We start from the raw sequence: 144,179 nt of genomic DNA, 5'->3' as shown, positions 1-144,179 counted from the left end.
TACTTATATAGGACTTTATAAGTTGATTCCATATAATGAAATATGTGAAAGTTAGTTTAACTGCTAATTTTGGTAGGAGAGTGGAATTGCATGTTTTGGTTAAGGAATTCACAAAACTGGAAGCTGTCAAAAATGGATTAGTGGAATTTTGATTTTTAAATTTTTTATTTTTCATTATATGAATAAGATTTTCACATGAAAAATTTCACTCACTTCCACAGAAACATCGCCCCATGATCTCTTAAACTCCGACGATCCAATCTCGACACAAAATTGTTTGCGATCTCTAGTGCGATCTTAACAAGAAATTCATTCTTCGATCAAAGACTTGATTAGGCGATCAAAATGAGAAAGATTCATTCGTAGGGATTTACAAGAATGATCAACTCCGCTAACCAAAGATTGGTTTGGTGTCCATCGTTAAATACGTAAAATTATACAATTCTAAATATCATATAGATATTTTAATCATAAGATGCCCAAGAAACGTTTCAAGTGTCAAAACTAAAATTTTTAAACTTCTCATGCGTCTTGCATTTAAGAAAACTATACTCCAACTAACTAAGTATTAAGGTTTCCATTATTATACTTAACCTGGACAATTAAATTAAATGGGATGTGATGGATTTGAAACAAATTACAGTATTATATAAAATGAAGTTTCAGTAAAAAAAATATTCACGCAACTTTCATGCAACTGGGGTTCCATAAAGGATTTCAATACAAACGATATGATTAAGAAACACAAAGGTATCGAATTAGTTTATGCGAACACGTGACATAAGAAAATATGGGAAATTAAGTTAGGATTCCAACCATATATTATAGTATATTTTGAATAAGTATGTGATGAGTTACGAACTTAAAATCAAGCATAGGTACAAGTTGAAAATGACGAAATATAAACTGTGAGAACCCGAATTTCCAGCAAAAGCATTTCAGTAAGCAATGCAAAATTTCCAGCAGAAGATAATATTCAGAAGCTGGTATTTTTCCAGCAGACATGTATTTTCCAGCAGCAGCAGTAGAAGAACGAAAAATCAGCAGCAGCAGAAGAGCGAGAAAGAAGCAGCAGTCAGTTACTGATTCAGCTCAGACTTGTAACTGAAGCATTAACATGGAATAAAGGCTGTTAATGTCAGATTATGGCCATTAATTGGAAACGTAACAGTCAGATTGTGGCCTATAAATAACACCCTCAAGTCTCTGAAATGGGTTACACAAACTTTGAGATTATCACTTAAATTTCGAGTTAAGAAAGAGAGCCTTTGTCAAGCAGCAAAATCCAGTAGCGAGAACAGCCAAATTCCAGTAGACTTCAACCGAAACTTTAAGCAAATTACGGTAAGTGGGCTTATATATAAATATCTTGAAATCTGTTTGATAATTCTGTTTTAAAGTTCAGTTTCTGCATGATTTCTGATATATGATTTTGAAGCACTGAAACTCCCTAGTGAACTAATGGTAGGAATATATATTCTGAACTTTTCTGAATTCTGATTCTGATTCTGGCCTCACCCCTTAGAGGAGAGAACATATAGGGGACTGATATCAGTTTAGCCATGAAATTCACTAACGTGTTCAGTGCTTACCAATTCTGATTTCTGATCTGAAACCTGAAGTTTCTGAATTCTGATTTATGTTATGAAATACGAGTTTTTCTGTATATTACTGTATTACGGTTTCTGTATTAAAATGATCTTCGAAAACTGGGAGTTATTCCCGCCCCCGCTTACTGAGTGACAACCATATCACTCACCCACCAAACCATTCCAGATAAGAACGATGAAGAAAGGCTAGAAGAAGAGGAGCAGATCCAGTTCTGGGGCTGGTGAAGAAGATTATTGTTTTCAGTTTATGTTATGTTATGTTAGTTCCGCTGTATCTGTTAAGGCAATGTTATGACGTCTAGTTTTACATTTCCGCTGTAAAACATCAGTATCAGGGTTGTAAGAGACAATTGATTTACTTCGTATTATGAATAAAAGACTGGTTTATGAATTCTGTACTCCGAGACTTGTTGTTTTCGAATGTAAATTTGAGAGCAACGCCAGTGTCAACCAACCCCCGTCCCGGGGCGTGACATTGAAGTGGTATCAGAGCAGAACCGGGTTTCATAATCTGGGGAGGAGGAACTAGAAATAATAAGTTCTTATAGACTTCTGAGAATAAGTTCTGAAGGTTACTAAAATAGACAACTGAAAATAAGCTACTGTAATAGACTACTGAAACGAGTTTTAAAAAAAAAAAAAAAAAAATTCAGCAGGCCAAAACCAGTAGCCTGAAACCAGAACCAGAACCAGTAGAAGGAAACCAGTAGGTCTGAATGCAGAAGACTGGGTCAGTAGACTCGGAATGCAGCAGACAATGCTGGAAAAGCAGCAGACTGATTGCAGTAGCATCAGAATTACAGTGGACAGTGTATTCCAGCAAGCAAATGCAGTAGACCTCGCAAAATGGCATAGAAGTTGAGGTGTTTTTCGCGCCAACTTCAAACGGCCATAACTTTTGATCCAGGAGGAATTTTTACCATTAAAAGTAGGCGTTGGAAAGCTCTCGACGAGGAGATCCTAACCTAGAACCATTCATCGTTCTAGCACCACCGACGAAGCCTAAAATCCATCGTTTAGATAGGGATATAATCATTTCCGTAAAATTTTCCAAAATTTTTAAACTTTGAGGAATTTTCATTTTCAAATGGCTTAGTATTTTTACACCAAACTTGGTACCATTCATGTTCTTGATGTCAAGGATTTTCAGTAAATTTTTCACGTCATTCTGAGACCGAAAATTTTGGAGCTATTTTCTGCTATTGAATGTTATAGGCTTACTGATTCTATTCATTCCAGTACTTGTCTATAACTTAATCCATATTCTTGATATCAATTCTGAACCTTTACCCTCATGTTTTGGATGTAGGATATGGCTGACCAAAGTAGCTACGTTAAGAACTTAGAGAGGAAGCTAGAGAAACTAAAGTGGCATAACTACTGCCTAAAGCTGGACAGGGACGAGTTAGAGCGTCGAGCAGAACACTTGGAGGGTGATGTTCAACGTTATGCTCACTATCTGCATGAAGCAGAAGAGAGGAATAGGAAGACTCAAGAGGAGTTTGAAATATCCCAAGAGACTGTGGCAGAATTCATCGAGTTACGTGATACACTGCTTGAGAAGATCCAAATACTCAAGGATCAGAATCACCAACTCGTGCACCACCATAATCAGTATAGTGAGCAGACTGATGCTCAAATTCAGGAGTTGCAGAGTACTGTTGAAGTTCTTAGCAACCAGAATGCAGTTCTGCATGGTCATATTGAGCATCTACAAGCAGTAATAGCCAACCAAGATGAACCTGAAGAAGAACCAGAAGAGGAAGAAGAAGAAGTTGAAGAGGATCTTATGGATTTAGATTTGGGAGAAGTGATAGATTAGAATACCAGTAGTAGTAGTTGTAATAACACTTGTCCCACTTGCCTTTCTGTTTTCATTTCGAAATTCAATTGTAATTGCACTTTCTTGGGAAATCAATAAAAGTTATTTTTATCCATTGGTTTCATATTTAAAAATTCAAGCAATTACTCAATCATTTTGTTTCTTTTCTTGAGTCCATATTCTGCCATCAACCTTAGAACTTTCGTATTTGTAGGAAATGGACGGAAGACCAGTAAGGAACAATCGCAACCCCCGTTATGGAAACCGCAACAATCGCAATGACGACCTTAACAATGAGAATGAACAACAACAACAACAACAACAACAACAACAACAACAACAGCCACCAGCAGTTGGCCTCAGCCAAGTGGATTTAATGGCGTTAGCCACGATTGTGGCAACCACGTTACAAGGGTTAGTGAACCCTAATGCTAACCAGCCACCACCACCACCTCCAGCTCAGAATGAGACTAAGCAACATTATGAGGCTCTCCGAAGAGCAAGAGTCCCTAACTTCGATGGAAGCACCGATCCAGAGGTCGGACAGAATTGGATGAAAGAGGTGGAAAACCATCTTCGACTACTTGAGGTTCCCCAAAGGGTCAGAGTAGAGGTGATTACACCCTTCCTTGTGGATAAAGCTGCCAAATGGTGGGAAGAAGTCTCACCAGCTATGATAGAGACGGGACCTATCACTTGGCAAAGGTTCCGAGAGGCATTCCTGAGGCAGTACTTTCCGACAGCAGTTCGAGTGCAAAAGCTGTCAGAATTTGAAAGCTTGGTTCAAGAACCAAACATGACAGTGGTGGAGTATTCATCCAAGTTACACTCATTGGGAACTTACTCCCCAACCATAATGGGAGACGAGGCCTTGAAGATGCATCGCTTCAAGAAGGGATTGAACAGCCGTATTCAATCTGCCCTTGCCGTTATCGAGCCCAATAGTTTTGATGAATTGATGGGAGCCGCCATCAGGGCTGAGAATGACATCAAGAGGCGTGAAGGCGAGAACAAACTCAAACGTCCTCAGCCAAGCCAGTACCATGAAAGGGATCGAATAAGGTGACCGAAAAACACAACGGAAGCTACAAAATTTTCGAAAATCACATTTTCTTGCAAGGAAATTTTCGGCCACCATGTGTACTAGTGTAGCATATACAAAAATCTCAACTTTCAAGCATAGAGTGTTGAGAAAATTACCTATCAATCTCAAAGATTGATTGTGGCTCCAACTAAGGTGTAAACACCTTAGCTCTTGAAGGTAGACAATCTACAAGCTTCACCTTTCTTTTGGACTCCTTTCTTCCAATCAAGCCCACCACTAACTAGCTAGAACCCTTCTTATTTTGCACTAGAAAAATAAGAAGATTATTCAAAGAGAAGTGATTTCTTTCCTCAACAATTGAAGAAGAAAATTGAGAGAAAAACTTGGAGAAAAATGTGAATAGTAACTCGGCCACTATTCATGCTAGGAGAGAAGGAGAGACATTTTTTTGGTTGTGGGAAAAGTTGTTCCAAAAAATTGCATGCCATGCCTTGAAAACACAAAAAGTAGTCTCCCAACCTTTCACCTCCCATGCATGCATATTATATGGTTTTTAATCAAATTAAAACCTTGGACTAAATTTTAATTATCTCAAACATATTTGAGACTAATTAAACATTACTTGAATTTACCCAAGTCCCACTAGTTAAATAATTATTTTAATTGAGCTCTTCAAGACTAATATAATTTAATTAATTCAACACTTGAATTAATTTAATTATTTGGACTCTACTAGGCCCACTAGTGTTTAATTAATTCAACACTTGAATTAATTTAATTAAGTCCATAATAATGTTTATGAAAATCACAATTTTCAATTACATTATTCACTTGGCCAATTTTAATTTAGGAACACTTCCTTAAATTAAAATTTGCATTTCTCTCATAGAAGTCATACTTCTATTTTTCTTTACACTTATAAACTCATTTATAAGTCGTTCAACACATTGAACTAATTTCTCCTTTATAGAAGTCATACTTCTAATTTTCCTCACGCTTATAAACTCCTTTATAAGCCGTTCAACACATTGAACTATTTTTACTTCTCAACGGGATCTAGAAAGCTAGTACTTGTGTGGCCCTCAATGGTTCATTGATACAACTAGCCGTGGGTTCACATCTCTATGTGATTCGGACTAAACATTTCTTTATATGAGCATACCCCAATTGCTCCATTCTTATTTATCAACACCTTGATAATAAGAACGTCAGAACTCAAGTCTGATAGTACCCAACCAATCACGTTAAACGCCTAGCAGCATCGCTTACGTGATTCCCTAGGTATCACATGATAGTGCCTGCAAGAACCATTCAATTATGGTTAGCATACAGTACGGTCCCTTCAACTCATATATCCCGATCGATTCGACAACCATTGGTTTATCGAGAGTTGTCAATGAATCGATACTATGTGTCATGTCGTAGTTGCATCGATGGTGTAATCTATGAAACTCTTTCATAATTACCACCATACTCTGGCCAGAGATTTCGATCTACATACACATGATAACACATAGGATATCCATACCCGAAGGTAAGCGGTGAATCCCCGACTACAATGCATCGACTCCTATGTGTTTCGACAGAACACCCAACCTTGCCACCTGATGATCCCATAAGAGTCGGTAAACAAGTCAAAGTGTAATTCTAGCACATAGAGTCTCAATGTTGTCCCGGGTCATAAGGACTAATTCTGTACAACCATAAACTAGGACATTTCCACTCGATAAGTGAGAACCACTTGGAAAGTCCTTTTATGGAGGGTTGTTCAGTGCACTCTACAAGGGGCACCTATCTGCATGTTCGGACATCACAATGTCCCCTACCAATGAAACATGGTACTCACATCGCAGATACTAGTCTCGAACTCTAGCGGCCTATATCCTTCTTAGTGGCGGCTGAATCGACTAGGAACCGTTTAGAATATACAGTATTACAAATATGAGTTTCATGATACTCATCATATGAGCATCTCATATTCTTTCTACTATTTGTATATTCAAGGGCTTTATCTATGCAACTAGCATGGGTATACAGATAAAGATGTGCCATAATAATAATCTCAAACATTATTAAAATAAAGATTGCTTATACATAGAGTTTCATTGTGAACACTCGGCCAACACTTGGCTCGACGGGCACCTACTCTAACATACCAATCGGGCCAGCAATTCAAGAGGCCTAAGTTTTCGAGCAACCAATTTACCAGTACTCCATCCAAAGGAACCACTTCTTCTCAATCAAAAAAAGAAGGAGTCAAGTGCCAAACTTGCGGATTCACACACACTGGTGAATGTCGTAGGAATTCTGGAGCTTGTTTTCATTGTGAAAAGATGGACCATCGCATTGCTCAATGTCCTCTTCCAGATCCAAGGAACGGACCAGCAGGAGGAACACCTCCAAACAAGACTAGGGAGAACAAGCCAAATGCTCGAGTCTATGCTATCACTCAAGAAGAGGCGGACAACTCAAATGATGTCGTAGCCGGTACCATTCTGATCAATAATATACCTGCCTATGTGTTATTTGATTGTGGTGCTACGCATTCATTCATGTCTAAAAGATTTGCCAAAAGGTTAGGAGCTAAACCTGATAACTTAGAAGAACCATATAGAGTAGCCACTCCTGCAAATCGAATTTTAGAAACTCGCACTCTATATCGGGATATTAATGTTCTCATAGAAGATCAGAAATTCAAGGCAAACCTGATTCAACTAAACATGGTGGAATTCGACGTAATTCTTGGAATGGATTGGTTAGCTAAGAATCATGCCTTAGTAGACTGTCATGGAAAGACGGTAACCATCCAAGCTCCACACCAAGAGAAAATTTTATTCCATGGCAAGACCAAAGAACGAAAGACTCTTCTTTCTGCTTCTCAAACTTGGAAAGCCATGAAAAGTGGAGAAGAAGTTTACCTAGCTATGTTAAGCGAGGTAAAGAAAGAAACCGCACTTACGCTTGAAGAGATTCCAGTTGTACAAGAATTCCCGGATGTCTTTCCTGAAGAACTCCCGGGCGAACTTCCTGATCGCGAAGTGGAATTTGAGATTAACTTAGTGCCCAATGCTACACCAATCTCAAAAGCACCATACTGAATGGCCCCAGCAGAGTTGAAAGAACTCAAAGAGCAACTTCAAGAGTTGTTGGATAAGAAGCAGATTCGACCAAGCGCGTCTCCGTGGGGAGCTCCTGTCCTATTTGTAAAGAAGAAGGACGGAAGCATGAGGATGTGTATCGACTACCGAGAGCTGAACAAGATCACAATCAAAAACAAGTATCCGATTCCAAGGATAGATGACTTGTTTGACCAACTCAAAGGAGCTTCAGTCTTTTCCAAGCTCGACTTAAGGTCAGGCTATCACCAACTCAAGGTCAAGACAGACGACATTCCGAAGACAGCCTTCAGAACAAGGTATGGACATTATGAGTTCACAGTGATGCCGTTTGGATTAACAAACGCTCCGGCAGTATTCATGGATCTCATGAACAGAGTGTTTAAACCATTTCTAAACAAGTTTGTTGTGGTATTCATCGACGATATTCTAGTATATTCGTCAAGTGAATAAGACCACAAAGAACATCTTCGTCTCACCCTACAGAAGTTGAGAGAAAAGGAACTATACGCCAAGTTCAAGAAATGTGAATTCTGGTTAGAGAGCGTCGCATTCTTGGGACACATAATATCAGCAGCAGGAGTATCTGTGGACCCTAAGAAAGTGGAGGCAATCTCGGATTGGCCTACACCAAAGAATGTGACAGAGGTACGAAGCTTCTTGGGACTAGCAGGCTATTACCGAAAATTTGTTGAAGAATTTTCCTCAATAGCCATACCTCTCACCAAGCTCACACAGAAGAACTCTAAGTTTCAATGGAGTGAAAAATGTGAGCAAAGTTTCGAGACTTTGAAGAAGAAGCTTACATCCACACCAGTGCTAGTATTACCTATGGAAGGTAAGGACTACACCGTCTACAGTGATGCATCCAAAGAAGGTTTAGGATGTGTGCTCATGCAAGAGGGAAGGGTGATTGCATACGCGTCAAGACAATTGAAGCCGTATGAACAGAATTACCCAACACATGACCTTGAATTAGCTGCAGTGGTGTTCGCACTAAAGATTTGGAGACACTATCTTTATGGAGCCAAGTGTGAGATTTTCACCGATCACCAAAGTCTCAAATATTTGTTCACACAAAAAGAATTAAATATGAGACAAAGACGATGGATCGAACTCATGAAGGATTACGACTTGACAATAAGCTACCATCCAGGCAAAGCCAACAAAGTAGCAGATGCTTTAAGTCGAAAGAATATGAGTAAGGTGATCCTGACATCACTTTCAGCACAACCATGTCTTCGAGAGACAATCAAGATGAGTCAAGATAGAGATCCCGCTTTGGTGAAACTAAAAGAGCAAGTTAAAGAAGGGAAATCACCAGATTTCGAGACGGATAACAAAGGAACCTTGTGGATGAAAGGACGATTGTGCGTACCAGACATCGATAATCTTCGACAAGAAGTAATGTCTGAGGCACATAAGTCGAAATTTTCAGTCCATCCGGGCAGTACCAAGATGTACAGAGATTTGAAGAAAAATTTTTGGTGGAGTGGAATGAAGAAAGACGTGGCACTGTTTGTTTCCAAGTGTCACGTGTGCCAGCAAGTCAAGGCAGAGCACCAAAGACCTGGTAGACTTCTTCAACCATTAGAAATCCCGGAATGGAAATGGGAACATATTTCCATGGATTTTGTAGTTGGTTTACCAAAGTCGAGACAAAGTCATGACGGAATATGGGTAATCGTGGATAGACTCACAAAATCTGCACATTTCTTACCTGTCCGCATGAATTATAGTTTGGAAAAGCTAGCCACATTGTACATGAATGAGGTCGTACGATTGCATGGAGTTCCAGCTAGCATACTGTCGGACAGAGATCCGAGGTTTACATCCCGCTTTTGGAAGAGCTTTCAACAAGCTATGGGGACCAAAATTACTCTTAGCACGGCCTATCATCCTCAGACCGATGGCCAAACAGAGCGGACAATTCAAACTCTAGAAGATATGCTGAGAGCATGTGCTCTAGACTTCAGTGGTAATTGGAGCGAACATCTGCCCTTAACCGAGTTCGCGTACAATAATAGTTACCACAGCAGCATTGGAATGGCACCATACGAAGCTCTGTATGGACGAAAGTGTCGATCACCACTGTATTGGAATGAGGTAGGGGAAAAAGCCATCGTTGGACCTGAACTGATCCAAGAAACAGTGGATAAAGTTGCTATGATCAAAGAGCGACTAAAAACTGCACAAGATCGACAGAAAAGTTGGGCTGACTTGAAAAGAAGACCTGTTGAATTCGAAGTTGGAGAGAAGGCATATGTGAAAGTGTCACCCATGAAGGGTGTAATCCGATTCAATAAGGCTGGGAAATTGAATCCCAGATACGTCGGACCATTTGAAATTCTTGAGAAAGTGGGAACACTTGCTTATAGATTAGCACTTCCACCCGACATGTCAAGAATTCACAATGTATTCCACGTCTCGCAGCTGAGGAGATATATTTCTGACCCAAGTCACATTCTGGAAGCTGGACCACTTCTGGTCGAGAGTAATCTAAATGAAGAGCTGAAATATGAAGAGATTCCGATTCGAATTGTGGATCACAAGGACCAAGTACTGAGGCGACGAACTATTCCATATGTCAAGGTACAATGGTCCAACCACACCGAAAGAGAATCTACTTGGGAGTTGGAAGAAAAGATGCGAACACAATATCCCTATCTCTTTGAAGATCAAGTATAGCCAAGTTTCGAGGACGAAACTTTTCATAAGGAGGGAGGGATGTGAGAACCCGAATTTTCAGCAAAAGCATTTCAGTAAGCAATGCAAAATTTCCAGCAGAAGATAATATTCAGAAGCTGGTATTTTTCCAGCAGACATGTATTTTCCAGCAGCAGCAGTAGAAGAACGAAAAATCAGCAGCAGCAGAAGAGCGAGAAAGAAGCAGCAGTCAGTTACTGATTCAGCTCAGACTTGTAACTGAAGCATTAACATGGAATAAAGGCTGTTAATGTCAGATTATGGCCATTAATTGGAAACGTAACAGTCAGATTGTGGCCTATAAATAACACCCTCAAGTCTCTGAAATGGGTTACACAAGCTTTGAGATTATCACTTAAATTTCGAGTTAAGAAAGAGTGCCTTTGTCAAGCAGCAAAATCCAGTAGCGAGAACAGCCAAATTCCAGTAGACTTCAACCGAAACTTTAAGCAAATTACGGTAAGTGGGCTTATATATAAATATCTTGAAATCTGTTTGATAATTCTGTTTTAAAGTTCAGTTTCTGCATGATTTCTGATATATGATTTTGAAGCACTGAAACTCCCTAGTGAACTAATGGTAGGAATATATATTCTGAACTTTTCTGAATTCTGATTCTGATTCTGGCCTCACCCCTTAGAGGAGAGAACATATAGGGGACTGATATCAGTTTAGCCATGAAATTCACTAACGTGTTCAGTGCTTACCAATTCTGATTTCTGATCTGAAACCTGAAGTTTCTGAATTCTGATTTATGTTATGAAATACGAGTTTTTTTGTATATTACTGTATTACGGTTTCTGTATTAAAATGATCTTCGAAAACTGGGAGTTATTCCCGCCCCCGCTTACTGAGTGACAACCATATCACTCACCCACCAAACCATTCCAGATAAGAACGATGAAGAAAGGCTAGAAGAAGAGGAGCAGATCCAGTTCTGGGGCTGGTGAAGAAGATTATTGTTTTCAGTTTATGTTATGTTAGTTCCGCTGTATCTGTTAAGGCAATGTTATGACGTCTAGTTTTACATTTCCGCTGTAAAACATCAGTATCAGGGTTGTAAGAGACAATTGATTTACTTCGTATTATGAATAAAAGACTGGTTTATGAATTCTGTACTCCGAGGCTTGTTGTTTTCGAATGTAAATTTGAGAGCAACGCCGGTGTCAACCAACCCCCGTCCCGGGGCGTGACATAAACTTTTGACGAAAATTTTATTATACCGAATTTATTAGACTTTAAATACGATTATTGAGTTATAATATAATTGTACGTGGAAAGTTGCAGATTTGGATTATAATGCGCCAAGTTTGAATTTTTAGAAAATAACTCAACTATAAGGATTTTTGAAATAATAGTTGAATTATTGGAATTATTATTGATGAATTGGAAATTTACTCGACTTGTTATATTATCTTATATGTTAGGCCGAGAAGATCAAAGTTGAACTTGTTGTGGTTTAAAGTCGATTTAGGTATGTTATAGTTCGGTAACAAACGAAGGTAAATTATAAATTATGTTTTACTCGTATTTAAGTTGTTTATGTGATTTATGTTAATTATGTGAATAAAATGCCTTGTTTAATTATATGTTCAATTATTTGAATTTTGGCATTCACGTTGAGCTCTATCATTTTTGTTACCCGTTTTGTTTGTTGTATTGTATTCCTAACATACGTAGTTATTTCGGAATCGGCTGAAGGTTTTTGAATCGAGTTATCCCTCGTACCGAAATTATGATTGTCTATTTCTTGATGTATTTTCCATGTGTTATGTACTTGAAATATTGACATATGTTGTTCGTTATTGTGCCTTCATATTGTATCGTTATCAGCTGTATGGAGGCGAGTCGTGGGTTCTTATTATACACAACATGACATATCTCACATACTTGGCAGTGTGGTTATCTGCATGGCGATGTAGCTCCTATGTGTGTTGTTACTCGAACATTACTCTCATTGTTATCATACTGTTTAATAGCTCATATTCTCCTGTTGTTATTGAGACATGTTCACGCATCGCATATTTCATTTTATTATATATTTAAGCATGACTTATGATTACTATTCTTGTTATTTAATAGTTTCATACCATAATCCTAACCCAGTTTTTATACTAAGGGACTTTTGTGGTTGCTGTTGGGTACAATGGTAGGTCACCCGAGTAATTTTGCAGCCCCAGGCGAAGATTCTGGCCGTGGAACTTATGATTGAGATAGAATTACTCGATTGTCAAAGATGAAGTCTCCCAATTAGCCTACTTTTATTATTTTCGAGTATGGTTCATTTTATTTCAGAGACATTTGACCGAGGAGGTGCCTTGTTTATCTGTAGTTTTTATGTTGCATTGGACTTATCTTATGCTTGTTGTGAGAATCGTCGGCTATATTTGAACTGCGGTATGTGAATTATTGTTTTGTGCCTAGTCGGCACTTGTATTTGATTGTTTATGAATTCAACATCGCCTTCCTTGAGTCAATATTTTTTTTGTTACAGTTTTTTTAAATTTTTGGTATGCTTTATTTACAGGGAGGTCATGTCGAAATTGTTTCAGGCTCAGAGGTTCATTTTTAAGTATTTAAACTATTTTCTGCTGCAAATATAAATCAAAACACTATTGTTTGATAGTTAATCGTAATTTTAATAATTGAACATCACATTATTCAATACTATATATTTCTATAAATGTTAAACCTATTCGAGTTGGATGGATTAATTATTTCTAATTAATTCTAATCTTTTTTTAAATCCATTAAATAACGATTAAAATTCAGTTTCACCCAAACCCGCACATTGAAATCAAATATTATTTCTAATCAATTTATCTTCGTGTTAATTGTTGAAGTGATGCTAAAATTAATTCCTAATCTTTCGATGTATAATCAACTGAAAAATCATGCAAATAATTGGCCTTATCATTCAAAAAATAAGATTAAAAAATTCAACAACTAATAATCAAGAATGAACATACTATCTTAAATCCAAAACCACGTGTCAAACGTAAATTAATCTCGGCCTTAGTCAAGAGAAAATTTACTCCACGGACATGAAAACAATCATAAAAATCGTTCCAACCATCAAGAAATTAAATAAAAAAACACGGGAAGAGAGAAATCTCATCATGAAGTTCCATCTCTTCAAGTGCATTTTCCCTCTCCTTTCCCTAGCCTCCCACGATCGTGGGATTTTCTTATTATATTTCTGATATGATCCGAGTAAATTGGGTGAGCAGGGTCGAGGCAATTCACCGATCTGATAAGAGTAGTGTTTAAGGAAAAAGAGCAAGGGATACAGCTTCCAATGTAACCTGCAAACAAGGAAGTGAACTCATGAATGGGGCACCAGAGGGGTATCCGACGTGACTACTCCGATCCTTAATTCAACAGGTGAATGATGAAGAATAAATTATGTATATGTGAGGATATACATGAATTCTCAAAAGCTTAGAAAAAAATTATCTGAATACTTCAAATGAAATACATACCTTCTATTTATAGGAGAGAAATCTCATTATTACCTTGTTTTCAGTGCCCACCTGCTAATTAGGGTAAGGTGGCTTCCCATACCCTACCTCTGATAACTTTTCTGACATGCGAACCCATGTAGTTCTGACAGTAATGATTGTCAAGCATAAGGTAGCTCATATTGTTGTACTCGAGTGAAGTGTTATTCTCGAGGTAGCCCGGGTAGAATGCCTCGCGGGAGCTTGTATGAGAGCCCGAGCTTCTGGTAGCCGGGGAGAAGATGTCCTGGGCATTCACCTGCCCGGCTTCTAACGAACTCCTCCTAAAAATTTACCCTGATTTGGGCTATCCATGTAATATCCTAGGTCATCCATGACCCGAGCTCTTATAGGGGTATCACCACCCCTCTCTTAAATAGTCGGGCTAGAGTTATACTCGCTGTCTAGATCAGTCATGGTTGGGCTTCAACAGAAAGATAATCAATTTTTTTATAAAAGCATCGGGGACTTCATGTCTCCCAGAGATGAGATGAGGTGTCGGGCCTCATGTCTCCCGTGCTTAAATAAAATACCGGGGCCTCATGCTTCCCGAGTTTAAGAATATTTTTGTCATTTAGTATTCCCAAGTAATATGGCTTATATCATGATGACGTATGCCCTAGAAATTGAATGGTCCGAAACAATTCGTATTCCGAGAATGCGATCAGTCTAACTTGCTTCGATTTCAGTGCCCGTCCTTTCATCTACCCGCACAATTTCTAAGATGCATCCCATCCGTTTGATTAACCTTTAGATCAATGGTGGAGATCGCTTCCCCGTGCCTATATAAGACGATGAACCTACTTCATTTACCACTTTTACAATTCCTGAATTTCTCCCCACTCTCACTCAGCTCTTCGATGTGCGGTGCTCTCCCGTTCCGGCGACTTTCAATCAACAAATTTTCTGCCCAATCAACCTCCGTAAGTTTTCTTTTATTTTCTTTTAATATGTCTGATTCTATCTCTTCCACCTCCGGAGCAAATGCGCGAGGCTCACCTAGCTACAAGTCCACCACGATGCGCTCCGATTCAACCTCTTCTCCCTCCCCAAAATGCTTTTCTGCCCAACTTTCTTCAAAACCCGAGACCTCAAAATCAACACCCTCTTCTTCTGGCCCTTCCCGAGCTCTGAAAAAGGGCAAAGTCATTAGAAAAGCTCAAGCTTCTTCGCATCCTCAATCTGAGAACCCGAGAGTTCCTTGGTTCTCCTCAATGAGCAGTACACTGCGCTCGAGGGCTGACGAGGAACTCCGGGTCTTAGGCTCCATTCCCTCTTCTCTTCCAATTCTGATTCCTGGCCCTTCTGATATGGTCGATAACCCTCCTACCTGCTTTACTACTTTCTTTAGAGACCAAGTTAGGAATGGCATTCGCTTCCCCATTCCTTCCTTCTATGTTGAAACTGCCAAATTTTTTGGTGTCTCAGTGAACCAACTTTATCCTAATTTCTTTTCGGATTTTGGCCTCAGCCTATATCCTTTTCAAAATGAACAACCTTCTCATTACCCCCTGATTCTTCATTACTTTTTTGTTTTTCTGTTGGGATATTATGCCTTCTCCCTTTTTTCCCGGCTTAAATCTCGGTTCCTTCATGATATCCCTTCTTTCCAAAAGGGATGGAAAGGATGTTATTTTTATAACCTCCCAGCCACCTCTCTTGTTTGACCGGGTTCCTCCCTTCTCTACCTCCGCAACCTGCTCTTCCCCATCATACAAATTCGAAGAGTCGTACACCCGAAGCCAAGATTTGATGGAGGTTCAGAAATTTTCTTCTTATACCCTCATCTCCGAGGAGAACTTAGTCACCTACGGGTTGAGTGCCCGGGTAGAAGACCCAATTGATCGGGTAATAGAAGAAGTTTCCGGCTCGGGCGCTCAACCCGGTAACTTTCAATTCTTGTACTTCTTTCCTTATTTTTCTTGTTCTTTATTATTTTGTAATCATATTAACCACTCTCCTTCTCCTTGTGCAGATAATTCAGAGAAGCAATAAGCATTTGCAAGGAAAAGGGCGGCAGAGAAGGCGGTCAAGGAGAAGAAGCTGGCAGCTCGGAGGCAGCTGCTAAGAAGAAAAAAAGGGCCAAGGAGGAGGCGGCTCGGCTGCAAGAGTCCGCCCGAGTTGAAACTTAACAGGAGCGAGAGATAACTCGAGCTGACTCCCAAAAAGAGTCTGAAGATAATGCTCCTCTCGTTCAGAGGAAGAGAAAGGTTGTAACAAGCTCGGAACTGATCCTGATAGAGGGCAACCAAAGAGGAGGCCCGGGCACCACCTTTGTGACACCTCGACCCAATTTAATTAAAATACAGCGGGTGCGCTCCAACATGCACCGCGGGTGCGCTAAGCTCACGGCTTCCCAACAGTTCCTGAAAAATCACGACCGCGGGTGCGGTCCTAACACTACCGCGGGTGCGGTGCCATCACCGCGGGTGCGGTACTAATACACCGCGGGTGCGGTGAAGCTACTGGAAAAACACCAATTTCCAAGAATTACGACCGCGGGTGCGGTCCTGCACTGAGCGCGGGTGCGGTCTGGCCACGCCAAAGACAAAATCTAATGCAACTAAAATCGAACCGAAATGCTGATACAACACAACCACCATCAATAAACAACATCAACCAGGCCACAAAACAATAATAATCAACAACACTAAAACCCATAAACACAACTCTTAACATCTAAATCACATAACCCAATAAACATACGAAACTTAAACTGTACCGTACATCGGGCTAGGCTATTACAATCTCCCCTCCTTAAGGGAATTTCGTCCTCGAAATTGACGTCACTGCACGAACAACTCAGGATACTTCTCTCTCATCTCATCCTCCGGTTCCCACGTAGCCTCTTCACTTAAATGATTCCTCCAAAGGACTTTAACGATACCGATCTCTTTGTTTCTCAATACTCTGACTCTGCGGTCCAAAATCTGGACTGGAATCTCTTGGTAGGTCAAGTTCGGCGTCAAATCCAATGGCTCGTGGCGAAGAACATGGGAAGGGATTCGCAATATACTTCCTGAGCATCGACACATGGAAAACATTGTGAACTCTGTCAAGATCTCGCGGTAAGGCTAACCTGTAAGCTCGATCACCAACTCTGTCCAAGATCTCAAATGGGCCAATGAATCTCGGACTCAACTTACCCTTCTTGCCAAATCGCATTACACCCTTAAGAGGTGCAATCTTCAAAAACACATGGTCGCCAACCTCAAACTGCAACGGTCTGCGACGCACATCTGCATGGCTCTTCTGCCTCGACTGTGCTGTCTTCATCCTCTCTCGAATAACAGCAACAACATCAGCTGTCTGTTGGACCAACTCTGGACCCAACATCTTTCTCTCGCCAACCTCATCACAATACAAGGGAGACCTTACTTCCTGCCATAAAGTGCTTCATACGGTGCCATGCCAATCGTCGCTTGGTAACTGTTGTTGTACGTGAACTCAACAAGAGGCAACTTAGAGTCCCAGCTACCAGGATAATCAATGGTACAAGCTCTGAGCATATCTTCTAGAATCTGAATAACTCTCTCTGATTGACCGTCGCTCTGAGGGTGATATGCTGTACTGAATGCTAAACGTGAACCCATAGCTCTGTGCAAACTCTTCCAAAACTCTGAAATAAATCTGGGGTCACGATCAGACACAATCGACACAGGAACACCATGAAGTCTAACAATCTCTGCTACGTACTCTTCGGCATACTGATTCATGGAGTACGTCGTCTTGACTGGAAGAAAGTGCGCTGACTTGGTCAACCGATCAACAATAACCCAAATGGAGATAAAACCTTTCTGCGTCCTGGGAAGACCAGTCACGAAATCCATCGTAATATGCTCCCATTTCCACTGAGGAATCGTCAATGACAACAATGTCCCAACAGGTCTCTAGTGCTCGATCTTCACATGCTGACAAGTTAGGCACTGAGAAATATATATGGCGATGTCTTTCTTCATACCTGGCCACCAATAGAGTCTACGAAGATCCTGATACATTTTGGTGCTGCCTGGATGTATCGAATATGGCGCGGTATGAGCCTCAGTCAAAATGTCTCGTCGAATATCATCACCAACAGGAACACAAATACGGCCTCTAAAAGTCACCAAACCATCTTCATTCAACCCAAACTCTGAATTACCTCTCTCCTCTGCTCTAGCTCTCATCTCTGCCAACTGTAAATACTTGCCTGCTCTCTACGGATCCTGTCCGTCAAAGTAGCTCGAATAACCAACGCTGAAAAACAAGCAATGGTCCCCGGAACCACCAAAGCAATCTCTTCTCGCTGCAAGTCCATCAACAACGGCTGCTGAATCATCGAACTCAAGGAAGAACTCGACTTACGGCTCAAAGCATCCGCTACAACATTCGCTTTCCCCGGGTGGTAACTGATAGTCACATCAAAATCTTTGACAAGCTCTAACCACTTCCTCTGCCGCATATTAAGTTCTTTCTGAGAGAATAAATACTTCAAACTCTTGTGGTCCGTGAAAATTTCACACTTTTCGCCATACAAATAATGTCTCCAAATCTTCAAGGCGAAAACCATAGCTGCCAGCTCCAAATCATACGTCGGATAATTCTTCTCATAGTCTTTCAACTGGCGAGAAGCATAGGCTATGACTTTCCCACGCTGCATCAACACTGCACCAAGACCCTTCTTCGATGCGTCAGTGAAAACAACAAAGTCCTCTGAACCACTGGGCAATACAAGAACAGGAGCTGTCGTCAACTTATCCTTCAACTCTTGAAATGCACTCTGGCAATCATTGGACCACTCGAACTTCACAGTCTTCCTCGTCAGATTGGTTAATGGCAGGGCAATCTTGGAAAAATCTGAAATGAAACGACGATAATAACCCGCCAAACCAAGAAAACTGCGTACCTCTAAAACAGTGGAAGGAATAGGCCACCTCTGAATCGCCTCTATCTTCACTGGGTCAACAGATATGTCATCCTTCGAAACAACATGGCCTAGAAAAGAAATCTGCTCCAACCAAAACTCACACTTCTTCAACTTAGCATACAGCCTCTTCTCTCTCAACAACTGGAGAACAACTCTGAGATGCTCTGCATGAAGCTCTCTGGTCTTGGAATAGATTAAGATGTCGTCGATGAAAACAATGACGAAGCTATCCAAATAGGGCTTGAGCACACGGTTCATCAGGTCCATAAAGACTGAAGGAGCATTGGTCAGACCAAAAGACAATCACAAGAAATTCATAATGACCGTACCTGGTCCGGAACGCCGTCTTAGGGATATCGGACTCCCTAACCTTCAACTGATAATAGCCCGATCGCAAATCAATCTTCGAGAAAACTCTAGCCCTTTGCAGCTGATCAAACAAGTCATCTATCCGTGGCAACGGATACTTATTCTTGATCGTCACTTTGTTGAGCTCTCTATAATCAATGCAAAGACGCAACGATCCATCTTTCTTCTTGACGAAAAGAACCGGAGCTCCCCAAGGCGAAGAACTCGGTCGAATGAAACCTTTATCCACAAGATCCTGCAACTGCGTCTTCAACTCCTTCATCTCGGTAGGGGCCATTCGGTACGGAGCCTTAGAAATAGGAACCGTACCTGGAACCAGATCAATCACAAACTCCACACAACAACTTCTCATCCTCAAGACAAGAAATAAAAGGAAGGACGAGCGAAGTACCTGCACTGGCGAGCATACCTTCCCTATTGCCATCATCTGCAAAAGTCACCGTCTTAGCAACGCAATCAATCACTGCACGATAGGTCGATAGCCAATCCATACCAAGAATAACATCAAATGCAACCATAGGGATAACAATCAAATCAGCATAGACCACTCGCTCATCGATACGAACAGAGCACGCATACACAATAGACGTCGGGCACAACACATCTCCCGAAGGCAAAACAACATTGAACTGGAGGGGAAGAACAGAAGGAACTATACCCAAAGATCTCAAAAACAATTCAGACATAAAAGAATGAGTAGCACCAGTATCAATCAATGTCGTAGCTACTCTGCCTGAAATTAAAATAGTGCTACAGATCACAGAAGAATCATGGTTTATACCTTCCTTTGTCATGGTAAAGATGTGTCCCTGCACCTTCTCCTTACTCGCTCCTCTTGGACAGTCTTTGGCAATATGGCTTGCAGTGCCACAACGGTAACAAGTATGAGTGCCAAATCTGCACTCTCCTCGATGATGTCGATTGCACTTGGGACACAAAGGCTTCTCGGAATCAAATGGAACTGCCGGTGTTTTAGGACTCGGCTCTATCTTGCCTTTCCCCTTGAAACGATCCTTGCCTCGCTGGTTCGAACCCTGGCCTCTCTGAGCAATGGCCTGCTGTCTCGCTTGCCTCTCTCTGGCAATGTCTTGCTCGTCCTGCTCGGCTAACAAAGCCTTTGACACAATCTCCTTGAACGTCACGGCCTTCGACATGTTGATGTCCCTCCGGATCTCTGCTCTAAGGCCTCGAATGAAATGAGCACCTTTGTCCTTGTCGTTTGAAGCAATATACGGAGCGAAAAGACAACCCTCCTCGAACTTGAGAATGTGCTCATCAACATTCATGCCTCCCTGTCGAAGCTCCAAGAACTCAGTCACCTTGCGGGCTCGAAGTGCATCGGGGAAATATTTGTCGTAGAAAAGATCGGTGAACTCTGACCACTTCAAAGCCGGTAGATCAACACCAACCTTGGTCGCATTCCACCAAATACGTGCAGCCTTGACTAACATGAACACTGCACAACTGATTCGATCCTTGTCCTCGTAGTTGAGATGATCAAAGATAGCTTCGAGAGCCTTGATCCACTCCACGGCCACTAACGGATCGGTGCTTCCTGCAAATTCCGGCGGGTCCATCCTCTTGAACGCAGTAAAGATGCCATCGGTACCAACTGCTTGAGCTACTTGGCCTCTAACTTGACCTCTACCTTGGGCTGCTCCTTGCATACGCAGCAACTGCTGGATCTGTTCGCTATGGACCTTGGCCTGCTCTTTCAACAGCTTGCCGAACTCATCGACAACTCTAGAGGAAGAACTATCCTCACCCTCTATGGCTTTCCTCTTAGGAGGCATACTCTACAATGTGCTCACAAAATACAAATCAATAAATAACAATGAATAGATGTAGAAGAAGACATACCCGGACAGTTGAAAGTAGACGAAGTCATATGTATTGGTCCGAAGAACGGTGCTCTGATACCACTAAATGTGACACCTTGACCCAATTTAATTAAAATACAGCGGAAATTTAAAATATTTACTTGAAGGGAGGAAGGAATAAAATTTCATAACATAAAAACATTTACAAAATATTTGCAACTACATGATCAATGAAATGATAAAAGCCAAAATACAAAATATCATTTGAGTGATCATGCCAAAAATGCCAACAAAATAACATCTTCTTCCTTCCTTCTCTATATGCATATGACACCGGCCCACAATCACTGTCCTGGTCCGTCACTCTTATCTGCATCACATGAAATAACTGAAATGAGTATAAAACTCAGCAAGTGGAACTCTTACATAGCAATGAACATATCATACTCTGAAAATCATAGCTTTAAAAACATAAATACCATCAACTCTGAAATGAATATCATAACATGAATAATAATAACGATGGTATTTCTCTTTTCTCTGGTATGGATTGATATCTATATAGTATCTCTGTCTCTGTACTTATATCTCATTGATATAAATCGACAACTCTGAGGGATATAAGCCTATGGTCGTTGATCAACTAATTGTATGCAATCTCTGACTATGTATCTATCAATCCATAAATCAATTTGAACTCTCTTTGGCATTTAAACAAACACTTGTAAACTCTTTCTCTTTTGTATTCCCTTTTCAATAATTGAGACATCAATTGCCTCCACAATACATAACAAGTATATCAATACATAAACATGAACCAAGTGAAGGGAATAGCACTTTAAAATCATTGAAACACAATACATATACTATCATGTGAGCACAAAGGATGAAATTCCACTTACAACCACTTGAAACCTTGAATCTAAACTCTTGGTACACCACCTACAACAATAAACCATAAATTACACCATCATCATCTCAATAACCAAAAACCCATGTCAATTAACCCATAAATCCAACCAAATCAACAAACCCATAACATCTCTCCCCCAAAACCAAGAAATAACTAAACCAAAAGACTTACCTTAGCTCCTTGAACAACCAAGAACCTTAATCCCTCAACAATAATCCACCAAGATGCAAGAATCAAAGGTAGGAAATGAAAGAAATGAGGGAAACCCTAGGCTCTAAGGAGAGATATTTCGAAAATGAGAGAAAAGAAGTGAAGGAAATGAACCAAACATCCAATTATATCACTTCAAAATCTGAAATGCGATTTTGCTGTGCGCGACCGCGGGTGCGCTCCAACATGCACCGCGGGTGCGCTAAGCTCACGGCTTCCCAACAGTTCCTGAAAAATCACGACCGCGGGTGCGGTCCTAGCATTACCGCGGGTGCGGTGCCATCACCGTGGGTGCGGTACTAATACACCGCGGGTGCGGTGAAGCTACGGGAAAAACACCAATTTCCAAGAATTACGACCGCGGGTGCGGTCCTGCACTGAGCGCGGGTGCGGTCTGGCCACGGCAAAGACAAAATCTAATGCAACTAAAATCGAACCAAAACGCTGATACAACACAACCACCATCAATAAACATCAACCAGGCCACAAAACAATAATAATCAACAACACTAAAACCCATAAACACAACTCTTAACATCTAAATCACATAACCCAATAAACATACGAAACTTAAACCGTACCGTACATCGGCTAGGCTATTACAACCTTCCAGACAACGCAATCCACCACTCCTTCCCAAACTCAGGCTCTCACCGAGCCCTCAAATGCTGGATCATCTAGAGCTCGAAGCAACATTTTCCTAGAAGGATATCTTCCTGCGGGTTTCAAACTTTTCAAAGATGTGCTTCTTCCAGCCGAGAAGGCTCATCTGAAAGGCCTCCGCCCCTCCCAAAAATTTTTCGAGGGTTCCAACCGTATTCTCTCCGTAAGTCCTTCTAATCATCTTTTTCTCTTATTATATTTTTTTTATTTTTTTTACTAACTCTCTTTGAACTGGGTGTTCAAATCCTGATACTGGCCTTTGAAGAAGTAGCTTAGGCAGCCACAACTGCTAATTATCGAGCCCGGTTGACTCAAGAGCTTCACGAGCAACTGCAAGGGGAGCTGTCCCAGGCTCGATCAGCCCATGATGAATAAATGGTCGGCCTCTGTGCTTCTTTGGATAAGGCCAATCAGTAATTCTCAACGGCTCAAGCAGATCTGGCGAAGGCCAGGGATGATTTTAATCAGAACCTCGTCCGGGAGGAAGCTCTACGAGGGACTATATCTGTTTTGGAGTCGAGGAATCACTCTCTATCCGAGCAAGTAGAGTCACAGTAATCCTGGGCAGAAGCTGCTGAGAGTTCCCTGGTTATGGTTCAGTATAACAAAGACAAATGACAGGCTTTCTTCCTCCAGTCTCCGGATTTCAAGAAGGCCGTTGAAGATCGGGCTTATCCTCTCTTCAAGACCGATTTTGACAAGCTATAGCATCCCTTCCCAAGGATTCCAAAGAGGAGAAGGAGGACCCCACAGAGGAAGAACAGCTAGGGTCGAGCCCAATAGACTTAGAGTATGATTGTAATTTTTCTTCTTTCAATTTTCTTATAATCCTTGCCTTCGGGCTTTTATCAATAAAATAATTTTCCCATTTAACTGTTTGCTTCTATATGTAAATCGACAGTGCTTGAAATATAACCGGCCTTAGAAATAATTGTATTTTCTTATTCATAAACTATTTTTGAATGTTGAATTTTTGAATTTTTCTAAGTGTTGTAAAATAGCCGGTTATTTCAATAAATTATCGGGATATTGAGCCCTTAGCCAGATGTGAATCCCTGTACTTAGTAAATAATCGAGGCTCGGAGTCCTTAGGTCAGAATACAGAGCTCTGGACTTGATAAATAACCAAGGTACGGAGCACTAGGCCGGGGGATACATCCTGGGACTTGGATTGGTCGAGGTGCAGAGCCTCGAGCCAGGGTGTAGAGCCATGAGATTATAAAATAACCAGGGTACAGAGAGAGCCCTGGGCCGAGGAACGGATCCTGGGACTTGCAGCGGTCGACGTTCGTTGCCCCGAGCGAGTGTATGGAGACCTAGGCTTATAGAGTAACCAGGGTACGGAGCCCTAGGATGGGGAACGGATCCCGGGACTTGGAGTGGTTGAGGTGTGAAACCCCGAGCCAGGGTATGGAGCTCAGGGTTTATAGAGTAACCAGGGTACGGAGCCCCGGGCTAGGGAACATATCTCAGGACTTGGAGTGGTCGAGGTGCGGAGCCTCGAGCCAGGGTATGGAGCCCTGAGCTTAATGATTAATCGTGGTCTTGTACTTCCCGGGTTTATATATAATATTCTTGTCCACTTGGGAGGAAAAAAACTTCATTATGTCTTCAAACAATAGTTATATATTTTAATTGTAATAATTTTTCAAATGAAATACATTTCAAGTTTGCTTGAAAGAGTGCCCTTGATCATCCTCCAGATAAAAAGCTCCCAAGCTAACTTTTCGAATTATCTTAAAAGGTCATTCCCACCAAACTTCCAATTTACCAACATCTCAAGCTGGGTTGACTTTTTTCATCACAATATCGCCTATTTGAAAGTCTCGGATTCAGATCGTTTCTTGTATGCTTTCATAACCCGGCCTCAATAAGCTTCCATTCGAATCATAGCTTGCTCTCTCTTCTCCTACACCATATCCAATTCCATCGCTCGACTCTGATAATTTCCATCCGGGTAAGATTCTATCCAGGAAAAATATTGTCCAATCTCAACAGGAAGAATTGCTTTCAGAACCGTACACCAGATTGAAAGGAGTTTCTTGAGTAGGTGCTCGGGGAATAGTCATGTATGGCTAGAGAACACAAGGTAGCTCCTCCACCCAGTCTTTTCCTTTGCCTTGTAGTTTAGTTTTCAAGGCTTGCACAATAATTCTGTTTACAACATCTGTCTGACCATTTGCTTGAGGGTAAGCAATAGAAATGAAAGACTGAGTGATCTTCATTTATTGGCACCAATACGTGATCTCTTTTCTTTGAAACTGCCTTCCATTATCTGAAATTAGTCTCCTCGGAACTCCAAATCGGCATACTATGTTCTTCCACAGAAACTTCAACATTTCATTCTCAGTAATCCTAGCCAGCGGCTCGACTTCAACCCATTTGGAAAAATAGTCGACTGCTACCAAGAGAAATTTCTTTTGAGCCCGGGAAACTGGAAAAAGACCAACAATATCCCCCACTGATCGAAGGGGCAAGATGCCTAGATGGGCTTGATAAGAGTATCCGAGCTATGTTGAAAATTAGAATGATGTTGACAACCGTCATATGCCCGGACCACTCGAGCAGATTCTTGGCTTACACTTGACCACCAAATCCGGCAAGCATTGTCTTCTGGGCCAACGATGCTTCTCTGAGATGCTCCCCACAACATCCTTCATGAATTTCCCGGAGGACGTAATCCTCCTCTCCCCTAGATAAGCATTTCAACAACGGTCCCTGATCTGATCTTCTGTATAAGACTTTATCTAAAAGAACAAACTTGGAAGCTTGTCTTTTGATCTTTTGAGCTTGAGCTCTAACTTCAGGTAATTCATTGTGAACAATGAACTTGATCAAAGGTGTCATCCAGGAATCCTCTGGTGCTGGAAGTATTTCCTTCTCTGCGAAAAGAATTAACAGGGTAACATGCAATACTTCTCGAGTATAGACTTCTGCTAAAGAGGCGGTCATTTTGGCCAAAGAATTTGCTTCCCATTCTCCTCTCGGGGGATCTGCTCAATACTCCAATCCACAAAATATTATGCTTGGGCTTTAATGAGCGTTAGATATTTGAACATGCTATCATCCTTAGGCTCATAAACTCCATTTATCTGATGAGTAACTAATAGTGAATCGGAATATAGAATGATCTGGGAAGCTCCAATTGACTGGGCAACGCGTATACCGACAAGAACAGCCTCATACTCTGCTTCATTATTGGTCACACGGGATTGAGCTTGATCCCATAATTCACGAGAGTGTCAAAAGTGTCCTCCAAATCATAAATAAAGCAGGAAATCTCTCTAGATTTGCCCAAGATATCAGCAACATACATCTCCACATTTCTCCCCATCTGCTCCTCAAAAACTTTGTTCATCAGATGCCGATATGTAGCCCCAACATTCTTTAACCCGAAAGTTATAACCACATAACAAAATGTGCCTCCCGAGGTAATAAAGCTAGCTTTATATTGATCACTCTTGGCCAGGGGAATTTTATGATACCCCTGGTAAGCATCCATGAAACTGAGTAATTCGTATCCAGATGTGAAATTTATCAACTGATCAATCATGGGCAAGGGATAATGGTATTTGGGACAAGCCTTGTTGAGATCTCAAAAATCTGCACATATCATCCACTTCCCAGCCGCTTTTGGTAGCAACACCACATTTGAGAGCCATGTAAGAAATTGTATTTCCCCATTGTGACCGGACTGCAGCAAATCTCGAACATGTACATCAATCACTTTGTCATTTTCAGGACCAAAGTGTATCTTCTTCTACTTAATATGTTGAGATCCCGGGAGGATGTTCAAATGTTGCTCAGCTATCAGGGATGAGATCCTGATTAATTCCTGTTGGGACCAGGCAAAACATTACGGTTAGATTTCAAACAGTTTAATAAATTGACCCGAGTGAGTAAGTCAAGATCTCGAGCCACCTGGATCTCCTTGCCTAGCTCAATCTCCACCATTTCCTGCTCTTTCTGTGCTACAAAGTGAACCTCCCCTTTCTCCCTACTCTCTCTACGTCCTCACCACCACTTACTCTCTTCTCCTCCCTTCTCGCCTTCTTCTGATCCACCCGGACTGTTTCCACATAACACTTCTGGGAAGATGACTGATCTTTCCGTACTTCTCCTACTAGGATTCCCACTGGAAATTTGATATTCTGATGATAGGTGGATGCTACGGCCTTCAGTTCATTCATGGTCGGCCGTCCCAAAATAATATTATATGATGACGGGGCATCCACTGCAGTGAAAGTAGTCATGACAATCTTCTTTAATTCCCTGGTGCCAAAATTCAAAGGCAAGATAATCTCTCATTTCGGGTAGACAACGTGTGCAGCAAAGCTAAAAAATACCGTTTCCACTTCCTCCAGTTGGTACCCTTGTAAATCCATCTGTATGAGGACTTCCTTGAAAATAACATTTATAGAACTGCCCGAATCAACAAAAACCTCATGATGTCATAATTTGCTACCCGGGCTTGGATTACCATAGCGTCATTATGGGGAAGACTGACACCCTTAAGATCCTTCGGGCCAAAGCTAATAATTGCCTCACTCCTCCTCACTCTCTCAACCTCCATACAATCTCTCCTACTCCTCGACTTCTGAGCTCGATTGGAATTACCATCGGGAGAACCTCGATAGATCATTTTTATTACCGGCAGGGGCCGAGACATTCTTCCTTTCAGGCTCATGATTTCTTCTCCCACTAGGGGCACCTCTTGAGCTCTCCCGGGCACTAGGTCCTAGCTGCCGATTTGTCCAAGGTGGTAACCTCAGCTTCTTAGTTAGTACGTTATATCCCTAGACAACTGGCGGGACATAATCTCTCTTCAGCATCCGACAATACTTTGTGTTATCAAAACCTACTTTGTGAAGGGTGCAATATCCTTTTTTCTCGGGCCTAGCAAGCTGGGCGGGGAGTGTTATTCAGATCTTGCGATCTTTCTGCACTTCATTCTTGTACTTCTCGGTCCCGGGCAATCTTTACAGACACATGTTGAGAAAAATGCCTGGGATTGCCCCTCCTCTGCCCTCTCTCCTCGATTCTGGCCACCCGATCACCCCTCTCCCTCTTCAAAGCCTCTCTCTTCTGGTTCTGAGCCTCCTCCATTTTAATGTATTTTTCTACCCGGGCCAAAAGATCTTCAAAATCCCCGGGTGTCTTCTTGGTCAACGATCGAAAAAATTCCCCCTCCCTTAGCCCTTGAGTGGATGCAGTATTTTTAGTTTCGGGGACACATGATGGAACATCCAAAGCAACACGATTAAATCTTCAGATGTAAGCCCTCAAACTTTCTTTTGAGCTTTGCTTTACTTCAAAAAGACTAAAAGCAGTCTTTTTGTACTTCTTGCTCCTGCTGAAGTGATGTAGAAACACCTTTTGAAAATTCTCAAAAGATTGAATGCTCTGAGGGGACAATCCTTCAAACCACCTTTGGGCCGAGTCCACCAGAGTAGTTAAGAATACCTTACACTTGATCAGGTCCTCATAACAATACAGCATGGCCATGTTCTCAAACTGGCCAAATGCTTCTCAGGGTCAGCAGTGCCATCATAGTCCTTGATTTTTGCAGATTTAAAATGTTCGAGTAGAGGTTCCCGGACAATGGCATCGAAAAAAGGGCATATTTTAGTGACTACCCAAGACTGATTCCGACTCTCCATTTGCCCCTCTAAAATTCTCATCTTCTGCCTCAATTCTCCAACTCCTCGGCCATAGTAGGAGCCTCAGAACCGGCACTAGACTCACTTTCCTCCATTCTTGGTCCATCTTCTCTCACCTCGTGCTCTCGCTCCTGCTCCCCTTTGGGCTATGTAGCATGATGAGAAGGGGCCCTTCTTGCTACGGCCTTTTCCAATGCACAGATATAATCCGAGCCAAATCATCGGCGGATGAGGTAATAACAGATGGAGGTCCTGTGAGCGGAGGAATACCTTGTCCAGAGATGAGTGCATTATCTCCAGGAACCCGAGAATTATCTTGATTTGTCCTTCTTTTAGGAGCCATGTTTTCGTCTTAAACTCAATTTCCCTGACGGCACAAATGATGCGATCCAAGTGAATTGGGTCAGCAGGGTCGGGGCAATCTACCGGATCTGATAAGAGTAGTGTAAGGCACTAGATTTATTAGTCTTCATTGATGTGATATTTGAAGATAAGAGTATGCATGACATATAATGAGAAGCACTAAATGAGATGGGAGTAGGAAAGATATGGAAAATGCATGAAAAATTAGAGTTTGAATGCAAGGAAGACCGCACCCGTGCCTCGAGAAGGACCGCACCCGCGGTTGTGGTTCATGAAATGTGGAAGAATTACAATAGCATGAGCGCACCCGCGCTAGGAAGCTACTGCACCCGCGGTTGAGGGACAGAAAGTTGGACATTTTTAAAGTAGGGTCACCGCACCCGTGGTCTAAGAATGAACGCACCCGCGGTCGATAATTCTAGAAAAGTGGATGGGGCTGCCGAGAGCTAAGCGCACCCGCGGTCCGAAAAGAGCGCACCCGCAGTGCTGCATGCGAGAAATCCACCTTTGTTTCTTATGATGACACATGGCATATATATATAGAATTGCGCTGAGTCTTCATTTTTCAGCACTTACATCAGTCAAAGACCGAGAGTTTCTCCATAACACAATTCTTCAAAGCTTCTTCATAGCTTGGAATCTTGATTGTGCACAAACCGGTTACCCGATTTTCAATCTGAGCTAAGATTCTTGATTCTCTTGTCAAGAGCTATCTAAGGATGTAAGTATTGTTCAAATCCAGCATGGTTTGAAGTTTAGATGTTGGGGAAATCGTGATATGATTCCTATTATGTGTTCTTGATATGTTGAGCATAGTATATTTGCAACCGAATCGATTATCGGATGTCATATGCTATGGTTATGAATTTCAACATATATTGTGTATGAGACTATGCATATTTCAGAAGTTATGTATGCTTTTGATGAAGATGATGAGTTATGGATATTGATTATGTTGTTATTGAGTTATCGGTATTGAGAAAATACGCTGATATGTCGTTGAATTGTGTCGAGATCGATTATTGATACGTACATGTGTTGAATTGAATTGTGAATTGATATTGAACATTCAACATTCCCATTTCAGATTTGGATTAACAGATTTGATACCGACTTCGAGACTTCGATTTATTCCAACGACAAGAAAGGTATAATTCATGTGAATTCGGGGAGATATGACTCGAATTAGAATTGATTCGAGTTTCCCGAAATCACATACTAGTCGTTGTTTATATTGTGTTATGTTTATGCTTTGTTTATAGATTTATATTCAAGCATTTAAGATAGGAGAGTCGTTAGCAAATTTACCAAATTTCTAGATGTTCGGTGGTATCGACGCATAGGAGCAGACTTCCTCCGATTGTAGACATTCGATACAGACAGGACCGAAATCTAGGAATAAGACGTACCGTTACCCCGATTGGAGGGTATGTGACAGACAGTGACGTCTTATTCACACCAGGATCCCTAGAGTTAGAGTTGAGTCGAGTCAAGATATGATTTGATTGAGTTGTATGCTTATATTGACTTGGTTTCCTAGATTATGGAACCTTTTGCTATTACCTTGCTTCATGATAATAGCATGTTCATGATTTATGATTTTGTATATGCATGTATACATGTTTTATACTGGGATTCGTTCTCACCGGAGTTTCCGGCTGTTGTTGTGTCTGTATGTGTGCATGACAACAGGTGGAACAGGATCTGGGTCTCGATGAGGATGAGAGATTGATAGAGTGGTGATCACGGGCAGAGAAGAAGAACTAGTGGTCTAGATGTTTGGACATTGTTATACTAGTTTGTATATAAGTGTGAAACAACACATGTTTGTATTTATATTTGTTGAAATAAAATAGAGACATCTCTCTTTATTTATACATTTGAATTAATGTTAAAAGCAAAATTTTGACCCGCATTTTCTATAAAAAGATCCAGTAAATCCCAAAAGAATTGAGTTAGAGCCCGGGTCCCCACAAGTAGTGTTTATGGAAAATGAGCAGGGGATACGACTTCCAATGTAACCTGCAAACAAGGAAGTGAACTCATGAATGAGAATTAGAGGGGTGTCAGCCATGGCCAGTCCGATTCTTAAGTCAGCGGGTGGATGATAAAGAATAAAGTTATGTATATGTGAGGATATTCATGAATGCTCAAAAGCTTAGAAACTAAAATATCTGAATCCTTCAAATGAAATACATACCTGCTATTTATAGGATGAAAATCTCATGATTACCTTGTTTTCAGTGTCCACTTGCTAATTAGGGTAAAGTGGCTGCCCATACCCTACCTCTGATAACTTTTCTGACATGCAAACCCCTGTAGTTCTGACAGTAATGATTGTCAAGCATAAGGTAAATCATACTGTTGCACTCGAGTGAAGTGCTATTCTCGAGATAGACCGGGTAGAATACCTCCCGGGAGCTCGTATGAGAGCCTGGGCTTTTGGTAGCCTGGGGAGAAAATGTCCCGGGCATTCACCTGTCCGGCTTCTAACGAACTACTCCTGCAAATTTATCATGATTTGGGCTATCCATGTAATATCCTGGGTCATCCATGACCCAGGCCCTCATGGGGTATCAATGTCCTTCCAAATGTGTATAGATATGGCCCTTGTCCTTTTGGAAGGAAAGAATTCGTGTTTGAAAGGAATAAGATCGGAAAAAATATGAGAACCATAATTCGCGCACTGAAGGTATACCCATGCGGGCATGGGGTCTCGTGGGTTTCCCAAAACTTTCATATTCCTTTATTAATAACCGACACGAGCATGAGCACGGGGAATCGCATGGTTTTCCCGGCAATATCTTCGCTCTATTTCTTCATTCCTATGCCGATGCATGTCCACGTGGGTTCTTTGTAGCCTTTTTGCTCAACTTTGACAATCCTTCAATTTTTTCGACACTTTTCATGAGATTTGATTGCGTGACATTTATTTGCTGATTTTTTTGTCATTTTTATCATCTTCTTGGACTTTGATCAACACTACGCGAAAAAAAAAATTCAATGAATAACCGCAAAATGAGGATGCACAAACACCAAATAAGCACAAAAATGATGAATATGAAATGCAAAACAACGATACTTTTAATTCTTTATCATGTCCGGGTAGAAATATTTTTGAGACATTTAACTTCACAAATAAAACAACTTTTTTGTGATCACATCCCAACAATACCCACCTCCTCCTCTAAGTATTATTAAGGTTAATGTGGATGCTTCCGAACCCATACATTTAAAGATGAATCCCTCATTAAGATGTTTATAGCAATTTAAAACAAGACATGGAGTTTGTATCTAATTATAAAATATTAAATATGGTTGAACATTTGACTAGTTTGACCGGCTCTTTCCATTCTCAGGCCCAAGCCTAATCCACGTTCGGATCCCAAATCTTCCATCCAATTCAGTTAATAAAACCATTTCAGTAACGTTATCCGAACACACCACTCTCACCCACCTTCCCCACTCACAACCTCCAAGCGTGAATCGCACACGCATCATCCTACAGTCCTACCTCTACTCGTTCACGGCAGCCACCGAATCTCGCGTCGTCCCAGCCATCGCCAAAATGTAGGCAGTGGAGATAACGATAAAGTAACCCGCAAATATATTATAAAAGTATCAAACCGCCACTGCGTGACGGCACGTGGCGAAGGCTCTTCTAGAGGATTCATTCAGATAAAGCTCACAACGGTCAAATCTTACGGCTGCAACAGCTTGCACGTGTCCCGTTAGACTCGTCGGTGCAACTCGAGGTAGCTTTAGTGTTATCCCCTGTACAATAAGGCGTCGTGGCGGTTAAGTTTGGGGGCATATTCTTCTTCTTCCTGAAAGAGTGAAAGGTATAGGCAAAAATCTGAGCTTTGGGTCTTAATCGATTCGGTTTATTGTACCTCTCGGTGTCTTGTTGTACCTTTGAGCTCTCCTTTTGTAGGTGCAGAGAAATGGCGGAGGCTTACTCTGGACTGAAGGATGATGTCGTTTCGGTGGAGCTCCCTGCGCCTGCTTCTTGGAAGAAATTGGTATTTTCCCTTAATTCTCAGCTTTTTTTGTTTGAATTGAAGCTTGAATTTTGTAAGGGAGACGCTTTTCTGGTGATCTACTGAGGAAATATTGGTGAAAATTACAAGTGATGTTGAGCTAGTTGTAGCCCTTCCGAAAATTTGTTTTTTTTTTTTTCGTTTTTATGTTAAATACCTCGAAAAGTTTTTTCTTTCCCTCTGTTGTAGACTTACTGTGTGTATTGAAACGATTATTGAGTTTGCTTTTTTCTTGCTTTTTTTCGCTATTTCTTCAGTATTTTGTAGCTTCTATAGTTCTAACTAGCGATTAAAATTTTCCTATTTTGAGGTCATATTTAATTCTCGAAATCTGGAAAACTTGTTGGTGTATGCTGTCACATTTTAGGAGTATTTGCGCGTCGAAGAAGGAAAAACTATGCTGTGCTTTTCTGAAAATTAAATTTGCATAGTCAAGATTAGAGAAACTGAGTAATTAGGTTGTTTTGATTTGCTCACGCTACTTGTGGTGGGTGAATGGAAAAACTTGTCGAATTCGAGGTTTATAAGAAGTTAGTCTCGCACTGCCAAGTCATAGCTATTTTGGGGATTTAACGTGTTTGGCACAATTAGGTTGTCGACGTTACAGACATAATCCGAGGTTTTTTTCTCAGTTGATTTCATAATGTAAAGTTTGATGTGAGGACTCAGGAAATTGCAAGCGTGTATTTAAAGTTTCTCGCTTTCTTGTGTGGGGTTTTTAATTCAAGCTGTTAGTTTTTTTTTCTTGATAAGTAATTTGACTTGATTTGATTGGATGTTTAATTCGTCCGTTCTGTTCCATCTTGTTTTGTGTTTCTGTGCAGTATTTGCCAAAAAAAGGAGGCACTCCGAAAAAAAACGAGATACTATTTATTGCTCCCACTGGGGAGGAGATAAACAGCCGCAAACAGCTGGATCAGTACCTGAAATCACACCCTGGAAATCCTGCAATATCAGAATTCGATTGGGGTACTGGTGAAACTCCAAGAAGATCAACAAGGATCAGTGAGAAGGTCAAGGCAACTCCTCCATCGAAAGACAGTGAGCCACCAACGAAACGTGGCAGACGATCATCCCTTGCCAAGAAAGACAAAAAGATGGATGCAGAAAAAGAAGAAACTGAAGGGAAGAAAGAAATTGAGATTCCAGGTGGGGAATCCAATGAGAAGAAAGACGAAGAAAACAAGGAACCCGAGGACAAGAACGAAACTGACAAATTACAAGAGAACGCCACACAGGAGAATGATTTGACTAATGTTGAGATTCATGGTAACGTCCCAGGAGACAATGACAAGGATGAGATAGATGAAAAAGTCCACGGGATTGAAGAAAATTTGACCGTGACAGACGAGGCCAAAGACAAACAGATACCTGGAACAGCTGAAAATCCTCTGTCGGGGCCCAATGGAGTTCAAACAGATATCGCCAATGGTGTGGCACCCGCATCTGGTGGAGGAGCTGTCGCCATTGAGGAAAACAGCGGCGTGACTGATATGCAGGTGGAGGAGCAAGAAAAGAATACAAAAGGAGATGTTATGGAGAATGGCAAGGTGAACCAACCAACCTTAGCTCCACATCATTCTTCTTCGACTCCTATTAGTTGTTGAATACGATATATATCTACCATCTGTCAGTAAGTTTGTTGTAACTATTTCTGACATTATCAGCCTGGACCAATGTACTTTTGATTTGTAATAATTAGGCTGAGTTAGATTTGTTTTTAGTTAGGGAGTCAGTTGTGTATTGTATCTGACGTTGTAGCTTTTCTCTTTATGGAGGGACTTGTTTATTTGACACTATGCTTGAATTTTTCTTTTCGCCATGTCCAAAGATTAAGTTAAATATATGTTGCAGCTTGTGATGTTCATCTGTGCATCGTGTTAAGTTTAGAACTTAAGCCTGACTTCGCTTTGAAAGCTAGGTTTGTTGGACGAAGATGGTTTGTGTTTGTTATTCTCAAGTATTTTATCAGTCTCTAGAATTTATTCTAGTCGCTCTCACATCAGTTCTGATAATAGGGACGACTGAAATAATTAAATTTTAAAGCTGAGGGTATTCTCATATAAAATCAAGTCGTAGGCCGCCTCTGCGAGAAAGAAACAGTTGTCCCTCCAAAAAGATCGAATGAAAATGATTAAGATTCAAGAATAAAAAAGCATGGAAAAAGCAAACTTTGAGGTAATGAAAAGTTTGGAATCTCATTCCAATCCCACAATACTAAGAAACGTTTTCCCCCCGGAAATCATAAATATTTGCTCATCTTTAGGTTAAGGTTAGGAATCTTTTATGGTTTCGTCTATCATCATTGGCAATGGCATGGCCGCAGAGAGAGCATTACATCCTACAAGAAACTGCTTCTGTTGCCAGATTCGGAGTTGAAGCTGTCATATTCATATTGAATAGTGTCCCTGCACCTACAAATGCATCGGCCCTTCGTAATTACTCCTCATTTCAATGCGATGAACTGCTTTCTGTTCTTCCTCTGGTTCTTTATGCTCTCTAGAGTTCTCTCACCAGAAGGTATACGAGCATCTTGGATTGCGATCGTACTTTTAGTTTGTATGGCTGATTTTATTTCTGTTGGTTTTAGCAGGTTTGGTCGTTCATGCTTTTACGGGTACATATGGTGTAAATTATGGCAGGATAGCGGACAATATTCCAGCACCAGAAAGTGTTGTGACCCTCTTAAAAGCGGCCAAGATCAAGAACATCAGAATCTATGACCCTGATCACGGAGTTTTGAGGGCATTTAAAGGATCCGGAATCGAATTAATCGTTGGCCTACCGAATGAATTTTTGAGAGACATGAGCATAGGCCTTGACCATGCGATGGCGTGGGTAAAAGAAAACGTGGAGCCCTTTCTTCCAGAAACTCGTATAACTGGTATTGCTGTTGGAAACGAGGTCTTAGGAGGTACTGATACAGAACTATGGGAGGTTCTTGTGCCGGCTGTGAAGAATGTCTATGATGCCCTTGATCGTCTCCAATTAGCTGATAAAGTGGAAGTGTCGAGCCCGCATTCTGAGGGTGTCTTTGCCAGTTCATTCCCACCGTCAGCTGGGGCGTTTAAGGAGACTCTACTTCCCTACCTGAGGCCACTCCTTCAGTTCTTCTCACAAATTAACAGTCCTTTTTACGTCAATGCCTATCCATTTCTAGCCTATATTAGCGATCCATCACATATTGATTTAAAGTACGCCCTTTTTGAGTCGAACCCCGGGATTTACGATGCTAAAACTAAACTTCATTACGACAACATGTTTGAAGCTCAGATAGACGCAGCTTACGCTGCATTGGAAAAGGTTGGTTTTAGTAAAATGGAAGTGATAGTTTCTGAGACTGGCTGGGCTTCAAATGGAGATGAAAATGAAGTGGGAGCTAATTTGAAAAATGCGAGGACTTATCATCGTAATTTACGTAAGAGACTTTTGAAAAAGAAAGGGACTCCATATAGGCCAAAGATGTTGGTTAAGGCTTACGTATTTGCTTTGTTTAACGAGAACTCGAAGCCAGGGCCGACTTCCGAACGCAACTTTGGGTTGTTCAAGGCTGATGGAAGCACTTCATACGACATCGGGTTCACAGGACTCGTTCCAAGTTCCGGTTCCTCGGTTCTTGGATCCATGAAGGTACCAAAAGTACAGAGACTATTCTTATTTCCACTGTTGCGAACCTTGCGAAAAATTGCTAACTTTGCTTAAAATCTCAGGTGAATGGACACAAATGGCGTGGATTCTTGCCGCTGTCGATTCGGGTAGTCTGTGCAGCAGCTGTGCTTGCTATGATTTCCTGATAGTTAACCAAAAGTCGGAAGAAATCAGGCAGTAGCCAACTGAGTTATTGATATTGAAATTCATTCATTTCATTCCTTTTGTTTACTGTGATCCAAAAGGGGATTTTAATTTGATTCATCATGAAAGTTCTCATACGAATTTGATTTAATTGGTGCAATGAAATTAAGGAATGTAAATTGTGCGAACATTACAATTTATCTTTTCTAAGTCATCTTTGCAAGTTTGAAAGAGAAAAAGGTATTTATTTTTCTATTTATGCTTAATACTGAAATGAAAAAGAGTATAAATTGAGTCGGCTTATGGATGCTACTGCCAGAACAAGCTAGTAGGGAAATTGCTAATACAATTCAATTTACCATTTTTATATTGTGGAACGGTTTATCTGAAATATCTAGCTAGTTTTAACAAATTTAGAGGTCAGATTAGACGGGGCGAGGTGGGTTGAACCGACTAGTGACCAGCGATTAGGGAGGGGGGTAAAGTGGGTTTTGATCGATTTTTTCAAAATTTTGGTTTTTGTATACTAAATTTTAATTTTCAACTATTTTGATCCATTTAATAACGCGACAACTTACAAGTCAGTATTTTTCGATACAATGAGCATTTTTCAGTACTATATTAGTACTTTTCAGTTTCAGGACAACAAAAATTTGCAAAAACCAAAACATAAAAATTAAACAAGTCATTAGAAGGAAAAAAACTATCTTCCTGTGATCAAATAGTATGGTATGGGGTGTCAAATATTTGTAACCACAAGCTCCACCACACGTTTTTTTAATAGGGAAAGCCCTTCAAATTTCATTAAAAACTTCAAAAAACACAAAATGTTCTTTTTGGTAAAGAATATAGAATAGATGTTTTGTGAAACAATCTCATGAATAAAGGTGAGACTAAAACAACCATTTCTATATTTACAATAAAAAGTAATTTTTTTTAATAGATGATCCATGTTACGTGAGTTTTTGTTTCGGAAGTCAATCCTCTTTGAATGACTCAATAAAACTTGATTTCTTCCGGGTTCCAAATTTCCAATTAATTCCACAAGCCAAAGTATACGGACCGCAACTAAATCTTCCATATTTCCCACGGAAAAGTCACTCATTTGCGAGGACCATTTCAACAACCCTTCACTATATATGTCACCACAAATCCACACTCTGCAAATCACAAAGCCTCAAATCCAAGAATCAGCAAGTAACATTCACATAATTTCCTATTTTTTCGCGTTCCAACGAATTCGGAGAAGAAGTATTATATAGAGTAAAAATGGATAGAGCTCCATTAATCTTGACTCTTTTTTGTTCCATTTTTTCTGCTATGCTGAACTTTGCTGAAGCGCAAAATGTTTACACAGTCGGAGATGAAATGGGTTGGGATATACCCCGTGATGCCTCTGTTTCATACGTCAACTGGGCTTCTGGCAAAACATTCTCGGTCGGAGATATACTAGGTAATACTGACTTTATCTTACGTTATTTTTTTGAAAAATTAATTCTTCACTGTCTGTATTGCATTTGTGTCAAATATGCAACCGATACAAGTATTCATACATGACAAATAAATCTGCGTTTGTGAATTTTTTTCAGTTTTCAATTTCGTGACAAATCAACACGACCTCGTCCAAGTGACCAGGGCCTCATACGATGCATGCGACGACGATAACGAGATTGGCAGTATAATCACCACCGGACCGGCGAATGTCACTCTCATCACCACAGGAGACCATTACTACATTTGCACGTTCGGCCGCCACTGCGAAGCGGGGCAGAAACTCGCCATCACAGTTGGATCATCCACTCCTGGCATCGCAAATCCACCAACGACGGCCCCTCCAACCACCCCCGCCACCCCCTCTCCCGCCTCGTCTCTGCCTGATCCCTGTGCTCCGGTACCATCCCAATCCTTAGCTCCAAATGCAGGCAATGGTCCCACTGCTGCGGCGGCGAGACCACCACCTCCACCTGATTCTGCATCAACTTCACTGGCTTCTGGTTTCTTGCTCGTTCTGCTAACCATTGGCGTGGCGCTGATTGTTTAAAATCATCATGCAATGAATATATATACTTTGGATTTATTTTGTTTGTGCCTGATTATTGTAATTTTACTGAGATCAATAAATTTTGTTTGTTATAATATCAAATATATCTACTTATACTTAAAGCCCGCTATCCTTCAAAATGGCCAGTTTCTTTCCGGTAGCAGGTAATAATCCAAACACGTGTCCCCCAACAACAACAAAGTCCAGGGCCAATACCACGTGGGATTTGCTATTCTCTCCACCGCACCTTTCTTCATTCTGAACCAAGAATCCTCGTTCATTGTCTGCACTTGATCCTCCGTCTAATCCTTCCACAAATCAAACTCCTGACGATGATGAACAGGAAGAACTAACTCTGAAACCATGGCCTGCTGGTGGAGCCATGAAATCTGGTCCTTGAGGAACTTCACGTACTGTATGGCTTCCTCGAGCATTGAAACCGTGTCCATTTCCGAGCCTCCGGGTACCAGGCTCTGCAGAATATTGAACCTGTTGCTTATGTGGTGGCGGTTCCGTCTTGCCGCCACGATTTGTGGGTCTGTGGATAACTTCATTGTGGCACCGCCGTTGAGCTTCATCTTATTCTCTTTTCCTGATCATATTCTCTTCCTTGCCATTGTTAAGGGAAGTGAATTCGGTTGGAGTTCGCGGGTTTGGAAATGGATTTGTGAATTTGGCGTCACGTATGAGAACATCGGAACCAAACTGGGGCTTGTCGGTGGCAGAGAGTGCGAAATGGGGAGCTGAGAAAATGGCCACAAAAGTAATTAGATATGGAATTGAGTAAATGGAGTGAAGCGTGAAGGTGGATGGGTCATATTTGAACATTTTTCCATAAACTCGCAGAAGTTAGGGTTTGTGTTCTTCAGAATTTGGGGGAGGTTGAGTGAAGTATGGACCAATAATAATAAAGAAAATATTATTTAATTCTTAATAATTAAATAGTCCCATAACAATCATCAATTTTTTATTTTTTTTTAATATTTATAATTTCAATTAATATGTAAGTTATAATATTTTTATTATATCAACACAACTATTTTTTTCACTTATATATTATCAATTTAAAAACAAAGTTACATATTAATCAATTGATGTATTTTAAAGAATTTACAAGTATGCATACAAATTCAAATATATACACATGTAAGAGATAAATGCTTTAACTTTCAAATAAAAAAATTTATTTATGAATATAAATATTAGAAAATTATTTCAAACTGAATATGTTATATACGTTAATTAATTATTGGTTCAAATAAATTAATAAAAACTAATATATTATAATTAAGTACAAATTTTTTAAATTCAATAACAAAATTTACAAAAGTCTATAAAAAACTTGTAAAAAAGTCTACATGAATCCACATAAATCTGTTTATAAATATGTGAGATTCTGTAAAAGTTAATGAAAATCTACCAAATCATAAAAGTTTGTCATTTGAAAAAATCATTAAAGTCATCAATATATAATGTCGTGTATTTTTAAAGCTTGCAATTTACATCGGTTTTATAAAAATATGAACATCTACTTTCTTAAACGTAAATTCATATTATATACATCCATATACATGAGAAAAAATAAATATGCAACTTTTTTGTATTCTTTTGCTTCTATATTAAACAATTATTCTTTGTACTATATGATTCCCAATTCAGCGCAATACTTATCCTAATTTCCAAAGTACTCGCTGTTCTTTATCATATTTTTTTATTTAAAAAGTAACGTAGACAAATTATAAGATCACTTATTCGAGCTATTTTACTTTCTTTTATATTTTGAAAATAAACTTATTTTATTCATATTAATATAACAGTAGCATTAATGTTATATTTCATTGCATTATCTTCATTGTCATCAACATCACTGTGGTAAATAAAATTTATTTCGAAAATATTAAAGGTATTATACCTAATTTAATTTCTTTTATTAGTCTGTCGTTATATTCATCTATTTCACTGCGCTATGAAATATATTAATTCTTATGTCTAGATATCTTAGAAATTCAAGGTTACAAAGTTCATAAATACGTCATTCGCATTCTAAAAAACAAACGTTATGTCTACTGAAATCCTATCGACATTAATATTTAACAAGTTTTCATTTTCTTTGATTACACTAAAATTCTAAGTACTCTTACTGGTTGTTTACCAGTACATATTACAACTCATACTTACGTTAAAATTACCAATTTCATAAATTCATTAGCGTAAAAAATATCGATAGGTATAACACTATTACAAACAACACAACTATTTAAATATGAATACTACCCTATTTTCGAATTTAAATTACCTTATTTATAAAGTTTATCCCTCATTTGATTTTTATAAGATGATCAAATATTTTGTATTCAATTTGAGACATATTATTAAGCTTCTTCAACTTGAACACCAAATCTATCTTTTCCCTACCTATTATCACTTTCGTAACATCCATATTTTTCCATATTTTTTACTTTGTTGAGCATATGGACAATTTGAAGTACTAATCATATGATCACGAATAAAAAAAAATAAACAATTACTATACTTATAATGTAACGCCCCAGATTTGACGACTGTCCTCACTGTATCAAGACGGGTCTTTACAGCGTGCTTATGTCCTCACTCACACGCACCCTAAGAAACTTCCCAGGAGGTCACCCATCCCAAAATTGCCCCAAGTCAAGCACGCTTAACTTTGGAGTTCTTATGTGATGAGCTACCGAAAAGAAGATGAACCTTCGTGATATGAGTAGTACCAATCAAATTTTTTAAGCCCTCTTCAACTGTTCAGTCCATTACATTGCCCAGTCTCGGAATCCCTCTCATTCCCGTGTGGGTCGGTTCATTCATGTTCCCTTCACCTAGAAGCCTGCCAGGAGCCGCTCATTGTCCGTGCAACTGATAGCACCGGCGTTCACCCCCCGCCCTCTTCGGCCCCGGGCCTCACATGCCCACCAGCTTCCGCTTGATTCGCCCCCGAACCACACCGTACTAAGAGAGGTCGGCTCTGATACCACTTGTAACGCCCCAGATTTGACGACTGTCCTCACTGTATCAAGACGGGTCTTTCCAGCGTGCTTATGTCCTCACTCACACGCACCCTAGGAAACTTCCCAAGAGGTCACCCATCCCAAAATTGCCCCAAGTCAAGCACGCTTAACTTTGGAGTTCTTATGTGATGAGCTACCGAAAAGAAGATGCACCTTCGTGATATGAGTAGTACCAATCAAATCTTTTAAGCCCTCTTCAACTGTTCAGTCCATTACATTGCCCAGTCTCGGAATCCCTCTCATTCCCGTGTGGGTCGGTTCATTCATGTTCCCTTCACCTAGAAGCCTGCAAGGAGCCGCTCATTGTCCGTGCAACTGATGGCACCGGCGTTCACCTCCCGTCCTCTTCGGCCCCGGGCCTCACATATAATATTTATATCTTTTTAAATTATGTTTTTATATAACACCTACACAAATACAAACTTCTCATTAATTACTCTAAAAAACATATAAATACACACACGCTAGACGACAAACTTGGGTAAAACACCTCAAGAATTGAGGTGCCCTACCTAGTTTATTACAAATGGGTTTGACTTTACAATTATATATATATATATATATATATATATATATATATATATATATATATATATATATATATATATATATATATATATATATATATATTTACAGAAAAAATTAATTATGAAATAATTATACCGCGTAGATAACTCATGCTTATATTTAATTTAACTAATCTACACGTTAGCTATGTTTATTTTTATTTTTTTTTTGGATTCAAAGAAACGAATGGACTCGATTTATACAGGGAATTAAATTAAACTATTAAAGTCGATGTTGGTAACGCCAAAGTCTGTGGCTTCCATTACTCCTAACTTTCTCAAAACAACTTACCCATAAATTATTAGCTAGCTACAAATTTCACATGGATCGAAAGTCCTGATTAATCAATTACTCCATTGAAATCATGGAGTAGTCAATAAAGTCAAGCTCCCGAAGAAGCCAAGTCCTACCGTCGATTTAGTCCACATTCTGATCTTTCTAACGTCATTCATTACTTGCAGGGTTCCTAATTGATTTATAATTTGAGGTGATTATGAAATGATTAATCGGGACACGGTTGGAATTTAGCATGAAAAGATGTATGTGCGAGGATGAGCTCTCGCACATATGCGCGACCCAGCCGAGCGCATATGCGCGAGATGTCCAGAGAACCTCGCGCATATGCGCAACATGAATCCGCGCATATGCACGAGGGTACCCGAGACTTGGCCAATTTGAGCAATGGCCTCGCGCCTCGCGCATATGCGCCGAGTAAGGGCGCGCATATGCACGAGCTGTCGTGTAGATACGCGCCAAGGCATATCGCCTCGCGCATATGCTCGACCGTGTTGCATGTTGAGCCATTTGCTTTACATGCGTGGTATATATATATATATATATATATATATATATATATATATATATATATATATATATATATATATATATATATATATATATATATATATATATACGAAAATTGTGCAACAATTGAGAGGAAATCGATAGCTTTGAAGGAGCTTTTCAATTCTTGATTTTAGAATTCAATTGGTGAGAAATCCGTCCGTCCGATTTTGAATCCGACTTCGGTAATGTGTTCCTATCAACGCAGGCTACAACTGGACGTAAGTTTTATTACGTTTGGACATGCATGTTTTGAAATTATGATATTGTCAGAATTGATTGGAATTCATATATGATGTTCTTGACATGTTAGACATCATAGAATCGAAGTCAGATTAAGAAACGGACTGATTATGAAATTGTTATGATTTTCTGAAGTTAATTGACTGAGATATGATATCAGATTGTACTGGTATTGATTATTAGTTGAGGGAATTATTATCTGGTGATAATGTATTGACCGGGATATCGGGATTATGCGGTTATACAGTTGATTTTGAATTATTGATCAGATTGGGATCGATTTGAGCAGTATATTGATATGATATTATTGATATTACCATTGCCAGATTGTGGGATCGACAAAGTTTGAATTCCGGACAGGAACGTCATCAAAACTGCGATAAAAGAAAGGTATAAGTCAATGTGGTGTTGGGAGATCGACTCAAGTAGGATATACTTGAGTTTCCCTAAATCACATACTTATTATTATGTTTTATCATTGTGTTTATTGATGTGATTAAATGCATGTTCTATGGATTTATAGGAGCATGCATTAGACGGGTAATCTTGTGACAGAAGTACCTGATAGTGGCGGGATAGCCACGTGGCACATTTCACGATGTCACAAGATAGTGTATTTGCCATAGGACCACAGTCTATGACGGATAGGTCAGGACACTGGATGTTTGGTTATTTCGACGTGGATAGAACTGGAGTCTTTTCTATTACTGTTGGTCGATATAGGAATACCAACATCTGGAAACTGGGATCCCTAGACTAGGATTGAGTCTAGTCTGAGTCGTGGAGTCACGAGCATTCTCGACAGTTTTATATTGATTATGTTTCAGAATTTTATACATATTACTGTTACTTGTTCATGCTTTTATGTTTATCATATGATTGCATGTTTCATTGATTTATACTGGGATATTTTTCTCACCGGTATTAACTGGTTGTTGTCTTGTTTGTATGTGTACATGACAACAGGTGAGAGAAGTTCAGGGTCGAGGAGATGAAGATAGATCGAGATTAGAGTGGAGACTACGGACCTGGATTAGAAATAGGGTTTGGACACTTGACATTTAGCTGTTAAACCTTAGTTGAATAAATGTACGCGCTACAAGACTTGTACTTTATTTTATACTGATATGTATAATAAATGATTTCCATTACGTTCCGCATTTTAAAAAAAAATTAGACCCTGTTTATTTTAATTGATTAAATTGTCCTAATAATTGATTAAGAGTATGATTAGAGTCCGGGTTCCCACAACAGGTGGTATCAGAGCCGATAGATCCTTCAGATTGAGATAGGAGTTAGTGAGCGGGGTAGATTGAATTTTCTTTCCTGTTTTTGATTGCTAGCATGATTTATTGTTTTAATATATGTTTACCTGAATTATCTGATTTTGATATGGTAATGTGTATTATTGAGTATGGATCAGAACCGATTCTTGATCAGGGATAAGATGATCAGAAAGGGGCTGAGACATATTTATTATGTGATTGTTAACCTTTTTGATATTCAGATATGCCTCCGAGAAGAGTACCAGAGTAGGGTAGCACCTCGAATCCTCCAATGGACGTTACAGCCACTCCAATGGAGACACTTTTGAAAAGATTTCAGTCATTTCATCCCCCAACTTTGAAGGGAATGGAGACTTCCGTGGATTGTGAGAATTGGCTAGATGATATTGAAATTATGTTTGAGTCTTTGGAATATATTGATGAGCGAAAAGTGAAACTGATAGGACACCAGTTACATGACATTGCCAAGAACTAGCAGATTACGACGAAGAGGGCATTGGAACACCGAGGTACGACCATTACCTGGAATGTGTTTAGAACTGAAATCTATCAGAGGTTCTTCCCAGTGTCGTATAGGAAGGACAAGGAAGCTGAGTTTGCAAACTTGAGACAGGGCCATCTTAACATTGAGGAATATGTGGCCAAGTTCTCTTCGCTGTTGCGATTTGCTCCACATGTGGCTGAACATGATGAGGTCGTCGCTGATCAGTTCATAAATGGCCTAAATCCGGAAATATTTACATTGGTAAAAACTAGGAGACCGAAAAATTTTACCGACACCTTGAACAGAGCCAAGGGAGCCGAAGCCGGTCTGATGAGACAGAGATGGAGGTTCGTTTATGCTTCCAGGACTGAGACCACAGCAACCATCTCCTCGATTCGAAGGTGGCAGCGGCAGTGGTGGAAAGAAGGATTTCTTGAAAGCTAAAGGGAAGCAATTCAAGAAGTCAGGGAGCAGTTCTTCTAGCTCTGGGAGTCCTCGACAGAGCCAGATCTATACTGGACCTTATTGCAATACTTGTGGAGGGAGGCATTCCACTTAGCAGTGCCGAGGAATATTTGGCAGCTGCCGTATCTGCAAACAACAGAGACATTTTGCCCGAGTATGTCCACAGAGAGGTGCCCAGGGATCCCAGGCAGCTGAGTCATCTGGATCAGTGGCTCAGACAGGTAGACGACCATCAACTGTTCATTCTTTCCAGCCAGCACCGTCTACCCAGTCACAGCAGAGGCCAGGAGGAAGCCAGACAGTGAGCCAGCCTCCTAGACAGCAGGCCCGAGTTTTTGCTTTGACCGAGGAACAGGCACAGGATGCACCTGATGATGTTGTGGCAGGTAACTGTTTTATTTTTGGTTATCCTGCATATGTATTGATAGATATTGATGCATCACATACATTTATTTCTGAGAGGTTTGCATTGAGTCATGCATTACCTATTGAGTCGTTGTATGTGGTAGTGTCTGTCTCTTCTCCGTTAGGGACAGGTTTGATATTGGTGAAGTCTGTGAAATCTTGTATACTGCAGTACGATGGGCATGAGATTGAGTTAGACTGTATTGTGCTTGGGATATCTGATTTTGATTGTATTATCGGTATTGATATGTTAACCAAGTACAGAGCCACAGTCGGTTGTTTCCACAACATAGTTCGATTCAGACCTGAAATGGCTGAGGAGTGGAAATTTTACGGTAAGGGTTCTCGAGCCAGAATATCTTGATATCTGCAATGAATATGACTCGATTATTGCAGAAAGGAGCTGATGGATTCCTGGTTTATTCAGTTGATTTACTGAAATCGAGCCCATCATTGGCAGACTTGCCAGTGGTATGTGAGTTTGCTGATGTCTTTCCAGATGAGATTCCTGGATTACCTCCGATTCGAGAAATAGGCTTCAGCATTGAATTGATGTCAGGAACAGTTTCGATTTCGAGGGCGCCGTACAGGATGGCACCGATCGAGTTGAAAGAATTGAAAGAACAGTTGGAAGATCTATTGGCCAAGGGTTACATCAGACCAAGTGTATCTCATTGGGGTGCTCCAGTACTGTTTGTGAGGAAGAAAGATAGGTCAATGAGACTTTGTATTGACTACCGGTAACTGAACAAGGCAATGGTAAAGAATAAATATCCATTGTCTTGTATTGATGATTTATTTGACCAGTTGCAGGGTTCTTCGGTGTATTCCAAGATCGATCTGAGATCTGGATACCATCAACTGAGAGTCAAGGATACTGACATCTCAAATACAGCATTCAGAACTAGGTATGGACACTATGAATTTATTGTCATGCCTTTTGGTTTGACGAATGCACCGGCGGTATTTATGGGATTAATGAACAGTGTGTTCCAGAGATATCTCGATGATTTTGTGATTATATTCATCGATGATATTTTGATTTATTCCAAGAATATGATGGAGCATGCCGAGCATTTGAGAACAGTGTTGCAAATTCTGAGGGCTGAGAAACTGTATGCTAAACTGTCGAAATGTGAGTTCTGGTTGAGACAGGTAGTATTTTTGGTACATATTATAACCGGAGACGGGATATCAGTCGATCCCAGCAAGGTTGAAGCCGTGATTTCTTGGCCGAGACCGACATCAGTGCCCGAAATTCATATTTTATGGGTTTGGCTGGATATTATCGACGCTTTATTCAAGATTTCTCCAGTATTGCCAAATCGATTACACAGTTGACTCAGAAGAATGCTCCATTTGTGTGGTCTGAAGAATGTGAGACCAGCTTTTTAGAACTGAAGAAAAGATTGACCAGTGCTCCAGTGTTGACTATCCCGTCAGGTACTGGTGATTTTATTGTTTATTGTGATGCATCTCACCGCGGATTGGGTTGTGTATTGATGCAGCGAGGGCATGTGATTGCTTATGCCTCGAGACAGCTGAAGCCCCATGAATCTCGCTACCCAATTCATGATTTTGAATTGGCAACCATTGTATTTGCTTTGAAGATATGGCGACACTACCTTTACGTTGAGAAATTCGAAATATATTCTGATCACAAAAGTTTAAAGTATCTGTTTTCACAGTTCGAGCTGAATATGAGACGGCGAAGATGGCTGGATTTACTGAAAGACTTTGATTGTGAAATCAAGTACTATCCAGGAAAATCAAATGCAGCAGCTGATGCACTAAGTCGAAAGGTATGTTCTCTATCCTTATCGACGATTAGTGTTTCGAATTTGATAGAAGACTGCTGTTTGTCTGGATTAGTATTTGAAACTGATTGCCAGCCTCTGAGAGTATGTGCTATTCGGGCTGAACCAGAGCTCATTTTGAAAATTAAAGCGGCTCAGAAAGTTGATCAGAATATTCAAAACTCGATTGCGATGGTCAGATCAGGACATCGATCAGAATATCAGGTACGTGACAATATACTATATGTGAATAATCGTCTAGTGGTGCCAAATGTTTCAAAGTTGAGACAACAGATATTGACAGAAGTGCACAGTAGTCGATTCAGTATTCATCCGGTGGCAGGAAAATGTACAATGATTTGAAGACACAATATTGGTGGAAACAGATGAAGACTGATGTTGCAGAAATTGTTTCCAAATGTCTGAATTGCAAACAGGTGAAAGCTGAAAGAAAGAAACCAAGAGGATTGTTACAAAGTTTGTCCATTCCTGAAAGGAAATGGGATCACATTTCCATGGATTTTTTGACACAGTTACCAAGATCCTCCTGAGTTTGTGATGCGATTTGGGTCGTGATTGATCGATTGACCAAATCTGCATGTTTTATTCCATACAAAATGACGTACAGATATGATCAGATGGCCGACATCTATGTCAAGAAAGTGGTTAGATTGCACGGAGTGCCGAAGTCAATTGTCTCAAACCGTGATCCTCGGTTTACTTCGCACTTCTGGCAGAGTTTGCAGCAAGCTCTCGGTACGAAGTTACATCTGAGTACCGCATATCATCCACAGACTGATGGACAGTCAGAGCGGACGATTCAGACATTGGAAGATATGCTGAGAGCTGTAGTGCTTGATTTTATCACTAATTGACAAGATGCATGGCCTCTCTGTGAATTTTCGTACAACAATAGTTATCAAAGGAGTATTGAGATGGCACCTTTTGAAGCGTTGTACGGAAAGAAGTGTCGATCCCCTCTTTACTGGGATGATATCTCTGAAGTTCCTGAGACTGGACCTGACATGATCAGACATATGACGGAAAAAGTAAAATTGATTCAAAAGAAGATGAAGGCAGCTCAGGACCGACAGGCCAAATATGCCAACATCAGACGACGACCGTTGGTATTTGAGACTGGAGACCGTGTATTCCTAAGAATTTAACCTTTCCGAGGAATTGTCAGATTTGACAAGAAAGGGAAATTGTCTGTAACGATACGTCGGCCCATATGAGATTCTCGAAAAGATAGGAGATCGTGCCTATCGACTTGCATTACCACCTTCTCTATCTGGGATACATAATGTCTTCCATGTATCTATGCTGCGGAAATATCTCCCTGATGATTCTCATATTAATCAGCCGGACGAGGCCGAAATTGATGAATCTCTGAGTTATGTTGAAAAGCCGATCCATATTATCGATCGTAAAGAAAACAGACTCAGAACGAAGACGATTCCTTTGGTGAAAGTTCAATGGACTCGTCATGGCACTGAAGAAGCAACCTGGGAGACTGAATCAGATACGAGACAAGAATTCTCAGAGTTATTTCGATAATGTAAATTTCTTATACAATATCTGTATATACTCCTTAGTGATATGATTGATTACCTGTGATTTCGAGGACGCAATCATATCTTAGAGGGGAGAAATGTAATGCCCGAGAATTTTATCCTAGTAATCTGTAATTATTGATTTATAATTTGAGGTGATTATGAAAGGATTAATCGGGACACGGTTGGAATTTAGCATGAAATGATGTATGTGCGAGGATGAGCTCTCGCGCATATGCACGACCCACCCGAGCGCATATGTGCGAGATGTCCAGAGAACCTCGCGCATATGTGCGACATGAATCCGTGCATATGCGCGAGGGTACCCGAGACTTGGCAAATTTGAGCAATGTCCTCGCGCATATGCGCCGAGTAAGGGCACGCATATGTGCGAGATGCCGTGTAGATACGCGCCAAGGCATATCGCCTCGCGCATATGCGCCGAGGAGGGTCGTGCATATGCGCGAGACGTGTTGCATGTAGGATGAGCCATTTGCTTTACATGCGTGGTGTGTGTGTGTGTGTATATATATATATATATATATATATATATATATATATATATATATATATATATATATATATATACAAAACATACGAAAATTGTACAACAATTGAGAGGAAATCGATAGCTTTGAAGGAGCTTTTCAATTCTTGATTTTAGAATTCAATTGGTGAGAAATCCGTCCGTCCGATTTTGAATCCGACTTCGGTACTGTGTTCCTATCAACGCAGGCTACAACTGGACGTAAGTTTTATTACGTTTGGACATGTTTTGAAATTATGATATTGTCAGAATTGAATGGAATTCATATATGATGTTCTTGACATGTTAGACATCATAGAATCAAAGTCAGATTAAGAAACGGACTGATTATGGAATTGTTATGATTTTCTGAAGTTAATTGACTGAGATATGATATCAGATTGTATTGGTATTGATTATTAGTTGAGGGAATTATTATCTGGTGATGTTGTATTGACCGGGATATCGGGATTATGCGGTTATACAGTTGATTTTGAATTATTGATCAGATTGGGATCGATTTGAGCAGTATATTGATATGATATTATTGATATTGCCATTGCAAGATTGTGGGAACAGAGTTTGAATTCCGGACAGGAACGTCATCAAAACTGCGATAAAAGAAAGGTAATAAGTCAATGTGGTGTTGGGAGATCGACTCAAGTAGGATATACTTGAGTTTCCCTAAATTGCATACTTATTATTATGTTTTATCATTGTGTTTATTAATGTGATTAAATGCATGTTCTATGGATTTATAGGAGCATGCATTAGATGAGTAATCTTATGACAAAAGTACCTGATAGTGGCGGGATAGCCACGGACACATTGCACGATGTCACAAGATTGTGTATTGGCGATAGGATCACAGTCTATGACGGATAAGTCAGGACACTGGATGTTTGGTTATATCGACGTGGATAGAACTGGAGTCTTTTCTATTACTGTTGGTCGATATAGGAATACCAACATCTGGAAATCGGGATCCCTAGACTAAGATTGAGTCTAGTCTGAGTCGTGGAGTCACGAGCATTGTCGACAGTTTTATATTGATTATGTTTCAGAATTTGATACATATTACTGTTACTTGTTCATGCTTTTATGTTTATCATATGATTGCATGTTTCATTGCTTTATACTGCGATATTTTTCTCACCGGTATTATCTGGCTGTTGTCTTGTTTGTATGTGTACATGACAACATGTGGGACAGGTTCAGGGTCGAGGAGATGAAGATAGATCGAGATTAGAGTGGAGACTACGGACCTGGATTAGAAATAGGGTTTGGACACTTGACATTTAGCTGTTAAACCTTAGTTGAATAAATGTACGCGGTACATGACTTGTACTTTATTTTATACTGATATGTATAATAGAACTATAAGCATGTGCAAATCAGATTAGAAATAGAACTTTAAGATACAATGATAAAGATTAAAAAATATTCGATAATACGAAAGATTCAAAGTCGCAGCGAGAGTGATAACATTTATGCTGCATTCTCTTTTTGTAGATGATAGTCTCAACGTTAATAAAATTTGAATGATACTAAAAAATGTACTAGATGCCTCTTATCGTCTTTCCAAATATATTACAAGATTTTGAATTCCTTTGGACACTTCTAGATGAGGCAACAAACAGAATTTTTTTATTTCTAGTACAGAGAAATAATGTATATCTTTGCTGATCAAATTCAAATTAAACTTAAAAGAAAACCGACTATTATTGTATTTTAGATTATGTCTTAAGATCAATCTAAGGGTTAGCACCAGGGCCGTGCCTATTAAGAGGCAAATGAGTCCAACTCAGGTTCATATCTTTTTTGGGGCCCAAATTTTTTTTAAAAAAAGTATTATATATAATACTAGTTACTAGATAGCCCGAAACCAAGTATTTATTAAATAGAACTTGCTTAGTCTGTTATCGATTTATTCATCAATCTTCCCCAATATTCATCTGCAGACAAGCCTTAATCGACTTCAGCCGTTGCATCGTCTCTAGCTTTGATTGAAAGACCCGTGAGGAGCTATAAGTCTATTTTCTTGTATTTGCTTTGTTCGGGCTTCTAATTTTTTATTGTAGTTTTTTTACTTTCTTCGAGGCTTTATGTGGTATCTATAACCTAAGCTTTTTGACTGAAATTTTGGTGGATGTAATGCTTATCAGGCTTTCAAATGCTCATATTGCTTATAAAATTATGTTGACTGTCTCGGTCACAGTAGCAAGTGCAGAGCGAAGTTTCTCAAAGATAAAGCTCATCAAAATTTTTCTCCGATCAACTATGTCACGAAAAATATTGAATGGGTTGGCTATGTTATCGATTGAGAAAGAAACTACTGAACAACATGATTATAAAGACTTGATTATTATTTTTAGCTCTAAAGCTATTAGACGGGTTGTTGTTTAGTGATCATTTTGGACATAATTGATATTTTTATTCTTTTAGTTTTTTATATTGTCTTTGACGTATTGATTTAATTTGAAAAATTGCCATGAAACTAAAAAAAATTTGAACACACATTATGATTTAGAGGTCTTTTTTAAAAAGTTAGACTCAGGCCCAAATATTATTAGGATCGGCCCTGGTTAGCACAATTGGTCTTTTCTATCTCAACTCATCATGTTATATAAGCTTATTAAATCACTCTTGATTTAGATTATTTCACTTATCATATTAATTCTTTGAGAGATATGTGTCTAATAATTCAGTCTTATCGGATCAGATTAGTTTATAATCACTAAAACTTAATTCCATATTTTTCTTAACACTTGTATTATTAAGAGTAGCGTATTTTTATTTTAAGATAAATTAAAGTTCTTTTAAACTATGATTTTTTTATATTATTAAGCACATGCTTATTTTTCTGTCTTTTTAATCATAAATTGTTAACTCGAGGATATATATATATATATATATATATATATATATATATATATATATATATATATATATATGCACCTCGATTGCGATTCGACGTCGGTCGAAAAGAGTGCTCTTTTGTATCTCTAATCTCACGCTAGATCCTACCTATGCGGCTATTAACTTTTTTTAATGTGTTTAAATAATTTACAGTATCTTTTATTTCATTTTAATATCGAGCTCTTATAATATTTGGATTAAATTAATACACTTTTGTAATAGAAAAATACGCCAACTATATAATATTGGAAATATTATTGATGGACTAAATTGAAATTTGACAAATTATGGAGAGATTAAATTGATATTTGAATGGTTGAAAAAAAAGTGTGCGTTGAAATTAAAAAAAAACAAAAAACAAAAGTGTAATATTAGTATCATATAAGAGTAAAATTGAGAAAAATGTTGGTGTCCTCTCTAAGTAGTTATTATCATGTCTTCACACTTAATAATATAGTATATATATATATATATATATATATATATATATATATATATATATACATGATACTAATTTTTTCTTCCAACGTTATACTTATATGATACTAATATCACACTTTTGTTTTTTGTTTTTGTTTTTAAAAAATTAAACACAATTTTATTTTTATTTTTTATTTAAAAAATTCAAATATCAATTTAGTCCTTTCATAATTTGTTAAATTTCATTTTAGTTCATCAATAATTATAAAGAAGACTGTACACACATACATTCCTGTGCAGAATAACTAGCATATATATGTATGCGCGCGTGCGCGCATAGACATCCACAAATATCAGAAATCACATTTTTAGAGTTAAAGTAATATTATATTTTAAGAAAATCTGGCAAGTAGGCAACTGTGCAAGATTCTGAACCACACGTTAGTTGTATTTAATTTAATTTTTGAATGTACATATGTTTTATAAATTTTCAATTTTAATACGATATTTTTTGATTTGAAAATTTTTTTAGTTTAGTTTTTTTCTTTCATGTGAACAACTTAATTAATTGTGGTGTATATTTATTTTACTGATACAAATACTTAGAGACTAGAGTTATATATATATGAATTGATTCATTTTACCTAATTTTTAAAATTCAATTAATCTTTGAAACTTTTCATAACAGACTTTTAAAACTTAAATTCATGAAACTTTTATATAATAAAGGACTAAATATATTTTGTCATATTTTTAATAATAAATGTAATTTTATTATGTAGCTTTGCTTTAGATGAATGCATCATATATATATGATTCATTATTCTCTTGATAATTTTCCGTTGAGTAGGTTTTTTGTGAGACGGTATCACGAATATTTATTTGTGAGACAGATCAATCCTACTCATATTCACAATAAAAAATAATACTCTTAGCATTAAAAGTAATACTTTTTCATGGAGGACCTAAATAAGATATCTGATTCACAAAATATGACATGTGATACCGTCTCATATAAGTTTTTGTCTTTTCCGTTTTAACGGATCAATTTGTAATTAATTTTTTGATTATACATTAATAAAGTTACAAGTTTTTCTTTAATATATTTATATATATATGTGTGTGTATCTATGGACTATGTATAAAATAATCTGATTTAAAACATGAATTATTGATTATATTTTTATTACGTTTAGTTCGCCTAAAAGTGGAATTAAAGAAGTACTCATAATATGTTTCCAATAAAAAAAAAGGTACTAATATAATATAAGCTAACGCAATAAAGATTTGATTAATCCTTATTGGCGGTGTACACTGTAATTCCAATCCCATCCGGCGTAATCACCGTCGATCTGATCGAGCACCAAGACCAGCGCCATTACGAACGCGCCGCCGAAGCCCGGCTTCAAAGAAAGCAAGAAAACGTCTTTCCCCAGCACAACATTGGTGGAGGCATCCACCTTGCGGCGGATCTTCGCCACGGCTTCCTTCTCCGCGTTAAAAACGGTACAGCTCCGGCAAGCGAAGGAACCCTCTATCTGGTACTCCTCGCCTGTATTGCTGTACACCTCGACGGTGATTGCTGACCGCCCGATTAACGAGGATCTGCGCACGCTGAACAGTGGATCATGCCCCTCCATTCTCTCCCCGGCGAACCCTTCCCACCTCTGATGCAAACTCGGCCTCTGCTCCAGAAATTAAACAGGTGAAACAAGGGATCAATCAGTTAAAAAATTCCAACTCTTTTATACAAATCATTCAAGTTTTCGATAAAAATAAAACTTTAGGCTAGCTGGCCAATGTACATTTACCTTGCGGCGGAGAGTGAGGATGCATCCGCCTGCGGCATCCATGAGAACAAGTTCAGCAGCCTCCCCAGCATCCCGGCCGTATGAATCGACCCTGAAAACGAGTTCACCTTTGGAGTCATAAGCATTGAAGCCATCTCCAGAGAAGAAAAACGAAGTTTTCCTGACAGTAAGATGGATTTCTTCTTTGTACACATATCCTAGCTCCACCATGGCCAGCTCATTCTTCACGATTTTCTTGGCTCTGGGCTTCCAGCTCCTTGCAGGCATGATATTAGTTCAGTTTTGGGGAGAGCAAGAAAAATGGAATTGTATGAACTTGGAGCAGAACTGAATCAGAATGTGGACGGGGTGCTGCGTATGGAAGAGGAAGGCGAAGGGGTGGGAGTTTGGAATAAAGTGAAAGCAATTATATATTCTTGAGCACCAATGTCAATGGCGCTTATATCCAATATAGTTGATCTGGTCTTTTTATTTAAGGGAGACCAATTTTTTTAAGGAATTATATGAAAACATATACACTAAAAATTACAAAATTACATAGTCCATACATTTTTAGGTATCAAATTATTTTGAGTAGCTCTTTTGTGAGAGATGTCATAAATTTACATTCGTGAGAACCGCCGGTCAAATCTATAAGTATCATAAAAAATAATACTTTTAATATAAAAAATAATAATTTTTTTGAGTTGAGTTGAACGGAAAATCTATTTCACCAAATGAATTCGTGAGACATTTTTACAAAGAGTTTTTGTGAATGATGTTGTACTATATATATTAAATTTAGGATAATAAAGAAAAATTAATATGATATTGAATAATTTTAATCTCCAAAATACCTCTATTTTGGAATGACAAATTAATTTATGTGAATTTGTTTTTGAAAAAAACTTATTAAATTCTGAAAATTTTAATTTTTTTTTAATATTACAAATTTTAATATAAATGTTTTTTTAAAAAAAACATATATATATATATATATATATATATATATATATATATATATATAATCTACTATACAAACCACCTACAAATGAGGAAAGGTACTTTTATATAGAATATGATTACAAGTAGTGGAGATGCTATTTATGTGAATTGTGAAAGGAGTTGGAGATATGTGGGGAATCACCTTTTTTCGTTTATTAAATAGTTTTTACATGCTTTTTGCGCATTGATTTGAAAGACGTGTTGTGTGCATTAATAATTTCTTTTATACACTGATTAAATATTTTTATACTTTATTTATATTTAGTCGAATATTTATATTCCATTTTCCCCTTATAATAATATCTAATATATATTGCATTTCTGAAAGGCACGAGATTTGGAGTGCAGTAGACTTTTCCCTTTTTTAGAGAGTTCAAATTCACGTAAACACTTCAATATTATAACAAAAAAGATTACCATCTCCGTTTCATGTTATATAATATAATATAATATATAAAATAAAAGAGTATTGAAAAAGTACATCCATAGTTTGTAAAATCAGTTTCCAATTCACCAACTTTGTGCCAGTTTGAAAACCTTTTTGTTTACTATATGAATTTTTGTGAACTAAACGTAAGTTTCCACAATGATGCATCACATCATTTCATAGATTCATGATATATCAATCAATTTCGTTTGAGTGGGTTTCATTTGAGACCGTCTCACGGATCTTAAGCTGTGAGACGAATCAACCCTACTCATATTCACAATAAAAAGTAATACTCTTACCAAAAACGTAATACTTTTTCATAGATGATCCAAATAAGATATATGTCTCACAAATACGACCATTGATAGCGTCTCACACAAGTTTTTACCATTTCGTTTTATGTTATCCATATTATATTCATATATAATTCTTCATCTCATCGTTGTCGAGCATCATTATTAATTTTGACAAATAGAAATTCGCAATTGTATGTTACAAATGGATGCAACTCTCATATTGAGGGAAGAGTCACTACAAAAAATAGTGTTTCTAGAAGCAGTTTTTGAGGGGCACTTCAGAAACCGCTCATGCAAACTGAACAACAAAATCACTTTTACTTAAACCGTTTCTATTTACTTACTTTTAGGAGTGGTCGTATAACCGCTGCTATAAATTGCTCCTATTGATTTAACTATTAGAACCATTCTGGAAACTACTCTAATTGAATATTTTTAACCGTGGTTTCACAAAACCGATTTTGTGGACCGCCCTTATAGCTCTGTTTTTTAGGTTTGATTTGAAAATTGCACCTATTAAATATATTTATAAACCATTTTTCTGCATTGCACTTATTAATATCCTCCTCAGGATTTAATTAGCGACGGTTTTCGCACAAACCGTCGCTAATTGTTGCGACGGTTTAATCATAACTGTCGCCTTGTTCAAAAGGCGACGGTCTTAATGACACCGGTCGCTTTATTTAGCGACCGTTTTAACAAACCGTCGCTGAATTTAGCGACAGACAAAGTCAAACCGTCGCATATATTATCTTAGCGACGGTTTACATAAACCTGTCGCTAATATTAGCGACGGTTTTTTGTATATCGTCGCTAACGTTAGCGACGACGAAAGGTAAACCGTCGCATAATTTAAATTTTGAAAAACCCGCCATACATAGCGACGGTCAGAGATAAACCGTCGCCAATTATTCTATAAATACCTCTACTTCCGATCCCTTTTCCCACACCACTTCACAACACTACAAATTTTTCTCTCTTACGCAATTTTACCACGTCACGATAATAAAAAAATTTTACACGATTTTAATTTGGATTTAATGTAAATTTTTTTTCCCCTTTTCTCACACCACTTCACAACACTTCAAATTTTTCTTTCTTACACAATTTTACCACTTCACGATAATAAAATTTTTTTACACGATTTTAATTTGGATTTAATGTAAACTTTTTTCTTTAATTTTTGGTAAATTTTTAAGTGTTAGTTTAAAATCAAGAATTATATTATCATAGCAACATTGTAAGTGTTTTTAGATTTATTAAATTTTTTTTATTTCACCGAAAATATTAGCGACGGAAATTATGAAATAATTGTCGCTAAAATAGCGACGGAATGTATGAAAAAGTCGTCGCTAATTTTAGCGACGGTTTGCTTGCTCCGTCGCTAAATATGTAGACGACAGTATATTAATCTGCCGCTAAATTGTGACGGTTGCGCATAAATCCGTCGCTAATCTTGAAGGCGACTGTTGCGTATAAACCGTAGCAAATTGTAGCTGTAATACAAAAAAAATACCGTAATGGGTAATGGGTACGAGCATTATCAAACCGCACCTAAAATAAACAATAGAAGCAGTTCTTCAACTTGTACCACCGGTTGAAAAAACCGCTTCTATAAGATATAGGGTCGTCAATAAAAGGAGCGATTTTGAAACCGGTGGTACAACTGCTGGAGCGGTTAAAAACCGATCTTAAAATTGAAAAAAAACCGCTCTTGTAAGAGTATTTTTTTGTAGTGAGTGAGTCTCATGTGAGACCGTCTCACGAATCTTAATCTGTGAGACGGGTCAACTCTACCCATATTCACAATAAAAAGTGATACTCTTAGCATAAAAAGTAATACTTTTTCATGGATAAACCAAATAAGAGATCCGTCTCACAGATACGACTCATGAGACCGTCTCACACAAGTTTTTGCCTTGAGGGAAATATAATTTTCGTATTAAATTTATATTTCAAGATTAATTATTCCTTATTGAGATGATCTTGAATATTAAATATGGTTTTGTTTTTCTATATAATGTGATAATTATGATAAGATTTTTGTGATATAACATTTTTATTTAAAAAAAAGTTTGTTTCTAATAAAACTCTTATTTTTCATATTGTGTATGTTTCCTTGTTGATAAACCCTAGGGCTTTAAATAATAGGATTCATCTCATGCAAAAGAACGTGATTTAAACAGCACATACATACTATTGCACATTTGCACGCCATAAGCTTTAGAGAAAATAATCTATAAGGTTGCTGCTGATCAAAGAGTGCTGAAACCATGTATTGCTGTGATTGTTGGAGACATCTGCGGACAACAACTGTGAAGAAGATTTGTTTTTGTTGCTCCAATTTTGACATCGTGTTTTGCTTCCTTATATATTATTTTAATGTGATTCTTTGTTTTAGGAAGCAATTTATTTTCTCAACTTGTTAGGAAATTGGTTTTTTGATTAAAATCGCTAGTGTTGGTTTTTTATTAAACTTCACTACAATAATAAATGGCTATTGTGACATTTTTTTGTAGACACTTTTAATTAAATGTTGTTAAAAATACTTAATAATGACACTTGTAAAAAATTAATAATGTGTAAAATAAAAAAACATATTAGATTAGTTATCATGACACTTTTAATTGATGTCATCTTTTATATGGAGAGAAACAATTACTTTTCCCACATCGTAAAAAATCGTTAAAAACTAAAAAATTTCACTATAAATACGTGTGAGAATATTAGAGTTAGATAAATATTGGAGGAGAGAAAATAATTGTCTCCCTCCATATAAAAAATGACATCAATTAAAAATGTCAGGATAACTAATCTAATATGTTTTTTTATTCTCACATTTATTTTATCTAATTTCCCTCCTCCTATATTTATCCAACCCAAATATTCCCACATTTGTTATTGTCACTATAAATAACATACAACGACACTTTTAGTTGTCATTATAAATGATTTTAACTGACATATAAATTTGTCATTGTTACTATAATAACAAGGCATCTATAAATGTATTTAAATATGAGTTTTCCTGACATTTAAAATTGTCATTATATGAATTATTAGTAACACGTATGAAGTGGTCATTAACATCTTATAATGACATTAAAAAATGTCAGTAAGTTTAAGACGACATTGGAATAGATGACATTTGTTGGAGGTGTCACTAAAACTTAAATGCCACTAAATATTGAATATAATGACATTTATGAATGTCACCATAAGCATTTTTTCTTGTAGTGCTTGTTGGTTTTCTAATGGTTATTTTTACCTTGAGTCACCGCGCAAGTATTTATACTTGTGCAAAATTTATTTCATTCCATCGTATTTACTTAAAATAAATTTGTGTTACAAACTTATATATTCCGCTGCATATTGTCTAAAATGTTACAACATATCACATAACACTTAATTTTGATAAACACAAATTTCTAGTCACATACACTCTTATATGTTTTGCTGTTAAACAAAATACGTCACATATCTCACACATTTCAATAGTGAAACACGACAAATCTTATGTATCTTGTTATTCTTAAATTATTGGTGTTTTTATAATCGAGATATGACAAAATCCAACTAAATTTCAACTTTTCTCGCCTCCGATTAACTGTGCTTTAAATTTTGGATCTCTGATTTCCGGCGATATATATTATATTGATATAGTTTCACACAATAATAGCACGGATTGATATTTATTACACACAACTCTTTCCCAACACAACATTAATGCTTTGATTTGGAGGTTGGGAGCATTTCTGATGTTACAATTCGATTTCCCGTACTTTAATTTCTGGTGAAGAATCTCAAATGCAAACAATAGAAAGGCTACCAATTCAAAGAAATTTATGGCATATCTTTTTTATTAACTCCTGGCGATCTACTAGTGTCACTTTCAACACTTTTTCTTGCTTACATTAGAAGTAACAACTCTCACATATTTGTTTTCGAACGATCAATTGAACATGTTGTAATAAAAACACGAGTTTGTTACTCAGATTAATGTACCCGTGCTAGAGATCATGAGTTAAAAGCTAGTTAAGTTGTAGGATTATTTGGCTGCTGCTGCTGCTGCTGCATGGGGTATCTGATTGCGGATGCCAGGATCCTCTGCTGTTCAATCTGAAACAGTTCATGCAGTTTGCTCTTGAGGTAGCAGTACTCGTGTTCCAAAATCTCCAATGCTCTCAAACACCTGGTGTAGTTTAACATAGGAGAAACCAAATTAGAGCGATGTATTAGTTTTTCATCATACTTGTGATAATCTTTTCTAAATGAGAAGATTTTGGAAGAAGAGGGAAACAACCCACCCGGGCCTGCTATTTTGCTGGGAAATAGCGCGAAAGGCGACGCACACATTTCGAACTCTTTGGGCACCAATGCTGGAACTGCTCCCGATCAGCTGATTCAAGTGGACTCCTACTTTCTTGTAATCCAACAACTCTCTATCCACCCTTAAAACGCAGACACAAACAAAAAAAAAACCATAATTTGCATAAAACCCTCGTTCAAGAAAGAGCTTTTGATCAAATTACGGCAAGGAAATACGTACAGAAGCTGATTTCTGAGGTTTCTCAAGAGTTTCTCGGTCTCGTGAAAGTATATGTTAACCACCTCGGAAACGAAGTTCGGAGACGATTCGTCTTGCAGCTGCAGCAGCTGCAAGAACTGCTCGTCCAACACTCCCTAACATAACATCAAATAAAACACGTACACCCATTTATAAACTCGTGCTTAAAACATTTTGAATACACACACCCACCCAAGAAAGAGTAGATTTAGACGAGTTAATAAGGAAAATGTACCTGGTGGAAGAGTAGATTGAGCAGCCGATTCATATCGGCCCGCAAAAGCTCCTCATTGAGACCCAACATCCACAGAGGTAGACCCGTTTTGTCTGGTTCCTAAATCTCGAATCCCGGCAAGGCTGTTTACACAGAACAAATCGAAGATGAAAGAAAACAGAGTTCACGATTAAATTTTCGTTCTTCTTTTCACCTTTTTCTCGAGGTTTATCAACGGAGGATTTTGGCCTTACTCCGCTTGTTCACGAGATGGTCGTGGGAATGGAATTGAAGGGGCAGTTAAAGAAAGCAATTTAAAGAGTGGCGGTGGATTAGACCACCAAGTAAATGACTTAGTTTATATAATAATTGACTTAATATATATAAATGTTAATGTATTTAGTGATCCGACTTTGTGACATTAATTTAGTTTTACGAGAATACCTTGTTTAAGGATGTGATCGAATCGAGCCGAGCCGAACTCTTGAATGTTTGAGCTTGGTTCGTTTATAATCGAGCCGAGCTCGAGCTTTTTTTAAACGAATATATGCATGGCTCACGAGCTTATTCAAGCCTTTATCGAGCCTAAACAAGTTTAATAAATATAAATTAAATATTTAAATTTTCATTAAATTAATTAAAAAGTAAATTATATATTTAAAAAAAATATATTATTCTTATTAAAATTTTTAAATTTATTATAATAAATAAATTTAATAGATTTTTCTATATATTTCATAAATCAATAAATCAAATATCAAACTATTATTTTTTATCTAAAAGATTACTCATGAACTTACCAACGAATATGTTCACGAGCTAACGAGCCGAATACTGTAAAGCTTGAGTTTGGTTTGTTTATCTTAACGGGCCTCATTAAACGAGCTCAAACAAGCTTTTATCGAATCGAGCTTCGAATAGCTCACAAACGGTTTGGTTTGTTTACATCCCTAACCTTGTTCATTTAGATGAGTAAATTTTTTTCATATAATTTTCTAGTAACTGCAATATCTAATTCATTTAAAAAATTCAAAAATTCATATATTATCTTTACAAATAATATATTTAATATAATTAATTTATCTTTATCTAAATAATATATTAAAAATTATAACAAAATTTTATGAATAAACTCGATACGTTAATAATCACAACTCATGTAAATAATAGTCATTATTTTACACTCGTATCATATATCGTTCACTAGAAATTGCAAAGATTCAAACTTGATCGCGACACTTTATCACACGTTTTAGAATCTTGAATAATGAATATCACCCACACAAGTGGTGAAAATATTCTATATTTTATTATTTATCTTTGCTAAATGAAAAGTTAAAATCTCTCATTCGAATATATTTTTATTTTAATACAAGAACAGAATTTGATTTAATTTAATTTAATTTAAATATCCCTCATTTATTAAATTCACGTTGAAAACGACAGTAGAGAAAGTTACTGCGCGTGGTTGAAATCGAGATGAATGTGGGGAATCTACAAGACCAGAGTTGGTATTTAGTCCTTTCAAAATTAGTGGCAGCTACTTCGGTTCAATTATATATTATTTCGTCCAAAATTTTATGACACAGTCACACGAATCAATTTATTATGAGACATAATTTTTATTTAGGTCATTAATGAAAAAATATTATTTATCATAAATTTCTTCTATCCCTTCTTCTTAATGTTCCCTTGGTGGTAGAATAAGTGAGACGAGCCTTTAAAATTAATAAATTCGAATAGTTGTATAATTAAATTGAGTTTTACTAGTTTATGTGCGGGAAAATTTGAAATTTTTGTTTTATATATTATTTATTTGTGATTTTGATTTTCTATATTGTTGAACTTCAATATCAGTTAGTTATTTTTAAATGTTAGTTTTTTTTTTACGTGATGTTGATGACTTTCGATTGAAAAAATGACTAATTAAATTTGTCAAAAATTGAAATATACAGACCTAAAATCGAAATTCGAAAAATTAAAAAACAAAAATCACAAAGTAATTTTCTCATTTATTCTCAAATTTGAAATAGTCACGTGAGATCTGAGTGAGCTCGATGTGATCAACGTGGATCCGAACAAGCTCTAATTCATTACTAGAGCAAGTTAAAGCTTGACGGTAATTTTTTTAAATGCCTCAACGACAATGGATAATAATTAAATTGATTATATACAAATATTTTAATAATTGAAACTAAAAGTTTCATATTATAAAATTATTAAAAAAAATTGGTGATATATAGAATAGCCACTGAGCTAAGGTTGGCGTGCACTTAGGCAGCAACCTGGCTGCAGGAATGCGCGGCGGTAATGCCTGCCAGTGCCTGACTCCCATCCCTCCCGACAAATGCCTGTGCATGCAGCCATTGCCCATTCCTTCTCTCGTGCACATTGTTGCTCCTAAATTTACTCACCACTCAGACTTTTCCTTCACATTCTTTATATATATATATATATATATATATATATATATATATATATATATATATATATATATATATATATATATATAAAATGCTAGGCCTTTAGCGTCGAAGTTTGAGCACAGGTTTCAGGCGCCTGGTGAAACAAAGGAGTACTGGTAATGATTTTTGACGTTGCGTGAGAATCTATATCAGTTGCTCTTTGCATAAACTCCGAGTCAGCACAACTTACAAAATCTCGTTGATCAAGTAAATTGCGATGAACAACATATGTACAAGAAACTCGTTTGAAAATATATTGATGATGATAATCGAATTGATGATCATTGACCAAATGAAATTTCTTTAACCTTTGTTGTAAGGTGGTTGGATATCGAGTTCAATTTTGTATAATATTTGATACGAGATAAATATTTCATTACATTATGGATGTGCTATATATTAAATTGATATAATGTTAATGAAACGTACGTGCGTAAAAATTTTATTGAGATATTATAACAAATTCTTTAGGAGCTACTAGCAGCACGTAACGAACAAAAAGTCGGTGTATCGAAAAAAGTAGGACGCCATTTGCCTAAGGATGGACAGATTCAAGAGCCGATCTTTGCTTGTGGTTTGTGGTGGGCAACTTGACATCGGAGGCCAACCCAATGGCTTGAAGAAACCGAACCACGTACCAAGTCATATCGATTTGCCACCATTCGAGCCCATGCCTCGCGGAATACTCGAAGGCGTGGTGATTATTATGCCAACCCTCGCCAAACGCAAGCAATGCTACCCACCTAACAAATTCAGAAATGGAGATGATCGATTGTTTCCAAGAATATCAATCCCACAAGCAAAGAAAATAGACAGACTTCATTTCCGGTTCGGACGACTTTAAAGAATAGATAGACTTACCAGTTATTTCGAGAGAGATCACCCGTATTCCAGGCTTGTTTTGAAGAAATCGATTAGATTTCACATCTCAACCCACAATTCTCAAATACTATTCAATTCTCAAGAAATAACATATATATTAATCATAATTGCGGAAGCGTACCGGAATCCATGAGTTTGCAGTCGATTTTCGGTGATGATCTTCAATCTTGCAGTTTTCTTCCAAAAACCAAAGAGTTCTGTTGATGGGAAACAGAACGATACGTTGTTCTGCAAAATTGGGACCATAACCCATTTTATAATTAAAACAAACTTCACTATTTCTAATTTGGTCCCTCAACAAATCAGAAATATCATATATGGTATCCACACTTAAAAATATCATGACATTTAAGTCCTCAAGTCAATTCTTATTCCAAATTAGACCACATAAGTTTATGACTTATTTAATTGATGATATATAAACATTTATAATTACATTTATGGCCCCAAAATTCTAACAATCTCCCACTGGACCATATGTGTAAACTTATAAATGTATTAAACTTAACGAGCTCAAAACTTTTGTCATCACAACAATAAGACTTCTTAAACAATCTCGTCCATTAATTATATCGACATAGGATCAATGCAGTCTTTGTTGTATCTATCACAACTGAACCATCAATGGTCACACATATCAATACAATCAAATGACATAGATCAATCATGAATGTGTGGCATGAAAATTACATGCAAGGTGATCTATTCATGTCAATTTTCAACTGGTCCTTCTTTACCAAAGTGAGATCAAAAACCTTAACTTCAGTTAGACAAAGTGTAAAGTAAACAATGAACTTTATTTCTGATCAGAAAATATCCAAATACATAAGTTTGAACAACAAAACCAAACATAAAATGTATAGTACAAACTCCCACTAGATCTAGACTTCATCAAACTGAATAACACCCATATGAGCAGTGTGCTCATGGAAAACACTGGGTGGCAAACCCTTCGTAAAAGGATCTGCTATCATAGAGTTTGTTCCTATGTGTTCTATCAAAATCTGTCCACTTTGTACTCTTTCTTTCACAACAAGGAACTTGATGTCGATGTGCTTCGATTTTGTCGAGCTCCTATTATTGTTGGAATACAATACAGCTGATCTATTGTCACAAAACAATTTCAATGGTCTTTCAACCTTTTCTAGAATACGCAGCCCAGTGACAAAATTCCTCAACCATATTGCATGATTAGATGCCTCGTAACATGCTATAAATTCAGCCGCCATGGTGGAAGAAGCTGTTAGTGCTTGTTTGGCACTTCTCCAAGAGATAGCTCCGCCAGCCAATAGAAATACATAGCCTGAAGTGGATCTCATGCTATCTTGGCATCCCGCGAAATCGGAGTCCGAATATCCCATGATCTCAAGATTATTCGACCTCTTATATGTGAGCATATAATCACAAGTTCTCTTTAGATATCTCATTACTCTTTTGGTTGCTTTCCAGTGATCCATTCCTGGGTTGCTTAAATATCTGCCCAACACTCCAACAATGTACGCAATATCTGGACGCGTACAAACTTGAGCATACATAAGACTTCCTACAGCCGAAGCATAGGGAATCTTTTGCATTTCTTGAATCTCGAGGCTTCTTTTAGGGCACTGTTTAAGACTAAACTTGTCTCCTTTAGCGACCGGGGTATTACCTGGCTTACAATCTTGCATGCCAAATCTTTTAAGTACCTTATCGATATAGCTCTTTTGCGATAATCCAAGAATACCTTGAGAACGATCTCGATGTATTTGGATTCCTAATACAAAAGAGGCGTTACCAAGATCTTTCATTTCAAAATGTCTAGAGAGAAATTTCTTGGTATCGTTCAACATGCCTATATCGTTTGTGGCAAGCAAAATGTCATCCACATATAAAACCAGAAATATATGTTTACTCCCACTGAACTTATGATACACACAATCATCTACTACATTTACCTCAAAACCAAATGAGATAATTACTTGATGAAACTTGTGGTACCATTGACGAGAAGCTTGCTTTAACCCATAGATGGACTTCTTAAGTTTGCAAACCATATTCTTTGGATTTCCAAATACAAAGTGTTCTGGTTGCACCATATAGATTGTTTCCTCAATGTCTCCATTGAGAAAAGCTGTCTTGACATCCATCTGATGAAGTTCCATATCAAAGTGTGCAACAAGTGCCATGATTGTCCTAAAAGAGTCCTTCGATGAAACTGGAGAGAAGGTCTCTTTAAAGTCAATCCCATATTTTTGAGTATAGCCTTTAGCTACAAGACGTGCTTTGTACCTCTCCACATTACCTTTTGAATCCCGTTTGGTTTTGAAAATCCACTTACAACCAATGGGTTTCACACCTTCTGGTAATGGGACAAGTTCCCAAACTTTATTGTCTTGCATTGACTTATACTCCTCACTCATTGCCTCGGCCCACTTTTGAGAATTTGAATCTTGCATGGCTTGACGAACGTTGATTGGATCATTCTCCGTCATACCATCATTTTCCTCATGTTCTTGGAGTAGCACTATGTAATCATCCGGAATAGCGCTCTTCCTTTCTCTAGTGGACCTCCGTAAAGACACTTGTTCTTCAGACGCTGGTTCTTGAGGTTGTTGAGTTTGTTCGATTGGAACTTGATTGACAATGTCTTGTTGTTCTTGTATCATATCTTGATCAATGACAGGAATACAATCCTGAACATTATCAGTATCAATCATAGGAATATGAACCATTTCCTCTTGAAGAGTATTTGGATCAAATTCCTCCTCGAAGACAAAGTCTGTTATTTTATTCTTCCCCCCAAACTCAATATCCTCAAAAAATACTGCAGTTCCCGTCTCAAATATATTCTTTACTTTGGGATCATAAAATTTATAACCCCTTGATCGCTCAGAATACCCAATAAAGTAGCTACTGACTGTTTTGGAGTCCAGTTTCTTTTCATATGGTCGATATGGTCTAGCCTCAGCTGGACATCCCCAAATATGAAAATGTTTTAGACTTGGCTTTCGCCCTGTCCAAAGTTCATAAGGTGTGTTAATAGCTGCTTTAGTTGGTACTCTATTTAGAATGTAAGTTGTTGTTTTTAATGCTTCTCCCCAGAGTGACGCTGGTAAGGTTGAATGACTGATCATACTTCTTACCATATCCTTAAGAGTCCTATTTCGTCGTTCAGCTACACCATTCATGCTTGGTGAGCCTGGCATGGTGTATTGCGGGACGATTCCATATTCCTCTAGGTATTGAGCAAAAGGTCCTGGACGTTGTTCCCCTGAACCGTCATTTCTACCGTAATATTCACCACCACGATCAGATCTGACTTTCTTAATTCTTTTGTCGAGTTGATTCTCGACTTCAGTCTTAAATGACTTGAAAACGTCCAATGTCTGTGATTTTTCATGGATAAGAAATAAGTATGCATATCTAGAGTAATCATCAATGAATGATACAAAATATTGTTGACCATTCCAAGAAGATGTTGGAAATGGTCCACAAATATCTGTATGTATCAATTCCAATACCTCAGTAGCTCTATATGCACCCTCTTTCTTTCTTTTGGTCTGTTTGCCTTTGATGCATTCGACACAATTGTTTAAGTCTGTAAAATCAATGGAGTTCAAAATTCCATCTGATACAAGTCGTTCAACTCTATTTCTAGAGATGTGCCCTAATCGCTTGTGCCATAATGCACCAGAGTTTTCATTATTAAATTTACGCTTAGTACCACGTGATTCCACATTTAGGGTTTCAATATAAGAAGCATTTGTATCAAGCATATATAGATTGTCATAAATTATAAGTGAACCAGTTCCAACAACATTAGAATTAATAGATAACCTAAACATATTGTTTCCAAATGAACAACAATATCCTAATTTGTCCAAACTAGAAACAGAAATTAAGTTCCGTCTAAACGACGGTACAACAAAAGTATCTATTAAATCCAAATAATAACCAGTACTTAATAACAATCTAAAATGCCCTATTGCTTCCACTTTGACCGACTTGCCATCACCTACATAAATGCATCTTTCAGCATCATTTGGCTTTCGGCAGCTCAGGCAACCCTGCATTGAAACACTTATATTAGTAGTAGCACCGGAATCTAACCACCAAGTGTTTCTTGGTACTGAAGCTAAATTTACTTCAGAACATACCAAACTTGAAAATGTACCTTTCTTTGCACGCCATGCATGGTACTTAGGACAATCTTTCTTGACATGATCATCCTTATCACAGAAGAAACAACCTTTCTTATCCTTATCTTGCTTTTGTTTCTTTGCATATGGACCTTTAACAGCCTCATTCATTCTTTTCTTGCCCTTCTCTTTAGAGGTACTTGCATAATGTGCACTTTCAGTCTTGTCTTGCTTCAATCTCTCTTCCTCTTGAACACAATAAGAAATGAGCTCATTAAGAGACCATTTCTCCTTTTGACAGTTATAACTGATCTTGAACTGACTAAATTGGTTTGGAAGAGAAATCAACACTAAATGAACAAGCATGTCTTCCGACAATTCAAGATTAAGTGCCTTCAACTGCGATGCAAGGTGGGACATTTCCATAATATATTCTCGGATATTTCCCTTGCCTTTATACTTCATGGAAATCAAGTTTTTCAGAATCGTGCTTGTTTCCGCCTTATCGCTTTTGGCAAAGCGCTTCTCAATCTCATCGAGATAATCCTTAGCTTTGGTGACACTGTCGGACACCGCACCTCTAAAAGCCTCAGGTATGCCGCGTTTGATGATCATAAGACTCATGCGGTTAGAGCGATCCCACCTCTCACATATAGACCTCTGTTCAGAAGAACTAGAATCCGTAAGAGCGGCAGGTTGCTCTGTCCTGATCGCAAGATCTAGATCCATGCAGCCAAGAACAATAAGAATGTTCTCCTTCCAATCCTTAAAATTTGTCCCATTAAGGATCGGCACTGAACTTAGATTAGCAGATATAGTAGCAACTTTTGCTGAAAAGAGAACATAAAAATAATAACATAATTAACATGCTCATCTCAAAGAAATTAAAATAAATGGCAAATCCCATCTCAAGATACCTAGTGCAATATCAATATTAAAATCTTTGGACAATAATATTATATGCAAGTGGTACTCTTGTTGCAATAATCAAACATTAACAATATTGTATGACAAACAAGAAACCTATCTTTGGATAGATTTATTATTTTCACAAAAATAAACAACTAAAACCTTATAATTGTTACATGTTTATTATCACAAGCAAATGAATCATTTTGTCAAGTATAAATCTTCCTTTGGGTCGATTAACACTCATATAAATATACTCATTTGCACTTTAAAAAAAAACTTAAAAATATATCTTAATACTTCAAATAAAAATTAAATTACAATTATAGTAAATCACTTTGGTGACATATAATTGAAACCTAATTTATTTGAAAAAATTAAATATCAAAGAACCATGATATTCAACCGAACAAAAGTTTAATCAAATACCATGAAATATTACACAAATAATTAAGCAATATATTTTAAACCATTTGTGATAAATAAGGGCGGTTATCACAAAACCGTAATCAGAAAATTTGGAATTGAAGTCAAACAATCAAACCAATGATTTTCCAACCGACACACCGATTCAATTTCATTTTGAAGGAAAACAAAATTTTTTGATCACAAAATCGTGTCAATAACCGATTTAATTTCACAAGAATTTTTTATTTATTTTTGTTCTCACCGAAACCCATTAATCATGATAAGATCTTTAATGCAAAAATTTAGAACATGAAATACTCTTAACGAAATGGATTGATTGGACCGAAAAATCAAAACTCATGAAATTGTGGGAACAAAACAATATTGATTGGACCGAAAACTCAAAAAATTTAAATCATGAAATGGGGGAAACAAAACAGGTTATCATTTCCAAAATATATATATATATATATATATACCAGAAGAGTACCGATTCGAACATAACATTTGGAAGGAAAACAAAAAACCAATTTTGTTATCACTAATCATGCCATTAACCGATAATCATGAATATATCCAAAAGTTTGAATAAATTTCAACCATACTTGTCATTCGACCGACGATGCAGAAATTCAATTTCGAAAACAAAAAATATGAACATTCCCGAATTCGTAAAAATTAATCGAACTATTTCTTAAGAATTTGAAATAGATGGCTCTGATACCAATTGAAGAAATCGATTAGATTTCACATCTCAACCCACAATTCTCAAATACTATTCAATTCTCAAGAAATAACATATATATTAATCATAATTGCGGAAGCGTACCGGAATCCATGAGTTTGCAGTCGATTTTCGGTGATGATCTTCAATCTTGCAGTTTTCTTCCAAAAACCAAAGAGTTCTGTTGATGGGAAACAGAACGATACGTTGTTCTGCAAAATTGGGACCATAACCCATTTTATAATTAAAACAAACTTCACTATTTCTAATTTGGTCCCTCAACAAATCAGAAATATCATATATGGTATCCACACTTAAAAATATCATGACATTTAAGTCCTCAAGTCAATTCTTATTCCAAATTAGACCACATAAGTTTATGACTTATTTAATTGATGATATATAAACATTTATAATTACATTTATGGCCCCAAAATTCTAACAAGTTTTCCCCAAACATGGCAAGCCGAATTCACCAGCCAAGTGATGTGGTACACCCATACGATTCTCACACCCTGCCATACGAGAAATACCATAATGACATTTTTTAAAATTCGTATATATATTAAGGTTGCGATTACTTTTTTCTATGATTATATCAATGATCCTATGAATATCATATTACTTATTTTTTTTATGGCCTGTACTAAAACTTGATGATTTAACACAAATATAAAGAGTAATAAATAATTATTTTTAACTCTACTTTTTCCTACCGAAACAATTACATAAGTATATTTAAATCCGGAGAAATGATACGTGAAAAACCCATTTTAAAAAATTATAAAACATGAATAAAAATAAAATAATTTAATATATATATTTCATTTGATTTTATCTAGAATATTTTTATTCAATTTATTAATTTTTTTTTAAAAAAAATTTATAATATTTAAACGAATTAAAATAACTTACATGTAGTAAAATAATAATAATTTAAATTTTCAATAAAAATCACAATCTCAATTTTATAAATACAAACAAAAAATAAGATTGTTTATTGATAGAATCGTAATAATTTATATACATGTTGTCATATTTCTCATCATTTCCACTTCCTACATGGTTAATCGATAAACTTTTGTATTATTTGGTTGAAGGAAGAATTTTTGTGTTCATAAGATAAATATGGGCTAAAAAATATGATTTTATATTACAATTAAAATTGTCCATATGAAGCTTGTGGAGGACTTGAAGCAAAAAAATTCCAGGAGTGGACTTTCCACAAGGCGTGATCACGCCTTGTGACTACTCTTCAGCTGCAGACACAACTAAGTCCAAATTTCGAAAACTGTAAAGATAATATCATATTTTCTTATTGAGAGAAATAAAGATAAGACAGAGTTTTATTTAATAAAAACTCTATCATATCTTTGGTAGTGTTCTGTGTACATTAGGTTTTTCTTAATTTTGGTAGACTTTTCTGCTTAACCCAATAAGCACTGCATGTACAAAAGAAGGAGGCACACAACTGACAAAATAGAATTCTCTCTTTTCCATCCACCTCGTCAACGTTAAGAACACGAATAAGACAATAGAATTTGTCATCTTCTCTCCACAACTCTAGGCTCAGTTAGTTTTTTTCCTTCAATGGATATTTTTACTATTTCAATTTATTACTGTGTGGCTTTTTGCACGTCAATTTAATATTCTTGTTTGTTTAAGTATTTGTTGGTTTATGATTCATTTATATGAAAATTATATGTCGGTTAATCTAACAATTTAATTCGATATATAATTTTTACTAATATCCATGAATTCAATGATCTGTAATTGTCATAATGATCGGTACCTAAGTACCACTAGATTATATGTGTTGTGCTATCATAACGTATTTAGTCTAAATAAATCGACGAAACTAAATTTATCAATTGCAGGTATCTCGGTTGTTAGATTTTATAATTAATTGCTTTCACAAAACATAAATATTATTTTTAATTAATATGAAACGCTGTCGTGCCCAGTTAGTTATTAATAATTTTTGACTTGATGATGTGTTTAGTCTATTAAATCAGGAAAACAAAAGGATTTCAGCGGTTATCCGTATAATTCTAAGGTTAATTACTTGTAACTACATGAATAAATAATATGTTAGTCGATGAACAATGATACATTGAAAAGTGAAAACCTCATTGAATTAGAATTTGGTAATTTAATTCTCGTTTGGATTTATTATTTTTTATTGCCTTCTAATTTAGTTTTAATATTTAATTTTGTTCTGTTATTTATTTGTCCTCGAAAGAAATCATCTACCATTCCCTATGGATTCGACATACTCACCATTACACTCATTTTACTTAGAGAGTAGGAATTTAAGTTTGTGGTTCAACAATAGCACACCATTTATTATAAACAAATGATAAAATTGTAACTCCTAAATTTAATCATAATTTCAATCACAAAATTGATAAATCAAAGTAGTATATTATTACTTATCCATCATGATTTTACTTCCTATAAGATTAGTTTAATAGTCATAGTATGATTTATCTACATATAATCGCATCTCACTAAGTAAACACAACATTCATTATAGCAATAAAGTTAATGATGTAAACGAACTAAGCCGTTCGCGAGTTACTCGAAGCTCGACTCAGTAAAAAATTCGTTCAAGATCGTTCGTTAAGCTTATCAAGCTAAGCTCGAGATTCACGATGTTCGGCTCTTAAGCGCACGAGCCTGTTTGCGAGCTCAAGCTCGAGCTCAACTAGTTTTTTGAGTTAGCTTGTTGGCCATGAGCTTTTGTGTCACATTGCTATTTTAGTGAAATGTAACATATTGAAATGCTATAAATTAGAACCATACTCCTTAATTACTCATATCTAATTAGTTGACTTTTTAGCTAAAGATGTCCGACGAGCTATAAAACGATTTTGGTTAACAAACTCAAAAATGAACTTTCTAATGAGCTCGAAAACGAGTTCGTCTCACGAGCCGAGCTTGAGCCATATTCGTTAAAAATGATAAACGAGTTATTAGCGAGCTGAGCTCAAGCTATTCACGAGCTTAGTAATTTCCAAACGAGTCGAACTCAAACCTATATAAATTCTAAACGAACCGAGATCGAGCTAGATAATATTAGATTTGCCACGTTTATATCCCTAGATAAAATTTTCTTAATTGAGAGAGAAGGGGATCTCAGTTTCACAAAATCCACTAGGCCCCACTTTGCAATTTTTGACCCTTTCAAGAACTACTAGTTCTGGCCTCTAGTACTTGAAATTATAGGCTCAAAAAAGTTAAATGGTCCAGCTTCCCAACAAGTACACTATCACACCCACCATGAAACCCATGTTAGTATTGATTGCCCCACTTATCCAAAAAAATGAACGGTATATCCACAATCTCAACTGGGATGAGCCGATAATGGTAACTCATATAACACCAAAATCTCTCAATTTTATGTCAAGTACTTGATTAAAGAATCAATTTTAACAAAAACTCTTCCCAAACTCCAAAAACAATTAGTGTCATTTAGAACACATTTGAAACTCCACAGTAAGAAACTCCGCCCCCGACCACCCCATTTGACAAAATATAGTAATTAGAGTGCCACTTACCATTCCCCACACGATGTAAGGGAACCCTCCGAGGGCATATAGTAGAGCCCCAAGAGCCACCGGATGAACAACATAAGTTCTTTGAAGAAACTTGTAAAAGGGTTGTTTTTCCAAATCACCAACATTGTTGGGATTCCCACACTGCAAAAATATACCATTACCATTAGCACTTGCAAATTTTTGGACATGTTTGTTTATATTCAAACAAGTGGAATACTAAAATACCCTTTCAGTTATACTGTTGGTGTCGAAAAGCCAGCTCATGTGACTGAACCAGAATCCTTCGAGGGGGCTGTGAGGGTCTTTCTCTGTGTCACAGAACTGGTGGTGGTACCTATGTGTGCTCACCCAGTCAATTGGATTTCCCTACAAAAACCAAAGCGCAAATCTTTATGCGAAATCATGGTTTTGTTGTTAACTGTACCAGGCAAAAAATCCAACCTGAAGGGCTTGAACACCACAGTATGCGAAGAAGTATTCCAGCCATTTGGGAAGCTTGAAACTCCGGTGAGAAAGATTTCTGTGGAAAGAAAGAGTGATGCCCAAAAGGCCGGAGATGACATACAATCCCACGGCAACGGAAAATGCTCCCCAATTGAATGTGAATGGAGCGGCGATACACAACAAATGCATAGCCACAACCACCCCAACCGTGGCCACATCACAAAAATTCCACTTTCTGCCCCAATAAATGTTATTCCTCCTCTTCACGACAACATCAGAGAGCAAAATCCTCCCAAAGCTGGAGTCTTTTTCATTTCCCCGAACTGGAATTGATGCTGCACTGAAGATTGTCCACACCCTTCTGTTGTTTCCCTTTTTCTTGTAAATACACCGTGAATTAGAGAATAGTTTGTGTTTCTTATGGTTGTAGCGTGATGCAGCGAATCTTGATGCTTTTGTGTGATTGTTTGGGAATTGGGCTTGGCTTGTTTGATGCTATGGTGGAAAAGGGGGCCAAAAGGGAAGAGTTTTGCCTTAGGCGGCGGTGATGCGATGAGAGCCATTTTTCTTGGCTTGTTTTTCCGTTTTTTTGTGTTGGTACTTTATACACTAAAATTTCGTGGGATTTTTTGATTTTTTTTTTCTTGGAAATTCATGTGGTGGATTTGATGTTTGCCAAACCTTTTATGGACTGAAAAAAGACAATTAAAATTTCAATGGGAGTTGAGTTAATAAGGCGGTTGCTTCTCCGAATAATAATGATAATCTATACTATTATATTAAGTATGAGGCCCTAATAATAACTGTTTTATGAGGACACCAACTTATACTTTTTTTTTTTATATATTTACTATTTTATTATAGTTGAGCCCCTAATAATAACCGTTTTATAAGGACACCAACTTTATTTCCTATTTTACCCTTTTCTCATTTTTTATATTATATTTTTTCTTAACAAATAATATTATATTCACCGTCATAAAGAAACTGATCACGTGAAAAATAATATTATTTCTTCTCCAAACTAGCCACCGTGAAAAATAAACTCTCTTCTTTATGTTGTAATATCATGAATATTTAATATATTAGTCACATATATTCAGGACACACCCAACGTGTGTGCTACGGTTACTAGTAATAATAAGGCGGTAGGAGGTTTTGTGGGGTTGAATTGGGGATTTTGCATGTAGCTGGTGAAAGGCTGGTGATGTAAAAGTCAACATTTTTGGGGATTTTTTTTGGGTTCACACAAGATATATGCAATTCACGCCTTTTGTCCATTTCTGTTTGCTTAGAGATATCTGGGAGTGCCAAGTTTGTGTTGTCTGGTTGCGTGTATATCTCTATAAACCTCATCTTATTTATCTAAAACCTCACTTCCCGAACATCTATCTGTGCATTGCCTGATAAATGGCTGCGACAGCTGCTACTAGTGCTTCTCTGTTTAATTCTTCCAAGCAAATTGTATCAACCTCTAGTACTTCTTCAGGTATCCTTCTTTTGAAATAATAACGATTTCTATGTAATCTTGATTCGTAATTTTAATTGCTTGGGTTGGAATTAGATCAAGATCTTAGTGAATGGGATTCATGGAAATGTATCGATTACAAGTGAGTTGGACTGTTGTTTTTTAATTTAAAAAAACCTTCATATTCAGGGAGTGCTTATCGTGAACATCTAACTTTATCTAATGCAAATGTTCTTGTAGCCACTAGTTTTTGGTGGAGTTCTTTGCCATTAAATTATCCAATTAAAAGAAGATTAACTAAGATTAGAGGGGAAGCAGCTGCTGTTGCTGCGGCTCTAGTTGCAGATGCTCCCGTTGCTGAATTTAAAGAGTAAGTTTTGAGTTTTGTTCAATTCTTTATCTGCCATTTGTGTCCGTGAAGTCTGATGGTATAGTTTCTTGAATGCTGTTTTATACTTATGTGCTTCCTAGATGGGCCGACTTTGATCTAGGAAGAGCTCCAGTCTACTGGAAAACCATGAACGGCCTCCCCCTACGCCGTATGTGAAATGTTGTTGCTTTCAACTTGATTTCCTCTATATTCTGTTCATGTGTATGATTTCTTTAGAAAATTAACAGGGAGAAAGACTAAAGCTATTCTATAATCCTACGGCACACACACTTGCTCCCAACGAAGACTACATAATTGCTTTAATTTTAACGGTAATCTATCACGCTCCATCCAAATTTGGTTCAATAGACTTTATTACATGTCAACTGAATCAATTTTGTTGAAATACAAATTCACTTATTGATGTCTTATGTGCCCGTATACATACGCTTGTGCATGCTGCAACTATTTTCACTCAATTGTTTATCTTGAATTGTGCTGTACGTTTGCACTTTTGGCGGCGTTCTGCTAATTGATACATTCTGTAGGAGGGTTCAATCACCCCATCATGTGTGACAGTGAGCCACGAGTAATGCTCCAGAAAGTAAGGAAAAGCCGATCCTCCTTTCTACACCATCCAAATATGCCTCTCAGAGCATGGTATACCCCTTGCACAAATTCATTCTAGTTTATAGATTGCCCTGTATTTCATCCCCTTAACATTCTCTATTTCTCAGCATTAAGTTTAATATTTTCATTTACCAACGAAGTCGACTGTCCCGGTCCCTACAAGCTACAATTTCAAGTGCCAAAGCCTTGGCGGAATAGACCAACTTACTTTTTCACCGAGGTACAAACCAGTCTGCATCTTGTTTAGCGCGTATTTCCCTGCATTACCAACTATTTCCTCTTAAACATTTAATTTTCGGATGCAGGGTCTAGCCAAGGAGCTGAGTAAAGAAGGTGCATGTGACAAAGCAATATTTCTTGATACTATGATCGGTAACTTAACTGTGGAAGGAGTAAGTTCTTTTATTCTTCTCTACTTTATATCACATTGATGGGTGATATAAATACCCAAACTGGCGTTTTTGGTTCTGTATCAGTCGCTTAAGTTTTACATGCATGCTGAAGATTAACTCCACTGCCCCATTGCCAAATGCAATATGAACTTTTTGTTGTCCATGAAATCGAGAGGGTGATTTAGAATGTCTAGAAGATGTGCAAATGGTTTTTGTTTTGTCATGTATCCCAAAGATACAAGCATAAAAAGCCTGAGAATAATCTTTTGTCACGGATACAGGGTGACCGCTGCAGTCTTGATTTTGTACCTAGATGTACTGATCCAAGTGTTGGATCCGGGTTTTTTACGTGCCCAAACACAACGGAAGTTTAATATTTTTATTTTATTTTGAAAAACAAAATAATATTTGGACACTCGTATAGTTTTCGTAATCAAACATAGGGCGTTAGAATTTTATACCTTTGGTGAACGATTCGCACGGCTCCAACTATTCCGGAATTAGCGGAGATAGCTCTTGATGAATTCCCTACGAACTTTCTTCAAGGACTCCTTTCTTCTAATCAGGTTCACGACTAGATGATTTGTTCCTCTTCTAATTCGCACTAGAAAAATTAGAAGAAGTTTCTCGTTGGAGATTTAAAATTTGAGAGAGACTCGAATCTCTTTTCTTGAAAAATGGCAAAACCAATTTTGAGGAATTTTGGATGTGATTTTCGTGAATCACATTTTGGAATGAGAATGGAGGCTAGGTTTTCTTTTCTTTTTATTTCTTTAAAAACAAAAACCTTAACCTAAATTCCATAATTAACATTAATGGACTTGATTAATTAATTGGACTAGTACAACTAGTTTAATTAATTAATCAAAGTCTATTAATAACTTTAATTATTTAGTATGTTGGACTTGTACTCCTACAAGCCCATTAAACATACTCACACTATATTTAATTTAATATTTAATATACTCAACTTTTGAGTTTAATAAATTAAATCAATTATAAATTCAACATTTGAATTTAATATTTAAATTATAAATTCAACTCCTTGAATTTATCACATCCAAAATTTAATATTTAATAAACCCAACTTTTGAGTTTAATAAATTAAATTATCAAATTTTATAAATTCAACTCCTTGAATTTATTCTCTCCAAATTTCATAAATTCAACTTCTTGAATTTAATATATCATTAATTCAATTCCTTGAATTTATTTTCTCAAAATTTAATTATCATAAATTCAACTCCTTGAATTTACTATATCATAATATAAATTCAACTCCTTGAATTTATTCTCTCAAAATTTAATTATCATAAATTCAACTCTTTGAATTTACTATATATCATAAATTCAACTCCTTGAATTTATTCTCTCTAACGGAAACAAACGATCCACTGCTTGTGTGACCCTTAATAGTTCAGGGATACAGCTAGCCGTGGGTTCACAACTATTTGTGATTCAGGACATAATCCTTTATTCGGGCTTACCCTAGTTAGCCCCATTCTTTTCATCAATACCTTGATCAAGAATGTCAGAACTCATTTCTGATTGCACCCATCGGATCATGGTAAGAGCGTCTAGTAGCTTCGCCCCATGATCCCCTAGGTATCACTGATAGTGTCTGCAAGAACCAGTCGATTATGATTAACGTACAGTACGGTCCCTTTATTTCATATATCCCGATCGAATCTGCAACCATTGGTTCATCGAGGGTTGCATATTAATTCGATAACTATGTGATAACTATGGTAGTGGCATCGCGTGTACTATTTGGAGAACTCTTTCTCCAACGTACATCTCGTACTCTGGCCAGAGATTCCATGCACTATTATTTCATCAGATCACATAGGATATCCACACCCGTAAGTGAGCGGTGAATCCCCGACTACAATGCACTGGCTTCTATATGTGTCGCAACTGTACCCAACCTCGCCACCTGATGACTCTCCTGGAGCCGGTAAATGAGTCAAAGCACAGCCCTAGCATATAGAGCCTCAGTGTTGTCCCGGGTCGTAAGGACTAATGGTGTACAATCATAACCACGGACTTATCCTCCCGATGAATGATAACCACTTGGAAAGTCCGAGGGAGGGTTGTTCGGTATAATCATCATATGACTACCCATCTGTATGTTTGGACATCTCTATGCCCTTACCTAAGAAACGCAATACACAACATCACATATGCTAGTCTCGAGCTCAAGCGGCCTTTATCCCTGTTTTAGGCGGCTGAATCGACTAGGAACGAATTTTGAATATGCAGTATTTACAAATTAGTTGCAACATCGAAGTACGATTCATTTGTATTAAAGCATAATCAAGAACTTTATCTATACTGTTTGCATGGGTATACAGATAAAGTATGACAAGCCCATAAAAAAGTTAAATTATATTAAAATAAAGATTGTTATTTCACTTGAGTCAATAAATTCCCTAGCCAAACGTTGACTTGCAGGGCATCTACTCTAACACCAAGCTCGCCTCTTTTCAACCCACTGGCCAATGTGGACGATGGTTCTTGCCCTCCTTATGTAGATTCGGAGGATCAGCCACAATGCATTGGATTCCACTCATATACCATGCGCTTTTGCTGCGCAAGTAATTCTTGAAGGCCTGTGTATAGAACACATCGAAATTGGTTTGATAGTATCCGTATATAATACATGTAACTTCTGTTGGTTAGGCTGTGCTTGCATTTAAAGCAATTGGGGATCAAATAACGGCCGTAATCAGATTGTTAATTATCTTTGCAACTGCATATTGCATCTCCTTAAGTGAATATAAGGTTGGTGATTGCTCAATTATTCGGAGGGTATTTCACGGTTCCTTGGGGTTATGAATTTGTTGAATTTAAATTAGGGCATGGTCCGATGTCGTGGAAAGGCCAGAACGGGCGTTGTGAAATGAGAATGGCAGTTACTGCGACAAATTCCAGACTAAAACTGTGGGGACCCGGGCTCTAACTCAATTCTTTTGGGATTAATTGGATCTTTGCTCGAAAATGTGGGTCAAAATTTTGCTTTTAATATTAATTCAAATGTGTGATTAAACATAATCTATTTCCATATTAATTAACCACATAATGTACATACAACTCTGTTTAGTACAAACATTCACTAGTGTTCAAATACCAACTACAAACATAAGTAGAACAAGTCTAGTAAGAAAACACTAGAAATCTTCAACGCCCGAGATCTCCACGCTATCATCAATCTCTCATCTAACTCGAGACCCAGATCCTGCCCCACCTGTTGCCATGCACACATACAGACACGACAACAGCCGGATAACTCCGATGAGAATAAATCCCAGTATAAACATGGTAAGCATGTATATAAATAATCTAAATCATAAAACATGCTATCATGAACATATTCAAAAGTAATAGATTTCATAATCTATGAAATCTACTCAAAATAAGCATGCAACTCAATTCAGATAAACATGCAATTTAAATCAAATCATATAAACATGCTATCATCACTGAAAGCAATAAACATGGGTTTCATAGTCTATGAAACCACATCTCTAAACACATGCAGTTCTAGTCAAATCATGTCTAGACTCGACTCAACTATAACTCTAGGGATCCCGATGTGAATAAGACGTCACTGTCTGTCACCTACCCTCCCAATCGGGGTGACGTACGTCTTATTCCTAGACTTCGGTCATATCTGTATCGAATAATCTACAATAGGAGGGTGTCTGCTCCTATGTAACGATACCCCGAACGTCTAGAAGTCTGACTATCTGTCAAACTTTTCTATCTCAAATGCAATGTATAACAATCTGTAAACAACGCATGTTCATTTCAAAAGATTTGAATATCAAGTCTATAAACAAATCATAATCATATCAGAAGCTAAACAATAATCAAGTATGTGATTTTATTGGGAAACTCAAATGAGATCTAATTTGAGTTATATCTTCCCAGATATCACATGAATTATACCTTTGTCGTCTTCGTCTGACGAAGACGAAGTCCTGTATTCAAATCTGTCCATCTCTAATCTGAAATGACAACATCGAATACGCTGTATCAGTGAATAACTCAATACACAATCTGTTCTGATCAATACTCAATTCAGTATACAATCTGATCAATGTCTGAACAAGATACAATCTGAGTCATTTCGATAATATCACAATCTAATCGAAATCATATCTGAATCTGATCAATCTAACTCAACTGAGATTTCGACGGCATAATAATACAATCTGAATAACCCCGTCAATCTGAACATCACAATTATAATTCTAGAACTCATAATCAGTGTCAATACAATTCATACTCTGAATACTAACACAAGTCTGATATAGAATCTCAGTCAATATCTTTCGAAAATCATAACAATCACAGAAATAGTCTATTCTGAAATCTGACTTCGATTATACAATATCTACGGTAGCATAAACTCCATATGTGAATCATATTCAATTCTAACAACATCATATTTTCAAAACATCTCAAAACGTAACAAAACTTACGTTCTTGTATAGCTCGTAGCTAGAGGAACTCAGAACTGAAGTCGAATTTGAATTCTGATACACGAATTCTTCGAAATCACGAATTCTAGGCTTGAAGAATTTCCTCCTTCATTTTCCTTTTTCTGATTTCGTTGCTGAGGAAGAGAAATCGGTTGACACCTTATATATATCTTGCATGTTAATAGACAAGTGTCCTTATTTTTCAAACCACACGTATGACCGCGGGTGCGGTAGTGCCAGGAGCGCGGGTGCGCTCATGCTTCGGCACTATCTTCATTTTCTGAATTTTGACGACCGCGGGTGCGCTATGTACAAGATCGCGGGTGCGGTGTCTTCACCGCGGGTGCGCTCTGGCTAGCACCGCAGGTGCGGTGATGTTTCGGAATTTCTTGCCAACTTACTGTCCATGCACCGCGGGTGCGGTGATGTCTAGCACCGCGGGTGCGGTGCTGCATTTTCCAGAATTTCTTATTTTTCCATCCTGGCAACACTTTATACTCTTGTCTTATCATTTCTTATAATTTCTGGGCATTACATTTCTCCCCCTCTTAGACTTGAGTTCGTCCTCGAACTCATAACAATCAATTCAGAGATATCAGAAGAAATGCATGACAGAGTTTAAACCAAAACTCCTATATCTGATTCCAGTCTGGAATAAGAATTCACCAAGTATAGTATCATAATACTTCTCCAATTCTTCTGACAGAATCAATCTTGCCATGTTGGTTATACAACATCCGTATAAACCACTCCATAGTCTATAATGATTCAATACAGCCAACTATCATTAAATCTGTTGCTCTCGATCTAGGACATATTCAATCCTCGACCTCAAATACCAATCATCATCATCCGATGTTGGTTTATGACATCTGTTCTTTCTGAACTAACTTCATCTTTCTTCGAATTTTCTTCAAAAGAAATCTGTAGTATTCACTGTATACTGCCTTATCTATAACTATCTCATTACCACTCTGGTAGGCTGATAGGTATTGTCATGCAGTGATATAAGTCATATCAACTAGTGCTAACATCCAGCACTAAAGCTGTACCAAAGTCTTCTAATATCTAGATAACCCATTCTGACGGTCTGTCACTCTGTAAAACCATCTACGAGAGAGTTTATGATCTATTCTGTCACGAATACAAACTCCAGCAAAATCACAATCTGACATAATCTACTGTGGCATTCTAATCTTTCTGACCACTTCTCTGACATCAATCTGTGTCATTTGGTCATGTTTGTACGTTATCTGGTACAAACCAATAGATATAGATTGACCAATCTGTCAATCATAATCATATCATATCAAAATCTGGAAAGTATTGCAATGATCTTATTACGAACTTCATCGAAATCTACTCCCCAATTCTAGTCTGAAATGTACAGATTCTTTAATAAATCTTTTGATCTCTATCTTTTTTTCTTTTCTGTTAGCAATTCAAACATATCAGTACAATTTCTGCCAACCTTTCAATACAATTTCTGCTATAACCGATTTAATCTGTCAACTATCTGTTCGAATATCATACATTCACAGTCATCAGAATGAAAACTGAATCCACTACGGTACATTTCTGACCCTATCTTTGATTTCAGATCCGAGCTACTGACATAAACAATCAGTTAATAACATAAAAAAAAGAAAATATACCTACCTGGTATTCGGCTCTGACTGTCGATATCAATTCTGTTATACAATTCTGAAACATTCTGATATCACAAAATAATCAAGCTCGTACAAAACACAGAATCACATATCTGTTACTCCGTTTTGATTATCAAAATACCGTGCTGACCATTCTGATCACGTTTCTGAACTGCTGAAGTTCTAGAATTCATTTCTGATACAAGCTGGACTGTATATACTCTCAATAGTTCATCAAATCTGTATCAATACTGATTCAGAATAACAATAATCTATACTAATCTAGTAAATATATAGGATTGTAAATTCTAACAATACTATCGATTCTGACAAATCAATCATATCTTCATGCCATTCTGATCCACTGCTATATATCATCTGCAAAAATATAATATGCTCCTCCCAAACAATACAATCTGTATAAAATACTGATCCAGAAGCAATTATTCTCAAGCAGTTCAAACACAATCATATCAGATAATCTGTCAACTCATATAATATCAATCTCTGACAATTCTGACATTTCTGACTTCCTGGTCTTTCTGATATCGGTATCTGATCAGTCACTGATCACAATATCAACTGTCTCAAAATCAATCAGTATACTAACATCAGATATCATCTATTCTGAATACACTCTGTTTCAAACAAAATACATATCTGAACAATTTCTGTATACACGAATCATAATTCTCAGAATATTTAATATAATCTTTCAAATATTCTTTCAGTTCATTTTATATCATTCTGTACACTCAATATCATTCTGTACTGAATTCTAAAACAACAATCAGTATCTGATCTGAATTCAATTCTGGAATCTATCTTTCTGATATCAAGCAAATCTAATATCTTATCTAGGCAAACATCAGCCAACTCATACATCATTGGCAAATCTGCCAATTCTAGGCTCGATTTCAGTGGATCTACTGAATACATAAGGATGCAATCTGCTCCTTTCTGTACTAATCGAGTCATATATAATACAGATATTAAAGGAATTCCAAATCTAGAATCCTTACTAGGGTATCTCCACTGATCAGTCTTTCCTGGTCTGAATCTTACCATTTCTGGAACAATTCTACAATATATCTGTACTTGTTTAGCATATACATATCAATAATGCGTTCAAATCAGAAAACACAAGTACATCATAATTTATCTCTATCTCTATTTCATTCTCATCTTACTGTAGTATACCATATATACAGAAATCTCTGATATCACCATTTCCTCAACAAGCTAGGAAATCAATACTACAGTACAACTAGACCCAAATCAGATACAACATATCTCCATGCTACTCCATCAGATATACTCATATGAAATGCATTAGTATATATCAATACATATGCAATAGAATCATAAAGAATAGTACCTGTCACTATATCTGGGTCTGTTCCACAATCAGTGTCATCAGATGATTCTGTTCCCTAAAATCTTCGGGAATCTCTTTGAGGACAAACTCTCGCAAAGTGTCCCGACTGTTTACAGACATTGCATCTACTAAGTACTCCTTGGCAGTGTTCTGTGGAATGTCTTCCTCCGCAAGTTCTGCAGTATACTCCAGTATAACTCGGACTGGAAACACTGGAGCTAGATGAACTACTCTGTCCACCTCCTAACTTCTTAAACTGTTTCTTTTCGATCTTCAATGGTTCTTTCTTTTTACCACTGTTGCTGCCAATCTCAACTCTGGAAGGCAGTTGTTGTGGATTCGATGCTGGAAAATCATACGATGCTCCCTGTTGTCCTATCAGAACCGTTTCTGCTCTTTTGGCTCTGTTCAATGTATCAGCAAAACTACTCGATTGCTTCACATTTACCAATGTACGTATCTCAGGATTCTATCCCTGAATGAACTGGCTAGACATCGCATCATCATTCCTAGCCACAAGAGGGGCAAAACGTAATAAGGTGAAGAACTGTGCCAAATACTCATCAATACTCATCTGACCCTGTCTCGAGTTAGTAAACTCTGCACTTCTGTCCTGTCTGTATGATGTAGGGAAGAATCTTCTATAAAATTTAAATTTAAAGATCTTCCACGATATTACTGAACAACTCTGTTCTAAAGCTCCTTTGGTTAGTAACCACCATCTTCTTGCAGTCTCTTGCAATTGGTTCTCAATCAGGTTAACTCTACACTCATCTGTGAGACCAAGAAATTCAAATACCATTTCTATCTCCTCAAGCCAATTCTCACAATCTGATGATGTCTCAGTTCCCTTCAGAATCGGCGGTTGAAACGACTGAAACCTCTTCATCTGTGTTTCTATCTGATTCTCTGATATATCTATCTGTTCAGTCGAAGTATTGCCCTTTTCTGAAATTCTCCGAGGCGGTATATCTGAATATCAAACCGGTTAGTACACAGTCTATACAATCTGTCTCAGCCCTCCTCTGATCATATACCTCTGATCGAGACTCAGTTCTGATTCAGGCTTAACAATTACATGCAGTAATCAACTCCGATACAACCAACATGTAATAGAGAAAACAGTAAATCATGCTAGCACCCATAATGTAATTCAACATTATAATAAATCTCATGCTAGCAATAATATGCAAGGAAGAAAGTTCAATCTACCCCGCTCATTCTCTACTATCTCAGTCTAAAAGATCTATCAGTTCTGACTATCTCAATCTAGAGGATCTATCGCTCTGATACCACCTGTTGTGGGGACCCGGGCTCTAACTCAATTCTTTTGGGATTAATTGGATCTTTGCTCGAAAATGTGGGTCAAAATTTTGCTTTTAATATTAATTCAAATGTGTGATTAAACATAATCTATTTCCATATTAATTAACCACATAATGTACATACAACTCTGTTTAGTACAAACATTCACTAGTGTTCAAATACCAACTACAAACATAAGTAGAACAAGTCTAGTAAGAAAACACTAGAAATCTTCAACGCCCGAGATCTCCACGCTATCATCAATCTCTCATCTAACTCGAGACCCAGATCCTGCCCCACCTGTTGCCATGCACACATACAGACACGACAACAGCCGGATAACTCCGATGAGAATAAATCCCAGTATAAACATGGTAAGCATGTATATAAATAATCTAAATCATAAAACATGCTATCATGAACATATTCAAAAGTAATAGATTTCATAATCTATGAAATCTACTCAAAATAAGCATGCAACTCAATTCAGATAAACATGCAATTTAAATCAAATCATATAAACATGCTATCATCACTGAAAGCAATAAACATGGGTTTCATAGTCTATGAAACCACATCTCTAAACACATGCAGTTCTAGTCAAATCATGTCTAGACTCGACTCAACTATAACTCTAGGGATCCCGGTGTGAATAAGACGTCACTGTCTGTCACCTACCCTCCCAATCGGGGTGACGTACGTCTTATTCCTAGACTTCGGTCATATCTGTATCGAATAATCTACAATAGGAGGGTGTCTGCTCCTATGTAACGATACCCCGAACGTCTAGAAGTCTGACTATCTGTCAAACTTTTCTATCTCAAATGCAATGTATAACAATCTGTAAACAACGCATGTTCATTTCAAAAGATTTGAATATCAAGTCTATAAACAAATCATAATCATATCATAAGCTAAACAATAATCAAGTATGTGATTTTATTGGGAAACTCAAATGAGATCTAATTTGAGTTATATCTTCCCAGATATCACATGAATTATACCTTTGTCGTCTCTGTCTGACGAAGACGAAGTCCTGTATTCAAATCTGTCCATCTCTAATCTGAAATGACAACATCGAATACGCTGTATCAGTGAATAACTCAATACACAATCTGTTCTGATCAATACTCAATTCAGTATACAATCTGATCAATGTCTGAACAAGATACAATCTGAGTCATATCGATAATATCACAATCTAATCGAAATCATATCTGAATCTGATCAATCTAACTCAACTGAGATTTCGACGGCATAATAATACAATCTGAATAACCCCGTCAATCTGAACATCACAATTATAATTCTAGAACTCATAATCAGTGTCAATACAATTCATACTCTGAATACTAACACAAGTCTGATATAGAATCTCAGTCAATATCTTTCGAAAATCATAACAATCACAGAAATAGTCTATTATGAAATCTGACTTCGATTATACAATATCTACGGTAGCATAAACTCCATATCTGAATCATATTCAATTCTAACAACATCATATTTTCAAAACATCTCAAAACGTAACAAAACTTACGTCCTTGTATAGCTCGTAGCTAGAGGAACTCAGAACTGAAGTCGAATTTGAATTCTGATACACGAATTCTTCGAAATCACGAATTCTAGGCTTGAAGAATTTCCTCCTTCATTTTCCTTTTTCTGATTTCGTTGCTGAGGAAGAGAAATCGGTTGACACCTTATATATATCTTGCATGTTAATAGACAAGTGTCCTTATTTTTCAAACCACACGTATGACCGCGGGTGCGGTAGTGCCAGGAGCGCGGGTGCGCTCATGCTTCGGCACTATCTTCATTTTCTGAATTTTGACGACCGCGGGTGCGCTATGTACAAGACCGCGGGTGCGGTGTCTTCACCGCGGGTGCGCTCTGGCTAGCACCGCGGGTGCGGTGATGTTTCGGAATTTCTTGCCAACTTACTGTCCATGCACCGCGGGTGCGGTGATGTCTAGCACCGCGGGTGCGGTGCTGCATTTTCCAGAATTTCTTATTTTTCCATCCTGGCAACACTTTATACTCTTGTCTTATCATTTCTTATAATTTCTGGGCATTACAAAAACAGTTGTGTAACTATAACTTCATTTTTTCGGAATTTCGACGATTTCGTGGTTGTCGTGGAATGAAAGGCAATTTTGTGGCCGTGGTTGAACATTTATGCAACTTTTTCAAATTTTCAATTAATATTTTACAAATTATAGAATTATTTATATTTTTATTGTAAAAGTACGGGTAAATTCTCGGTTTAGTCCCAAATCTTAAGTGTTTTTCTCGGTTTAGTCTCAAATCTTCCTATTAATTTACTTCATCGGTCTTTCCGTCAATTTGGAGTTTAAATTAACGGAAGAAAATACGTTTCTGCATTGAACAAAAAACCCAAATCAGTTCACCAGCCCTAATCGATCCTTTTTCTTCCAAGCAAGTCCATAGCTGCCTGCTGCAACAAATCCTCCTCTTCGCACCGACACTCATCATATGTTCTTTCTTCGGTACTTGTTCAATTTCAGGTCGACTTTCCAGTATTTTGAGTGCCTATTCATGCGTAAAACAAGAACTAGTTTCTTCCTGAAAGAGAATTACAACATTGTGCGAAATTGTTTAAAGACAAGTACATTGACGATTTCTGTTACTTCCTGACCTTCATTCTGTTGTGTATATGTTCTTTTATGAAATATGAATGATGACTGTCATTTGGTAAGTACATTTACCGACATCTGAGAACTCCTTTCCTGCTCCTAAATTGCCGTAATCTTTACATGACTAATATTTTACTTTGGCTTCTGAAAATTTAATTTTGTCATTCATGTGATTATTTATAGTTGGCTGCGTCCTGAAGAGGAAAGTGGTAACTCGTGAAAGTAGACACCTAAGAAAGTTTCTCTCTCCTCAAGTTGTTTGTGTATCCATTTTCTAGCACTATGAGATCGATTTATATTTCATCGATTTATATTTCAGTGTGTGCTATCTGGATGTTAGCTTCAATTATATTTCAAGATTTATCATATGGTTGAGTCATAAACTCTTTGGTGTATTTTTTTGTTCATGTATATTTTGAACTTGTTTATAAACTTTTAATTTTTCATGATGTAGAGCTTAAAGCATATTTTATTGCATCTGTATACTTTACATGCAACATTTTACATGCTGATATCAGCATATAGTTTAAGACTTATTGCGGGAGCCTTTTGTCGGTGATGATACAGAAAGAGTAGATGTGCCTCTCGGTTTCATAACATCAGTTTTATGCTCATCCCTGTGAGAATTGAGGATTTTTATTATTTATCTTATACCCCAACACCCAAGAAAGATGATACCTGAAGCTAGTAGATTATTTATATCTAATGCATTTATCCTGGTTTTATATCTCATATTTTTCATAATATCATGTTTTTTTTACCTATCATTTCAGGAGATCATTGAAGAAAGCTAACAAAATGGTGGTGCACCCTTTAATTTCAAGTGCTGTTTTTTTGTAATCATACTTGTTTATAAAACAATGAAAATTGCTTTGTATTTTTGTGTATTGTAGGGGAAAACAGATGTTGTCTTCGTTGAACGTAAACCTGGTGTATACGAGACATGGGAAGAAGCACATAGTCAAGTCAACAAATTTAGTGGGGCTTCTCATAAATCATTATGGAGTAGGGATGAAGCATCAAAAGCTTTTCATACATACCTAGAGAAACAAAATTCATCTGCTTCATTTATGTCTGACGAAGAAAGTTTGTGTGCAACTTTTAGCACCACTCCAAACAGAAGTACTGACGCTGAAAAATTATTAAAAGTGAAAGATTTTCTTTTAGATTTAGAAAATGAGAACCGCAATCATTTATTGAAGGTTGCAGGGTTAGCGGAAGAGATTAAACAACTAGTACAATCTCTAGAAATTAGTGGCGAATATTAAATATCCTTGTGTATCTTTAACTTGGATTTGTAGTGTTCGTTCGTTGATTCAAGACTATGTATGATTTTGGTGTATTGGTAAAAAATTATGAACTTCTTTCACTAGTCTTTTTTTTTTTATTTCAGTGTTTGTCTATTTTAAGAGGGTGGCTGTTTGTCCATTTCTAAAATACATGTCATGATATATTTTTTTTTATCATTTTCTTGCTCTTGAAATATGCCAACACCCTGAAATCCTCCTCCCTGGATGGATCGCAAGGAATCACGAAGGATAAATCAAAAATTCGAAACTAGACGTCTCAACGTTAGATCATTCATAACTACTTGCATCAAATGATGAAGTTTCACTCGGTCACATTAAAACAGAGCTTGGCCTCATCCCAAGGGCTATTGATCTCAAATTTATACTCCCGAATCCTAATAAGCCAGTAGGGCAACAAGATTAACAAAAACCAGTACATTGAACAATAAAATAAAGAGCAACCGATGCAACCGAGCAACAAAAAACAATGTTACCACCATCAACGTTACCGTGAAACACAGGTGCAATCGAAAAGAGAATTTATTTATGCAGTAGGTTACCAACGGAGCGAACAAAAAGACTTGCAAGGATAATAGTACGATAGCAAAAACATGAAGACTTGATGGAAGCCGAGAAGCGCCGAAAAAGTAGACAAAACAATAATTTAACAACTATTTTCTGAAGCACCGAAAAAGTAGACTTCAATTTCCATCCATGACTAAATAAAAATTCATACAGTAGAAAACAAAACTTTCAACATCATTTCACATCCATGACTAATTCAAGTCGAACAAGTTTCTTGAAGCACCGAAACAGGAGAAAACAAAGAAATTCAATTCCTAAACAAAATAAAATCTTCTCGACAGAATATCACGTCCCACAAATTCATTTCTTCTTGAAAGATTCCTGAGAAGAGTTAGACTTGACCCCATGAATTCGTGACGAAGATGATGACTGACCAACTCTAGCTGCCTCGAACACATGTTGAAGCTCGTAGTCGTGACACTATTGTGAAGCTGACACCATCTTTCAGAAAAGCAGGTGTATGAATGTTCACTGATTGGTTAATCTATAACAATACAAATAAAATAATTATATCACATCAACCATTTCATTTAAGAATATATTGAACTCGTACAAATAACATTAAATCAAAGAGTTTAAAAAAACTTACATCTATCGAAGATATTGAGCATGAACTCCCTTCAATATTAACCCCAACTTGTCGTGCTCTTTTCACCTGCATGTAAGTACATACAACAACATATTTGTTAAAATAGGAAAAAAATGCAATAAAAATAAGTTTTCATTTTCAGAACTTGTAGTTTCTCTTTTCTTGTTGCAACCAAATTATTATTGGGTAAAATAGCGTTTTGTTGTGTCATGGGCTCTTTTTGGAATGCTTCTTGGTGTTGGACATCTTTATTCCGGTTACAAGTCCTTTTGTTATGTCTTGATCCACCGCATTGTTTGCATTTGGTAAATTTTTTTACACCTCTCAACTTATTTTCAGAAGGGGGTGGTTCATCTGGTTCTCTTCTTTGTAATTTTGCAGGCCTTCCAACTTTTTGTATGTAAACTGGGGGCAGTGGTGGCACCAAATCACATGGGGGCCACAAGTCTGGCCCATTGAAAAGCATTATTTGTGATGCATAACATCTTCTATATGTCTCTACCAAGTAATAAGGATGGACATATGCTTCTGGATCATCTCTTTTGCCCCAAATGGCGCATACAACTGTGCTTGCAAGGTATGCGTGTCAAGTCATAATTCCTACAACTGCAAGACCTGTTGAACAAGTCAACCGAATGCTGATCACGTCTATCATCTGATCTCGTTATCTGGTAGTTCATTTCATCTGACTTCATGGGAGAATACGTAATAGCTTCATCATATATCTTTGCAAGCACATCTTTGATCTTTGAACAAATTCGACCGTTCCATTTGTTAGCCCTCTCTCTGTTTTTTGAAATCTGCCCATCAAAAGATTTCGTATCATCTCATACATCTCAATTACTGGCTTCTCCCTGACATCTATAATGAAGCTCTTAAAACTTTCACACATGTTGTTCAACAAGATGTCTGATTTAGGAGTGGTGCTGAAATACGCCTTAGACCACTGGTTTTCGGGTTTTTTCGCCAGCCATTCATATACCTTTGCATCGATGTCTTTCAACTCAGCCATGTGCAATTGAAACTCCTCAATTCTTGTCGCTTTTCCCGCAGCCCAAAAGACAATCTTAACCGCTACACTCTTGAATCCATCACGTTTCATATTGCTTTCTAAGTGTCTCACACAAAATCTATGTTCAGCATCAGGAAACAAAGATTCAAGTGCAGGAATCAAACCTTTTTGCTTATCTGACATAAATGTCCAAGTATGCGGATCATTGCCAACACCAATGTCTTCATCTAGGAGCTGAAGAAACCATGTCCAACTATCTTTTGTTTCACGCTCAACCATTACATAACATATTGGAAAAATGTTATTATTCGGATCTAGCCCCACGGCCGATAACAATTGCCCACCATGTTCTACCTTTAAGAAGCATCCATCAACACCAATGACATGCCGACAAGCATTCTTAAACCCTTGTTTGCAAGCTGAAAAACAAACATAAAATCTCTGAAATCTTGGACCTTTGTCATCCTCTGTCAACTTCAAAACTACAGTAGCACCAGCGTCGGATCTTTTCAATTCAGCACAATACTTCCTTATTTTCCGAAACTGCTCATCGACAGAACCTTGCACTAATTTCAGCGCCTTTCTCTTAGCGATGTAGGCGGTCTTCCTTAAAAAATTTGACTGAAGAATGGTAGAAATCTCTTCCCTAAACTTCAATGTCCCAATTTAGGATTTGTGCTGAATTTTTTGGCAAACTTCTTTCCCAACCACGTTGAGTTGACACACTTGTTTTTAAAATCACGAACACAATGACTGTGACATCCATCAAAATTTCTGACTTGCCAACAACTATCATTAGTCATCTTCGCAACATGGATCATCCAACAACATTTATCATCATGCACTTTGCCCACAATCGGATGTTATCATTTTTTACAAACTTCACCGGTCTTCCTTCTCTAATGCAGTGACTTTCAATGGTGAATTTTGCTTCTTTTTTTGAGCTAAATACTAAACCAAGCTTCAACTCTTGATTTTCAAAATCTTTTTTTGGGTCAAACAACAAATAATTTTTAACTTCATCCTCATCAGAATCATGAAGACTGGTCAAACCGTCACTATCTGCACAAATATCCACTTCACTGTCATACTCATGCATTTTACAAAGTAGATTATTTGTATTTTCTCTTTCAGGGACAACACTTTTTCCTTTCATAGATTCTATATCATGGACAACAACTACATCAACTAACTCATTATTTTCTACAAAATCATACTCATTGTTATCAAAATTATCAACATTTTCATCTCCATCTTCGTCATTCTTACCATCTAAGTGTTCAATATATATTCCAACCTCATAATTAATTGGAATATACTTTCTAATATTCAACACACCCGAATCATTTTCCAAATATCCGCCTTCACAAATTGTAGTTCCAACTTTGTGCCAAAATCTAAAAAGAATTTTTATCTTCAAATCCAAGCTCTTCCATAAATCCCTACATTTCAATCATTCCCAGCTTATCAAGATCGACGGAATCAAAATATTCAAAACTCTCACCGATGTATTCATCGTGTTTCTCAAGAGATTTGAATCTTCCATTATAATACATTTTAATTGTAAAGTGATCCGGTTCCCCAATTAATCCTAAATAACGAAAACAAAAATTACATTAAATTACCGAGAAAATTTATCAAAAAAATAAAAAGCGTGACAGTTACAAAAATAATCCATTACCATAATTTGGAGTGCTCTTTCTTGAGGAATTACTCCGTCTAGCCATTAGGTATCAACTCAGTCACCTTAATCACATATGGAATAACAGTCAAGAATTTATCAATTGTAGGCAATTAAAAATTAAATGCAAACTACGTTAAGAATTGTCCAGAATTCTCCTATAATTAAGAAAAAAAACATCATTGAAAAAGCCGAAGGAAAGAACACAAATGTCATTGTAGACAATTTAAAATAAAAGAACAAACAATGGGCGTGACTGTATGAAACGTGCAGTGGTGCGTGGAATTGCAGTGAAATATAAATCTTGAAATATAATTGAAGCTAACATCCAGATAGCACACACTGAAATATACTTTAAACAATTTCGCACAATGTTGTAATTCTCTTTCAGGAAGAAACTAGTTCTTGTTTTTCGCATGAATAGGCACTCAAAATACTGGAAAGTCGACCTGAAATTGAACAAGTACCGAAGAAAGAACAGATGATTACCTCGAGAGTGTGTCGGTGCGAAGAGGAAGATAGTTGTTGCAGCAGGCAACTATGGACTTGCTTGGAAGAGAAGGGATCGATTAGGGCTGGTGAACTGATTTGGGTTTTTTGTTCAAGGCAGAAACTCCGTTAATTTATACTCCAAATTGACGAAAAGACCGATGGGTAAATTAATGGGAAGATTTGGGACTAAATTGGGTCGAAAATTGATTTAGGACTAAACCGAGAAACACACTTAAGATTTGAGACTAAACCGAGAATTTACCCTAAAAGTACTCTGAGTAAATAACCGCGACCGTTTCGTGAAATGTCAATGGAACTGGAAAGCAGCCTCCGCGACAACGACGAACCACATTCAATCCACTAGCCTTTAAATATACTATAAATACCATGATGTCTGTTTTTCAACGTAAGATTATAACCCGAGACAACGCAAAAACTACGTAATAGAATGCACTTTAATCTGTTTATCGTCTCCATTAAGAATCATCAGGTGGTGAGATTAAGTGTAGTTTCGAAATATGTATAAGCAAATGTGTTGTAGTTGAGGATTCGTCGCTCGTCTATAGGTGAAGATATCTTATGTAATTTGATAAGTTCATAGTGCAAAGAATCTCTGGTCAGAGCAAGACATGCGCTTTTGGTAAATGTGTTTTCTTAATTGCACATACGATGTCACTATTTTTACTTAAAGACATATCACATCGTAATCGAATTCATTTGCAAATTTCGATATAGCAATGGTTGTAGATTAAACCGAGATATATCAGTTGAAGGCACTATACTGAACACTAACAATAACTTAAGATTCTTGCAAACACTACAAGTGATGCCTAAGAGATCTTGGGGCAATTCTATTAGACGTTTTTACCATGATTCGATTGGTGCAATCAAACTTAAGTCCTGACATTCTTGATCAATGTGTTGATGAAAAGAATGAAGCTAATTAGAGTAAACTTGAAGAATCATATGAAGTTGTTAACCCATGACTAGTTATATATCTGAACCATTGAGGTTCACACAAGTATCGGATTTTTAGTTCCCGTTGAGATATTCAAATTCAAGAAGTTGAATTTGACGACTGTAGTTTGATGGAGATCAAACATATTGCTTATAAACTGCAGATTAAGTGAGGAGAGTGGAAATGTCTATTTTAGTGAAGAAGGTCACAAGCTCAAAGCTGCCAAAAATAGATCAGTTAAAATTTTGATCTTCGAAATTTTCTATTTTTATTATATGAACAAGATTTGTGCTCTCATTACATCAACGTCGTCTGATCGTCGATCGGGATTATAACAACTTCACAATTATTTATTTGATAAATTAAGAATCTACTAATTGAATAATAATGTTAGCAGTGATTATGACTATATGTACATGATTCTCATGCATTATTCTAGAATTATCTTGAATTGATTAAAAATTAATTAAAAAATTAAATAATGATTATTTAATTTTACATATATGTCTATGCAGTTTATGTAGTTTTGATATAATTCTCATGCATATATGTAGTTTTGATATCCTGCACACCTACCGTTCACACCTTTGTGAGCACCGATGAGGTGTCACTCACTCATTGGATGTGATGAAATATAGAAAAATTGCGCATCCAATGGGTGAGTGACACCTCATCGTGCTAACAAAGGTGTACACGGTAGGTGTGCAGGATATCAAAATTGTATATTAGTTTTGATATCCTGCACACCTACCGTGCACACCTTTGTGAGCACCGATGAGGTGTCACTCACTCATTGGATGTGATGAAATATAGAAAAATTGCGCATCCAATGGGTGAGTGACACCTCATCGGTGCTCACAAAGGTGTACACGGTATATGTATTATGTATATGTATATCTGTGTGCGTCATCACCGTCATCTTATTTCCCACTGATCTTGTTTTTCTTTTCTCGTACACCGTACCCTTCTTGTGAATCCCCTAGCTTTCTATTTCTTCATTTCATCACAATTTTCGAATCTTTGACAGCTGATTGTGGCCGCGCCGACAGCTGAAAATTCAAAGTAAATACATTTTCGGAAAAAAAACCTATAGCAAGAGCTACGTTTTGATACCCATAATGAAGGGTTTATTGAAACTTTTCGACGAATTGCTGCCCCTCTCATCGCCGAAATCACTGTCCCCGTCACTCAAAATCCAAAATTGATTGATTTATTTTGTTCTTAATATTGTAAACTTTCTTTTGATACCAAAATTTTGCAGAAAGCTCGCAATTCGGTTTTCTATGCGGTTTCGGTTGTCTTCTCCGACGACTTTGTCGCATGTTGCCGACAATCCTAGTATTTAGGTTCGATTTCCAGCCTTGGTTCGGTGAGTTGGAGATATAATCTAGCGAACCTTCAATTTATCGTTGAGCTAATAATGCGATAATTTAATAAAATTATAATGGTTTGATAATTATTAGAATTTATCGCAATAATTCGAGTTAATAAGATAATGAAATTCGAATATTGTGAATTTTTTTTTATAAAATTCAAAGTTTGGGAAATTAGAAAAGTCAGTCACTTGAATATTAGGTTAGCGCAATTTAAAGCTAAAAAATAATATTTTACGACAAACTAAAATAGAAATGATTGATTCTAGACATTTTAATCGAATATTGGAATTTAAAATTTTAACGTTCATAAATAGTTGAAATAAGAATTTTAGTTAATTTAAACGGTTGTGAAATTTTTATATGATAATAAGACCATTTACATTAATATTCAAATGATTTGTCTAATTTTGCATGTCTAGGATTTTCTTGAGAATTTAAATTATTGGCAAATTGGTTGAGGTATGTAGAGATCAATTATTTTTCACTATGTCTAACAGAGATATATGATGATCTTGTATGTGATGTATTTGCTATTTGTTGACTTGTGTGAAATCATATGATGATTAGCATATTATCAGTTGATAATTGATGTGAAAAATAAAATAAAATAAAATGTTTTACTCGTCCACATATTTTTATTTTAGTCAAACACATCAATACAACTGAACATATCATATTGAGCATGTTTGTTATCGAGATCCAGTTATATTGTGGTTGAGATTCGTTGTATATATGATATGATTTTGTGTCATGAAGATGTTTGGCCACCTTAATTCGGCCCGACTTAAGTAGTTGCTAGCTTCGAGGTTGGCCCATATCCAGGGCACGATCCGCTGAGTCGTGGACCAACTCAAACATCTTATCTATGATTGTTCCTATAGATCATTTGACTCTCGAAATCCTAATACATTGAGAGTGCCTCAACTGTATTTAGCTATTGCGTAGTGTTGTCGTCCATCGGATACTATATATATATTTGGAGGATTGTGTTATGCTATTATCGAGCCATGTCGGCTCTATGATTTTTTTTTTTTTTGTATATGTTGTGGTTGTGTCTAGCTGGCACTTGTTTATATTTTTATGTTTATTGAGGATATATGTTGTTTATTTTGAACATTTGATTTTCTGACATGTCCTATTCATGAGAAGATTAATTTTTTATAAGCTCAAACGCAAATTTTTAACTCTTTTTTCCGTTGCTTACTGATTAATCATGATTACATGATAATAAATCGTGATTATGATAATGAACCCTCACAATATGTATATACATATGTGTGTGTATTATCAAGAATTGACTTTGCACGATATATGCAACATGAGAATTTTAATTAATTAATGAAAATAAAATTTTAATAGGATTCGGATTATGAATCCTAATATAAGCGAGATTCCTCATGTAATCAGGACTCCAAGCTTACATATATTTCATTGAGAATCATTTGAAATAACACATGTTTCACGGCCAAAAAATTTAATTTTCTATTGTGGACATAATTAAACAATCAATTGGAATATCCATTCATTGGAAATTACAAGAATTGTATTATATGCGCTTAAAAACGGAATAGTCGGAGCTGACATTAAATACGCAAAAGTAGACAGATCTAAATACTCTAAGAATGTTTTAAATCATACAACGTTCAAGAAAACGTTTTAAATTTCAAAACTAAACTTTTTAAAGTTCAGCTGCAACTTATATGCTAGAGAATGTTACTCCTACATATACTTTCAACTTTATGGGCAAAGATGGAACCGAACAAACTCTTGCCGATACGTGCATATACCCAACGCCTACTTTCAAGAAAATCAGAAGCATCTTCACAAATCACATGACTTTATCCTTTCTGAGCATTGCATTACACATACTTCAAGTCTTTTTCAAAAATGACAGAAGAAAATCTTTTTTTTGGGGAATTACAGGAGCCACTTACATCGTTTCCTTACAGCTCACACCATCTTCTTTCTTCTTATGTTCATACTTTCCGGCCAGAGAATCGAAGAGTATTCCAGCCCCAACACCGACTGCTAAGTCAATCGTGTAGTGACCTCTAGTGGTTAGTAACCTAATGACTTGCAAGACGTTTAGGCCATCAAATGTGTAGGCCAATTCCCATCTTTGCATCCGTTTCATGTCTAAAGAAGCGATAACTGAGGCAGCAACATGGCCAGAATAAAACAAGAAAAATGACACATTCCCGACTGGAAAATCTGCACCCGAGCTCAAGAATTCCTGTCAAGAAACGATCAAAACATCACATCGCTTGTTTAGATCACATATGCAACCAATATACAATACCGTGCACGTTATTGATACCCTATCAAGGCTGTGCTATTGTCCTCAAATATTCTAAATCGGCATTCTGATAACTAAGAACAATCTAGTTGTCCTAATCTCTAGAGATGTTAAATTCCCTTATACCAGTTTACTGTAATCCTTTTGTTAAATAACTCACGTTTCTTGTTTTTTCAGGTGTTAAATAATTCATGCTCGTCACTTGGACTAGTTGACCTATAAATTACTTGAACTCAAACTTGATTCTGATGGATCTCAAGTTGTTTGAACCACCGTTTAACTCGAGCTCGAGCATATGTAAATTAAGCTCAGAGTGGGCCTTGAACTCTTCGTACTTGACCAACTCGATCCAAGTAATTGTGCATTGGGTTTGAGCACACAACTCATGCATGAACTCGACTCCATTTGTATTCGACCCGGTCAATATCTCAGTTATGCCAATAATCTTCCACACACAAACATGGATAAATATTGTTGCAAGAAACATATATATAAGAGAACCTGAGGCACTGGAAGCTGTGTGACATATCCAAGAATTCCTCTACAGGTGAACATGAATAGTGCTGATAACGTAGCTCTTGGTCTCCCCTCGATTACAAAGGTCCCTATTATGTAGGCCGTTTGCATGCCCACAAACACCTAAACCACAAATCCATTTTTGAAAAAGAATCAAGATTCGAAATTGGAAAATCACATAAAACAATTCAATTTTATAAATGAACCATCAACTCCCAGACAAAATCCCAATACGTGGGACCATCTGCATTCAAAATATATTATTATATGGAGCAAAATCTGTAAAAAAAATGTAGAAATGAAACTTGTATGTGTCAACATCAAAATTCAAAGCTACGTGCACTATAGCACTTTCTTGCCACTTGCAATCAGCATTAACTGTAATGTGCAATTTACACGTCGAATTAAAGTCAAACCCACCATTCAAAGTTATTTACATAGGCTAAAATAGAAAAAGATTAATTTTTCTTAATCGAGAGAACGAAATGCAAGTTTAATTTACCGTATTAAGCCCGGCAAGAAGCGTATTGAGATCGGGCTTGGAGGCAAGAGACCGGTGGAGGGCTGCGGTGGCGACGAAGCCCAGATCAAACGGAGGAGCAGTCGGCGGAACCATGTTTAGCGTGTACTCAACCACCATGAAAAACAAGACGCAGGCAGCAAAGGCCAACGGCACGGGGTGGTTCCTCGCCGTGACGCACACGTCCGCCGCCGTCCATTTCAAGAAATGCGCGTTGCCCACGTGGCAGCGGACATTTTTAGCTAAGATCGTGGATGAAGAGAATTTTTTCTGGATCATGTTGGGAGAATCCGGGGGTGGTTTGTGGACGCCGTTGGGGGGTGTGGGTTGTCTGTTAGGAGAGGAACGAAGGCGGGTGGTTTCTCCGTTCATCGCCGGTGTGCTCCGATAGACATGTAGAACAAAGGGGGAAGGTACTTGTGTGTTTATATGTATGCGCCTGACGGATTATTCGAGGTGGGGTAGGTATTTATTAATTCAATCAATGAATTGGTATTTGGAGTCAGAGTGGAGAATGGGAAATTTAAGTCAAAATAGATTGTACTAAGTTAAGCAGTTTTAGTCTTTTCACCGTCAAAACTAGCGGGACAACTAGGCTCGTAAATTGCCACGTAACGTGCACGGTCAAAATCACCGTCTAAATTTCAGAAAAAATCGAAAATCTAAATCGAAAAAATCGAACACTAAATCAAACTCAAAACCAAATTTTATAATTCGGATATAAATATTAAAACCGAAGTTTATTTGGTTCAGTTTCAGATCAAAACAAAAAAAAACATTAAATTAATAATTTTTTATATTTTTATTTATATTGTATATTTTGATATAATATTTAGTGAATGAAAAATCATTTTAAACAATTTTTAGTTGATTATCATTTGTAATTAATTTAGACTTTATATTTAAATATTTTACTAAGAAAACATGTAAAAAAGTAACATAATATATTTTATAATATATTTATATTATTAATTTAAATAATTATACCAAAATCGAATTAACTTACCTAAATAATCGAACTGTTTTGGTAGAAAATCGAACCGAAAAAAATGGTTCGGATATCAGATTATATATTTCTAAAACCGAAAACCGAAATAAAAAACCGAAAACTGAACTGAACCGACCGATAAAAAACCTCTAGGTGTGGCGAAACAACATTCTGTTTGGGCATGTTACTACATATCTAACCCAACTCTTTATCTAATATTATATTGTCAAGCGATCTTAGAAGATTTTGTATAAAATTTGGTTACGCTCGAGATTGGGGTGGCTCTTAATGGCAAACCTCCTAAATTATGTGGTAGTGCAGGCTCGTAACTTGTCATAACTCAGTTTTAGGTGAGGCGAGATGACCTTCTGTTTGGGCATGTCAGTGCATATCAAACCCAACCCTTTATTTTATATGGTCAGGCGATCATAGACGATTATGAATAAAATTTGATTGGGCGAGGTGCAATGCCCGAGATCGAGGTGTGTCGCCATTCAACGTTGTTCAAGTTGTAATCAAATAACCAAAATCAGTCTATTTCATAAAAAATAGATAATCATCTTGATAATGCAAATCCAAAACAAATGATATGTGGAAGTGTAAAACGAAATTAAAATAATTACGCATCATCCCCAAAAATGTTATTGTTTTTCATCTTCGATTTGTTCTTCGTTCTTATCCAATATGATAATATAAAGCGTGAGTATTTTGTGAAATACTCAATAAGTGGATCAATCAAACACAAATAGAAAATAATACATATAATCCTTGATGTTACGCAAGATGCGTAATCATAGGAAACAAAGACAATATTTCAAAATTTCACCAAGCTTGACATCATCATAATATAATCTTGAACATATATTTATAGTATTAGAATTGCAATTCATCTCATATTCAATGATATTACTGATTAATCTATTATATGTAGTTCTTCTTAGGGGTATAATTTCATATTTCGATTATTATTATTCACTCAATCAGGACAATAAACTTAGTATGAATCCGAAAAATTTCCTTCATCATTTCAAATCTATTCAAATCATAAAAGTGCTCTTGAATTTGTACAATTACATACGACAGCAATTCGAACGGATCGGAAAGTATAAATATCATAGTCAAATAATCGGTTCGAAATTAAGGTCGAAGAGACCAAACCATATCATGAGTAATTAATTTGAAGTATACATATTGATTTTAAAACATAAGTTCACTTACTAAATTATGCTCCAAAGACGATGAAGGAACAAAATGGAATTTATCACCAAAAAATCAGTCAATTTTCAGAAGCATTTATGACTTATAGAACCATTGGATCAATTTTAATCTTGTACAGTACATTCAAAAGTACGACACAGATCGGGTTTGAAAATTGTTTGGGCAAGTTTATGGATAAAAAAAGTAGTATGTATGTTATTCCAGCTTAAAAAATTTGAATAATTTTTTTGCGGAGGCTATATACAAAAATTAAACTATTGGAATTAGCCTAAATTTGGATAAACATAATAATATATTCTGAACGGTGGAGATCGGGTTTGGACCAAACTTTGCCTGAAAGTATCACTCCACAAATGGGCAGAATGTTGCTCGAAACAAAACTTGCTGCTAACACAGGGCAGCTCTAGCTAACTCGAAAATAGTAGAGTTTTTCTGCAGATTTGAGTGTCTCCATTCAGAAATAAGATGCTCATGGTGGTGCAGAGCTAAATAAGGAAAACAGATGGCATCAAGACAGCCATTATGTAGCATGACTTAGGGGCAAAATTGTTAGCTTCAATGGTAACCAAATTTGGAGAGATGGGACTCTCGGTCATCTCAATCAAATTGGTGGGATGAGATTCTAAGTTATTACACGAGGTGGGTTAATGGTTGGGGCGATCGGAGGTTGCTTCGATGCTACATGTGGGGTAGTGTCATTACATGATTTGGATGGACAAGATTCACACATATGTGATTTTAAAAAAATTATTGGACCCATGTATGTGTGGCTAAATTTGGGCCCTTGATTATATCATGAGGGTAATGCCCCTACATCACTACATGTAGGACGAAATCAACCGGCGATCGGGGTGTATGTTGTCAAACCCACCTATCCGTATTTTATGTGGTAGTGCAGACGAATCCAAAGAAACTAACATGTTTGACAATCGTAGTACTCCAATGATCACTTAAATGTCAAAGTTATTTTTATTAGATGTTCTTAATTAATATGTAATTACTTACAAAAAAATCCCAAGGTTTTTTGCTATATTCGCTGTAAGGCGATGTATGTTTATATTAAATTTTAATATAAAGTTTTTTTTTTTGAAGTATATTAAATTTTGGTATTGTTGGGTTTGGCCCAATATTTTCCTCCGGCCCATTACCATAGCCTTTTCCCTTCTTTCATTTATGGGCTGTAGGGCTTAATAGCCTCTCTTCTTTTCCTTTTAATAGCAGCCGCCTAGCGTTTCTTTTTCTCTAACGAGAGTGAGCGTGAGTTTCAGAGAGGCAGCAGCTCTTCATTCTTCTTCGGCGTCCAGTGTTCTTTGCTTTGTGCATGAGAGCTCTTCTCTTCTTTCTTCCTCTCTATTTCTCAAGTGATATACCAGAGAGTGGTGAGATTGGAAACTGTCCTCGTTCTTTGTGCGAGACAGTGTCGTTCCTACTGTGTGTAGAGTGATCGGTGTTTTGATCGGGAAACCTTTGTGGTCTTCGCCTTGGTTCACTGTGTATTTGGAGAGGCCAAAATCAGTTCGTCTGAGCCCGGTTTTTATCCTAATACATTATTCTCTATTGTTTCTTGTTGTGGTTGAATTTGCAGGTTCGCCAGCGGGAAAACAGAAGATACGGCATCACCGATGAGCACTCCTAATAGTGGTATCAGAGCCATTGGTTGCTGCCCGCTGCCCGCCTTGCTGCCCGCCGTGCACCTTGCTGCCCGCCCTGCCTTCGTCGTCGGTTTGTCGGAATCTGAAACTCTTACTTAGAGTTTCGCTCTGGTATATTGGCTGGAACCTCTTTTACTGCTTTAGTAGCGTAACCGCTTGCCGCGGATTTATGTGCTGGGATTTGCTGCTGGTAGAATTCTAGGTTTTATGTGCTTATTGTGTTTCCATTTTCGTGGTGAAAAGTTACTTCCGCTGTGATCGTTTTGATATTGGGTGATTTAAATTTTTCTGTGTGAAAACTTGCTATTTTTTGAGATTAACTGTTGTGTTTTTTGGTAATGGCTATGAGTGGATATAATCTCGAACCTTTTAACGGAAAAACAGATTTTTCAATATGGCAACAGAAAATGAAAGGTATTTTGATACAACAAAAGGTTTTCAAAGCGATCGACCTTTCATATTCTGCTACCGAAACTGCTGAGAAAAAGGCTGAAAATGATGAGTTTGCTTATTCGTCTATAATTTTGAACTTGTCTGACTCTGTGTTAAGAAAAGTTGGTAAACTTAATTCTGCTAAGGAACTTTGGGGAAAATTAGAAGAACTTTATACTGAAACTTCGTTGCCCAGTAAATTGTTTTTGCTTGAGAAATTTTTCCGGTTCAAACTTGATTTACACAAAGACATTGATGAAAATCTTGATGTGTTTACCAAATTAGTGCAAGACATTAAGCAAACCGGAGATAAACATATTGATGATTACACCCCTATTGTTCTTTTAAATGCTATACCTGATTCTTACAATGATGTTAAATCTGCCATCAAGTATGATAGAGATAACATAAATTTAGAAACTATTGTGAATGGTTTGAAAAGCAAAGAGATAGATTTAAAAACCAATAAGGGTGGTAATAATTCTGGTGAGGTTATGTTTGTTAGAGGAAGGTCTCAAAACAGATTTCAAAATCAAAAATCTTCAAACCAATCTTCTTTTAAAAATAAAGGTAAGAGTAAATCAAGATCTATGTCGAGGCCCAAGAATAGAAAATGCTACAATTGTGGTGAAACTGGTCATTACATTAAAGATTGCTCTAGGCCTAAGCAAAATAAAAACCAAAATTTTAAAAATCAGCATGATGATCATGCTAATATGGCTTCTTGTAGTGAAAACATGGGTGATATTTTTATGGTGACTGAAATATGTGATGTGTCTATTGTGAATTCTGTGCATTCAAATTCTGTGTGTGAAAATGAATGGTTAGTTGATTCTGCATGCACTTTCCATATGTCCCCATTCAAAAATCTGTTTTCTAATTATAAAGAAGTGAAGCATGGGTCTGTTTCAATGGCAAATCAAAAATTGTGTCAAGTTGCTGGTCTTGGTGATGTCTCTTTGAAATTTGATTCTGGTTATGTGTTAACTTTGAAAAATGTAAGACATGTTCCCGATTTATGTCAAAATTCTGTGAATGCTGTCTTAAGTGACAAAACTGATTTGTGGCATAAAAGATTAGGTCACATGAGTTCTAAAGGTCTTGAAATTTTGCACAAAGATGGTTATTTTGGTAGTGACAAATTGTCCTGTATGCCATTTTGTGATTCATGTGTTCTTGGTAAACAGTCTAGAGTGAAGTTTTCCAATTCCCCTGTTCCCAAACAATCTGTTACTTCTGAAATACTTGAGTATTTGCATGCTGATGTTTGGGGTCCTGCGAGTATGCCCACACAAGGTGGAAATCGGTATTTTCTATCTGTCATTGATGATTTTTCAAGAAAAGTTTGGGTGTTTTTAATGAAAAACAAATCTGATGTTTTTGAAAAGTTTAAAAACTGGAAAACTTTGATTGAAAATCAAACAGGTAAGAAAATTAAAATTCTAAGAACTGATAATGGTCTTGAATTTTGTAATCAATTGTTTTATAATTTGTGTGCTGAATCTGGTATTCAAAGACATAGAACAGTCCCTTATACACCTCAGCAAAATGGTGTCGCTGAGCGTATGAATAGAACTTTACTTGAAAGGGTGAGGTGTATGCTTGCAAGTTCTGGTCTTTCAAAAAAGTTCTGGGGTGAAGCTGTTTGTACTGCTGCTTATTTGATAAATAGGTCTCCTTCTGTGCCTTTGAATGGTAAATGTCCAGAATCTGTGTGGTCCGGTACTCAAATTAATTTATCAAACTTGAAAGTTTTTGGTTGTTCTGCTTTTGTGCATCAAAAAAATGACAAACTTGAACCAAGGTCTGTGAAATGTGTTTTTCTTGGCTATCCTGATAGGGTTAAAGGTTATAGATTGTGGTTAAGGGATCAATCTGGTTTTAAAGTGTTAATCAGTAGGGATGTTGTTTTCAATGAGTTTGAATTCCCCTGTTTATCTGCTCCTTTACCTATTCCTGAACCTGCCACTGCTCCAAACAAGGTGGAGTATTTACTTGGTCCAAGTCATGATGCTGAAAATGTGGAGAATGTTCCTGTTGTGAATGATTTATCTGAAAATCTTTCTGAAACTGCTTCTGATAGTCAAGTTGATGCTGATGTGCATGAAGAAATTGCTGAAAATGTGCCTGAAACTGATATTAGTGATTTGAATGATTATCAATTGGCTAGGGATAGATCTAGAAGAAATACTAGGCAGCCACAACGCTTTGATGATTTTCATATGACTTCTCATGCATTTAGTGTGTTTGAGTCGATTGATAACCTTGAACCTAAGTCATATGAAGAGGCTTTAAAATCTGAAAATTCTGTGCAATGGTTAAATGCGATGAATGAAGAAATTAACTCTCTGCATGTTAACAACACTTGGATTCTTGTACCTAGACCTGATAATTGTTCTGTTGTGGACTGTAAGTGGTTATTTAAGGTCAAGAATGAATGTGAATCTGTTAGATTTAAAGCTAGGTTAGTGGCTAAGGGCTTTACTCAAAAATAAGGGATAGACTATACTGAAATATTTGCTCCTGTTGTGAAATTTACTACTGTGAGAATCATGCTTGCCCTTGTTGCTCAGTTTGAGTGGGAGTTGAAACAATTAGATGTTAAAACTGCTTTTTTACATGGTGAACTTGATGAAAAAATTTGTATGAGGCAACCTGATGGTTTTGTTGATTCTAAGTATCCTGATCATGTTTGTTTGCTAAAGAAATCTTTGTATGGATTAAAGCAATCTCCTAGACAATGGAACAAAAAGTTTGATGAATGCATGCTCTCTATGAATTTTACTAGAAGTAATTATGATCATTGCTTGTATTTCAAACAAAATGTTAAAGTTCCTGTTTTCTTGCTTATCTATGTGGATGATATGCTATTGATTAGTTCTTGTGTGAAAACTATTGATCATGTCAAAAATTGCTTAAGTGCTAAATTTGATATGAAATTCTTAAGAGATGCTAAACGTATTCTTGGCATGAACATTTATAGAGATAGAAAACGTTCTGTCATTTTGTTGAATCAGGATACTTATGTTAAGAAAGTTTTGAGTAAATTTTCCATGTTAAATGCAAAATCAGTCAATGTGCCTTTAGCTGGTCATTTTGTTCTAAGTAAAGAGCAATCCCCTAAAACTGATTTTGATGTTAAAAACATGAAGAATGTGCCATATTCAAATGCTATAGGTTCTGTCATGTATTTAATGGTTAGCACGAGGCCTGATATTGCATATGATGTGAGTTGTTTGAGTCGGTATATGTCTAATCCAGGTGTTTACCATTGGCAAGTTGTCAAATGGCTTTTGAGATATCTGAATGGTTCTGTGAAATATGGTTTAAAATTTTCAAAATCTGATGTTGGTGTTAAATTGGTTGGATATGTGGATTCTAACTATGCAAATGATAGGGACAATAGAAAATCAACAACTTCTTATGTGTTTACATTGTGTGGTGCTTGTATTAGCTGGAAATCTCAATTACAACATATTGTTGCTCTTTCAACCACTGAATCTGAGTATGTTGCTGTCACTGAAGCTTTAAAAGAAGCTATTTGGTTGAAAGGTCTTATTTCTGAAATTGGTTTTCTTGAAGGTGAAGTTGTAGTATTTTCTGATAGTCAGTCTGGTATACAACTGTGTAAGAATCCTGTTTTTCATTATAGAACTAAACATATTGATGTTAGATTCCACTACATTCGTGATGTGGTTGCAAAAGGCATAGTTTATCTTGAAAAAATCCCTTCTCAATTTAATCCTGCTGACATGGGAACTAAGTGTTTATCAACTGAAAAATTTATATCTTGTCTAAAAATTTTAAATTTTGATACTTCTGACTGATGTGTTCGGTTTATGTTCTTTTAGTGTAGCTTACTTAGTGTTTGCTACATATTGTTACTTGTACTAACTTTGTGTTTTCTGCAAGTGGAGCGATGATGATGGCTGTAGGTGACTCTCCTGACCAGTTGAACCGGTGTTGGACCAAAAGGTGGAGAAATGTTGGGTTTGGCCCAATATTTTCCTCCGGCCCATTACCATAGCCTTTTCCCTTCTTTCATATATGGGCTGTAGGGCTTAATAGCCTCTCTTCTTTTCCTTTTCATAGCAGCCGCCTAGCGTTTCTTTTTCTCTAACGAGAGTGAGCGTGAGTTTCAGAGAGACAGCAGCTCTTCATTCTTCTTCGGCGTCCAGTGTTCTTTGCTTTGTGCATGAGAGCTCTTCTCTTCTTTCTTCCTCTCTATTTCTCAAGTGATATACCAGAGAGTGGTGAGATTGGAAACTGTCCTCGTTCTTTGTGCGAGACAGTGTCGTTCCTACTGTGTGTAGAGTGATCGGTGTTTTGATCGGAAAACCTTTGTGGTCTTCGCCTTGGTTCACTGTGTATTTGGAGAGGCCAAAATCAGTTCGTCTGAGCCCGGTTTTTATCCTAATACATTATTCTCTATTGTTTCTTGTTGTGGTTGAATTTGCAGGTTCGCCAGCGGGAAAACAGAAGATATGGCATCACCGGTGAGCACTCCTAACAGGAATGAAGTTTAATGATATTGAAATAATGTTTTACCATCAAGTGTCTATTTGAGTTCTTTATTTTTTATATTTTCTTTTTAAAAAAAAAATTGAAGGGTCGTATTTTGGGGAAAAAAATTAGTATACAATAGATTTAAGAACAATCACGTGAGTGATTTTATACCTAATATTATAGTATTGACAGATGGTATAGATTATTTGATTATGAAATATACATGTCACTGAAAAGCTATCCACTATATAAATAACTAATTCACCGCATTTATATTACAGAAAATCAGATTAAGCTATTCTTTCACATCATAGAAATGCTCCTCTCAAAGTATTCGATATATATTTGAATTATTCTAAATCTTAAAATTTATTTATAAAATCAAATAAATTGAATTCCAGCACAAACTTACATATATATGAGTGTAGATTTTATGTATAGATTCTTTAAAACAAAATTCGGGAAAGGGAAAAAAATCATTAAGTCATACTAAAGATATTAATAAATATTTTAGTGACAACAACAAAATAGCAAGGGGGTAAACAAATTGTTGGTCTAACGTGTGACAACTTGAGATAATAATACAAAAATAAAGTATAAAAACTGGACACCGAGATTTACGTGAAATCTCCTAAAAATTATTAAGGTAAAAACCACGGGTAAGATGAAAAGAATTTCACTATAATATTTTATGGTGTACAATTCGTTCACTGTACTTTCAAAGAACACACACTCTCTTAATACAGGAAAACAAACACCTTATGAATATTACAAAACTAAGCACTCGAGAACTAGCTCCAACCTTTAATGCATTGTCAATATTTGCCGACACAAATGGCAATACGAGGGATGTAGAAAGAAGAAATCAAACCAATAATAACGGTAAATAATTTGATACATTGATGTTGATAATAATGATAATAATGAGGTTCGAGCTTTCAATGTAAACTAATTGGACAAAAATTTGTGTGAAACGGTCTCACGGGTCGAATTTGTGAGACGGGTCTCTTATTTGGGTTATCCACGAAAAAGTATAATTTTTTATGCTAAGAGTATTACTTTTTATTGTGAATATGAGTAGGGTTGACCCGTCTCACATATTAGTATCCGTGAGACGGTCTCACATGAGACCTACTCAACTAATTGAATGAAGATGACACCTTTAATATTGTTGAAAATTATCAATATAAAAAAATTGAATCAGGAGAATATATTGTTTCGGTCGAGTGTTGATGACCGAGAAATTGAAAATTTAACAACAATTTTATGATTTTAAATTAAATTAAATAATTTTTTTTTAAATTTAGTTAGGGTATATTTGATGTGCGTGATAAGTGAAAGATATAAATTATTAAATATATGTTTTTCTCATTTTTATGAGCCCAATTAATTAAGAAACACGTGTAAAAAAATCTTACTTGGTTGAAAAGACATAATTTTTTTAGAAAGATTTACAATCTACTTCTTAAAATATAACATAAATTACAGATTTACTCACAAAAGTATCGTAAGCGAGATTTAGAATTTTAAGAAAAGTGTTTTCTTCGGTACGTACTTGGGCTTTAATTTATCTTTCATTTATTTTTTGTATATTTTGAAATTAAAATTCATGTTTTCTCGATGGTTTTAAAGCCCAACTCTGTCAAATAAAAAAAATAGACTTTTATTCAAAAACAAAATTTTAAGAAATTTAGAAATATTATAATAAACCTCCTAAAATTTCAAATTGTCATAAAAGTAATAAATAATTACACGATGAAACTAAATAAAATTAAAAAATAGGGAAATGATAATTAGAAATTAATATTAAAAATAAGATAAAATATAAAATCATATTAATTTTTATTTAAAAATAAATTGTCTGATAAATACATAATCTATAATTTAAAATTTTATAAAATATTTATTTATTAACAACTGAACACGCGATTTTGAATACATTGATACAAATATTATTTTATATATCAATTTGTCATCAATGCTAGTTTATAGTATTTTTGTTTCTAACGACACAAAATATAAAATTTATCAAACTCATTAAAATCTTACCCAAAAAAACATGTCTTATCACAACATATGATATTATATCATCAATCCAATTAATTATTCTACCCTACACACCAAACATAGTCTTAATGTATAAATTTACAATGTTAAATAAATAAGAAGATACAAGAAATGAAACGTTACTCTATTTGTATTCACGATTTATACTCTCTTGTACAAGTTTTTCCCACGTCAACTGCTTACAAGATAAATCGTGTTTTATCACAACTAAAACTCCAATTTTTTTTACACTCCAGATTTTGCTATGTCAATGAGGGTAGATTCCATATTTGATTTTAAAAAATTTAGTGGACTTCATGTATGTGTGGCTAAATTTAGGCCCTTGATTCTATCAGGGGTAGTGCCCCTGCATGTAGAATAGAATGAACCGTCAACGAGACAAATCCACCAAGTTCATTGGTGCTCCTCTTCCCAGCATTGTATCACCCGTCATTCCTTCAACATCTCGCACGTACACAGAACAATGCACAAGACGCAACCTCCGAAGCTCGACGCACTCCTTGCTCCACCACACAACCGATGATCAAAAATTAACCGAACAAGCTCGACTGCACTCACACCAGCGAAGACCTACAAATTAAAAGAACTCCTTATATCATAGTTTATTTTACTCCGAAGTATTCATTATCCAACTTGAAAATGAACCATTCCCTACCTTAAGTTGCTCGGCTTGGACCAGCACCATCATGACCTTGTGCACGTGCAACGCCCCAGCTTTCTTTTGTTTCCAAAGGCTCCAGCACGCACACTGCACCATCGGTGAGCCCAACAGCAAACTGGTTAGGCTCGAAAGGATGAGCAGCAACCAGCAGCGGATAAATTATCGAGCTGAAAAAAATATCAAGATACCATTATATGATTGGAATGTGTGTGCAAACTACGTGCATATGCTGTACGTTCAAAAGTATTTATATGATATTTTATGTACCTCGGAGTCGGCAGCACTATATACGCGGTCGGATCGATCCGACACCTGATCTGCAGTGCTGGTGCAAAGAAGATACCCACACTTCCATCATCGAATGTTGCGTAAATCGATTGGCCATCACAGGAAAATGTGGCATCTGTTATTGCAGGACTCGATCTCTCCGGGAGCCACTGCACAAACCAGCTTCTGGTGAGCTTGTGATGCGTATTCTATTAGGCCTGAATCGAAATGCTCGACTGTGTGCACAATTTTTGCACAGTTATATTTACATAATTTTCAATATTAATTTTCTGTCCGTGGTTTTCTACCCGTCTGCAGGCCTTGGTATTTAGAAAATTAAGCAATCAACAAGCCAAAAATCATAAAAAAAAATAGAAGAAAATGTGGGTGCATGCAATCTTCGTGCATAATTTGTGATTTTTGCATCTATTTTAGTTTCTAACAGTTTATTTTTAATATCCATTTTCCCGACCCACTAACAATAATCTAACATATTTTAACCCAGATCATGAGAAATTTTAATACAAAAGAAGGTAAAGAATTAAAGTATAAAAGGCTCTCTCGTACCTGGTTGATGCGTTCTAGCCTAAACGCGTTGTACATGGTGATCAGCATCCTGTGAAAGACTAAGATGTGAGTCTTGTCCGGATGAAACTGCAGTCGGCTCTGTGCATTAGGATTCGGTGTGCACTCTGGAGCAATTGGCAATGGTTTGCTTGCCTTCCTTTTCCATTCACTGGTACTCCAAAAGCAAAGCTGGAAATAATAGAAGGCACAAGTTTACATGGATCATTTCGTGCAACAAAAAAGCAATAAAACAAACCTTGGCGTCATCTCCTAAGGACACGAGGATGTCTAGAGCAGTGGAGAACGCAAGGGCGGTAACTCTCTTGTAATGGCCATTCAGTGTGGCTATCAACTGCACATAACACAATTAACACTTTCGGTGAGCAAATTTGAGTTAAAAGATATATAGGAGTTTCATTTCAATGGTGAACCTCATCCGTTCGAATATTGTAAATCAGTATGGCGGCATCCTCCCTTCCGATAGCGAGAACATTGTTGTCTGGAGGGAAAAAGGCAAGAGAAGTAGCCGCAGGAGGAGGGGTCATAAAAGTACTCACCCTCTGCATAAAACGACCAGTGAAAAACTTTTTTACCACAAGGCGTGCGTACTATTATATGAAAGAAGAAAGCAAAAACTACACTGGCTTTACCGTGAATGTCGTCGTATTGAAAAGGGAAATCTTTCCTCCCGATGAGGACGTAAGGTACATGTCATTCTTCGAAAGTGCAAAGCAAGGAACCCGGACTACCTCTAGGTTCATGGCGCTAATGTCGTTTGTCATTAACGTTACCCCAGAAGGTTGCCAAAGTTGAGGTACGACGCTGGTGGTCACCTAGACAAAAACAAGGATGAATCGGTTAAATATGAATTAGAACAACGAGGCAATTAAGGAACGACATTCGTAGAAAACTAGAATTCGAACCATTCCATCCATGTTCCTGTCGTTTCTTCTCGGCCATTTCCATAGTTTGTGGATTGCATTGCATGTTAGAGCCAATATGCAACCCCCGGAATTTGTATAAACCATCCCCATAATCTATACGCAATTGCAAATGAGAATACTAACCGTAAAGAATTTGAACAAGATCTGATTTTTTTAGCAAATGCAGCTTACCCTCACTGACAACAAACGATCAGGGAGCTTCAAGGAACGAAGTTGAGATCGTTCGGTGATCTCAATTGGCCCGGAAATCTTGGACTTCCCCGTGGCATCTACGTTATCCTATATATATGGCCAGAAATGAACACTTCTCAGGTCTTTTGACCATCAAACAAATGAAGTACACGCTTCTCCTAACATGGATAACTCATTGTTCAGTACCAGTAAAAAAAGAGTCGGCGCATTTTGTGCGGATGTGTTAGACGGCCCAGCTCCGGAATTGGAAGGACCCAGAGGAACAATCAAAGGTGCCTGCATAACAAACATTGGACATATGCATACATACATATACAACGTGCAAATTATCACAATGCTCCATTTCAAAAAATCTTTATTTTTTTTACCTTTGAAGATGTGCCAGTATATTGATCTCTAATGATGCTCAACAGTTGACTACCAGCAGCATTGGCAAGTATTTTAACACTGTTGTCATTTGTTGATACGGCAAGCAGTGTTCCCAACTTGTTAAACCGAATGCTAGGGGAAGCCTGGAAAAGAAACATATTCTTACTCCCAAATTTTTTTGAGTTAAATTACAAGATTTCTAGTATAATATTTGTTACCGGTAAACCACCGTCTGCATCAACAGAGCACAAGAGGTTGATGCTGTCCATGTCCCAGTACTTGATGGCAAATTCGTCACCAGCAGCTAAGAACCGGTTCTTTGCGGTGTCGAAATGCCCCTTTTCAAGGACAGTTTGTTGCCCTAGCCCGAGATACTTCCTTTTCAGCGTTCCTTCGGTGTCATTCCACTCCACGATGTTCGATTCGCCATCTCCATTAGTCCCGCACGAGAATAACCTACGGATGGAATTGAAATATAAAATAATAAGCAGCAAAATACAGGTAAGGCGATCAAGAAATTTATCCAAATGCATAACCCTTAATTTCACCTTGTCCCATCAGCACTATAAGTCATAATAGAACAAGAACGACCAGGAGCCTCATAATCAACTCTTTCACCCCCATCGTCATACAACCATGCCTTGATATTTCCATCGACATCAGTCGAAAAGATGAACTGAAACAATTAAATTCAGTTACCGCAATCTTAAAAAATGTTTGCAATCTTCTGAACCACTTTGTACATGTTGGATGGAAAAGGCCAATTAATGGTGAGTACTTACATCAATATCACCCTTAATATGTGGACACACAGAATAGACCGGCGAATTATGTCCCTCGAAAATATGCTGTCTAGTACCAGTCTCTGCATCCCAAACCTAAACAAAAAACAATATGGGAGTTCTACAGAAAGCCTAGTATTCTCGACATTTCGTGCTATAAAAACGCAAATTATGTGCAATGCACGTGCATTAAGTTGTTTTCTTTAAAATTACCAACCTTGACTGTTTTATCGTCTCCACATGTTATGAACAACAGTTGTTTGTTCCGACGATAGAAAGCTAAATCGTTGACACTTCCGACATGCGCCTCAACCTAAAAGGACAGCAAAAAAATGGTTTAACAAATATAATTGTCTTGCACATACATATTTTGAAATGTCCAAAACAAACCTCAAGATGGTTTCTTAAGTCATCTCCACCATGGTAGGAAACCAACTGAACCATGTGCTTCGAGTATGAAACTCCTGGATCATATTCGTTATAAGAATAATGTCATAACTCAAGAATTTATAGTTCAAAGCTTCAATGTATTTTTAACTCCCACATCATGCTTAATTATTTCTCTTTACGAAACGTAGAAACGAGGAAAATATTAGAAACCAGTAACGAAACGTACCAAATCCGTTTCCGTTGGGACTCCACCTAACACAAGTCACTGATGCACTGTATTCATTTGCTAACGAAGCCTAGAAATAAAATCCAGGATACAATATTAGCCAGAATATTTCAAGAATAAAAATAAAGTTTCTCTAGAAAATGTGTGCAAATATACACACACATATACAAGCATACCTGTAGTTGCAAAGAGCAAGAACCCATGTCCCAAACTTTAAAATTTCTAGAGGCGAGCATCCTCCCACAACCAACTTCCCACACAGAAACGTCACCGGTGATCGTTCCCACTGAAAAGGAAAGTAAATATATGTGCAGATAAACATGTTGTCATTTCTCTTTAGCCATATTTAAAGTGAACAAACTAAAATAATTAACTATTCAAGAAATTCATACAAATATGGACAGCTTACCAAGAAGAAAAGTCTGCTGAACTGAATGGAAATCCATGCTCTTCACAGCTGAGCCTTGACTCAGATTTGCGACAACAGTCTTCGGCAAGTCATCAGATGAGTTTAAGGGTTGTGCATTACTTGGCCCCGCTTCATTGATTTGCATGTGCAAGGGTACTTGCGCTTCACTCAACCCCGCTTCATCAGTTCGCATATGCGAGGGTTGTGCATTACTCGGCCCCGCCTCGTCCATTTGCATGTTGCTGGCCTGAAAACAATATAACCGTGACTGTAAGTAGATACGACTAGCTAATAAGAGCATCACAAGATAGGAAATAAGTGAGACTTAAATAATATAAAATCATCTTCTACGGATCAATGCATTAGCCGCAGAGGACAACGCCTGAGCAACGTTCACCTGTCCGCAAGTATGGTCCTCTAAGAGAGATCTCATATAAGGATCAGGCCTTGGATTGTTGCAGAGATGATGCTGCCAGTTCAACCTGGATTAATCCGAGCATAAGTATATGCTAAGCATTCAGATATGTATCCAAAAACACTAAAAAAAAGGCTGATTTGATTGTCATTTTCTTGACATATTACCCCTGGTTGATCAAAGTTCTCAACCTCGCGTTTTGAAAAGATGGAAACTGAAGCTTCTCCCGAAAGACAGGGTTCGCCTCAATCAATCGCCTTAGTTGAATAAACAAAACAATCCTAGCTGACTTGGCATCTCTATACCTACAAAGCTTGTCGACCTCCCTGCAATTGAGAATTGTTTCATTATAAGCAGAAAGATGTAATAAAAGTGGGATCTTGAAAATAAAATAAGATTAGGGAATCATTTTTTGCCATTCCAGTTACTAAATCCAAAAGAATTATTTGGAGAGTGTAGTAATAATGCATATGATTTTATCAAAAGCAAGTAAACTCCAATCAAGAAAAGTTTCTTGATTACAAATTTTACTTACACTAAAATTTAGTGATGGAAATATGTTGCATGATCGATAATTAAGTGGCAAAACACATATAGTCAATTAATATATATAGCAATGAATTTATAATGTCTGTCGCCAATAGCGCCTTTAACATCACCGAAGCGCTAACGTAGTTTATGTCACATCGAACACATCAGCAATGCAAATATTTATGGTCGTCATTGATTAGCCACAAAACTCAAACTTCTGTCACTAATTTATTTTGGATTTAATACGGTACAAGTATTTCCATCGCAAATTAACTATGGATATACAAGTTCTGTCGCTTATTTTATTTTTTTTATTATACTAAAAATTAGTGATAGAAAAATGTTACATTATCACTAATTCAACGACAAATACATGTAGTCCATTAATATAGTGATGGATTTATTATTTTCTTTCTCCAATAGACGTACTTGACAGAATTTACGGCAGTTTGTAAATTTCTATCGTCATTTAACGACGTCACAAAAATATTTCCGTCGCAATTAATAATGGATATACAAGTTCCGTCGCTAATATTTTTTTTATATAATACTTAAAAATTAGTGATGGAAATATGTTACATTGTCGCTAATTAATTAAGCGACAAATAGATACAGAACATTAAAGTAGCGATGGATTTATAATATCTATTGCCGATAGACTAAACAAATGCAATAGCCTATTTAAAATATTAGTCTCTGCTAATATATACTTTTATTTTCAATTTTGGTCATTTTTTTACCGAATTACTAACGTGGCATGTGTCTCGTCAGACATATCAGCAATGTAATTTTTTATAGAGTTAAAAACATACAATTTTATTTTAAAATTGTTTCTTCACTTGAAAAAAAAAAACACACAATCTCTGTCACCAGCGACACGTACAAACAACAAAAGGCGCATGCAAGAACAATCATCGTCAACAAGTATATGTATATTTACGTTGAAGAACTTATACCTAAAGTTGTTCAAAGTCAAAAGCATAGTCATGTCCTTGTATAGATTCTCATCCAATGCTTGAAACACTTTCAAATCTTTTGTAAGAATCTCAATAGCTGCATCCTTGTCGTGCCTATGATAACCAAAAAGAAGATCATCACACCAAAAAAAAATTTTAAAAAACTCGCTAGTGATTGAATTTTATCACGAGAAAACAAGAAAAACCAAGCAAAGCTTACTTATCAAGGGCCTCGAGATACTTATGTTTTCGGATCTCGAAGAACATCTTCGTGGAGTGACGATTTTCATCCACCCTAGTAAAGGATGACAAGTAACTTTCGACCTCATCCCATTCTCCATTATTGATTTTCTCCTCGAAGTACCTCATGTTGAAGAATAACCCTGATTCCTTCTCCAACCTCCGATCATTAACAAAAATGTAAGTACAATAATTAACCACAAAAAAATGGAAGTCCCTTGATCATTTAAAAGTTAACACGGATTTTTAAACATCAAAAAATGTAAGATAACCCGGAAAAAAGAAAAATGTTACATGCGTGCAGTCATCTTCAAGTTCCCCTCGTCCAGAAACTGAAGCAGCAAGAAAACTATCTCTCTGTTAACTGAAGCCGCCATTTTTTCGTATAAGTAAACAACTCCCGAAGCCCAGAATTTCACTGATCTTAGAACTTCAACACTTCGAAATTGCAAGGAGAATTAACATGCAGGTTAAAAAAAATTCCAATAAGTTTTTCCAAGAAATGACAGATTTTTTTGTAAGGATTCAATGAAACCTGACACATAGATCCAAAGAGATATAACAAAAAAAAACAGATCGGACGTGAAAAAGCACATACAAGAACATGATAGAACATAACCGAACATGAACAAAACAGGCAAAAAGAACATACGTACACATACATTCATGAACACAGGCAGTAATTTTACCTAGGAATTCCCGAAAGTGAGCAGAAGATACGTACAGATGGAGAATTTTCTGGGTTTTTTTTTATCTCCGGAAAAGCTAGCTTCTCTAAATTCTGTGCGGCTATTTCTCCTGCCCGAAGTGGTTTAATATAGTAGTCAGAGGTCCTTACTACGGGGTGTGTCGGAAAAAGCTGTCCTTTGAAAAAGAAAATTGTAATAAGTCCACGGACTTATTGATAAGTGATAAGGAAAGTACACTTTCTTGAAATAATAATAATCTCAAAATCTAAAATGATAATACATAATATGATTGTGTAATCGTTGTAATGTTTTAAAATTTTGATTTAGAAAATTTAATATTGCATGCTTGAAATTATAAATGGAAAATGGTTGATTTATTACTTTTTTTAATAAAAAAAAAAGTATGGGACGTGTATTTGATTTTAAAAGAGGGAAACCTCCAATCGAAAAAATGAGCAGGGACAGATAATTACTATTATAAGATTATTTGATTTCAAATTTATTTACTTTTTGTTCTAAATATTTTAAAGTCCATGTAAATTGAAGGAGATTCACTTTTAAAAGCTATTCACTATAAATAATTCACTTCACTTGTATTATATAATAAAATCTGCTTCCTATGGATTTCAACATGTAAATTTATTCAATATTTGAATTATTTTAATTTATTTCTAAAATCAAATTATTGAATTACGGCACAAACTTACGTATATATTTGAATCAGTGTGGATTTTATGTATATATAGCTTTTTAAATTCGCCATGTTGTTCTCTTTATTTTTCATGGATTCATGCAATATTCGAGCAAAACTTTGAAATTTAAATTAATGGTTGAGATTTTTAAAATTATATTTGGCATCCTTCATTGAATGACTATTAATGCATTTTACCAAACATTTAACAAAGTATAAAACCACCAAAAGAAAAATTCAGGAAAATCCCACGCTGTTAAATCCACCGATTTCTCTAAAATACTCCACCCCTTCAAAATTCAAGAAAATTCACATGCAAGTTAAATCAGAAAATAAGGAGTTTATGTTTGAAAAAATGAGAGATTTTTTTTATTTTTTTGCTAGATAAATCGAATCTGTCTGCATCATTTACGTGCAGATCTAAACGGATAGAGCAAAAAAACAATTGAACAGATCGAATATGTAGAATCACATGCAAAGACTTGACAGAACAAAACTGAACACAAGCCCTTGTAACAAACAGGCAAAAGGAAAAAAAAAAGGTACACATATACATTCATCCATGCACACAGGCAACATTTTACCTCGGAATTTCCGAATTGGAGTGAAAGATATGTGAAGATCGCGCTTTTCTGGGTTTTTTTTTTTTTTTTGGTGGGGAGGGGGGGGGGGGGGGGGGGGGGGTGATTTTCTATTCTGCAAATGCTGGTTTTTTCTAAATTCTGCGTGAGGTTTCTTCTATCTGAGGGGGTTTTAAAGTAGTGAGAGATCTCGGTGTGTGTGTGAAAACGGTATCCTCTCAAAAAGAGAGTCAACAAATTTGCCATTCGGACATTCTTTTTCTCCTGCAAATTAATTAAAGGCAGTATAAGTACAGTGACTTATTGATAAGTCGATCTGGAGATTGTAATAAGACGAGTGCTGAGATAAGTAGTCACGCTTGTAAGCGGCTGACTTCGAGTCCATTTGAGAGTATTTTCTTAAAAAGTATTGTTTAGTAACAAAAGTTTTTTATAAAGTACTACGAGAATAAATGTATAGACATTTATAAATGTCATCATATTCAATATTTAATGATATTTAAGTTTTAGTTCACTTTAAAAAGTTATATTTATTTAAATTCATTTTTAATTTACAACTTCTATATTTAAAATCGTTCTTTGTCATTTTCAAAATAAGTGGTGTGGGTGGTATTGTAATATTATAATAATAAATATGAGAAAGGTAAAAATTATACGTAAAGAACATGATTTGTGTGATATTTTATATTTTAATTTTTCAATTTAAAAGTTCTGATATTGTATGATTGAAAATTGAAACTACTGGAACATGATTGGTTCATGTTTTTTAACCTCCAATCAAAAAATCTATCAAACTAACATTTTTATAATATATAAAAAAAAAAAAACACGAGTAGCAATTACTATTGCGATGGATTATTTAGTTTCAAATTTTGATTCTCGTACATTTCATATTGTTTATTAAATATATTGGGTTATTTAATTAGCTAGTAATGTCGATATTGAATTATTCGATATTTGAACTATATATTTCAAATCAAAACCTTCAAAGCTGAAATTTTATGTATATAATTTTTATATTTGGATTATTACAAATTTTATTTATATTTTTTCAAACTTTTCATTCTAACTTTTTTTTTTGGCTTCATTTTTTTATGTGTTTATGCAAATGATATTACAAGAAAATATTGAATATACAACACTTAAAAGACAATAGTTTTACAAAATAAAAAACATTGTTTTCACTTTTTAACAACGGTTTTCACTAAAATCGTTGTTTTTTAACATTTTTTTTAAAGCAAAGACAGTTATTTTCTAGCATTTTTTGGAATATAAGGACTGTTTTGCATAAAATAGCGACGGCTAACATTAGCGACAGTAATTGCTTATCCGTCGCTTTAGCGACGGTATTTTTACCGTCGCCAATAGCAACGGTTATGCACAAACTGTTGCCGATACGGATCGACAACGGTTTATAAAAACCGTCGCTATTGGCAACAGCTTAAATCAAAGTCGTCGCTAATGGCGACGGTGTTTTAAAAAACCGTCGCGATGTGTCTATATTTAACCGTCGCTATGTGTCTATATTTACTCACCGAACATTTTCTTCAGCGATTTTCGCCTTTCTTCTTCTGTGGTAGTAGCGAAACTCCATCAATTTTTTCGCGGTTTCGGTTTCGGTTTCTTTACTCTGTACTAATATTTTTTCTTATTAATTTCGTAGATTTGCTCGTCGGTGTGATCTTCCAACATTAAGGGGATCTACATATCTTCGCACACGTGAGATTTTTTAAGCGTTTTCTTTACAGAAAATTTAATATTTAATTTTAATTTTTACTTAATAGTTTATTTATAAATTTTAGCGTAGTATTTTATTTATGAATTTTAGCGTAGATTATTTATTTTGTAAATCATGCATGAGTTTTTTTTTTTTACTAGATAATTAAGTTAATGTTATTGTTGTAAATACTTATTTAACTTTTCGTTTTATAGTTTTTGATAATAAATTAATATTTAAACACTCGTAGGCTTCAATGGGTAACACAGATAGAAGTTGGATGTATCATAGGTTGGAGAATGGGTTCTTAAGTAGTGAATTTTGTGTTGGTGTTGAGACATTTATGTTATTTGCACTAAGTCATCCTGAGTGTTTATTGGATGGGAAATTACGATGTCCATGCAACCGTAAGAATTGTCGAAACGAATGTTTTGAGGACGTCGAGACTGTAAAGTTTCATTTAGGAGACCCAGTCATTGTAGCCACGTTTTTTTCTGATTTTTTTTACGACATTTGTGCCAAACACTTGTATTATTATTTGTAGATTAGTAATATGATTATATTTCTCAAATTTTGTTGTTAATTTTTTTCAATTACACTGGACAAAATATATTTTTATATCACTACATATTTAAGGAAATTTTTTTAAAAAAACGACGTTTTATCATAATTCTGTACCATCTTTTGGTTTTTTTAAGATCTCCAGAGAGTTTAAAAGAATCGAGTACTATTTCCAGGAACTTATTACTAAATCATAATTTTGTTTAAAATATTCCAAATATTGAAATGAGTTATGTATATAATTAATCTCGAACCTATGTTTGACTTCGTATTATTTGAGAAAATTCTCTTACTTAAACATTTAGTTAGACAACAATAATAATTTTCTATATTTGAAACAATTTTACTTAGTCAATATTTGTGTACCATTAAATAATCAATCAATAAAAGCAACAAATATAGAGATTTTTTAAAAAAATTTAACATTTTAAGAAGTTTGAACAAAATTGTTTTATATAAAATTTAAAATAAATTTATATTTTGATTTTGAGATTTAAGACAATTTACCCCAACTTCTACTTCACTTTTTTAAAAAAAAAACAAAAAAAAACTTATGTACTAAATCGCCTGTTCACCTCCCCTCCGAAGTGCAATTTCATTGTGACACATTCCAAGTCCTAAAACCCTAATCCCCAAAGTAAAACAAAATTAAAATTATATTTTGAATCAGGCCCCGATCCCTATTCAATCGACTGAGAAGAAAAATAATGGCGTTTAGATCACGAGAAATGATGAAGAAAATCGTGAAGAAAATTGGCGGTGAGAATAATTTAGCTCCGGGCGTGAAAGAGCAATTGAAAAAATCTGTACCAGGTAGCAAAGTCGTGATGGGCCGGGCTCACAGAGGGATTTTTGCCGGTCGACATATCCAATTCGGCAACCGTGTCAGTGAAGACGGTGGCAACAAGTAAGTTTTATAATATTTCTTGGTTTGTGTGAGTGTGGCGTTTCTTATTTTGTTATGTATTAAGAAATGTGATGAGAGGCTTAGATGAATAAATAGTGTGGGAGTCTGATGAAATTTGAGAGTGGATGCGATTTAGTGGTACTAATGTTATACTGGCTGAATTTGCATCGAATAGTGATTGACAGACTATGCGCGGTGCCAAAAAAATGTGCCGAAGCTGGCAGAATGTTAAGCTTGTCTTACTTGGAAGAATGAACCTATAATAGCTTTAAGTCGTAGTAGAAACCATTGAAATGGTTATGTTCGCGGTTACTTGTGTTGTATCTTTAGGTTGGACTCATATATCCTTGAGGGGGCCGAAATATTAACAGCTCAGGTTCGTTCTTGGTGTACGTGTCAGAGAGATATACTTAAATTTACTGTCTCGTTAGTTGGATAATACTTGTCTCTTTTTACAGCACTCTCGATTATCTTGTTGAATTTCCCTTATCATACTTCTCGATGTGGTGATGTTACCAGGAGTAGGAGGACGTGGAAGCCCAATGTGCAAGAGAAGCGGCTCTTCAGCTACATCCTGGATCGTCATATTCGTGTCAAGGTATCTACTCATGCATTGCGCTGCATAGACAAGGCTGGTGGGATTGATGAGTACTTGCTGAAGACACCGTACCACAAGATGGACACGGAAATGGGCCTTTACTGGAAAACTAAGATTCAGAAGATGTATGAAGATCTCGGGGAGATGGAGCTAGTTTTCTTTTCTCCAGAGGACGAGGCCAGCATTGAACAACAGTTCAAGGAACTGAAATTAGAGGAGCGTGCAACACGTAGAGAAGCTAGGAGAAAGATGTATGGTTGGGCTGCAAAAGAAGAGCAAACAAATGACAAATCAGATTTTGGTTATACTAGTGAAGAGGCTTCAAAAAGAAACGAAGAACGGATGCTAGCCAATGCTTAAATGTGCATTTGGTATGTAAGTTCAAATGTTCTTGGCTTTACTGCAGAAATCTGGCTAACTATCAGCTTGATCTCTATTTAAGCCTTTTGTCGTGCATTGTTACTGCTTATGATGTTATGATTGTGGTGCTTTATCCTTATTCTTTTATATTTTGTGATGGAATTTCTCATAATGCTACTTCCGGTCATGCTGGAGGCAACAAGCAATTGTGGTTCTTATTTTCGTTGCATACCTTAAATGTATGGGAGGTGTTGGAAGGGGATTCATAAAAATTTAAATGTGTTGACCATATACAGTTGGATTCTTTGAGGCTAAAAGTAGAGTTCTGATTGATGGTTTACTGTTTTTTGAAGGTTTTGACTTTGATCAAGAATGCCAACATGATTAAGGTTGTTTTTTCGAACATGAGCTATAGTCTACATGTAAAATGTCATGTGAGAGTTGCTGGCTTGTGCATTTCTATTTTTGGGATGCAATAAAAAATTAAATGGCCTGATATTGCCTTTAAGTTATTGGTTTGCCTCTTTGTTGTGATATTGTTTTGGTGACTCTCACGGGCATTAATTTCTTTTTGGCTGCTGTGTTAAATCATGTGATTGTTTATTTAACTGAGTTTTTGGTGCTGTAGCATACAATATCTTACTCATTCAACTTTATCTCAAGCATTGTATATGCAACTCACAAGATATTATCTCATCTTTCGCTGCAGCTGTGAAGATTAATTTTGCGAACATTTTTTTTATTTTTATCATGAAAAATCTGATCTTGATGCTGAAGTGGCTTTATTGCTTTATTTTTTCCTTCTTCACTTGCGCAAAATCGGTTGAAGTTGTAGGTATGGTAGCTGCTTCATTTAAAAAATTTGTTAAAAGCAAAGAGCAAAAATAAAACCATCGTCTAGCATTCAGTGTGTGATATTGTCTCTTAAGAATGTTGGACTCCCAACAAGCGAATTGTTTAAAGTGTTTGAAAGCTGGTGAACGGTGAAAAGCTTAACGGTTTCAAATGTAGTGCCTAGCGCAAAGTCGAACATCACTTACCTATACCACTTCTTTGATGGCGTTGTGTATGTAAAATAAATCGTCACATTGTTCCATCTCTTCGTTCTATAACAAGTTCTTCTGCCCTGATTAGTACGAAATCATGGTGGGGATTGCTTATTAATTTATTGCCCATGTTTATTGTTTACACAGATTTATACTATTTGGTGGAGATGTGGATCGTTGAACTTTGGCTATTCTATTCTGGCCAAATACTTGCACATCGGCAATTTGAATGACTTGGATTCTTGCGGTATTATTAGTTTTCTTGAGAAAGTTTCAAACTTTATGGCACAATTTGTAGATGGACGACTTGAAACATCCGAAGTTTATTGCGTAATTTATGAAGAACTAGGCTTTTTGCTCACCTTCGTTTGAGACTCCACAAAAAGTTCACACGAGTCCTGGCACATATGTGCATGGATCCAGCAGCAATCTGGCACTGATGTCACGCTTGCTCTGCGAGTTTTTTTTTCGAAAAGGTCAAATATAAACTTTTTCGTGTCATTTCTCAATTTTCCAAGCTCCAAGGTATTTGGGGATGTTCGTTTACTTGTTGAAGAAGTTCCCCATATATTTCCAGGGTCCGACATGTCTTGAGTATATCAGGACAAGTCTCAAATAATTTAATTCGGTATTGTATATTTGTTTTGTGGGTGTGGTAATCTTACTAGTATTATGATGAAAGATACAATATTTTGATATAATATAATCTTGTGTATATCTGATATATATATATATATATATATATATATATATATATATAATGTTTTATAAAAATATTTTTGTAGTTTAAGTTTTATTAAATATTTAAGTTTTATAATCATTTGTATGAAAATATATGTTGTTATATGATTGTAATTTTCTGATATTTTTATAGGTTCGATGAATATCTTTATATTTGGAAATAGGAATGAGATGATTCTTGAATATGTAGGAAGTTGATTTTAATATCTAAAATATTGACGAGAAGCATGAGAAAAAAATATCTCACAAATGAGATCATATTAAGCAACATGTGAAAGTTGTTGATAGTGATTTTAGTCAATAAAAGTAAACAAAGAAATATACCGAAAATGCATTTATTGACTCGTGCATTTATTTGATGGTAGCATTCAACAAATGTTGGCTAGTATTTGTCAAAACGAGCTGCAGACGTCTTTACATTGACTGAGAGCTCTATAAATAGATCGGTCGCCCCTCATTCTGAAATCATTCGTTCTTCGAATTTTTCATCTTATACTATTTGAGTGATTAGTTCTATAATATTTGTGAGGTTTTTGTTCTTCTATATTAAGAGAGTGTGTGTTCTCTTTAGAAACATAGTGAGTGGGGATTGTGCACCATAAATATATTGTAGTGGAATTATTTTCATCTTGCCCGTAGTTTTTATCACAATATTTTTTAGAGGTTTTTCACGTAAATTTTCGGTGTCCAATTTATTCTCTATTTTAATATTTATTATCTCAAATTACTGCAAGTGGTCTAACAAGTTGTGGGGACCCGGACGCTAATCATCATTGGGACTAAATTAATTATAATAAACAGGGTCTAAATTTTTTTTTAAACGCGGAAGGTAATGGCATCTAACTCCTATATATATCAGTATAAAAGTATAGATCTGATAAAATATACAATCATGCATGCTCAGGTTTAACAACTACAATCAAGTGTTTAAACCCTAGCTCTAGTCCAAGTCCGGTATCACCACTCTAATCTCAGTCTGTCTTCATCTCTGTGACCCTGTACCTGTCCCACCTGTTGTCATGCACACATACAAACAAGACAACAGCCGGATAACTCCGGTGAGATATAAATATCCCAGTATAAACAATGTATTAAATGCAATCATATAAAACATATATAAAAGCATAAACAAACATCGAAGCATGTATCTAATCTGACTACATGAATCAATGACTCGTGATCTAATCTTATCTTATCTCAAATCTAGGGATCTCAATCTAAATTAGACTTTGGTATGCTGTATCGAGTGTGTTTGAGATAGACGTCGATCTACATCTGAAGCTCGTCGATACACCGTAAGTCTAGAGTCTTATCGGTTCTGAGAAAGACTCGGCGGTTCTGCCCTAACTAGGCTGTCAGCCCTAGACTCGGACTCTGACTCTGTTCTAAGTCAATAAACATATCAATCTGATAATCTGCAAATATCAATGCAATAAAATAAAGTATGTGATTTAGGGAAACTCAAGTCAAACCTAACTCGAGTTGTGCAATCCCGGATCAACATTTATTTATACCTTTCTTGTTGTCGCTCTGATACAATCGAAGTCTCGACTCAAAGTCTGTCAATACTCAATCTGGCAATGACAATACCAATATTCTGTATAAATATTCAAATCAAATCACAACATCTCTGTTTTATCAAATTCTGACAGTACAACAGTACAATCTGACGATACTGATAGTACTATATCAGTCTATATCAGTTCCCATCCTTTACAATTAACTACTGTACCAATCTGGTATCAATTCTAGTTAATTTCATTCTGAAATTCATAACAATTCCATATCCAGTCTGTTTCTTAATCTGACTTCGATTCTACGCTGTCTAACATGTCAAGAATAACATATATGACGTGTATTCAATTCTAACAATATCATAATTTCAAAACATGTCAAAACGTAGTAAAACTTACGTCCAGTAGAAGCCTACGTTGATAGGAACACGGTACCGAAGTCGGATTCTAAATCAAACGGCCGGATCGCTCGCAAATTAAAATCTAGAATCAAAGTTCGCGAATTTCCCTCACTTTTCGATTTCTTCTTTGATTCCCTAAAGATTAGTATGTATATATATATATTTATATATATATATATATATATATATATATATATATACCAACGTTTCATGCAAAGCCACCCGTCCAATTCTCCTTCTGCATGTTTCGCGCTCGAGCGGTAATAATTTACCGCTCGGGCGCGACCCTTTCTGCCAAACACTTTTGGTTCGCACCCTTGGCGCTCGGGCGGTCAAAAACTACCGCCCGGGCGCCAACGCTTCTGCCCGAACAATTACTTGATGAACACTGGCGCTCGGGCGGTCAAAACCTACCGCTCGGGCGCCAGACTTTCTGTCCCCAAATTATATAATTCATATGCTTGGCCCGATTCGGTCTCGTAATAGCCCTTTAATAATCACATTAATTTAGTATTCCATACTCATCTCGATTAAACATCTATAATCGTAATTTAACATGATATAAAATCTTGGGCATTACATTTCTCCCCTCCTAAGATACGATTTCGTCCTCGAAATCCTTATATCAACAAGGAGTATATATACACAAAACTGTATAAGAAATTTACATTATCGAAATAACTCTGGGAATTCTTGTCTCATGTCTGACTCAGTTTCCCAGGTTGCTTCTTCTACACCATGACGAGTCCATTGCACTTTTACAAGTGGAATCATCTTTGTTCTGAGCTGTTTTTCTTTACGATCGATGATCTGGATCGGTTTTTCAATATAGCTTAGTGATTCATCCAGCTCAGCCTCGTCTGGTTGAATAGCATGTGAAGCATCAGGAAGGTACTTCCTTAATAACGATACATGAAAGACATCATGTATCCCAGATAATGAAGGCGGTAGGGCAAGTCGATAGGCACGATCTCCTATCTTTTCGAGAATTTCATAAGGCCCGATGTATCGTGGAGACAATTTCCCTTTCTTGCCAAATCTGACAACTCCTCTGAAAGGTGAAATCTTTAAGAACACTCTATCTCCGGCCTCGAATACCAATGGTCGTCGTCTGACATTGGCATATTTGGCCTGTCTATCTTGTGCTGCCTTCATTTTCTTTCGAATTAGCTTCACTTTTTCAGTCATATCTCTGATCATATCTGGTCCAATCTCAGGCACTTCAGAGATATCATCCCAATACAGAGGGGATCTACATTTCTTTCCGTACAACGCTTCGAATGGTGCCATCTCAATACTCGTCTGATAGCTGTTGTTGTACGAAAACTCACAAAGCGGCAATGCATCTTGCCAATTAGTGCTAAAATCTAGCACTACTGCTCTTAGCATATCCTCCAGTGTCTGGATAGTCCGCTCTGACTGTCCGTCGGTCTGTGGATGATATGCGGTACTCAGATGTAACTTCGTACCGAGAGCCTGCTGCAAACTCTGCCAGAAGTGCGAAGTAAATCGAGGATCACGATCTGATACAATCGATTTCGGCACTCCGTGCAATCTAACCACCTCTCTGACATAGATCTCTGCCATCTGGTCAAATCTGTACGTCATCTTGTACGGTATAAAACAGGCGGATTTGGTTAATCTGTCAATCACGACCCAAATCGCATCACAACCTTTGGAGGAACGCGGCAATTGCGTCACAAAGTCCATGGAAATGTGATCCCATTTCCACTCAGGAATGGACAAACTCTGTAATAATCCTCCTGGTTTCTTTCTTTCTGCTTTCACCTGTTGGCAATTCAGACATTTGGAAACAAATTCGGCGATATCATTCTTCATTTGTTTCCACCAAAACTGTCTTTTCAAATCATTGTACATCTTTCTGCCACCAGGATGAATACTGAATCGACTGTTGTGCGCTTCTGACAATATCTGTCGTCTCAAATCTGAAACATTCGACACAACCAGACGATTATTCACATACAAGACGTTATCACGTACCTGATACTCTAATCGATGTCCTGCTCTGACCATCGATATTGATTTCTGTACATTCTGATCATTTCGCTGAGCTGCCTTAATTCTTATAATCAGCTCTGGTTCTACTTGCACCGTATAAAGTCTCAACGGTCTATAATCTGTTTCAAATTCTAATCCAGACAAACAACAGTCTTCTATCAAATTTGAAACACCAATCGTCGATAAGGATAAAGAACATACCTTTCGACTTAGTGCATCAGCTGCTGCATTAGACTTTCCTGGATAGTATTTGATTTCACAATCAAAATCTTTAAGCAAATCAAGCCATCTGCGCAGCCTCATATTCAATTCAGATTGTGAAAACAGATATTTCAAACTCTTATGATCAGAATATATCTCAAACTTCTCCCCGTAAAGATAGTGTCGCCATATCTTTAATGCAAAGACAATGGCTGCCAATTCTAGGTCATGAATTGGATAACGGGTTTCATGTGGTTTAAGCTGTCTTGAGGCATAGGCAATAACATGCCCTCGTTGCATCAGCACACATCCCAACCCTCTGTGAGAAGCGTCGCAATAAACCACAAAATCACCAGTACCGGATGGAATAGTCAACACCGGTGCACTGGTCAACCTCTTCTTCAACTCCAGAAAACTGGTCTCACACTCTTCAGACCAAACAAATGGAGCATTCTTCTGAGTCGGCTGAGTAATTGGTTTAGCTATACTCGAGAAATCTTTAATGAAACGACGGTAATATCCTGCTAAACCCATAAAACTGCGAATTTCAGGGACTGACGTCGGTCTTGGCCAAGAAATCACGGCTTCCACTTTGCTGGGATCAACTGATATACCATCTCCTGATATAATATGACCCAGAAATACTACTTGTCTTAGCCAAAACTCACATTTCGACAGTTTAGCATATAATTTCTCAGCTCTTAAAATTCGCAACACCGTTCTTAAATGCTCAGCATGCTCACTCATATTCTTGGAATAGATCAAAATATCATCGATGAAAATAATCACAAAATCATCGAGATATTTCTGGAATACACGGTTCATCAATCCCATGAATACAGCTGGAGCATTCGTCAGACCAAATGGCATGACAATAAATTCATAGTGTCCATACCTGGTTCTGAATGTCGTCTTTGAGACATCAGAATCTCTGACTCTCAGCTGATGATATCCCGATCTTAAATCAATCTTGGAATATACTGAAGAACCCTGCAACTGATCGAATAAATCATCAATACGAGGCAAAGGGTATTTATTCTTTACCGTTGCCTTGTTCAGTTGCCGATAGTCGATGCAGAGTCTCATCGAACCGTCTTTCTTCCTTACAAACAATACTGGAGCACCCCAAGGAGAAACACTCGGTCTGATGTACCCCTTGGCCAGTAAATCTTCCAGCTGTTCCTTCAATTCTTTCAGTTCAACTGGTGCCATTCTGTACGGAGCTCTAGAAATCGGTACTGTACCTGGCATCAGTTCAATGCTGAAGTCTATCTCTCTAACTGGAGGTAATCCCGGGATCTCATCTGGGAAGACGTCAGCAAACTCACGTACCACTGGCAGATCTGCCAATGCTGGACTCGACTTCAGTAAATCTACTGAATATACAAGGAATCCTTCTGCTCCTTTCTGTAACAATCGAGTCATAGATAATACGGATACTAAAGGAATTCTCGATCTAGAACCCTTACCGTAAAATTTCCACTCTTCAGCCATATCTGGTCTGAATCTCACTATCTTGTGGAAACAATCAACTATCGCTCTGTACTTGGTTAGCATATCAACACCGATAATACAATCAAAATCTGACAACCCAAGTACGATGCAATCTAATTCAATCTCATGCCCGTCATACTGTAGTACACAACGCTTAACAGAATTTACAGATATCAATCCTATCCCCAAAGGCGAAGATACCGACACTACAGTAGCTAACGACTCTACAGGCAATGCATGACTCAATGCAAATCGTTCCGAAATAAATGTGTGTGAAGCACCGGTATCAATTAATACGTAAGCAGGATAACCACATAAAGAACAGTTACCTGCCACCACGTCATCTGGTGCTTCCTGGGCCTGCTCCTCTGTCAAAGCGAAGACTCTGGCCTGCTGTCTCGGAGGCTGGCCAGCTGTCTGGCTTCCTCCTGGCCTCTGCTGTGACTGAGCTGGCGCTGGCTGGAATGTATGAACAGCAGCGGATTGTCTCTCAGTCTGTGCTGCTGATCCCGATGACTCGGCCCCCTGCGATCTTTGGGAACCTCTCTGGGGACACACTTTAGCAAAGTGCCCCGGCTGTTTACAGAAATTGCAACTACCAGTCACTCCCTGGCATTGCTCAGTAGCATGTCTTCCTCCGCAAGTCTTGCAATAAACTCCAGTGTAACTCTGGCTCAGTCTGGAACCACCGGAGCTGGAAGAACTACTGCCAGATTTCTTGAATTGCTTTCCCCTGGCTTTCAAAAAAATTTTTTTCCTCCACTACTGCTGCCACTCTCAAATCTGGGAGGTAGTTGCTGTGGTTTCGGTGCTGGAGGCACAAATGAAGCTCCTTTCTGTCTCATCAGACCGGCTTCTGCTCCCTTGGCTCTGTTCAGGGCATCAGTAAAATTATCGGGTCGCCCTGTGTTCACCAATGTGAAAACGTCGGGGTTCAGGCCATTGATGAACTGGTCAGCAGTAGCTTCCTCGCTATCAGCCACATGTGGAGCAAATTTCAACAAGGAGGAGAACTTTGACACGTATTCTTCTATGTTCATCGGTCCTTGCTTTAGATTGGCAAACTCCGCCCCCTTATCCTTCCGGTACGACACTGGAAAGAATCGTTGATAAAATTCAGTTCTAAATATATTCCAGGTAATCATCGTACCTCTATGCTCCATGGCTCTCTTTCTCGTGATCCACCAGTCCTTAGCAACATCGTGCAGCTGATGTCCAATCAATTTCACTCTCTTCTCATCCGTATACTCCAAGGATTCGAACAACATCTCTATATCATCGAGCCAACTCTCGCACTCTACAGCGTTCTCTGTAGTGTCCCGATTCCTAATTTGAGCTAATTATTGGATTAATTATATTTTCGGTGGGATCAGAAGGACCGAACCAGGTTCGGATCGTCCGAAGAGGGTTCGGATCATCCGAAGTGGGTTCGGACCGTCCGAGACATGGTGGCTGGACACGTGGAAGGGTTCTGGACACGTGGAAGGGTTCGGATCGTCCGATCAGGGTTCGGATCGTCCGAGACAGGTGGCTGTACTCGTGGAAGACATGCAAGATTCGGATCGTCCGATCAGGGTTCGGACCGTCCGAAGTGTGCCGGATCGGATCGTCCGAACGTTGGCTATAAATAGAGGCGCGAGGCTTCATTTGTGACTCGCCATTTCAGAGTGTTCCAGAGCATTTCAGTCGTTTCTGACAGGTTTCTAGTCTTTTTCCGAGGTTCGGGCACTAGCGGGGAGCTACTGGTGTTGTAGAGGAGCTGTGCTCTAGTTGGGAGCTAACGGCATCAGTGGGCTGACTACGGACGCAGGCGTGAGTCTAGGACTGATTGTTAGGATCTGCTGGTTTGAGGTACGAAAGTACTATCCGAGATATCCTGGTTGAGTATACATTCATATATGTGTTGCATGATTATTTGCTGCATTGATATATGTCATATGATGCATGCTATTATGTCACGCTTTATGATGCATGTTGCATTTCATGTTGAGCCGTATCTCCTTCGAGATAGCCTTTATTGTTGAGCTGTATCTCTTTCGAGATAAGCTATATCTTGTGGGGCCGCTCAGCCCTGTCTTGTGGACGCATGGACACCGAGAGTACACAGTAGCCGACGGGTCCGGAGGACTTCGATGATCCGGGACATTTTAGGTCCACGTCTGATCTTGTAGTGGATGCAGTGACCCAGAGGAGTACCGCGCGGCACTATCCACTTGGCGCCTCTAGACTGAGCATTTTGAGATCCTTTGTGACTCCTATTTCTTGACTACCCTGGTATCATAACATAGCATGTGCATTTCATATAGGTTTGTATACTCATGCTTTTGTACTGGGCGTTCTTATCGCTCACGTCCTCGGTTTTGTTTATCTTGGACACCCCATTCTCACGGGGCAGGCCTCAGGTTGGATGGCTCAGGAGGAGGAGGAGGAGGACGTTGAGTAGCTGGTTGGCTTAGTTCTTCAGTACTATTTTATTCGATATGGTTGTACCGCATATTTTCACTTTAGTTTGAGTTGTTCGGGTTTTCGATTGGGTTGTATAACTATTGTTGTTAACCATTTTCCGCTATTATCTCTGATTGTTATTAATTAAGTTAATTGCATGCTTAGTTCTTGATTAGTAGGTGATTCTGGAACGGGTCACAACATTTATGGTATCAGAGCGTGCATATGATTTTGGGATATAGATTCTGTTTTGGGATTTCCGTTGACCATTTTACCATTTTTCCCATTCTATCTTGTAGCGATGGCTGACCACTTTGGTGATGAGAGTAGTCAGGGGAGTGTAGGTCGTTGGGGTGACCAGGACGATCGTAGGCGTCATCGTGAACATCGTCATCGTCGGGATGGTCCTAGGCGTTTTGATATGCATCGTTTCATTCAGATGGGGCCTAAGCCTTTAGTTGGTGGTGAGACTCCCGAGGATGCTGAGGATTGGCTAGAGCGCATGGAGAGTTGTTTCCGTGCATTCCAGTGCACCGAAGAGCAGCAGATGGAGACCCTTAATTTTCTTCTCGAGGGTCGTGCTCGCAAGTGGTGGCGATCGACTTCTGCGCCGATAGTCCAGTCTCAGGGTAGGGTGACTTGGGCCGATTTCCGTGCAGCTTTCATGCAGCTATATTTTCCTCCAGCCCTTCGCCAGGCAAAAACGATTGAACTTCTGAATCTTAAGCAGGGTAGTATGTCTGTTGATGAATATCAGCAGAAGTTCTTCGAGTTGTTACCCTTTGCTCCTCATATTAGTGGCAGTTCTGAGGCTAAGTATGACCATTTCCTTCAGGGTCTTAACCAGGAGATCTTTGATCGAGTCACTGTCTGCGATAATCCTACTTCTTATGATGGGTTAGTGAACCGGTGTCGCCAGGCAGAGATCAGTCTCCAGCGTGGTAGGTCTATTCTTTCTTCTAGACCTTCGAATACTTTGAGCCCTCGATCTCAGTCGTTCAAGAAATCTGGTTCTTCTTCTTCGGGATCTGGATCTAGGTCTAGCGGTGTTTTTCGCTTTGGTAAGAAGAAGGGTTCTTGTGTGCATTGTGGGAAGAACCATCCATCGGAGCAGTGCCGATCAGCCGCAGGAGCTTGTTTTCAGTGCGGAGAGATGGGTCATCTTAAGAAGAATTGCCCTCAGTTGCGAGGTGGAGCAGGATCTGGTTCCGGATCTCAAGCGACTGTGCAGCAGAGGATGCAGGGTCAGGCAGTGGGTAGTTCAAATCTTCGACCTCGTGCCCAAGGTCAGGTATTTGCGCTGAACCAAGATCAGGCTGCAGATGAGACAGGGAGAGTCATAGCAGGTACTTTTTGTTTATGCGGTATTCCTGCTTTTGTTCTTATTGATACCGGAGCATCTCATTCATTCATTTCTGCACGATTTGTTAAACGTCATAAGTTACCGTATGTTTCTCTAGACGTCATTCTTTCCGTTTCTACTCCGATGGGTCATTCGGTGTTAGCAAAGCGTCTAGTGATGGGTTGTCCTTTAGATTTTGAGGGTAATGAATTGACTGCGAATCTTATGATCCTGGAGATGGAAGATTTTGATTGTATTTTGGGTATAGACCTATTGACTACCTATCGAGCTACTGTGGATTGTTACCAGAAGCTTGTTCAGTTTCGTATGACTGAGAGCTCTAGTTGGTTTTTCTATGGTGAGGGAGCGCGACCTCCGATGCCAGTGGTATCTGCTCTGAAAGCCTGTCGTGCTTTAGAGTCGGGCGGGGAAGGCTACCTCATCTATGCGATTGATTCATCCACAGGTAGTGTTGGTATAGATGAGATTCCAGTGGTTTGTGAGTTTCCTGATGTTTTCCCAGATGAGATTCCTGGTTTTCCTCCGGTTAGAGAGGTGGAATTTGGCATTGAGTTAATGCCAGGGACTGCACCGATTTCTCGTGCCCCCTATCGTCTGGCTCCGTCAGAGATGAGAGAATTGAAGCAGCAATTGCAGGACCTTCTAGATAAAGGTTATATTCGCCCGAGTGTTTCACCTTGGGGAGCTCCAGTCTTGTTTGTCAAGAAAAAGGATGGATCGATGCGATTGTGTATTGATTATCGCCAGTTGAATCGTGTGACGATCAAAAACAAGTATCCATTACCTCGTATTGATGACTTGTTCGATCAGCTTCAGGGTACCTCTGTTTATTCCAAGATTGACTTGCGATCGGGTTATCATCAGATGAGAGTCAGAGATGATGATATTTCCAAGACTGCATTTCGTACTCGATATGGGCATTACGAGTTTCTAGTTATGCCATTCGGATTGACGAATGCGCCAGCGGTGTTCATGGATCTGATGAACCGAGTCTTTCGAGATTTTCTAGATCAGTTTGTTGTGGTTTTCATCGATGATATCTTGATTTATTCTCACAGTGTGGAAGAGCATGTCCATCACTTAAGGATTGTGTTGCAGATTCTTCGCGAGAAGCAATTGTATGCTAAGCTGAGTAAGTGTGAGTTTTGGATTGATCGTGTAGTATTCCTTGGTCATGTGATTTCCAAGAAAGGAATTTCTGTGGATCCTAGCAAGATTGAGGCAGTGCTGAATTGGTCACGTCCGACGACAGTGGCCGAGATCCGTAGTTTTCTAGGTCTGGCAGGGTATTATCGTCGCTTCATCGTGAATTTCTCTCAGGTAGCTAGACCATTGACGCAACTTACTCGGAAGGATGTTCCATTTGAGTGGTCATCTGAGTGCGAAGATAGTTTCAGAGAGCTTCGTCGACTTCTGACTTCTGCACCTGTTTTGGCGTTACCGTCAGGATCTGATGGTTTCAGTGTTTACACCGATGCCTCTTTTCAAGGCTTAGGGTGTGTGTTGACGCAGAATGGTCATGTGATCGCTTATGCTTCCAGACAGTTAAAATCTCACGAGGAGAAGTATCCTATTCATGATCTAGAATTAGCTGCTATTGTGTTTGCGCTAAAGATCTGGCGTCATTATTTGTACGGTGTTCAGTTTGAAATATTTACTGATCATAAGAGTCTGAAGTATCTGTTCACTCAGGCTGAGTTGAACATGAGACAACGTCGTTGGATGGATCTACTTAAAGATTATGACTGTGTGATCAAGTACCATCCAGGTTCTGCGAATCTCACAGCCGATGCTCTTAGTCGCAAGGTGAGAGCCTCTGCACTTCAGACCAGTACTATGTCTAGTACTATCCAGGATTGTTGTTCGTTGGGGTTTAAGTTTAAACATCGGAAAGGTATGGAGAGCATTCGTGTTGCTACCATTTTATCTGAGCCAACTTTGTTCACTCGGATTCGAGATGCTCAGATGTCTGACCTCAAGACTCAGAGACTAGCTCGTTTGGTTGGTGGAGACAGTAATTTCCATTATCAGTCTAATGGTCTTCTGTGTTTGTCTAATCGGGTTGTAGTACCAGAGGATGATACTTTGAGGGAAGAGATTTTGTCTCATGCTCATCGAAGCAAGTTGAGTATTCATCCAGGAAGCAACAAGATGTATAAAGATTTGAGGACACGATTTTGGTGGAAAGGGATGAAGCGCAGCATTTATCAATTTGTCTCCAAGTGTCTGGTTTGTCAGCAGGTTAAGGCAGAGCACCGTCGACCGGGAGGATTATTGTTGAACTTACCTATTCCTGAATGGAAGTGGGAGCATATCGCGATGGACTTCATTACTCACTTGCCATTGTCTTCGAGGAACAGTGATGCTATTTGGGTAGTGGTGGATCGACTCACCAAGTCTGCTCATTTTCTGCCATATAACCGCGATTTCACTTTCGATCGTATGGCTCGATTGTATATTCAAGAGATTTTACGTTTGCATGGAGTGCCAGTCAGTATTGTTAGTGACAGAGATCCTCGTTTTACCTCACGATTTTGGGGTAGTTTCCAGTCAGCATTAGGTACTTCACTAAGTTTAAGTACGGCTTATCATCCAGAGACCGACGGTCAGACAGAGAGGACTATCCGTACACTTGAGGATATGTTGCGAGCTTGTGTTATGGATTTCGGAACCGCTTGGCATGATCATTTGCCTTTGATTGAGTTCGCGTACAACAACAGCTATCATCGTAGTATTGGTATGGCACCATTTGAGGCGTTGTATGGGCGACGTTGTCGTACTCCATTATTCTGGGACGAGGTTGGGGAACGACATGTTGAGGGACCGGAGTTAGTCCAGCAAGCTATTGATAAGGTTGCAGTAATCAAGAAACGGATTAAGATTGCTCAGGATCGACATGCTAGTTATGCGAACACCAAGCGGCGACCTCTTCAATTTCAGCCAGGTGAGAAAGTGTTTCTCCGAGTTTCGCTTTTCGCAGGATTTTGAGATTTGGTCTCAAAGATAAGCTGTCTCCGAGATTTATTGGTCCATTTGAAATATTGGAAAGCGTGGGAGATTTGGCTTACAGACTTGCATTGCCGCCGTACTTATCAGGTATTCATGATGTGTTCCACGTATCTTTGTTGAGACGATATGTAGCAGATGAGTCTCACATCTTACATCCCTCTGAAGTTCAACTTGATTCGGATTTGTCTTACGTGGAACGACCAGTACGGATTTTAGATCGCAAAGACAAGGTGTTGCGGAATAAGATCATTCCTCTTGTCTTAGTGCAGTGGCAGCGTCGAGGCACTGAAGAAGCCACTTGGGAGTTAGAGAGTCGTATGCGTTCAGAGCATCCAGAGCTCTTTTGAGTTATACTGTAGTTGTACTATGGATGTATATGTGTTTTCCGTTGTAATCCAAATATCAGTTGTGTTCAACAACAATTGAGATGTAATAACGATGTTGTTATTCCGTTTTGTTCGGCCTATAAACCTGATTTCGAGGACGAAATCTTTTTAAGGGGGGGAGAATGTAGTGTCCCGATTCCTAATTTGAGCTAATTATTGGATTAATTATATTTTCGGTGGGATCGGAAGGACCGAACCAGGTTCGGATCGTCCGAAGAGGGTTCGGATCATCCGAAGTGGGTTCGGACCAGTCCGAGACAGGTGGCTGGACACGTGGAAGGGTTCTGGACACGTGGAAGGGTTCGGATCGTCCGATCAGGGTTCGGATCGTCCGAGACAGGTGGCTGTACTCGTGGAAGACATGCAAGATTCGGATCGTCCGATCAGGGTTCGGACCATCCGAAGTGTGCCGGATCGGATCGTCCGAACGTTGGCTATAAATAGAGGCGCGAGGCTTCATTTGTGACTCGCCATTTCAGAGTGTTCCAGAGCATTTCAGTCGTTTCTGACAGGTTTCTAGTCTTTTTCCGAGGTTCGGGCACTAGCGGGGAGCTACTGGTGTTGTAGCGGAGCTGTGCTCTAGTTGGGAGCTAACGGCATCAGTGGGCTGACTGCGGACGCAGGCGTGAGTCTAGGACTGATTGTTAGGATCTGCTGGTTTGAGGTACGAAAGTACTATCCGAGATATCCTGGTTGAGTATACATTCATATATGTGTTGCATGATTATTTGCTGCATTGATATATGTCATATGATGCATGCTATTATGTCACGCTTTATGATGCATGTTGCATTTCATGTTGAGCCGTATCTCCTTCGAGATAGCCTTTATTGTTGAGCTGTATCTCTTTCGAGATAAGCTATATCTTGTGGGGCCGCTCAGCCCTGTCTTGTGGACGCATGGACACCGAGAGTACACAGTGGCCGACGGGTCCGGAGGGCTTCGGTGATCCGGGACATTTTAGGTCCACGTCTGATCTTGTAGTGGATGCAGTGACCCAGAGGAGTACCGCGCGGCACTATCCACTTGGCGCCTCTAGACTGAGCATTTTGAGATCCTTTGTGACTCCTATTTCTTGACTACCCTGGTATCATAACATAGCATGTGCATTTCATATAGGTTTGTATACTCATGCTTTTGTACTGGGCGTTCTTATCGCTCACGTCCTCGGTTTTGTTTATCTTGGACACCCCATTCCCACGGGGCAGGCCTCAGGTTGGATGGCTCAGGAGGAGGAGGAGGAGGACATTGAGTAGCTGGTTGGCTTAGTTCTTCAGTACTATTTTATTCGATATGGTTGTACCGCATATTTTCACTTTAGTTTGAGTTGTTCGGGTTTTCGATTGGGTTGTATAACTATTGTTGTTAACCATTTTCCGCTATTATCTCTGATTGTTATTAATTAAGTTAATTGCATGCTTAGTTCTTGATTAGTAGGTGATTCTGGAACGGGTCACAACATTCTCTGTGCCTTTCAAGGTCGGCGGATGAAATGACTGAAAACGTTTCAATAACGTTTCCATTGGAGTCGGTGTGACATCCATTGGAGTATTTGATGTACTTCCCTGTTCTGATACTCGTCTCGGAGGCATATCTAATAATCAAATAGATTAGTAACAGATACAACAATTCTGTTTCAATCCTCCTCTGATCATCTTACTGCTGATCTAGAATCAGTACTGATCCAATCTCAATAAAACATATTACCATATCAAATCAGATAAAGAAGTAACATGTAATAAAGCAGTAAGACATGCTAGCATTCAAAAGCAGGAAAGAAAACCTCAATCTACCCCGCTCACTAGCCTCTTCTATCTCAATCTAAAGGATCTATCGCTCTGATACCACCTGTTGTGGGGACCCGGACGCTAATCATCATTGGGACTAAATTAATTATAATAAACAGGGTCTAAATTTTTTTTTAAAACGCGGAAGGTAATGGCATCTAACTCCTATATATATCAGTATAAAAGTATAGATCTGATAAAATATACAATCATGCATGCTCAGGTTTAACAACTACAATCAAGTGTTTAAACCCTAGCTCTAGTCCAAGTCCGGTATCACCACTCTAATCTCAGTCTGTCTTCATCTCTGTGACCCTGTACCTGTCCCACCTGTTGTCATGCACACATACAAACAAGACAACAGCCGGATAACTCCGGTGAGATATAAATATCCCAGTATAAACAATGTATTAAATGCAATCATATAAAACATATATAAAAGCATAAACAAACATCGAAGCATGTATCTAATCTGACTACATGAATCAATGACTCGTGATCTAATCTTACCTTATCTCAAATCTAGGGATCCCAATCTAAATTAGACTTTGGTATGCTGTATCGAGTGTGTCTGAGATAGACGTCGATCTACATCTGAAGCTCGTCGATACACCGTAAGTCTAGAGTCTTATCGGTTCTGAGAAAGACTCGGCGGTTCTGCCCTAACTAGGCTGTCAGCCCTAGACTCGGACTCTGACTCTGTTCTAAGTCAATAAACATATCAATCTGATAATCTGCAAATATCAATGCAATAAAATAAAGTATGTGATTTAGGGAAACTCAAGTCAAACCTAACTCGAGTTGTGCAATCCCGGATCAACATTTATTTATACCTTTCTTGTTGTCGCTCTGATACAATCGAAGTCTCGACTCAAAGTCTGTCAATACTCAATCTGGCAAAGACAATACCAATATTCTGTATCAATATTCAAATCAAATCACAACATCTCTGTTTTATCAAATTCTGACAGTACAACAGTACAATCTGACGATACTGATAGTACTATATCAGTCTATATCAGTTCCCATCCTTTACAATTAACTACTGTACCAATCTGGTATCAATTCTAGTTAATTTCATTCTGAAATTCATAACAATTCCATATCCAGTCCGTTTCTTAATCTGACTTCGATTCTACGCTGTCTAACATGTCAAGAATAACATATATGACGTGTATTCAATTCTAACAATATCATAATTTCAAAACATGTCAAAACGTAGTAAAACTTACGTCCAGTAGAAGCCTACGTTGATAGGAACACGGTACCGAAGTCGGATTCTAAATCAAACGGCCGGATCGCTCGCAAATTAAAATCTAGAATCAAAGTTCACGAATTTCCCTCACTTTTCGATTTCTTCTTTGATTCCCTAAAGATTAGTATATATATATATATATATATATATATATATATATATATATATATATATATATATATATATATATATACCAACGTTTCATGCAAAGCCACCCGTCCAATTCTCCTTCTGCATGTTTCGCGCTCGAGCGGTAATAATTTACCGCTCGGGCGCGACCCTTTTTGCCAAACACTTTTGGTTCGCACCCTTGGCGCTCGGGCGGTCAAAAACTACCGCCCGGGCGCCAACGCTTCTGCCCGAACAATTACTTGATGAACACTGGCGCTCGGGCGGTCAAAACCTACCGCTCGGGCGCCAGACTTTCTGTCCCCAAATTATATAATTCATATGCTTGGCCCGATTCGGTCTCGTAATAGCCCTTTAATAATCACATTAATTTAGTATTCCATACTCATCTCGATTAAACATCTATAATCGTAATTTAACATGATATAAAATCTTGGGCATTACACAAGTGGTATCAGAATATTGGTTTAAATTTCTTAAAATTATGAGTATGCTCTGTGGTTGCAGTTAAAACTGATCTTCCACATCAGAAAAGTTTTTTTTTTTAGATTTCTTTATTAAGGCGTGATTGTTTTGTCCAGTCTACTAAATTGGTGTAGACATAATGGCGAGCAGGTGCGAGATAACAAAGTTCAATGGAAGCAATTCTATGCTATGTAAAATAAAAATACAAGCAGTTTTAAGAAAAGAGAATTGTTTGGCGGCTATTAGAGAGACTGACAAAAATTACGGACGATAGAAAGTGAAATAAGATGAATGACAATGTTATTGTCAATTTACAGTTGCCTATAGCAGACAAAGTATTGTCAAGTATCTCTGAAATAAAAACAGCAAAAATTATCTAGGATAATCTGACAAAGATGTATGAGGTCAAGTCGCTACACAACATGATTTTTCCTAAAGAGAAGGCTTTATACTCTTCGGATGGTGGAATCATCATCGATGATCGACCATATCAACACACTAAATACTCTATTTTTCCAACTCACTTCTATGGGTCATAAAATAGGAAAAAATGAATGTGTGGAGCTTTTACTTCAAAGTCTACTAGATTCATATGATCAACTTATCATCAACATAACCAATAATATTATTATGGGCTTCCTAAAATTCGACGACGTCTTAACTTCGGTTCTCGGTGAAGAAAGTCGGTGCGAGAATAAGGAAGATAAGTTGGTATCTTTGAAGCAGGCAGAGGCTTTGCAGGTGATAAAAGGAAGATTTATAGACCGTGACTCCAGTGAGAGCCAAAGATGAGGTTGATCAAAGTCGATAAGTAAGGAGAAAAATATTTACTGCTTTAAATGTGGCGGTAAAAGGCACTTCAATAAAGAGTGAACGAGTATCGAGAAAATTTCTGAAGGAAATATCATCAGTAATTCAGGCGGTGGTGAAATATTATTCGGCGAAGCAGCAACAGTTGCAGAAGGCATGAAAAATTTTATGACACATGGATTATGGATTCAGGGACGACGTGGTACATAACGTCTCGGAGAGAATGTTTTGATCATTATGAACCAGTCTCAGAAGGATCGGTATTCATGGGAAATGATTATGCCTTGGAAATCACTGGGGTCGGTACTATCAAAATTAAAATATTTGATGACACCATTCGCACCATACATGAGGTACAACATGTGAAAAGAGTGACTAAAATCTTTTGTCATAGGGGCAATTGGATTACATCGGGTGCAAAACCCATATCGAAAATGGGATTATGAAAATTGTTCAGCGCTTGTGGTTATGAAGGCGAAAAAAGTTGCTGCAAATTTGTATGTACTTTTGGGAAAAACACACAAAGAGGCGGAACTAGCTGTTGCATCATTGGTTCAGGAGAAGAATTAATAATGTTATGACATAGAAAGCTCGGGCATATGTGAGAACGAGGGTTGA

At 37.3% G+C, this 144,179-nt stretch overlaps 11 protein-coding genes and 1 pseudogene across 24 annotated transcripts; 5 read left to right on the top strand and 7 right to left on the bottom strand.

Moving 5' to 3' along the window:
- The first annotated feature begins 32,252 nt into the window (after window positions 1–32,252).
- On the top strand, window positions 32,253–34,537 carry LOC140803456 (uncharacterized). Its single transcript, XM_073159346.1, has 3 exons — window positions 32,253–32,545; window positions 32,638–32,725; window positions 33,568–34,537. The coding sequence occupies exons 2-3, from the start codon at window positions 32,648–32,650 to the stop codon at window positions 34,348–34,350; spliced, it is 861 nt and encodes a 286-aa protein (XP_073015447.1). The 5' UTR covers window positions 32,253–32,545; window positions 32,638–32,647; the 3' UTR covers window positions 34,351–34,537.
- Window positions 34,538–34,663: 126 nt separating this feature from the next.
- On the top strand, window positions 34,664–36,733 carry LOC140803455 (glucan endo-1,3-beta-glucosidase 14-like). Of its 2 annotated transcripts, XM_073159344.1 has the most exons (4): window positions 34,664–34,921; window positions 35,010–35,263; window positions 35,334–36,373; window positions 36,454–36,733. In XM_073159344.1, the coding sequence occupies exons 2-4, from the start codon at window positions 35,164–35,166 to the stop codon at window positions 36,535–36,537; spliced, it is 1,224 nt and encodes a 407-aa protein (XP_073015445.1). In that variant the 5' UTR covers window positions 34,664–34,921; window positions 35,010–35,163; the 3' UTR covers window positions 36,538–36,733. The 2 variants fall into 2 exon arrangements, with proteins under 2 accessions (XP_073015445.1, XP_073015446.1); XM_073159345.1 differs by having other exon boundaries at window positions 34,664–35,263; window positions 35,337–36,373.
- A 979-nt stretch (window positions 36,734–37,712) lies between these two features.
- On the top strand, window positions 37,713–38,582 carry LOC140803954 (blue copper protein-like). 2 transcript variants are annotated; one of them, XM_073159799.1, is made up of 2 exons: window positions 37,713–37,988; window positions 38,125–38,582. In XM_073159799.1, exons 1-2 carry the CDS (start codon window positions 37,805–37,807, stop codon window positions 38,574–38,576), a joined length of 636 nt encoding a protein of 211 aa, XP_073015900.1. In that variant the 5' UTR covers window positions 37,713–37,804; the 3' UTR covers window positions 38,577–38,582. The 2 variants fall into 2 exon arrangements, with proteins under 2 accessions (XP_073015900.1, XP_073015899.1); XM_073159798.1 differs by having other exon boundaries at window positions 37,713–38,009.
- A 15,694-nt stretch (window positions 38,583–54,276) lies between these two features.
- On the bottom strand, window positions 54,277–55,349 carry LOC140803953 (protein LURP-one-related 12-like). Its single transcript, XM_073159797.1, has 2 exons — window positions 54,933–55,349; window positions 54,277–54,806 (listed from the first exon to the last, which is right to left on the bottom strand). The coding sequence occupies exons 1-2, from the start codon at window positions 55,197–55,199 to the stop codon at window positions 54,420–54,422; spliced, it is 654 nt and encodes a 217-aa protein (XP_073015898.1). The 5' UTR covers window positions 55,200–55,349; the 3' UTR covers window positions 54,277–54,419.
- Window positions 55,350–60,456: 5,107 nt separating this feature from the next.
- Window positions 60,457–61,712, bottom strand: LOC140803951 (pseudo histidine-containing phosphotransfer protein 6-like). The gene is made up of 4 exons (XM_073159796.1): window positions 61,445–61,712; window positions 61,192–61,325; window positions 60,950–61,093; window positions 60,457–60,834 (listed from the first exon to the last, which is right to left on the bottom strand). Exons 1-4 carry the CDS (start codon window positions 61,511–61,513, stop codon window positions 60,678–60,680), a joined length of 504 nt encoding a protein of 167 aa, XP_073015897.1. The 5' UTR covers window positions 61,514–61,712; the 3' UTR covers window positions 60,457–60,677.
- Window positions 61,713–64,265: 2,553 nt separating this feature from the next.
- LOC140803454 (palmitoyl-monogalactosyldiacylglycerol delta-7 desaturase, chloroplastic-like) lies at window positions 64,266–75,693 on the bottom strand. Its single transcript, XM_073159343.1, is given in 7 exon segments — window positions 64,266–64,631; window positions 64,750–64,791; window positions 71,380–71,444; window positions 74,490–74,630; window positions 74,715–74,855; window positions 74,931–75,304; window positions 75,307–75,693. Coding segments are annotated over 7 exon segments (1,161 nt in total). The 5' UTR covers window positions 75,497–75,693; the 3' UTR covers window positions 64,266–64,423.
- A 368-nt stretch (window positions 75,694–76,061) lies between these two features.
- Window positions 76,062–90,635, top strand: LOC140803453 (protein POST-ILLUMINATION CHLOROPHYLL FLUORESCENCE INCREASE, chloroplastic-like). 9 transcript variants are annotated; one of them, XR_012111884.1, is made up of 9 exons: window positions 76,062–76,422; window positions 76,498–76,543; window positions 76,642–76,771; window positions 76,873–76,940; window positions 77,020–77,103; window positions 77,320–77,431; window positions 77,509–77,621; window positions 77,707–77,793; window positions 80,248–90,635. XR_012111884.1 is itself a non-coding variant. In XM_073159339.1 (9 exons), the coding sequence occupies exons 1-5, from the start codon at window positions 76,344–76,346 to the stop codon at window positions 77,597–77,599; spliced, it is 480 nt and encodes a 159-aa protein (XP_073015440.1). In that variant the 5' UTR covers window positions 76,062–76,343; the 3' UTR covers window positions 77,600–77,621; window positions 77,707–77,793; window positions 80,248–89,107; window positions 90,040–90,067; window positions 90,160–90,635. The 9 variants fall into 9 exon arrangements, 7 of the variants coding, with proteins under 7 accessions (XP_073015440.1, XP_073015438.1, XP_073015437.1 ...); XM_073159339.1 differs by lacking the exons at window positions 76,498–76,543; window positions 77,020–77,103 and having other exon boundaries at window positions 80,248–89,107; window positions 90,040–90,067; window positions 90,160–90,635; XR_012111883.1 differs by having other exon boundaries at window positions 76,062–76,543.
- Window positions 90,636–92,262: 1,627 nt separating this feature from the next.
- Window positions 92,263–93,840, bottom strand: LOC140802912 (uncharacterized). Its single transcript, XM_073158524.1, has 3 exons — window positions 93,623–93,840; window positions 92,574–93,387; window positions 92,263–92,529 (listed from the first exon to the last, which is right to left on the bottom strand). The coding sequence occupies exons 1-3, from the start codon at window positions 93,838–93,840 to the stop codon at window positions 92,263–92,265; spliced, it is 1,299 nt and encodes a 432-aa protein (XP_073014625.1).
- Window positions 93,841–99,068: 5,228 nt separating this feature from the next.
- Window positions 99,069–101,091, bottom strand: LOC140803452 (phosphatidylcholine:diacylglycerol cholinephosphotransferase 1-like). The gene is made up of 3 exons (XM_073159334.1): window positions 100,563–101,091; window positions 100,046–100,183; window positions 99,069–99,481 (listed from the first exon to the last, which is right to left on the bottom strand). Exons 1-3 carry the CDS (start codon window positions 100,950–100,952, stop codon window positions 99,179–99,181), a joined length of 831 nt encoding a protein of 276 aa, XP_073015435.1. The 5' UTR covers window positions 100,953–101,091; the 3' UTR covers window positions 99,069–99,178.
- A 10,729-nt stretch (window positions 101,092–111,820) lies between these two features.
- On the bottom strand, window positions 111,821–114,169 carry LOC140803451 (topless-related protein 4-like; annotated as a pseudogene).
- On the bottom strand, window positions 114,036–120,414 carry LOC140802910 (topless-related protein 4-like). The gene is made up of 18 exons (XM_073158523.1): window positions 120,357–120,414; window positions 119,082–119,251; window positions 118,687–118,830; window positions 118,373–118,552; window positions 118,153–118,266; window positions 116,833–116,991; window positions 116,648–116,732; window positions 116,251–116,497; window positions 116,018–116,127; window positions 115,842–115,911; window positions 115,616–115,689; window positions 115,443–115,538; window positions 115,226–115,321; window positions 114,992–115,119; window positions 114,662–114,899; window positions 114,443–114,586; window positions 114,261–114,350; window positions 114,036–114,161 (listed from the first exon to the last, which is right to left on the bottom strand). The coding sequence occupies exons 3-18, from the start codon at window positions 118,767–118,769 to the stop codon at window positions 114,036–114,038; spliced, it is 2,040 nt and encodes a 679-aa protein (XP_073014624.1). The 5' UTR covers window positions 118,770–118,830; window positions 119,082–119,251; window positions 120,357–120,414.
- Window positions 120,415–123,135: 2,721 nt separating this feature from the next.
- Window positions 123,136–125,902, top strand: LOC140803450 (uncharacterized). Of its 4 annotated transcripts, none has more exons than XM_073159330.1 (3): window positions 123,136–123,538; window positions 124,058–124,511; window positions 125,690–125,902. In XM_073159330.1, exons 1-2 carry the CDS (start codon window positions 123,339–123,341, stop codon window positions 124,494–124,496), a joined length of 639 nt encoding a protein of 212 aa, XP_073015431.1. In that variant the 5' UTR covers window positions 123,136–123,338; the 3' UTR covers window positions 124,497–124,511; window positions 125,690–125,902. The 4 variants fall into 4 exon arrangements, with proteins under 4 accessions (XP_073015431.1, XP_073015433.1, XP_073015434.1 ...); XM_073159332.1 differs by having other exon boundaries at window positions 123,137–123,538; window positions 124,058–124,507; window positions 125,841–125,902; XM_073159333.1 differs by lacking the exon at window positions 125,690–125,902 and adding an exon at window positions 125,332–125,660 and having other exon boundaries at window positions 123,137–123,538; window positions 124,058–124,507.
- The last annotated feature ends 18,277 nt before the right edge of the window (window positions 125,903–144,179 follow it).

Source organism: Primulina eburnea, chromosome 10 (assembly GCF_022965805.1).
Source record: "Primulina eburnea isolate SZY01 chromosome 10, ASM2296580v1, whole genome shotgun sequence".
In the NCBI taxonomy this organism is placed as follows: domain Eukaryota; kingdom Viridiplantae; phylum Streptophyta; class Magnoliopsida; order Lamiales; family Gesneriaceae; genus Primulina; species Primulina eburnea.
Note: the sequence above shows the minus strand (reverse complement) of the source record. Positions and strands in the feature narration are given on the sequence as shown.

Coding starts and splice junctions, on each gene's coding strand:
- LOC140803456 (XM_073159346.1), top strand. CDS start 32,648: ATGGCGGAGGCTTACTCTGGACTGAAGGATGATGTCGTTTCGGTGGAG. Junction 32,726..33,567: donor CTGCTTCTTGGAAGAAATTG/GTATTTTCCCTT, acceptor GTTTCTGTGCAG/TATTTGCCAAAAAAAGGAGG.
- LOC140803455 (XM_073159344.1), top strand. CDS start 35,164: ATGCATCGGCCCTTCGTAATTACTCCTCATTTCAATGCGATGAACTGC. Junction 35,264..35,333: donor TAGAGTTCTCTCACCAGAAG/GTATACGAGCAT, acceptor TGTTGGTTTTAG/CAGGTTTGGTCGTTCATGCT. Junction 36,374..36,453: donor CGGTTCTTGGATCCATGAAG/GTACCAAAAGTA, acceptor TTAAAATCTCAG/GTGAATGGACACAAATGGCG.
- LOC140803954 (XM_073159798.1), top strand. CDS start 37,805: ATGGATAGAGCTCCATTAATCTTGACTCTTTTTTGTTCCATTTTTTCT. Junction 38,010..38,124: donor TAATACTGACTTTATCTTAC/GTTATTTTTTTG, acceptor AATTTTTTTCAG/TTTTCAATTTCGTGACAAAT.
- LOC140803953 (XM_073159797.1), bottom strand. CDS start 55,199: ATGCCTGCAAGGAGCTGGAAGCCCAGAGCCAAGAAAATCGTGAAGAAT. Junction 54,807..54,932: donor TCCTCACTCTCCGCCGCAAG/GTAAATGTACAT, acceptor TTTCTGGAGCAG/AGGCCGAGTTTGCATCAGAG.
- LOC140803951 (XM_073159796.1), bottom strand. CDS start 61,513: ATGTTGGGTCTCAATGAGGAGCTTTTGCGGGCCGATATGAATCGGCTG. Junction 61,094..61,191: donor AACCTCAGAAATCAGCTTCT/GTACGTATTTCC, acceptor CTGCGTTTTAAG/GGTGGATAGAGAGTTGTTGG. Junction 60,835..60,949: donor CAGCAAAATAGCAGGCCCGG/GTGGGTTGTTTC, acceptor AAACTACACCAG/GTGTTTGAGAGCATTGGAGA.
- LOC140803453 (XM_073159337.1), top strand. CDS start 76,344: ATGGCTGCGACAGCTGCTACTAGTGCTTCTCTGTTTAATTCTTCCAAG. Junction 76,423..76,641: donor AACCTCTAGTACTTCTTCAG/GTATCCTTCTTT, acceptor ATGTTCTTGTAG/CCACTAGTTTTTGGTGGAGT. Junction 76,772..76,872: donor CCCGTTGCTGAATTTAAAGA/GTAAGTTTTGAG, acceptor TGTGCTTCCTAG/ATGGGCCGACTTTGATCTAG.
- LOC140802912 (XM_073158524.1), bottom strand. CDS start 93,840: ATGCATGAGTATGACAGTGAAGTGGATATTTGTGCAGATAGTGACGGT. Junction 93,388..93,622: donor AGAGAAGGAAGACCGGTGAA/GTTTGTAAAAAA, acceptor ATTGAAGTTTAG/GGAAGAGATTTCTACCATTC. Junction 92,530..92,573: donor TAGATGTCAGGGAGAAGCCA/GTAATTGAGATG, acceptor TTTGATGGGCAG/ATTTCAAAAAACAGAGAGAG.
- LOC140803452 (XM_073159334.1), bottom strand. CDS start 100,952: ATGAACGGAGAAACCACCCGCCTTCGTTCCTCTCCTAACAGACAACCC. Junction 100,184..100,562: donor TTCTTGCCGGGCTTAATACG/GTAAATTAAACT, acceptor TTTGTGGTTTAG/GTGTTTGTGGGCATGCAAAC. Junction 99,482..100,045: donor CACAGCTTCCAGTGCCTCAG/GTTCTCTTATAT, acceptor GTTTCTTGACAG/GAATTCTTGAGCTCGGGTGC.
- LOC140802910 (XM_073158523.1), bottom strand. CDS start 118,769: ATGGCGGCTTCAGTTAACAGAGAGATAGTTTTCTTGCTGCTTCAGTTT. Junction 118,267..118,372: donor TATCTCGAGGCCCTTGATAA/GTAAGCTTTGCT, acceptor TGGTTATCATAG/GCACGACAAGGATGCAGCTA. Junction 116,992..118,152: donor TTGACTTTGAACAACTTTAG/GTATAAGTTCTT, acceptor TCTCAATTGCAG/GGAGGTCGACAAGCTTTGTA.
- LOC140803450 (XM_073159330.1), top strand. CDS start 123,339: ATGGCGTTTAGATCACGAGAAATGATGAAGAAAATCGTGAAGAAAATT. Junction 123,539..124,057: donor AGTGAAGACGGTGGCAACAA/GTAAGTTTTATA, acceptor TGATGTTACCAG/GAGTAGGAGGACGTGGAAGC.